We start from the raw sequence: 144179 nt of genomic DNA, 5'->3' as shown, positions 1-144179 counted from the left end.
CCAGCGGCGGACATCCCGACGACATCTTCCCGGAACCTCATCCCTACACCCACACCTGGACTTCCACCCGGACACCCGTACCTCCTGAACTCAGTTTCTGTATAATCAATAAAGTTCTTGCTAATCATAGCGCACTTCATACGGCCTCCACGCCTGTTATTCCGGCCCGCCCTAACCCCCGCTCCACAGTGATGCTTTGGTTCCTTACATGCAACAGGGATGCATTGGTTCCTTAATCTGGGGGAGGTGATGCGTTGGTTCCCTACTGTTGCATAGGGGACCGTGATACGTCGATTCCTTACTGGAGGGGAGGTGATGCGTCGGTTCTTCTCCGCGTGGAGAGGTGATATGTCGGTTTACTTACTGCGCTTCTGTGGTGATGTGACCCGCAGCACCGCGATGACGATCTGGTGCAACGCAACAAAAATTGTGTCTTTTTCTTGATGCGACAACAAAGGGACGATGCATGCATGCCCGGCGGCATCTCAGCGAATCTTCAGAGCCACGAAAGGCCCTGCAACACGCTTTTCTGGTGATGCGACAGCTTCAGCGGCGGCCCCCTTAGTCAGTGATGCGATGACAGCTGCTGCTTCGGCGACACTCTTCTCTGGTGATACAATAAGACAGCAGCGGCACCCTTACTCAGTGATGCGACGACAGCGGCTGCGAAACACTTCTTCTTCGTGAGTTGCGCTTGCATCGCCGTGCGACATGCAGTCTCCCAGAAGGCCCAGCACAACAGCAGAAAATTCTAATTCCCAGCAAGGGAACTCAGGGGAGCTGGTTGGTGAAGTCTGTAATTCCTGAGACGTCAGCAGGAGGCAAGCTCAATTTCCAAGCCCTTGGAGTTCTCCTACAACATGATGAAAGTTGCACAAAGTCCTTTCTCCTTTCTTTGGCAGTCAGGCAACCACTGCAGGCCAATTCCCCAAACAGCACTCAGCTTAGGGATAGTCTCCCCCTTCAGTTTCTCTCTGGTTCCTCTCCTCAGCAAAGGTTCTTCTTGTTTCCCAGAAGTGATATACAGTTCTGGGGTCTGGGTCCCCTCTTTTATACACCAAAATCCTTTGTCTCTGGAGGCAGAGAGTGTCTGTGCATAGTCCAAACCAGTTCTGTGCAGTCCTGGAGCACGTTGTTTACAGGACTCCTTCTCTTGCTTTGACAGTGTAGGCTAGGGACATTAGACGTACCACAGGAGGTGGAGCCAGCATTGTGGAAGGCAGGCACAGGTCCCAGGTGCTCCCCTTCCACCACTCTACATGCAGATGGGTCTATTCAGCCCTGTACTGACTCATCCTGTCTCCTGGAATCCCCCAGCCACTGTCACTCAAACTCCAGACAGGGAATACACAACCTGGCAGAGGCAGGCTTGGATAGTTAGGCAAGAAAATACCTACTTTCTAAAAGTGGTATTTTCAAAAACAGAATATTAAAAACCAACTTCACTAAAAGATGTATTTTATCATTCTGAGTTCAGGTATACTAAAGTTGAATCTCTACCTAGTTCCCGAAGTCAGTTACGATTATAAGATGTTATAATCAAACTGCCCTTTCTGGTGTATGGGGAACAGGTAGCCTTGCAATAGCGAAAAACTAGAATGGCTGTAATTTACTATTAGGACATGCCACACACATCAGTGCATGTCCTACCTTTTACCTACAATGCACCCTGCCCTTGGGCCTACCATAGGGATGACTAATTTGTAGAAAAGAGAAGGTTCACGGGCTGGCAAGTGGGCACACTTTCCAGTCAATGTGGCAGTACCAGACTGCACACAGGCTCTGCAACGTCAGACCTGAGACACACTTTACAGGCTCCTTCTGTGGGTGGCACAACCAGTGCTGCAAGCCCACCAGCAAGAAACACTACTGGGTATGGGCTCCCAACAGTAAGGCCAAGTCACTGACCTACTAATAAACAAAACAACTGCCAATACTGTTCTCCTTATAACCTATTATTTTTCACAGCACAATGGAATCAAACCAAAGTGGTTTCCAAGACTAATTGTTCAGTCGGATTGAATCATCATTTAGTTTTATTCACTTTAAATGCATATGTCAATTATTTTGTACACTTTTTACAAATCTTTACATCCCTGCATTCAGAAACATTATACACAATCAATAATAAATACAATTCAAAAGCAATACAAAGCATAGATTATTTCCCAACCAATCCAAGCATTCCACATTCACCAAGTCACTTTCATACTCGTAGAAAAATTGTTAACCATTTGCATGAAACAAACATTACACCATAAACAATATTTTTATATGTTTGTGAATTTAAACAAAAAATTGCGAATATTTCAGATCATATGGCGTAAAAACTAGCGGTCTGCGCGTTTCGAACTCCAAATGGTTTAGGAGTAAGCATGGGCGGAAAATCCGTTTCGCTCGCGGATTTTGCGGATTTTTGGGAAATTCGCAATCCGCAAGATTTGCGAATTTCCCGCAAAATCCGCAAATTCGCACGCAGCGGATTTTTTTTGCGGCGCGCGGCGTTGGTGATACAATTTTTGCGGCGCGCGGCGTTTGTCATCGTTTGCCGGGTTGTTTTTCTCGATAGTTTGCGAGTGCTGCGCCATTTTGGATCTTGCTGTGTGATCCCGCGGGAATTGGCGAGCGCGCAACGTCATCGCGGATTGCCAGCGAGAGTTTGTCAACGCGAGTACGGCGAGGTCACGTCTCGCGGTACTTCGCAATTGCGAGATTTGAGATGCGGCGAGCGAAAATATAAAATTTGCAATTCTGCACAAGAAATCCACCAGCAAGCAGCATAAACCTTCTAGAAATGATGATTTTTATCTGAATAACTCCTTAGGTTGACATTTGCCTGGACTTTTTTAGCGAGGAGTCCATTTTGGGGAGGGGGGAGGGGGGTGGGAGGAAGGAAGTGCCCCACAGTCTTCAACTTCCTGTTCCTGTTCAGCAGGCTCCTCCCAGTGCTTTGTCCATCTCCTGGTCACTTTTCAGTTGGATCTGGAGCTGGAAGGATTACTTTTTGTGGATGCTGCTGGATATTTGGATTTGAGGCCTTTTTGACTTTCTTTGGATCACTGTTGGATTAGAAATTTTACAAGTAAGTTTGTTTGGGGCATTACAGTTGCTGCAACAAAAATTTTGGAATTTTCGATTTTTGGGCTGTTTTGGGGCCTTTTGCCCAGGGGTACTCAGTGGTGGGTGGACTGAGTCTTTCTGTGGGTTGTCTTGAACTTAAACATCATGGAGGCCATGGATGGATTGGGATTGTGCTGATTTTTCAGTGATTTTCGTTTTTTGGGGCTGTACTTGTGGCCTTTTCGCCAGGGGTATTTGAGTCTAGCATGGGCCTAGTCTTTCTGTGGGTTGTCTTGAATTTAAACATCATGGAGGCCATGGATGGAATGGGATTGTGCTGATTTTTCAGTGATTTTCGTTTTTTGGGCCTGTACTTGTGGCCTTTTCACCAGGGGTATTTGAGTCTAGCATGGGCCTAGTCTTTCTGTGGGCTGTCTTGAACTTAAACATCATGGAGGCCATGGATGGAATGGGATTGTGCTGATTTTGCAGTGTTTTTCGATTTTTGGGGGTGTTCATGGGGAGGGACAGGCCATGTGGCTGGTGGCCATTTTGAGTGCAGCTACAGGCACTGGCCATGTGCTGGCAGGCAAGTGGCCATTTTGAATGCAGGCTTTGTTGTTAGGCCTGCAACCATTTTGCCTACTTTTCAACCTTTATTTATGCCCAGGGGTAGTGAGTGTTGCATGGGCCTAGTCTTTCTGTGGGTTGTCTTGAATTTAAACATCATGGAGGCCATGGATGGAATGGGATTGTGCTGATTTTTCAGTTTTTTCGTTTTTTGGGCCTGTACTTGTGGCCTTTTCACCAGGGGTATTTGAGTCTAGCATGGGCCTAGTCTTTCTGTGGGCTGCTTGAATTTAAATATCATTGAGGCCATGGATGGAATGGGATTGTGCTGATTTTGCAGTGTTTTTCGATTTTTGGGGGTGTTCATGGGGAGGGACAGGCCATGTGGCTGGTGGCCATTTTGAGTGCAGCTACAGGCACTGGCCATGTGCTGGCAGGCAAGTGGCCATTTTGAATGCAGGCTTTGTTGTTAGGCCTGCAACCATTTTGCCTACTTTTCAACCTTTATTTATGCCCAGGGGTAGTGAGTCTTGCATGGGCCTAGTCTTTCTGTGGGTTGTCTTGAATTTAAACATCATGGAGGCCATGGATGGAATGGGATTGTGCTGCTTTTTCAGTGATTTTCGTTTTTTGGGCCTGTACTTGTGGCCTTTTCTCCAGGGGTATTTGAGTCTAGCATGGGCCTAGTCTTTCTGTGGGCTGTCTTGAACTTAAACATCATGGAGGCCATGGATGGAATGGGATTGTGCTGATTTTGCAGTGTTTTTCGATTTTTGGGGGTGTTCATGGGGAGGGACAGGCCATGTGGCTGGTGGCTATTTTGAGTGCAGCTACAGGCACTGGCCATGTGCTGGCAGGCAAGTGGCCATTTTGAATGCAGGCTTTGTTGTTAGGCCTGCAACCATTTTGCCTACTTTTCAACCTTTATTTATGCCCAGGGGTAGTGAGTCTTGCATGGGCCTAGTCTTTCTGTGGGTTGTCTTGAATTTAAACATCATGGAGGCCATGGATGGAATGGGATTGTGCTGATTTTTCAGTGATTTTCGTTTTTTGGGCCTGTACTTGTGGCCTTTTCACCAGGGGTATTTGAGTCTAGCATGGGCCTAGTCTTTCTGTGGGCTGTCTTGAACTTAAACATCATGGAGGGCATGGATGGAATGGGATTGTGCTGATTTTGCAGTGTTTTTCGATTTTTGGGGGTGTTCATGGGGAGGGACAGGCCATGTGGCTGGTGGCCATTTTGAGTGCAGCTACAGGCACTGGCCATGTGCTGGCAGGCAAGTGGCCATTTTGAATGCAGGCTTTGTTGTTAGGCCTCCAACCATTTTGCCTACTTTTCAACCTTTATGTATGCCCAGGGGTAGTGAGTCTTGCATGGGCCTAGTCTTTCTGTGGGTTGTCTTGAACTTAAACATCATGGAGGGCATGGATGGAATGGGATTGTGCTGATTTTGCAGTGTTTTTCGATTTTTGGGGGTGTTCATGGGGAGGGACAGGCCATGTGGCTGGTGGCCATTTTGAGTGCAGCTACAGGCACTGGCCATGTGCTGGGAGGCAAGTGGCCATTTTGAATGCAGGCTTTGTTGTTAGACCTCCAACCATTTTGCCTACTTTTCAACCTTTATTTATGCCCAGGGGTAGTGAGTCTTGCATGGGCCTAGTCTTTCTGTGGGTTGTCTTGAACTTAAACATCATGGAGGGCATGGATGGAATGGGATTGTGCTGATTTTGCAGTGTTTTTCGATTTTTGGGGGTGTCCATGGGGAGGGACAGGCCATGTGGCTGGTGGCCATTTTGAGTGCAGCTACAGGCACTGGCCATGTGCTGGCAGGCAAGTGGCCATTTTGAATGCAGGCTTTGTTGTTAGGCCTGCAACCATTTTGCCTACTTTTCAACCTTTATTTATGCCCAGGGGTAGTGAGTCTTGCATGGGCCTAGTCTTTCTGTGGGTTGTCTTGAACTTAAACATCATGGAGGGCATGGATGGAATGGGATTGTGCTGATTTTGCAGTGTTTTTCGATTTTTGGGGGTGTTCATGGGGAGGGACAGGCGCCATGTGGCTGGTGGCCATTTTGAGTGCAGCTACAGGCACTGGCCATGTGCTGGCAGGCAAGTGGCCATTTTGAATGCAGGCTTTGTTGTTAGGCCTCCAACCATTTTGCCTACTTTTCAACCTTTATTTATGCCCAGGGGTAGTGAGTCTTGCATGGGCCTAGTCTTTCTGTGGGTTGTCTTGAACTTAAACATCATGGAGGGCATGGATGGAATGGGATTGTGCTGATTTTGCAGTGTTTTTCGATTTTTGGGGGTGTTCATGGGGAGGGACAGGCCATGTGGCTGGTGGCCATTTTGAGTGCAGCTACAGGCACTGGCCATGTGCTGGCAGGCAAGTGGCCATTTTGAATGCAGGCTTTGTTGTTAGGCCTGCAACCATTTTGCCTACTTTTCAACCTTTATTTATGCCCAGGGGTAGTGAGTCTTGCATGGGCCTAGTCTTTCTGTGGGTTGTCTTGAATTTAAACATTATGGAGGGCATGGATGGATTGGGATTGTGCTGATTTTGCAGTGTTTTCGATTTTTTTGTGCTGTATAACTGAACTGATGTTCCTCTGTCTTCCATTTTTTTTAGGTGCACAAGACTCAAGAGAACCACCAGTGCCAGGAAGAAGTCCTGCAGCGGTGTGTGTGTGCAGCATAACGTCACGCGACGTCACGTCTGGCCTCAGACAACTCTACAATTCGTGCAACTGCGGCCTGCTGTCTGACCTGCTCTGAAGAAGATGGCCCCAAAAAAAGGTCTCCGTAGCTCCTCTAGCAAGAAAGTTGCTAGTAAGGAGCAGAAGAAGCAAGTTACCAAGGAGGCTGGTGTGCCACCCGCCACGTTTTTTGGGAGAAAAAAAAAGTACGCCTGCAGCAGCAGGATCTGCTGGGGACCAAGCTGGGAGCAGCACCCCTGCTCCATTGGGTTCAGTGCCTCCACCACCACGCCAACTTAAGTCAAAGCCCTTGAGTGCTTCAGAGGCAGTCAGTGTACTTCTCCAATCACCATCGACCAGTGATGTTGGCTCATCGCAAGAAAGTAGCAGCAATGTCCCTGAATCAACACAGGTTGTTGTAACTCATCTGACAAGTGTTGAACAACCACAGCCGCAACAACAACACCATGTGCAAGTACACGCCCAAGTACATGTGGAAGGAGAGGCAGCAAAAGGAGATGCGCAAGCAAAGGTGCATGGAGGTTCACAAGTGCCCACAATAGTTGTTCCTCCCGAAGTAGGGGCACATCAGGAAATCGACAATGAAGCCGAGGTATCATTGGAAGCCACTCCTCCTGATGATCATTCATTGTCTTCCACATCCCTAGCAAGGAAAAGATCAAGGGGGGTGTCTACATCTTCTTCAAGCCCACCTCGTTCTGATGCAAGTGATCTGTCTTGGGAACCACAACTGCGGTCTGACAGTGAGGCACACCATGATCTGACACAGGTACCTAAGCGTAAAAGGAAGGTCATCAAAAAACTCATACCTATGGAGTGTGATGAGGCTCAACAAGAAGTGACAGATACTGCTGGTGATGAAGCCTCTCACGATGACGACGAGCCAGTCATCACAAAGGTCACTGCAGCCCCACCGGGCATGCAGCAAAGAGACATTTTGACCCTATCCCGAGAAGCTGCTGAGCGTGATGATGATGTCGGCGAGGAGGCAGTGGAAATGGAATCATTAGATTTGGAGTTAAGTAGTACACCAAAACCTACCGCTTCCATATTTCTTCCTCGCAAGAAGGAACCCACCTCGTCCTCGACCTCAATTCGTGGTGGTGAAAGTGCAAAACGTACTGAAGTTCGGCAATCCACATCCTCCACTTCATCTGGCATTAGCAGCAGGACCACCACCACCAGTATCGCCGCCTCCTCCGGCCCCCAAAGACATTTCAAGTCTCCAGTTTGGGACTTCTTTAGTGTTTGCCCAAAAATGGAAAACGTAGCCATTTGTAGCCTTTGTAAGGTTCGAGTTGGTCGTGGTAAGCTTGGTTCTAACTATGGTACTGGAGGCCAGAGAGGATATCTTAAGAGAGCGCACCCTGTTCAATGGCTTCCGCACCTAGAGGCGTTTATGCAAGCCAGAATTGCACGTACTCAAAACGTTGATTTTTCATCTGATGATGACGAGGAGGAAGAAGACGATTCAAACACTTCACTTACACCCAGTACCCCTGTCAGCAGCACACCCCATGTGAGCCACACTAAGAGTGTGGGAGAGAGTGAGACATCAATGCGGAAAAGTTCATCAGCGAGCGTAAGTGGGTCGAAGATATCATCATCATCCCGTAAATCCTTGGTCTAGGGCAACATTAAAAAGATGTTGTTTACAGAAGCGCAATATGAACGCAACCACCCAATGACGCGTCTGTATAACACTAAGCTGGCTAAAATGCTAGCTCTGGACCTTCTCCCTTTTTCTTTTGTAGAAGGGGTTGGTTTTCTAGAATTAGTGGCAGCGCTCTGCCCTAAATGGAAGGTTCCTAGCCGGTTCTATTTTGCCCGAGTTGCGGTTCCAGCACTACATGAAGATGTTCTGAAGGTGATTGGGGCAGCTTTGCAGAAGAGTGCTGTTCACACTATACATCTGACAACAGACATGTGGACCAGTGGCGCAGGCGCTGATTACATGTGCATCACTGCACACTGGGTCTCTTTTTCAGGGGCTAAAGCAAAGCTAAACACAGGTGTTGACACGGACATTGTTTTTAAAGCTGCTCGGAAACATGCAACACTAGCCATGTTTGGTTTGGAGAAACGTCACACAGCAGAAAACATTTTGGATGTCTTTAACACAAAGGTCCTTAACTGGCTGTCCCCACTAAAACGCAAGGTTGGTTATGTTTCCACGGACAATGGCGCCAATATAGTTAAGGCCATGAGGGACGGTTACTATTTCAGAGTGCCGTGTTTGGCGCACTGTATAAACCTGGTTGTCCAAAAATTCTTGGGTAATAAAGGCAGTGCAGCGTACAGTGTATTGGACACCTGCCGAAAAATGTGCAAGCATTTCAGCCATTCTTTTAAGGCCCGGAAGCAGCTGAGGAGCCTGCTATATCAACGTCAAATGCCAGTGAAAGCACTCATCCAGGAGGTGGTAACACGTTGGAACTCAACCTTCTACATGCTTGAGCGTCTGTATGAGCAGTATACGGAACTCGATCAATATTTCCTTACAGAGGGTACAGAGGAGCTGAGGATGGGTGGGCCGCAATGGAACATAGTTCAAAGCCTGACACGCATGCTTCGTCCTTTTGAGTTCTTCACGCGTGCAGTCAGCAAGGAGGACTCTAATTTGGGAAAAGCTATCCCATTGTTGTACATGCTGGAGGACCAACTGAAGGAGGTGTGTTCTGTGTTTGAAAAAGATGACAAAAACCAAGACTCTTTGCTTCTGGCTGAGCAATTATTAGAGCTCCTACAAGGTGATGAACGTCTTAAAAAGATCCACTCAGAACAGCATTACATTTGTGCTACTATTCTGGATCCACGCTACAAAAAGGCGCTGGCAGGCCAAGCATTCTTTCCTTTTGATGATGAACATGTTCCAAAGTACAAACGTTGGCTAGCCTTGTCAGCCAAGAGGTTTGAAACAGAATGGCTGGAAATTGAAGGAAATGGCAGTACATCAGCAGGCCATCCCCAGTCAAAACAATCCACTTCTGCACCTGTGGCTGTGGCACAAGTGACCTCTCAGCCGTTAAAGACACCGGCAACCGGATCATCTGCACGAAACACAACAGAAACATTGGAGGCTGAAGAGGATTGGCTAGCTCTGCGTGGGTTTGGTTCTCAAAAGGTCAGAGGCACAGCAAGAGCTAAGCAAAGTGGAGGAACCTTGGATGAGGACCTTGAGTCGATGGTGAAGGACTATCTGAATGACTCAACAGAGGTCTATGTTAATTCTGACCCATTGGCGTATTGGCATGGGAAAAAAGAATTGTGGCCACAGCTCAAAAACCTGGCTTTAAACTACTTGTCTTGCCCACTCGCAAGCGTGTCTTCTGAACGCGTTTTCAGTGCTGCTGGTGGCATTGTAACTCCCAAACGGAGCCGCCTCTCGCCCAAAAATGTGGAGAGGTTAACAATGATCAAGATGAATCAGCACCTCATACCACCAGATTTCAGAGTACGAGAGAGCGTGCCGGATGAAGAGGAGGTGGCCAGCAACATAGATGAGGGAATTTCTACTCTGTCAGGTGACACTGAGCTCACCCTGCCTGAATTCGCAGAGTATGATGACGAAGCCTTATTCTTATTCCTGGACCGTGATACCGAGCCCTGAAAATGAGACAACGAATCAATAACTTTCTTTTTCGTCCCTATTCACTTTTATTCCTGTGTGTCTGTCTTTCTTTGTTGTGCACAGTTAATATATTTCAAACTTTAATCAGATAATCACAAAATCAAGCCCATCAGCAGAACTGTCTTCGCTGGTTTGCTAATTGATTTGAAGTTGCCGCAGTCTGCATTCCTCAGGTTCACAAGTTCAGAAGAACATGCTCCTCTATCCTCCTCCTCCAGACTCCTATTTCCATCAAACCAGAGGGCTGGTTTACGCCCAATGAAAAAAGACTCAGCACTTGTGGGGGTGTTGTTGTACCTCTTTGCAGGTGAGTTGACGGCTCTGGGACCATTGTTGGGAAGCTCTAATACCGGATAAAAGTGTTTTGGACCAAATCCCAGGCGGAAATTTTTTTGTGTTTTTAATGACTTGCTTGCCTTTGAGGTGCTCTTAGGGGGGGTTCCGTCTGTTTGTGGGTGAGTTTCGTGGTCTGGGAGCACTGCTGGGACACTCTAATCTTGATTGCATTTGCTTTTCAGGAAATCCGTCGTGGCAACCCCGACTTATGGCTTAGCTACGCAGTGCGTTTGGACCGAAGGCCGAGAAATATTGCAAGTATGAGATTTTGCTTTTGGCCTGTTTGGGGGTGTTATGCTTCTTGGCGGGTGGGTTGGGGTGTCTTGGGGCATTCCTGGGAAGGTCTAATACCGGGTAGAAGTGGTTGGGACAAAATCCAGGCCGATTTTTTTTTGGCTATTTCTGACATTTTGCTCAATGTAGCGTTTTCGGGGGCCTGTTTGGGGGGCTTCCTGGTGTTTGTGGGTGAGTTTCGTGGTCTGGGAGCACTGCTGGGACACTCTAATCTTGATTGCATTTGCTTTTCAGGAAATCCGTCGTGGCAACCCCGACTTATGGCCTAGCTACGCAGCGCGTTTGGACCGAAGGCCGAGAAATATTGCAAGTATGAGATTTTGCTTTTGGCCTGTTTGGGGGTGTTATGCTTCTTGGCGGGTGGGTTGGCGGGTCTTGGGGCATTCCTGGGAAGGTCTAATACCGGGTAGAAGTGGTTGGGACAAAATCCAGGCCGATTTTTTTTTTGGCTATTTCTGACATTTTGCTCAATGTAGCGTTTTCAGGGGCCTGTTTGGGGGGCTTCCTGGTGTTTGTGGGTGGGTTTCGGGGTCTGGGCGCACTGCTGGCTATATATACTTTACTTTGCAAGAGGTTTGAAGCAAATCCATGGTGGCAGAGGGGAGTTAGGGCCTAGCTGCAGAGCGCGCGCGGAGTGATTTGGGAAATTTGTGAAAAATTGACTAAGTCCCCATTTTTGTACTTTTGCTCTTTGGCTGTTTGGGGGTCTTCTACTCGTTTTCTCCTGGGTTGACGGCTCTGGGGCCATTGCTGGGAAGCTCTAATACCGGATAAAAGTGTTTTGGACCAAATCCCAGGCGGAATTTTTTTTGTGTTTTTGATGACTTGCTTGCCTTTGAGGTGCTCTTAGGGGGGGTTCCGTCTGTTTGTGGGTGAGTTTCGTGGTCTGGGAGCACTGCTGGGACACTCTAATCTTGATTGCATTTGCTTTTCAGGAAATCCGTCGTGGCAACCCCGACTTATGCACTAGCTACGCAGCGCGTTTGGACCGAAGGCCGAGAAATATTGCAAGTATGAGATTATGCTTTTGGCCTGTTTGGGGGTGTTATGCTTCTTGGCGGGTGGGTTGGCGTGTCTTGGGGCATTCCTGGGAAGGTCTAATATTGGGTAGAAGTGGTTGGGACAAAATCCTCGCGGAAAAGCCTTTTGGCACTTTTTGTAACTTAGGGTTTGTTAGGGTTAGCCCTAGCAGCAGGATTGCATGTGTTTCGGGGTGTTCTAGATTTTTGCAACTGAGTTCTGGGGTCTTAGAGCACTCGTGAGAATGTGTAATTTTGGTTGCAAGTCATTTGAAGAAAATCCATGGTGGGAAAGGGGGGATTTGGCATAGTTAAAGAAAGCCTTTGCCACTATTCTTAACTTAGGGTTCGTTAGGGTTAGCAGTATTTCTATTGCATGTGTTTGAGTGGGGGGGATTTCGAGTCTTGGAGCGATGCTGGCTATGGCTACTTTTGCTTGGTTGCTTGAAAGTGGTTTGAATGCAATCCACGGTGGGTAAGGGGTAATTAGGAAGGGGGTACTTCGGCCTACTTTTACTTTCAAAGTAAGTTTTGTCACCAGTTTTCTGCTAGGCCTCGTTTTTTGAGATTTGATTGGGGGTCTTCTACATTTTTGCGACTGGCTTTAGTAAGGGTCTGGGTGGGAGCACTGCTAGGAAGATCTAATTTTGTTCTAAAACACAGTTTACAGTACACCTAGCTTGAGGGGCAAGATCCGCTACATTAATTTGCCCATACTTATTTATCCTTCAAAAGGTGACTCAGAGTACGCACTTTCAAAAATATTGTACTGTCTACTAGGAAAATCAAATTGTGACTTTTTGCACTCCACAGCCTACATACCTTATATTTATTTATCAGTGGTGTTGTAATATTATATCACTTCCTGTTTTTCGTTGAATAATTACAGGCCGGGTTTCAGTCTCTGCAATGGGGAAAAAAGGATGGAGTCAGGCTTCACAGTAGCGAGCCACAATTCAGCATCAGGCAGGCAGTGGACAGGGTGTCTTCTGGTGACCAACATCGATGGACGAAGCGTCGGCTGCAATGGAGGAGTGCCGCTAATAAGAGGATTTTTTTTCTGCAGGCAACTTACTTACCACTTCCAACAGGACCACTACAACTACATAGATACAGTATCCCTTGCCTTTTTCTCTGACTGTGACTGCATTTCTTGGATCTCTCTCTGCTTCTAAATTGATCCCTTAACACATCACTTAGTCCACTCCACTATCACATCTGCACCACACATAGTCATTTGTAAGTGCTCCTACGTAATTCGCAAGTCGCAGCACGCCCCAGGCCGTAGAGGACTGGGATGGCCCCAATGATGAAGCATGTCACCAAGGGGCAACCCTGGTGAGTGAGGGGACACCTAGAAAAAAAGCAATTTCTCCTTTTCTATCTACTATACCTTCCAGACCAACCCCACTGAGTGTTGTTGTGAATGGATTTATAGTGACCAGCAAGGCTCTCGGGTATCTGGCTACAGAGACCTTATGTTGAATATCGTTATCAATAATTTATTCCACACAGGCCCTGTACTGTCGCATTCTTTCTTCCACAGTTGTCGAATGTACTACTTACTTTTCACTGACATGTATGCAGTAGTGCATGCACTTTCAAAGATTGATGGATAGGTTTGTACCCAAAGAATTGTTTATGTTCAATTGTTTGTCTATGCTGTGCTTTTTTTTACAGGGTGTCTTCTGGTGACCAACATCGATGGACGAAGCGTCGGCTGCAATGGAGGAGTGCCGCTAATAGGAGGATTTTTTTTCTGCAGGCAACTTACTTACCACTTCCAACAGGACCACTACAACCACATAGATACAGTATCCCTTGCCTTTTTCTCTGACTGTGACTGCATTTCTTGGATCTCTCTCTGCTTCTAAATTGATCCCTTAACACATCACTTAGTCCACTCCACTATCACATCTGCACCACACATAGTCATTTGTAAGTGCTCCTACGTAATTCGCAAGTCGCAGCACGCCCCAGGCCGTAGAGGACTGGGATGGCCCCAATGATGAAGCATGTCACCAAGGGGCAACCCTGGTGAGTGAGGGGACACCTAGAAAAAAAGCAATTTCTCCTTTTCTATCTACTATACCTTCCAGACCAACCCCACTGAGTGTTGTTGTGAATGGATTTATAGTGACCAGCAAGGCTCTCGGGTATCTGGCTACAGAGACCTTATGTTGAATATCGTTATCAATAATTTATTCCACACAGGCCCTGTACTGTCGCATTCTTTCTTCCACAGTTGTCGAATGTACTACTTACTTTTCACTGACATGTATGCAGTAGTGCATGCACTTTCAAAGATTGATGGATAGGTTTGTACCCAAAGATTTGTTTATGTTCACAATTGTTTGTCTATGCTGTGCTATTTTTTCTTGTCTCCCAAAACCTTTCCCAAAAACCCCCGTACCCATCCATTTTTCAAACCCTAACCCTCTTCCCCCGGGCTGTGTGGTTTTGATTGATGTGTGACTAAATGACAGCAATAAATCCACACACTTGCTGGGGAGGATAAGGTGATAGCAACAGGCTGGTGAAGAAATCCGAGGATATTTTCTTACTCTGCTTGACAAAGAACCATTGCTAATGTGAAAGAACTTCAACCGAATTAGTAGTTATACTTTACCATTTGTTAGGCTACAATGTGGCACTGTTCTACTGTACTTCTGTCACCTGCTATATTCTCAGTTGTACCGTTGAATTGCTCAGGAGGACAAACCAGATTTCATTTTCTTTTTTTTCATAGGCATGCAACTGCCACTGTGTCACACCACTAGTACCACCGCTATGAGGAAATTTTATCCGACCAAGATTGCCAACCTTATTCGCTGTTTCCCGTGGAGCCAGCCCTGGGTCTAGCCCTACTTTCAAACACAAATTACAGGTAAGATAAGCGTTTGGTGGTTTGGGGGTATAATGGAGTATTAGTACGAGAGACGAGAGACTGAAGGTAGTACTACTAAAGTCCTAGGACTCTTGGATTCACTTCACTTAGTCTGTGAGAGGCACTTAGTGTTGAAAACATTTGGGCATTTACACTTAAAGGAAGAAAATGGAACTAAACTTTCAGGAAAACAAAGTCAACGTTAAACCCCCACCCACCAGGCAAGCAGTAAGAAACGGGTATGCTCAGATAAAGTTTGAAAAAGTATATTTATATCCCTAACAAAATAATCTCCCGCAAGACCCTCCCTAACCCCAACGATTGTCCTTCAAAAGTCCCCAAAAACCCAACTCCCAATTCTCACCCCCCAAAAGTCTCTAAAAAAGGGGCAAGGGACACTATGGGTGGATGCTGTCAACTTTTTGGGCCAGGGCATCATGCTCCTGGCGGAGCAAGGCGTGCTCTACGCGGAGCCCCTCCAACTGGTTGGAAAAGTGGTGGAGCTCCTGCTGGAGGCGGGACACCATCAGGGTACTGCGGCGCAGGCGTGCCTTCAATGCCTTGTAGGTGCAACGGCTGTGAGAGGAAGCTGTAGCTGTTGTCCTTGCTACTCGGCGGTGGCGTTTGGCTTTGGCAGCCCGGCTCAGTCTGGGTGGACCACTGTGCTGGGTGGCACTGGTAGCCCGTGGGGGAACGGAGGCCGATGCAGACGACGTAGTTGTTGTGGTCGACTGCACACTTTCTTCGTCCTCCAGGGCCACCAGCCTCCGATATTCGGCCACAGTGGCATCGATCCTCCGTTGCCGGGCCGCTCTAGCCAGCTCCTTTCTCCTTGTTCGTTTGGAAGGAGAACCTATATGAAGAAAGAAAGACATAGTCTGTAACCAATGCTCTTTAAGATTAACTCAATCATTCAGCAGAAATTTGTGTTGCACTACAACTAGCAACTTGCAAACGCATTACATAACTATTGAGGCCAGTATCTATCTAACCTCACACTTCTTCATCCTTGCTCTAACATTAGTGGGAGTTTAAGGAACAAATTCTACGAGCACTATGGACTTCCATTGGAGTCGACTATGAAAGTACACCAGTCTTATTCTTCTTCTTGTCTCTTGTTTTGGAAAATTGGTACGTTATCTTCTGCAAGCCGGCATAATGCCAGCGCAGTAAACTTGCACCCGAGAAAAAGAGACGCACGCCATGAGGAGTGACCTAGACTTGCGTTGCGTTACTGTACCCGTCCAGTACATGCAGGTGGTAAAGCTCTTACTTTTCTATTACGGGTGGCACTGAGAATACTCTGTTACAACTCAAGGGCTACTGCTTAATTAATTTAACTTTCACCCTACAGTGGAAATGAGTACTAGAAATGGAAAATTGAAGAAGATAAATAATCTGATTATCTATCACTTCACATGGGATGTTTTTGCTTATATATGGGATGACTTTAGGTGCTTTGCTTTTTATTGAGTGACCAGTGATACATCCACACATGAATGACTGAGTACTACTAAACTTATTAAGAGAGGTAGGGAGTGGCCACCGTAATAACCGGATCTATGCAGTGCTTGCAATACAAACTACTGCTACTTATGATGGTAGTATTTGGACAAAATTAAAAGTTCTTTTCCTTGCCTTTCCTACACTGGAACGGACGTGCGGGTGCAGTGTTACATGCTCTTCAAAGTTACACTTAGTTCATCCACTGACCGTCTACTCTCTCTAGATCATGGGTACTCACAAACTTTCTCTCAGGGGCTACATTTACAGTGTAGTTTGGGGCCGAGGGCCGCACTGGTGGGGGCGGAGTCAGAGGGGGCGCGGCTAAAGCAAAACGATAACTTGTGACCATGAGGTTGCACACAGGTCCCTGCAGCAGATGCCCTCATCCACTGAGCCACCAGACCCAGCATTTACATACATCTCTCTCCCTCCTGCTCTCCCTCCTGCCCTCCCTCTCCATCTCTCTCTCCCTCCTGCCCTCCCTCTCCCTCCCCCTCTGTCATCTCACTGTGTGTGTGTCTATCTGTGTCAGCCTTCAGCCCGGGTTGAGACCGCTTCCTCAACGCGCACACACAGACAACAACACCAAAGTACTTAACAGGTCTTTAAAAGACCATTAACATATTATTGAGGCTTTGTTTGTTGTAGCGCCCCTGCTTCTCCACCCTGACAATCACTGCTTGCCCGGCCCCACAGAGCAGAGGCTTTGTTCTATTTCACCTCTTTGTGGCCTTGCATCTCCACTCTGCTCTGTGGGGGCCGGGGGAGCAGTGATTGTCAGAGTGGAGATGCAGGGGCGCTAACAGGTGAAATACAAAAAAGCCTCTGCTCTGTGGGGGCCGGGGGAGCAGTGATTGTCTGCAAGGTCTGCGCACCGCCAAGGAAGGCTTGCCGGGCCACCACCGGCCCTCGGGCCGTACTATGAGTACCCCTGCTCTAGATACACATATGCTATCTAAGAGTCAGATAGTAGCATGATCCAGGTATATGGACACATACAGTTTCTGTGTCACCCACCCAGGCTGTTGTCCTTCCACCCATCATTGCTTCATCATTCACCCAGCCATGCATCTCATATTCTTGCCTTCCCAGCTAGTCTTCAATCTCAATAAGTAAGGAATATATAAGAGCTTACCTCTGGCCGCCACCACCACCGTCTCAACTCTCACAGCCGCCGCCTCCTCCCCTGAAGAATCGCCCTCCGCCTCCGTGTCGAGCACCACCACCTCCACACTGGCCCCGCCACCAGATGTTCCACCTACAAAGTACATTTAAGAATGTTAGAATAAAGCACTCACTAGTCTTTGGTCTAGGAATGAAGACATGTGAAAACAATGTAATTTGTGACTGTCTACGTTAAAGTTAAAAAAAATGTCCCTTTTTCCAGGGAAGGTTGTCTTGCTGCACTTTTTGGTACAACTGATGAAGGCTGTTTTTTTAACACGCACCATTTTTCTTCACACAGACAGAAGATGGACTTCTAACAACAAGATCAAGTTGAAACCAGGTGAGAGCTCGGCTCGACCACAAGAAATGTCTTCAATTAATCGTCAGCACTAACCACTTTTCCATTATCAGTTAAACGTTTAGTTTTATTATGACTTCATTTTAATAAATGTGTTTACTTTTAATAAAGCTTTTAAACTTAAATACAATCTGTGTATTTTGGTCCAGACTAGAGTGACTGAGCGAAAGGTTTTGCAATTTTTGCAAGCATGAGTCCAGATAGAACACTTCAAAAGACATTATGGACAATCCCAGAGGACTGCACTAAGTTGATAGAGCTATTGCTGACTAGAATCATGGGAGTTTCGCCAACCGTGCAATCTTAGTTAGCTACACAGACAGACTAATAAGAATAATCTAGTAATACCACAGGGAGTCATAGTAGAGGCAGGATAAGAATTTAGATACAGTCTACAAGAAGAGCAAAGACAATTTTGAAAAAAGTCAAATGAGGAACGCTAGGAAAAATAGGTACTAGTCTAAAATGAAAACTTACTGGGGCCAGCAGAGGAGCCCTCGCCTGCCCGATCCTGGCCCTGTTGAACAGCATCCGCCGCCTGCTGCTCCTGTGTCCTCCTCTCGCCCCTGGGGGGAGCTGACGTACAACATGAAAGAAAGAACAGAAAACATGGATGATTGTTGCTTGTCAATGTCAACCAAATCAAACATTTCAAAAGAACAATAACAAAATATTTCCGCGAAATTATATTGATTAGGGTTAGTTTTCATTTATTTGCGGACCTGTGACTTCGAAAGTCACGTAACTCACTAAACAAAGTACTGAAACGTTCACCTAGGACTGGCAGGCAGCAGTCCGCAGGCAAGACGCAAAGTGACAGACAAACTCCATTGTGATTTCAGTCAGATCAGTGACAACACTAACAGTTGCCTGCTACATTACCAGTCATTTAAATAGTCTAACTATCAATCCACCGCCACTATTTTTCTTATTGTCAGGGGTACAAAGGAAGGGGCAGATTTAAGCCCCTTGCGGCTCTTTTGCGCCGTTCTTGCGTGACTTTTGTGACGCAGCAGCTAAACAAAAAAGGGCGCCATGGTGCGGCGTATAATATTATAACAACGTGACGCATTTGGGAGATGCATCCCGTTATAAAGCCCTGCGCCATCAGGGGGCGTTCCGGCGCAAGGGAGGGCATTCCTGCGCTGGAACACATCCTAATAGTGGCTGAGGGAAATCTACAAAATTTCAATCAGTCACCTTTAGGACAATGATGCGTCACACAAACCCTGCACCTGCTTGAAGCAGACGTACGGCTTGACCCAGCATTGGGGAGATAGGGTACCCCAGAGCATTGCTGGAGCTGCGCCATCGTTGCGACGCAACTCCAGCAGTAAAGCTTCGGTGACGTTTTGGGCCCATGGTGCGCCGCATTGCAAATACGGCGCACCATGTTTGGTGGTGGTAGCGGGCCGCACAATTAATGGCGCATCCCTGCTACTTTGCAGGGATGCGACGGTAATTGCAATTCTGCCCCTTAGGGGCATACTTACTTACGCGTTCTGGCGCATCTCCAGAGATGCGCCAGATCAAATGCGTCACGCAAAACTACCCTTGCGACACGGCAGATGCGCCTCATTTACAATGCGGCGCGCCCTGGCGCAAGGGTAGGCACTTGCGTGACGCATCTCGTCACGTAAGAGCGGCGCATCGCTGGAGTCACGTCGCCAACGCAATGCAACTCCAGTAATACTCAGGGCCACCCAATACTTAACATGCTGTGTCAGTCCTTTCGCCTGCTTCGAGCAGACATAAGGAATTGAATTGACGTAGCAGCGTCGCAGAAGTGCCTGCGTTAAATCTTGTAGATTTCACGCAGGCAATTTTGCGAGGCGCACAGCCGCCGGACCGCCCACTCTGCGTACTAGGAACGCACCCATTGTGGTGCAGGCCCATGGCTTTATAACGTGACGCATCTCCCTAGATGCGTCATGCTGTAAATGACTCGCAGGGATGCGGCACGTTTACGCCGCTGTTGCGTCACGCAAGGCAACGTAAACGTGGCGCAAGGGGCTTGTAAATGTAATCTGCCCCTTAGTGTCTAGCATTACGCAGTTCTGTAAAGTACACTCATACATAATAGTTACTCAGGCCAATGAGACCACGAAATAGAAAACAAATAAGCATAGTAGCAACGCCACTGAGAAGGAGAGCAGTGCACCTGAAATGCACAGAAGATTTTGAAATATAATTTAACTACAATGTAATAGTCATCAGCGGCATTATTGGCTTGCTCCATGTAAAAAACAAATATTTGCAATACAACAACACAGAGCAGGAGAAAACATCATAGTAGTGAGTGATTAAATGGCTACTACTACTCACCAAGCCCGGGGATCTCCAAGCCGAGCTGGTCCAGCAGGTCGCGCTCGCGGTCCAGGAGGTCCGTCCAGCGATGGGTGACCTGGCTGTAGGTGCGCTGGACCCCGTAGAGGTGGGATATGGCACAGCACACCTTCTCCCACCGCTTCCGGCGCTCCCGCATGTTGTAGCCACCGGCCGCGATCCTGCCGCCTCCCACGATGGTCCTGGGCAGGCGGCGCTGGACGAAGTAGACCAGCGCGCCCACTTCCTCCGGGCTGAATATCTCCCGTCGCGTCACCTGCTCCCCCCTCAATCTCCCGCATGCTGTCCTGGCACTGGGTCCAGCACTACTCCCCGCCGCCGCTGCGGCCCTCAAGTGCCTGGGCAGCTTCGCGGAGCCTGGCTTGACCATGGTCTGGGCAGGTAAGGTAGGAAGAAGTAGAAAATTAAGAAAGAATAGGATAGGGAAGAAGAAAAGAAAAGAGTTTAAAAAAGTAGTTTAAAAGTAAAGAAAAATAGCAGAAAAGACAAAAATATACAGCTAGGAAAAGAGAGGGATAGATAAGAAGCAAAATCGTAAAAAAAAAACTGAAAACAAGCAAAGGATGGCAAAGATACCAAGAGGATTAAACACCATGCCCAGACACAGGAAATGAATGAAAAACAAGATGGCCGGCGCCCGTTCACGAGCGCAAAAGTAAGTTCGCGCGAGATTTTCCTCGCGATCTCGTGCGAACCTCTAGATTTCCCGCGCGATCTCGTGCGAACCTCTACTCGCAATGCGCTTACTGCGCGAGATTATACATAGCGGGCGGAAACGGAAATACGTCACGCAAACAAAATGGCCGCGCCCGTACTCGACCTTGGGGTAAATTCGCGTGTTGCGCTGCAAGCGGCTCGCGAATACTGCAAAAAAACTCGCGAAACAACAAGCCGCAAAAAAATAAAATGCTCATTCGCACGAATTGGCGGCTTCCGCGGTCGGTTTCGCACGACGCCGCGCCCCGCGAATAGCGCGAAAAAACCGAAAAACGATTTCAGCAAAAGCAAAAGCAATGAGCAGGTGCAAAAGGTCAACCTCATGATTTGTAACGATTCTCTGTAGTGCTTCCTGAGGGGGCCCTCCAGAATTCGGTTGCCTGCTTGCAACTATTGTGTGACCCTGCTCTGACCTTAACTGTATGCCACAAAGGTCCTGATTTACAGCTAAAGGAGCAGACAAGCAGGTGCCAGGCTGGAACTTGAAATTCTTTCAGTGACACATTAATTAGCCCCTAATTCATTATTGTCAGTTGGGGCAGGGCAGGTGTTGTTAATAAACTAACCCCAAATTAATTCATGTCAGTTCAAGCAGGGCAGGTGGGCTTGCTTTTCCCCCCCCATCTTCTACAGTGATGATGAACCAGAGGATGGCATTGATGTAACAGAGGGTGGCATGGGTCAAAGAGAGGGTGCCAGTGGTGAAACAGAGGGTGCTGGGAGGCTGTGATGATGAACCAGACGTAGAAACAACATAGTCGCGACCGTTGCGAGCCGACAAGTAAGTTCGCAATTGCGAACTAGTACCAAATCCCCGCGAACTGGCAGAAACCCTTGCGAACACAAAAAAAAAAAATCCGCGGGAATTTGCGGATTTTGCGGATTGCGAGTTCGCAAATCCGCAAAATTCGCGAACGCGAGATCCGCAAAATTCGCCCATGCTTATTTAGGAGTTCTCATCAGGACCTCATGACTCCTTCTTGAAGAGGAGTCTCAAAACTTACTCCGACAAGGGACAAATTGCCCCAGGTCTGGTGCAACGAAAGCGGTTCTTTGATGGAAATAGTGAAAAAGCAGGGATCCTCGATCGCAGTCTCTTTGGTTTTTCACAAGGCACTGTGTCTTCAAGGGGGTCTGAGTGAATCACGCTCGTTTGTTATCCTTTCAGTACAGTACACTGCGTGTGCCCAGGGCTTGTAAATGTCAGTTGCTTCCGCGTCGTATCACAGAACGCCGGACTGCCCGTGAAAGGATAAAACACGAGCGTGATTCACTCAGACCCCCTTGGAGACACGGTGCCTTGTGAAAAAGCAAAGAGACTGCGATCGAGGATCCCTGCTTTTTCACTTTTTCCATCAAAGAACCGCTTTCGTTGCACCAGACCAGGGGCAATTTGTCCCTCGTCGGATTAAGTTTTGAGACTCCTCTTCAAGAAGGAGTCATGAGGTCCTGATGAGAACTCCTAACCCATTTGGAGTTCGAAACGCGTAGACCGCTAGTTTTTACACCATATGATCTCAAATATTCGCAATTTTTTGTTTAAATTCACAAACATATAAAAAATATTGTTTATGGTGTAATGTTTGTTTCATGCAAATGGTTAACAATTTTTCTACGAGTATGAAAGTGACTGGGTGAATGTGGAATGCTTGGATTGGTTGGGAAATAATGTATGCTTTGTATTGCTTTTGAATTGTATTTATTATTGATTGTATATAATGTTTCTGATTGCAAGGATGTAAAGATTTGTAAAAAGTGTACAAAATAATTGACATATGCATTTAAAGTGAATAAAACTAAATGATGATTCAATCCGACTGAACAATTAGTCTTGGAACCCACTTTGGTTTGATTCCATTGTGCTGTGAAAAATAATAGGTTATAAGGAGAACAGTATTGGCAGTTGTTTTGTTTATTAGCAAGCCCACCAGCAGCATTTGATTTACAAGCCCTGGGCACACGCAGTGTACTGTACTAGAGTCTGTCAACTGAACCAAACCAGCCAATCATGGAGTCACTAATCCATACATCAACTTACCATAGGGAGCACTTGCACTGTGGCACTGAATAGCTGTGGCACAGTGCCCAAAGCATCTATAACCAGCAAAAATATATGAGGCAACAGCAAAAAAATGGAAGGGAGACCCACGCCAATGGTGCCAGGTCTAACACTTGTGCAGTGCTAGGTATAGATGTGTGACCAGCTGGCGACCACCAGCAACAGGCAACATTGCCACCATTGTGTGGGTGGGCTCTGGGGCCTCCGGGAAAGTTGGCCACAGTTGGTGCACTAAGGAAGCTATTTTTGCATATTGTAAAAAGTGTCCCAGGGCCAGGGCAAATGTAGTCATAGCATCTTGGATCAGTATTAACCTCAGTCTTTGGTACAGATCAGCTAGGGTCAGGCACCCTCCCTTTTTCAATTTTTCCTTAGTCCTCACTTTGGTCATTCAATGAAAGGGTCGCATGATCCAGACATTCGTGTACGGGGCGTATGAGGCTCTCTTCAGTATCCTATGGACCGTCCTCAACCAGAGTGAGGCCATCAGTCAGATCAGTTGAGGGAAAATCTGAGGTAATTGTCAGCTACACATTAGTAGTGACCACAGCTGATAGCCATCACACTCGTCCGCCAGTAAGGATCTCCCCCAGCTTGGATCGGTATTCAACCAATGAACTGCATCCTGTAGCTGTGTGGCTAAATAGTACAGCTCTTGATCTAGGACTTCCAGACCCCACCCTCTCCAATTCCCGTTGCAGGGTGTCAAGACCAGCCCTGCACCTCCCACCGTTCCAGAGAAGCTCCACCATGAGTGCATCAAGCTTTTTAATACACTTTGTGGGAGTTTGTAAAAAGTGACCTGCATAACATAGAGCCAACGAGGCACCACCACTATTTTCATAAGGGCTATCCTACCCATCAAAGACAGTCATAATACGTCCCAGCACCATATTGACTGACGCAGACTGCCTATCACTCTCCCTGAATTGCTAACATAAAACTGATTCTTGTCAAAGGTGATAATATATTCCTAAATATTGGACCTTGCCCACAGTCCAGGGTAACTCCACAAGTGGAAGCTGGGCCTTTGACATGTCCCATAGCTGTCCAAGTGGGAACAGCAGAGACTTAGCCCAATCAATGTGTAAACCAGAGACCTCCCAGAACTCCTCCAGGAATCCCAACATTAATGGGACCAACAAGTCTGGTTGTCTTAAGTGTGTCAGTGCATCATAGGCATACAAGACAATGTGATCCATCATACCTGACGTCACTCCCCAACCCCTAAGACCCTGTGCCAGCTGGCAAGCCATTGGTTCCATAGCTATAGCAAAGATCAGGAGGGGAGAGCGGACATTCTTGTCTGGTGCCTGGCTGTAGAGCTGAAACGTTTCTCTCTGTGCGTTCTCTTGCCTGTGGGTTTGTATATAGCAAGTTAATCCCTTTTATAAAAGAAGAGCCCGAACCCATTTTATGATGCACCCGCCATGCGTAATCCCATCTCATGGAACCAAAGGCCTTCTCCATATTGAGAAAGGCCAGGGCATAACAATCTTCCTGTACCCCGGTGTCTGTATGACATGTGCCAGTGGGCGGAGGTGCAGGGTGTGTTCCTGTGGGGAATAAAGCCTGATTGGTCATCGTGTATAAGCTGCGGTAGAAAATGCAGAAGCCTAGCTTCTAGAACCTGACTCAGGAGTATGAGATCTATGTTTAGCATAGAGAGGAGTCTGTAAGACCCTGTCCCCAAAGGATCATTACCAGGGTTCGGTATGACTACTATTAGAGCATCTCTCATTGACTGTGGTAGCTCCTGCTTTTCAAGGGCCTCTCCAAAGACCGCCAGCAGCTTGTCCATGAGGAGGTCTGGAAAATGCTTATAGAATTTGTCTGGGAAGCCGTCCACCCCCAGAAGTTAAGCTGAGTTTAGAACCTTCACGGCACAAAGCAATTCTTGTTTGGGAGTGCAACACCTGTCAAATAGGAGTCTATTTATTGCGTCTCCGGTGCCATCAGCGACTACAAATACACCATCCGGAGGTGTTCAGTAAACTCCTCATTAATCTAGTATTGCATGTAGACCAAGTTAAAACCCTTCTATCGGGCTGCCAACACCCGCTGCACCACACCCTCTGAACGGATCAAGCATGCCAGTAAGCACCCAGATTTATCCCCCTCCAAATACAACCATTGACGGCCAACCCTTGTAACATGTTTGTCCAACTGATTCCATAAGTCTGCGTCCTTTAGACATTGGTCATTTCATTCATTGCCCCTGTAGTAGATGTGGCCAGCAGCTTCTCTAAGGGTTCCAGTTTGTTTTCTTGTTTGGTAATGTCGTTTTCTAATGTGCATCGACTAGGCCTACACACCTCCTGGATGACCACCTTCTTGGTCTCCCACTCCGTGGACCTTTTGCCTGTGGATTCCCAAAAAAGATCAAAATATTGTACTAACTCTTTGTTCACACCTGCCATAACGGTATCCTGGTGACCGGCCTATGAAGGACGTATGTGATTACTAATGGGAAGTGATCCAAAAGGTAGAAAGCCACATACTGGGAGTCCTGAACCCTATGAGCTGCAGTCTTATGAATAAAGGAATCCAAGCGACTATGTGTGTCTGTCGCCGGGGTGTGACATGAGTATTTTCGTGTAGTGGGATTTACGCAGATGGCAAATATCTACCAACCCAAGATCTTCCGGCGCCTGATGCAATGCAATGCAGCCACTACCCTTGGTTTATTGTCAGTTCGAGGGGGGGTCTATCTAACTCTCCATTCAGAGCGCAATTAAAGTCCCCTGCCATTACATTTACCGTCCCTGTCGATATTTGCACCGCCCTCAGAACGCACCGATAAAGGTGCTGTCATCTACATTTGGCATGAATATGTTTATAAAACACAAGTCATGTGCATCAAGGGTGCCCTCTACCACTACATAACAACCTCAGCGTTGGACATGTCCTAGTGGACCTAAATAGCATTCCTGACGCCACCCTTGCATAACTTCAGTAAGATGTTGCAAAGATTTGCCCCCTCCAGCGTCTCTGAACATGTTTTATACAGTCCGCCCATAACTGTGTTTCCTGTTGAAACACCATTGATATCCTGTATCTTTTAAGCTAAGCATGGAACTGGTTTTGCTTCACTAAATTATTCGGCACACATACATTCCAGGTTATAAATGTATATCCAGTCTTTGTGTTATCCATGTAGCATTAGTAGGAAACAGATGAACAAACCCAGAAGGAAGACCCCGTATTTTCAAGGAAACAGCTCCAATCCCCAACATGAACCTGTATAACTTTAGTTGCTATAGCGCTTGACCAGATCACTAGGTTCGCAGATCCCGATGAGACCCAAACGGGACCACAGCGGGGTATCACGCCATGGCGTCTAGACAAGTCGGTAACCATATCTGTCCAATGCTTTACACTTGTTTCCCACCAAATGTATCTCCTGGAGCAAGACCATGTCTGGGGAATGCCTTTTAATATATTGCAGAACAATTCCCCTCTTTAGATTATCACCCAGACCGTTTACATTCAAGGATAGAATTTTAAATGTCTTGTCACCCATGGAGTCCCGTGCTGAGACCCCACCCACTCAGAGCCCGTCTTTAGGCGCTCGCAAGCTTGCCTCTCACTACTCACTGAAATGTCACGGCTGCATGCATGTGCCCCTTTAGTTCCGTCTCTAGTCACCCCTGCTCTGAAATGTACTAGCTTAATCTCAAATAAACAAACTTAATCCTAAATACCCAACATCCCCCCACCCTGCCGCCCCGCACTCTGGGCCTAAAACTGCCCATACCCCAATAGTACAGCGTGCCAGTAGCTCTGGTTTCTAACTTAACTGTTAACTCAGGAGTGGCATTTCCCTCCCCCCGGCTGTTCGTCCGCCATAATATGCCCCCTTTCTGTTCCTTAGACCATAATTACATTTGGTGTAAGTCACTTAGCTTATGTATCATTGTCGTGAACCACCGGTTTTGTTCCAAAGCGGCCACCGGAGAGACGGGCCTCATATGTCTACTCAGTTCTCAAGACACAAGTGTCAGTCGAGAGGAGAGACCCCCTTCTCATCTCGCATTATGATCTTTTGCTGGCCTCCAGCCCTCCAGCCACTCCTGCGCTGCCTCTGGATTATCAAAGAACCACGTTTTATTGTCCACCTCTATCCGCAGCTTGGCGGGAAACAACATTGAATATCGGATCCCTTAAACTCTCAGCTGTTTTTTAATGTTCAAAAAGGTTTGCCTTTGTTTCTGCACCGCAATGGTGAAGTCCCGGAAGAAGGACAGTTCACTATTTTCGAATGTTTGGGGAGGACTTGTACGAGCCGCTTCTAATATGATGTCGTGGTCCCTGAAATTCAAAAGTCTCGTCAGGATTGGGTGCGGGGAAGCACCTGGCTTGGGCCTACCCCCAGGTACTCTATGCACTCTTTCAACTGTAAAGTACTTCAAGAGGGTTTTTTGGCCAGAGGTGATTCAGTATTAAGTCCTCTACAAAGAGATCCACCGCCCTTCCCTCCACTTTCTCGGGACCCCATTAATTTTGACATCATTGTGGCGTGATCTGCCTACATAGTCATCCAGCTGGGCCTCTACTTGTTTCTGGGCAACCTGCAGTACTTTCATCTCCTTCTGCATTTGTGTGGTATCACTAGTTAACTCTGCAGTGACCACTTCCATGGGCTTCACTTTGTCACTTGTTTTCTGAAAGTCAGCTCTTAGTAATGTCATTTCGACCGTGATGGTACCCATACGTTGTTCCAGTGAGGTGCGCACTCCTGCAATGGCTGCCATCACGTCCTTGAGTGTGGGTTCTCCCATGGTTGGAGTCTGTGTTCCCTCCAATTCTCCCCCCTTGCAACTTCGACCTCTCTCTGTCTCTGCGTAGCATACTTGGGGACAAGGAAGTGTACTGTCTTGGGGCACTGCTGCTCCATCCTTGATTGGTCTGATGCATGTTTTTTTGTCCCATAGCCCCAGACATTGCTGGGCGAGGTTCCCAACGTTGTGGTGGTCTTTAGGTGGGCTACTTGGGTTGCGCGTCTACCCCACTCTTCTGCTGATCGGTTCGCTGTTCACAGTGCCTTGATCTCCTTTGCACTACGCAGGTGAGCAGCAAAATATCTAGCTCAGGGTGCCCAGCACTTGCACCAGGCGGACCCCTCATAAATGCACTAGTGCCTGATTAATCGTTCGTGCCTCCACAGTAGCTCTCCCTTGTGGCCTTATGTCCCAGAGTTATGCACTTCCACCGTGCACAGTTCATTGAAATCAGGACTACACTTTCTCCAGTTAGGGGGCCACCACTTAGCCCCTCGCTGCCAAGCATGCTGCTGCAACACACTACTTGCGGGCCAGAGGCGGGCCCTAACCCGATTCCACTCCGGCCACCCCTGATAGACTTTGGCTGGAATTAAGGATGGAGCAGCAGTGCCCCAGGACAGTACACTCCCTTGTCTCCCCGAGGCACTGCCGGCCCCAACCAAACTCAAACCTGGGGCTTCTCAGGCTCTACCAGCAGCCGGGTCAAATCTGCCCAAGTGTCTCTAATGAGCCACGCGCTGTCTTGCCTTCTTCACACTTGGCCGATGGTGTATCTCACAAGTAGGGGGGGGGCTCACCACCTGGTCCCCGTGGCGTCTCGTTCGCGGCAACTACACAATCGGCTCCTCACCTCTCCGAAGTGAGCGCAGGCTGCTCCAGCCATTTTCTTCTCCAGCGGGCAACATCAAGGTGGAAGGGAGAAAGGCGGAGTCCCGATAGGTTCCACTCACTGTTCTGCCTGTGCGCCGCCGAGTCTGGTTACGGGAGGGACCATAAGGTCTCTTTGCCTGTGGTCGCCCCCTCTGGAAGCCGCCGCCGGCCAATGCTGAACTCGAGCCTGGGGCTCCTCGGGCCAAATCGGCTCTCCGTCCACCACAGCTGTTGACATTATCCCTGGGACTAAAATCGTGCACCGCTCTGTTGCGGAGGGTATCGCTGATTCACCGCTCCTCCTCTAGGGTGGTATACGGATAGGTAGACGGATATTTTGGCGGGCTCAGGCCGTGAAAGGTGAGAGCCTCATAGACGTGCCGCCATTCAGCTCGATGAACAAGCCACGCCCCCCCAGGTACTGGAAATTAACTGCCGGGCCAGCAATTGAGTACCGGTGTCGAGCACCGGAAACCACCGGCTCAAATTAAGCAATAGTGAAACACCAAAACCTCCTGGATGTCCCTGAAAACCTATTTGTGGAAGAGCAGCACCTTGCACACCTCCTTGATTTCCTACATAAGAAGGATTCCGAAAACATTTCTGAGCAAATTTCGTCTAAGCCAACGTGAATTTCTCTTTAATCTTTTTCTGTTTCATTTCTTGCTCATCACTGTAATATTTTGCATATCCCAGGATCTCGTCAAGTGATTTAATCTGTCAGCAGATTACACTTTGGGTTATATGCAAATTGATATCTGGTCTCAATCCTAAACAAACTAAGATATAAAAATCTCCATGTCTTTCTCAGCAGGAATTTTTCTTCCACTGTGCTGCTGGAACACCAGCAACAACTGCTCAAAGTACTCATGAACTGATTCTTTTTCTTCTTATATAGTTTGATTAATTTTCAACCAATCAAGATCTTTTGGAGGCATTCTGCCTTTCAGGAAAGTAATAATTTCTTCATATTTTTCCATAACTAAAAGGAGATGGTGCATTAGTGTGTGCCATTCTTTATGGTTCTTCATATAGCCATTGTACAGCAGTGTTGAGTGCAGAGGGCAGAGTGTTGAGGGCAGAGTGTTGAGGGCAGAGGGCATAGTGTTGAGGGCAGAGTGTTGAGGGCAGAGTGTTGAGGGCAGAGTGTTGAGGGCAGAGGGTTGAGGGCTGAGTGTTGAGGGCAGAGGGCAGAGTGTTGAGGGCAGAGGCAGAGTGTTGAGGGCAGAGGGCTGAGGGCAGAGTGTTGAGGGTAGAGTGCAGAGGGCAGAGTGTTGAGGGCAGAGGTCAGAGTGTTGAGGGCAGAGTGTTGAGGGCAGAGTGTTGAGGGCACAGTGTTGAGGGCAGTGTGTTGAGGGCAGAGTGTTGAGGGCAGAGGGCTGAGTGTTGAGGGCAGAGTGTTGAGGGCAGAGGGCTGAGGACAGAGTGTTGTGGGCAGAGGGCAGAGTGTTGAGGGCAGAGGGCAGAATGTTGAGGGCAGAGTGTTGAGGGCAGAGGGCATAGTGTTGAGGGCATAGTGTTGAGGGCAGAGTGTTGAGGGCTGAGTGTTGAGGGCAGAGGGCTGAGGGCAGAGTGTTGAGGGCAGAGGGCAGAGTGTTGAGGGCAGAGGGCAGAGTGTTGAGGGCAGAGTGTTGAGGGCAGAGGGCAGAGTGTTGAGAGTAGAGTGTTGAGGGCAGAGGGTTGAGGGCAGAGGGCAGAGTGTTGAGGGCAGAGGGCAGAGTGTTGAGGGCAGAGTATTGAGGGCAGAGTGCAGAGTGTTGAGGGCAGAGTGTTGAGGGCAGTGTGCAGAGTGTTGAGGGCAGAGTGTAGAGTGTCGAGGGCAGAGTGTCGTGGGCAGAGAGTTGAGGGCAGAGTTTTTAGGGCAGAGTGTTGCGGGTAGAGTGTTGAGGGCAGAGTGTTGAGGGCAGAGTGTTGAGGGCAAAGGGTTGAGGGCGGAGGGCAGAGGGCAGAGTGTTGAGGGCAGAGTGTTGAGGGCAGTAAGTGCATCGGTTTGTGAACATATATATTTTGAATATTTTACAGTATCTGGTTTCCACCAAATTTGTCAGGGCCAAAGTGCAGGATTAAACATATCTGTACATTTCCATTCAGGTGATCATTTGCTAATGCCTGGTACTCATTTTAGGTTTCACTTGTATAGCACTTGCACTGTGCGTGAGAAAACGATTGTGTGTAATATAAACCTACAAGGGACTTATATCCTGCCTCACTCTTTCACTATAGAATACTCACTCTTTCACTTTTTACTACTCCCTCTCTAATACTCTTTACTAATAACTCGCTCCTACTCACTATCAACTGCTCACTCTACTACTTACTCTGTGTGTGGGTGCTAATGCAATAGGTCTCGCATATGCAAACGATTAAGCTATTGGCAATGTAAATGACAATGCCATTTATTTATGATTTAAAATAAAAAAAGATAAGGGGCAATGCCAATAGCTCTACCCAGTGCTTTAAATGGGCCGGTACTCACTGGTACTGAGTACCGGCACTTTTTCATTTTCTCCCCTTGAGTACCGGCACTTATCCTAGCACAAAAGAGAGTGCCGGTAATCATGGGACCTGATTTTAACCCAGGCTGCGCTCCTTTCATCCGTCAACTAATACCCGGGCAGCCCCTTTAACCAGCACTGCAGGGAATGAATCACTGGAGTTCTTGTCACCAGGACCCAGCGTGAGCTGCTTTGGAAGTCTTCAGAGCGGGGAGGGAGGGGGGTCTGCAGAGTGGTTATCTCATCGACTGATCTTTCACAGTGGGGCTGAGAGGGGGCTGTACAAACAAATGGGTGGCGCTGGGACGCACTGTCTAGGATAGAATATTCCGTGGACAGAACAAAAGAAGGTTTGCTAATGCTTTCACTATTGCCACACATGTGAATTGCCTACACTTTCTGTGTTTGTCTGTGGTTGAAAATGTTAGTTATCACTGACCAGCAGGGAGCGTTTCTTTTAAAAGTGGGTTTATGCTCCAACGGACCCACATGTTAAAGCACCGCACACCAAGTTTGCGACCTGGTGCTCACGTTAAAAGAGGTAACTGTCGGTTTCTATGTGGACTGTGAATGTGACACTCTTAACAACCTCATGAATGGAGTGGGTTGGATGAGAGCACTGATGGAAGCAGCATAGAAGATTCTGAAATAGGCATTCATCCCGAGTTTGTTTTCAGCAGCAGCCATTTCAAGAAGCAGGTAGTTTCAAGGATTCTAGAATTCGTTGCATATTTTTTCTAGTCTTGTCATTGTCGTGTGATAAACGTAAAAAATGAAACTAATTCTGTTGTCCTGCGGGGCGGTTACTAATCGAAAGAGTTGCCCTCAAAGTCGATATAGTGAGGGTTTAAAGCATATTTGAGGGGTGCAGAATGAAGGCTATTTGGAGCACTGTGTTCACTTGGGCATGTTTTCTGCAGAGTGCGTCCTTTCAACAAACTATTTGACTGGAAGAGATAGCAAGCCATTAAATGTGTTGCATGGCTTCGTATGTGCGTGTTCTTCACACTCATGGTTGCAATTTATTGCACACTGTGATCGAATGCCAAAAGCAGGAAAACTTAATTTTTAAATGTTGTTGTGTGCTCCCAGGTGATCGTCTGTACAAGTTATGCGGTACAAGCACAGAAAACATATTTACATTGTAATAAGCCTCATCTCCTAACCAGGACTTTACATCATTGGCCATATTTTGATTCAGAAAGACCATCTTGCCATTTATAATGTGATTTAAAAGCCTTTTACTTTTCTTTTTAATATTTATTTCATCCACAAATGCTAATGTAAGAATTAACTTGGTATTTAGTATAGCAAGTATATGAGGCATATAATATCAACTATTAGCTGAATTAACACACCTGGGATCATGGTGTGTATTTTTATTACAAACAGTGCAGCCAGATCAGCCCAGTAGATACTTTATTTTTTGGGATATCCCATCTGCAGAGTGTTTACTCCTTCCACCACTCCTTTTCAACCTCATAAAATGGAATGTTGAAAGGGTGAGCCACCAACAGTAATATCACTAGTGTCTGTGTGTCAGCATTTCACATCCAGTAGCAGGGAGATAGATAGATAGAATATGATGCTCACTAAAGTTATACACAGTATGTTTCTAAGAAATCAACTCTTGTTTCCAGGTTTGACAGAAAAACCCACTACTAGCGAGAATGAAAATAGTGCCAGATGAATTCCTCCCTTTTTGCAGGTGTGCATTCACCAATCGTGAGAACCAGAAAACGGAGGTCCTTCCCATAAGTAAGTGAGCTCGGTGCATCATAAGTACCAATAAAGTGAATAACTCTGGAGGTTAATGCACTTGCTAGAAAGATCTGTGTACATTCTAACCAAGGGTTTAACTTACCATAAAAGTGCATAGAGGATCAATGTGTCTGCTGGTAAGCACAGCATGTAACATGTAAGTTACAGATTCTTTTTTTTATGTAGATAGCTTAGTTTATTACTGCTTTTGATGCATAGATCCGTGTGTAACCTGCAGGTCAAATGTTAACATCTTTGTAATGTAGCTCAGTGAGTTATGAACCTGCAGCAAGGACCTGCCTGCAAACAAGAAAGCACATACTTAGAACCTTGCTGTTTTTTTCTCAATTTTTCTTATTTTAAGGATGCTAAAAAAGGCTTTTTTGGGTAGTAATAAACACTTATTACTAAGTGCCATAAATATAGTTATTAGTGAGATAAATAATGGACAAATATATCTGACTTTTTAACATATGCATGCAGATTTAGTGCATACAACCATGGCAAAGTCAAAAAGCTAACCCGCCCCTTTTTGCACCGTAGCACCTCCCTAAACTCCGCCCACTGCTCCTTTTGGTGAGTACCTGCACTTATTTTTTTCCATTTAAAGCACTGGCTCTACCTTTAATAATGCTGAGACGATTGCATTGTAAATGCTTGTTTATTGAGGGACAATCGTTAGCCGGATTAGGTACCGGGAGACTAGGGAACGGGCGGCACAACGATGCAATGCAATATTACGTAGATCCCAAACACTATTATCACCGGGCATGCAAGGTACATGGGCGATAATAATACTGTAATTTTTTAAGCGCGACAGCTACCCCCAGCACAGGGGTGTGCCGGCGCTGAAAATTACACTAGGTGAAAGGCAATGAAGGGGAGCGGACAGTGTTTAGATCTACAGTGCTGCTGTCTTAAACAGCCAGGTCTTCAGAGATTTTTGAAAGCAGGCTTCAGACTTGGCACTGCGCAGCTGGGCAGGGAGGGAGTTCCACAGAGTAGCTGTTTTAACTGTGAAGGCACGCCCGCCCAGCCGTGCTTTCTCAAAGCGTGGTATCTGTAACCAGTTGTAGGAATTGGAGCGCAGCACTCGATACTGTTTATAAGGATAGAGTCTCTCCTTCAGATAATTGGGGCAATTTCCATTCAGAGCCCGATAAGCCATTGTCATGGCTTTAAAAATGATTCTTTTCTCCACTGGCAACCAGTGTAGTTTAGGCAAATGCGGAGGGACATGATGTCGAAAAGGAATCCCGCAAATCAATCTTGCAGCCGTATTTTGAATCATCTGCAGGCAATGAATAGCGTATTTCGGGAGGCCAAGATATAGAGCATTGGCATAATCCAGCCTGGACGTAACAGTAGCATGTACCACTGTTTTGCTGCAGTCATTTGGTAAGAGGTGCAAAATTTTTCGGAGGTTTTTCAGTTTACTGAAACAGGTCGCCGAGACTTGTTGTATTTGGGCTGAGAATGTCAGGTTTGCTTCCCATTTCACTCCTAGATTGCGGATTGAGGTACATTGGGAGACATCAACTATACTGAGTATGTGCCTTTACATACAGAGCTGCCGCCCTGAACCCGGTTCGAGCCTCTGCTTCGGCTCAGCAATCGGTGATTATGGGCAAACCGCTTACATGTCTCATGAATGTATCCTTCTGTAACGTCATTGGCGATCATGTAAAGCGCTCCAACACCTTCGGGTGGAGTTCGAGCTATATAAATATGCAAAAAATGGGTAGCTTGTGCGGTCAACGTGGACTGGTCCAGTGGTTTCTGTTCACCAATGAAAAGGGATACTGCTTCAAAACTTACAGATGGAGTGTAGGAGGTGACGAACACATTGTTGCTAAGGCTACAGCTAAAAGGCGGGGCGTAAGGATCACTGTCAGAGAAGCCTAACATGATCACTACGGGAGGGGAAAAGTCACGGCGGTGGCCATCTTCTTGTCAGGCAAATGTCATTTAGGGCTGTGTGAAAGATGCGTGGTACCAGTACACCAGAAAACTATTTTGTCTGACCGCAACATGGCGTCGCTCGTGATCCCTTGTGCGCATGCGTAATTGGATATGCTCTTTCGTAGGGGAGCTTTAACATTCGATTGCCTGCTCTCCTCTTCATGCGCGCGCTTGGTTGCGCTGGGAGCGTGCCGCTCGTCCGGGGAAGGACCGGCCGGCGCACGCGCACACCAGCAGCACCGGCGCGCGAGCAGGCGGGGGGCGCGCGGTTCATCATTCGTTGTGTGCTGCATTAGCCGCAGCCGCGGGGGGGTCCGTAGGGCCCGCCCATGCCGCCTGGGGGCGCCGCTGCTGCTCCGCGGTGGCGGGGGGCGGGGAAGGTGTGAGTGCATGCCGCGGGAGGCGAGGGAGGGGGCGCGGGGCTGGGGCCGGCGGTGGTGGTGGTGGCGGCGGCGGGGGGACCATGCGCGAGTACAAGGTGGTGGTGCTGGGCAGCGGCGGTGTGGGCAAGTCCGCGCTGACCGTGCAGTTCGTGACAGGCACCTTCATCGAGAAGTACGACCCCACCATCGAGGACTTTTACCGCAAAGAGATCGAGGTGGACTCGTCGCCCTCGGTGTTGGAGATCTTGGACACGGCCGGCACCGAGCAGTTCGCCTCCATGCGCGACCTGTACATCAAGAATGGCCAGGGCTTCATCTTGGTCTACAGCATGGTGAACCAGCAGAGCTTCCAGGACATCAAACCCATGCGAGACCAGATCATCCGTGTCAAGCGGTAAGCAGACTGGGGGCCCAGACTGACCATTGGGGGAAAGGGGGGGGGGGCTAATTAGTACATAAAAGGAGAAAGGCAGTACCAAACTATCAACTGGGCGTAGTAGAGCATTTATCTATAGGCTGTGGTGTAGATGCGGGAAGGTTTTGGGTCAACCACCTCTAGTTGAAGTGGAGATCAGATTAATCTTGTGGTGGTTGGAACAACTCAGATGCAGGGGGACCTGGTCCACAGTCAGTAGAAGTGTTTGGCCAGACCAGGTTTTTTTTAGGTGTAGGCCCCGGTCAACAGCTTACATTGAGGTGGAAAGGTTCATTAGACTGTGTATGCGAGTCAGTGGTCGGGTAGAAGTTGAGACCAACCCCCTCGCGGGGGTGGTGAGTAGACACCACAACCTATGTAGTAGGCAGACTCAACCATCCCACCCTCTAATGGAGATTGTCCTACTGGTATGCATTACCTTCAGTGAGTGTGACCCACAGATGATGCTGACATTCAAGGCAGGTACATCAGTGGTAGAGGAAGTGAGAGGCGCGGGCACCAGCTGTCTAAGGGAACACAGTATCAGAGATGAGCAGCATCCCTGGATGTACTTTTAAATTAAAGTTAGATGGTGCCCTTCTCGGGAGCCAGGTTGGGATGGATGGATAACTGTTAACAATATGTAGATGAAGAGTACCTATTTCAGTGTTGGGGCTCTTGGTGTCTGGTTATTGTAACCAATCTAGTCGCTGGTACCGTATTATTGACCGTGCAGCACGGTTGATACCATACATGGCCCATTCAGCCTCGTTGTAAGAACCTAGGTGCTGAACAAAATAGCAAGAGAACAGTGTAGTATTTCTTGTTAAAATTGACGCTCATGGTATTGTAGAATTTTATATAGTCCTTTACACCCTCCATTGAGTTGCAAACATTCAGATTTTTCGGGGTGCCCTTATGGAGTGTATGATGTGAAGGATGTAGTGTATGTCCTATGTAGGAATGTTTGGGTGAAGGATATCCTGTTTAAAGATTGCCTTCAAAGATCGTGCTCGGTGCATCCCTACGCATGAAACTTTGTAGGGCAAATTAGAATACACATTTTTGCATATTTGTTTTCCAGATTACAGTTGTTTATCTGTATCCCGTGGTTACATGAATGGGAACATATTGTTTTTAGTACTATTCAGAGTGATTGTCCAGTCATCTTATTTGTGCAGGGACCAAACTTTCAGAGCTTTGCTGTCTGTATAGAGAATTAGCTTCTGTCAGTTTGCAACTGTTTGAAGAGTGGGCTTGTCTAGTGGAGCCAAGCTTGAACATTCTGGTCCTATTTGAAAATAGCTGAGGCATTTCTGTTGAAGGGAGAGAGGTGCACTCCATTGGACTACTCGAAGAGCAGTACTTTGAAGGTGATATATTTAGACATTTACTGCCAGTGCAGTGCTGTGGTGCCTGATGTGATGCAAGTCCAGATCTGTGGTTTGTGAGGCTGTGGTAGCCGCATTCTGAATTCTCTATCATTTTTTAAGTATTATCAGGCCTGCTCTCGGGAATAGTTTTATAGCACAGACAAGGTAGAAAAGTATAAATGCAGTAGTAAGTACGAGTCTGAATTTTTTTTTTGGGGGGAGGGAAAACAAATTATGAAATATTAGTTAAAGGCATCTGTTTGTGTACATGTTTCTTTTGGAGGCTTGATTTACTTGCTGTATTAGTAAAACATTGGTTTCCATTATCGCAAGCAAGTTGTTCACTTCAGCTAGTGGTGGCCGTAGATTTTGCGCCCAAATCTTTTACTAGTGATAGCTGGTCCATTTGCAGCATTGTTGTATCTTTGTTTTTGAGTTGAGTTCCATCTTCAGTAGGACTTGCATGCCATAGGCATAGTTGTAGCAATTAAAATTACGTGAATGGAGAAGCTCAAGACAACAGATTTAAACATTGAACAAAATAGGAAGACAAAAATTCAGTCCTTGGGTATGTCAGCTGTTGGTCGGTGTGAATGGTGCTGATGAGGGTTGAAGTGAGGTGATATATCCAGTAAGAGACATTCTGTTTTAGGACAGTTCCTTTAATTCCTCTATTGTCAAGACCTCCTTGGGAGGGCAGGATGTTGAACAATGTCCAGGGATATTGAAATGTCAAGTGGTAGGAATACCACTACTCAATTTGAGTCTTGATGGCTTTGTTATATTCCGTTGTGGCTATCAATGCTGTTTTATTAGCACAACCAGAGCGAAGTCTAGTTTGATAGTCCAAAAGAGGTTTGTTATCTTTTATGAAGGCAGGTACCCAATTAAAAGCAGTTGGTGAGTTTACCTAGGAATGGATGGGCCTGTAGATAAGCCATATCTTGGTGGCTTATCCTAGGGACCTTCTACCTATACCGGAGGTAGCCTCGGGTGAGGCAGGCATCCAGCAAGTTAATAGACTACCCTATGAATACGCCATGACTCCTGAGGGGGCGGATAAAAGATACACCGCAACGATAAAACCAGGATGTCTATGAGGGTTGTCGAATACAAACCAAAGGTTTTGTAAATACTAGTGTCCATTCTATTTTTGATTATCGCTTATCCTAGGGACCATCAATCCCATTCCTAACTCCCCTATGAATGATTCCTTATGTCAGTTCACTGTTCCGAACTGTTGGAAAAAAGCTACGCAGATTCCAGTGCTGAAAAAACTGATGTCTCTATCCTGGCCAATTACAGGCCCATTTCACTACTACCAACTTTCTCAAAGATTCTTGAGAAACTGATCAATGTTCAATTGTCCAAGTACCTTTATTCCAACCAGTTGCTGCATCCATCGCAATCAGGCTTTCCCCGCTATACTGAATCTACTTTGGTAGAGTTCTCTGATATCATCAAACTGGTCGCAGAGAAAGGGAAGCAAGTTGCCCCTTTTGTCTCTAGACTTATCAGCGGCGTTATATAGGTTCCCATCCTATCCTCATTCTGCCTCTGAGGGACATTGGGATTGGTGGTGTCGTTTTGGCTATTTTCTTTCGAACTGATGTTAACCTGTATGGTTGCCTCCTTGTGCATCTGATTCCAGACCTCTAAAATTTGGTGTTCTCATGGATCTGCCCTAAGTCCAATGTTGTTTAATGTCTATATGACTCCTTTTACAGTCCTGGTGGAACCCTTTGGCATGCAGCTGGTATCATATGCTGACCACAGGCAGACCTTTCTTCCCTGGATCCTAGAAAAAATGTGCTACAGCAGTGTAGGCCTTAACATCGCACTAGTGTGTAATAGTGAAAAAAATCATAATTTAGGAAGAATGGGGCCCCTGCCTAATAGGATGAACCCTGGCAAGTAATAGCATGTGGGGTAAAAGGAGAGCGCAAGTGCACCGGGTTATGTGCTTGTTTAACCGCATCGCTGCGGCGGCTTTTCCCGCTGTGCGCGGCATTTTTAAAAATCCCGCGTAACGTGACAAAGCCAGATCGTCATCAGCGCAGGTAACGCCCATGACGAGCTGGCTTTGTCATCCGCGGGGAAGGGGTTAAGAGAGGGAGAGAGAACTGACGAACTAATGACTAGAGACACTTTTTGATTGTGCTGATCTGTTTTGATATTTTTCAAAAAGGGATGCACTTCTGTATTTTTTTATAACAATTTATTTCACTGTTTATTATCTCACTGTGTGTACATGTATTGTCACTTTTATATACAGTTAATTGCAATTATAATGAATTCAGAAAAATAATTTTCATAAAAAAAGATGTCAAAAAAAAAAATATCAAAACAGATCCGCACAATCAAAAAGTGTCTCTAGTCATTAGTTCGTCAGTTTTCTCTCCCTCTCTTAAACAAGCACATAACCCGGTGCACTCGCGCTCTCCTTTTACCCCACATAGTGAAAAAAATCTCAAGTATTCCTACTCAACTCTCCCTGGCCCCACTGCCTCGAAGCCACAATCGATCAAAACCCCCCAAAAATATATTGAAAAGGAGCGTAATTATATCAGAAGAAGTTTCTTTTTATATAGATATTCTATTCCAAGCACAAATTGTCAACAACATCCACCAAAAAGTAAGAAAATCGGTCCCAACATATGGAATTTCACAGAATCAATCCCCGGGAGTCTTTTGAAAAAGAAAAAAAAAAAAAAAAATATATATATATATATATATATATATATATATATATATATATATATACACACACAGAATCTAATTTTATTTATGTTCACGATAAACAGTGTGGAGGGACATGTGGACAAGCAAATGACTACCACCTTCTTGAAATAAGTGCTGATGTCACGGTATTCTACTGCTGATGGCGTCGCTGAAAGAGGCTTATTTGCAATCTTTGCCTGCCGAGCAACACCTTTAGACAGCTAATGCGATGAAATAGGGCCACTACATCACCCAGGAGAAGATTTGAGGATAATTAAGGAAATAAAAGTTGAAGCTTCATTTCAGGTAAACTAAAAAAATCTATGGAGAATCCAACCCTGATGAAGTCCTAAAGGCACGAAACACGTTTGCTTGGGCTGATTGAAAAATCTATTTATTGTGAAAATAAATAAAATTGGTTTCTGTTTACAGCGCCTACGCGACACTGACCGGTGTGGATGTGAGGGGGCGGATTTCAGGCACTTAGCTTGGGACTGCCTTCCCATACGGAGCTACTGGACAGAATGACTGGACTGCATGTCTCCGAACACCCCCTGTTAATGCTTCTGGTACACACCGCGACACTGACCGATTCGGTGCGGCCCTACACCTCTAAGGCGCTTCTTCTCGCTAAGAGACAGATTGCCTGCAGATGGGGCAGAGGGAGGGCTCCCAAATTTAAAGAATGGCTGCAGGACCTTCTAAACTGTCAGGAACAATTGAATGCATATGCTGACCTTTTGCTGCCCTCCTCCCGCCCACGTGACATTAGGTCCCCCCTCCAAACATACCTTCTAGAACACCCCGCCACAGAGGACTCTGGCACTGAAGCCTTTCCTGAAGGGAATGGAGATAGCGCATGAGATGCACCCGTACCCCGCACTGTGCTAGTCTGCTTAGGGAACACAGCCCAGACCAACTGGATAACTGAGACTACGGTTGCCTTCCTCATAGGGCTCATGACATCTGTCATGCTGTTTAAATGGTCTACCTGCAAATGTCAGTATCGCGTAGTGGTATTGTTTTTCTCTTGATGTTTGTCTCCTATGCTAAAACTCAACATAGAAATTTATTTAAAAAAACAACTGGTTTCTGTACATATTCAAAAGACTCCCGGAGGATTGATTCTGTGAAATTCCATATGGTGGACTGATGTTTGGACTTTTTGGTTAATGTTGTCGACAATTTGTGCTTGGAATAGAATATCTATATAAAATAAACTTTTTCTGATATAATTGCGCTCCTTTTTCAATATATTTTTATGGCTTTCTTACCTGGGACAGTAATATTTCTTATGCCCAGAACAGATTTGAAGTGTCGGTCAGCAGTATTTCAGTGGATGCACTGGAGCAACCTCCAGTGAAATGCTATCAAAGCAGAAATACTAGTGTTTTACACTTCTTAGGGTGATGATTTTTAGCCCAGTTCTGCTCCTTCTCCTTACACAACTGTTTGCATCGTTGGGGTGAAGTTCGACAACAAATTGTCCTTCAGCTCCCAGGTGGACAGTGTGGTAGGTATGTGGTTTGGCCTTCCTAGATCCTCAAGAAAGTTTCTGTTCTTGCTTTCTTCACTCTGCCGGAAGATGATAATCCATGCTCTCATAGCCTCTTGGCTGGACTAAGGTTCTCCCACTGTACCAACTTAAGAGATTCCAGTTGGTGAACAATTAGACAGCCCGGATCCTCCTAAATATCCATATACACAATTCAATTCACGCTTACCTCAAGGAATTGCATTGGTTTCCAGTTCGAGAAAGAAATCATTTATAGCGTCTTGTGTTAGCCCATAGCTCCTTTTATAGGTATTGTACTGGCTACCTGGCCAAAAGACTCCTACATTACTGTCTGCGGTCCTCGGATGCTGATGGCTGTTGTGCCAAAAATCAAGAGGAAGGAATGGGGAGGCACCTCTTGCTCTGTTTTGCTGCTCCTTGCTGGAATGCCCCTCCTTTTTACCTGGGTGCCGCTAAAAATGACGGTTCTTTTAAACGGAGCCTAAAAACCTGGTTGTTCAATCATGCCTTCTGATTTACTTTTTGGATCCGTGGTTGTGTTTGTCCCTCAGAAGTGGAAACAGCATGGTTGTTCACTCCAAAAAAAAAAAAAAACAATGTGGACCTGCTCAATCTGTCGAATTTCCACCCAATCTCTCTGCTACCTACCTTCTTCAAAATTTTGGAGAAACATGTTAATGGTTAGCTGACTTTGTTCGTGTAGACTCAGAATTTTTCTCTGTTCATCCCAGTCTGGCTTTAGGACTGTACATTATACAGATTTTGCCCTTTTAGGAGTAGCTGAGCACTTAAGGCAGCCACTGGATGAGCAGGAACAGCCAAGCTAATTTTTTAGACCTCCGCGCGGCCTTGAATACCATGTCTCACTCCATCGTGGTGGAAAGATTGATGGCAATAGGGCCTGGGAGGCCCAGCTCTGGAGTGACTCAGATCTTTCCTAACAGATCCGTCCTTTCAAGTCTTTTTTTCTAGTGCAGGGTCCGAGACACAAGCGTTAACCTCTGGAGACCCACATGGTTCTGTGCTGAGCCCTATGTTTAACATTTACATCTGTCCTCTGGCGTATGAAGTTGAGAGCAGTGGCTTGACTTATGCAGATGACACTCTGATCATCTTCCCTTTGCCATCTGCTCATAATCGTGGATCGTCTGATCTTAGCCTGGGCTTGAGTCACATCTTCTCATAGATGAATACAAACTTACTGCAGCTCAATGGGGTCAAAACTGAGGTCATAATTATGATGAAGAACCCTGTTCTCTGGGTGTGGCATGCTTCCCTGGAGGCTCTGCTTATTCCAACCTCCAAGGTTAAAACTTGGGTTTCCTTGTGGACAATAGGTTATCTATGAAGCCTCAAATTCACATGATGGCCACTTGTTTTGCAATACTTAAGTGGCTAAAAAAAGATAATTTGGCTGCTCCTTGCTTCTGCGCAAAGGTCTGTGATTCAGGCCCTAATCCTCTCTAGATTAGACTTCTGCAATGTTCTGTATTTCGGAGCCCACAAAGCCACAGTCCATCAGCTGCAACTAGTGCAGAACGCTGCTCCTAGGCTACTCTATTGGCTTCCCGAATTTGCCTCTGTCTCAAATCCCGTCCACGCGTTGCATTGGCTTGAGATTTCTAATTGCATCAAATTCAAAGCTTTGTGCTACATGCTCAAGGCAAAAATGAGACTCTGGTCTCACTGTATCCAGGATTTGGTGCTGCCATATCATCCCTGTCGATCCTTGAGATCCACACACACAGTGCCTTGTTCACTGTGCCAAGGTTCTACTTTTCTCGCATGAAAGGGCGCTCATTTGCTTATCTAGGTCCAAAACTATTGAATTCCTTTCCAGATTCTCTGAGGACCTGCATGTCACTTCTTGCCTTTTGCTAGGGCCTGGAAACCTGGCTTTTTAAATCTGTTGCTCCTAAGCTCCCCCCTTAACTGCTCTGCACCAGGAAACCCCAAGGGTGAGCCGTGTGTATTACCAAATGTTTTTGATAATAGTACATACCACATGATTATATTTTATGTAAGCAGTTTGGAGTTCACCTAGAAAGATTCTAGTCATCAGTGACAGACTGATGATGGCAGCAGAGCTTGTGAGGTGAATGTATTTGAAAATGAACCTGACACTAGTCAGATGGTTTCCAACTGAGGCACATTCTTTTGTGGTATTGAAGTTTTCAGGGATTATGGGTTGAAGCAAAGTAACTATGGGCCCTGACCTGCTTCCTGAGTCAAAGATCTGATAGTGAGAGTTTGCTTATCCAATCAAAAAAAAAAATGGTCTGCAGCTTATGTAATGAAGTGATGAGCCAGAATATCTCATGGTTGCTGGGAGGCTGTCATGTTTGAGTCTTGATTCTGCATTAAGGGTTCTGGAATTCACTGATATATTTATGTAATTATCTTGACATGCGAATGGCTTTTAAGATTCAGTGGTGGGTAGTACAATGTTTTGATTGCTTTGAGAGCTTGTAGTTTTATTGCTTGAAGATTTATTTGCAGGTGTCTTTAATTCGATTTTTGGTTTTCCTTCAATGGTCAGGTATCTGTGCTTCTTAGTGGCTATGATAGATTTTCCCGGGTTAACCTTGTCGAGGGCACATGTCAGACAGAGATCAAACTATGTAACTGTTATTTATCTGCTGACTAACAAAGTTGATATCGGCAAAGAGAAAAATAAAAAGTTTGCATACAGTATCGTCTGTGGTATGAAAATTATTTCGAGCTTTGTGGGATTTACTCGGAGTACAAAAATTCAATTTATTGGTACCATAGTCCATTAAACTTATAACAGCACAATATTGAAAATAACAACATTATATACATAAAATAACTACAAACAACGTTATCTGTTTTATCACAAACCAACTATATGTATAATTTTAAAATGTTATCTATTTTTCTTAGCCATTTACATATCTGAAAATCCCACAAAATTGAATTAAAATACTTTTTTGCTTCTTATCGTCTGTAGTATATGCTGTTGGAAAGTTTTTACATCAAATAAAATGCCCAAGGCTATCTGACCTTATTGTACATTATACTTATTCAAAATTGGTCTTAAAATTCTTAGCCTTTCTACTTTATAAAATAAACAGCACAATACATTATGTACACTAAGACATTTTACATTCGAACCACACTTACAATACCCCCCTGCTTTCCATGTGAAATTGTACAACATTTAGGTGGTACTTATAGGGATAACACCAATCCTACATTTTAAGATTCTGTGTCTCATTTCGTGATCTGGTAGCGAGGACCTATATGAAAATGTCTCATGAATCCAAGAGTTCATCCTATGGTATACCCAATTTGAACTCCTTTTTCCTGGGAAATATTCTAAATCCTTTCCACTGACCGAATTGCTATTTTCATATTTATAATCGTGTTATTTTTAACATCAGGAGTGGGAGAACGCAGAAAGAAGATCAATTATTGTTTTTATCTGTCTACTTGGACTCGCAGCCCATCTTGTTTTGCTAATCAAAAGTTTATTTTAAAGTTAAAAAATAATTTTATCATCCGATGCTAATAATCTATTTAAAAATTTTAACATTAACTTTACTAATATAAAATACCAGAACACCAGTCTGGTTTCCTTTCTTATTGCATATTTCGTAGGAGATTTAGAAAGGTTTAGGAGAGTTTTAAACTCTGCCTTGCACTCTATTATAGTTATGATACCTATAAGAGGAGATTTTTGTTTTCTATTCTCGTTCTTTTCAGAGACCATTGGTTCCTCTTCTTTTTGTGGTAAAAAAAACACTGTTTTGGTCTTTTTCCATATTTATCACGTTTCTTTTTCTAAACGGGTATTACAAAAAAAACATCCTCTTTCCTTTGTAGACCAATTTGTGTTGCATACAGAATCACCAGGTCATCCGCATATAATAAGCACGACACACCTTCCTCCCATCTTGGGTTCTCATGCATGGAAACTCTATAACAGAGAAGGTAAATACTTTAGATGAAGAGCAAATAAGGCTGGCCTGAACACATGCACATCACAGCATATTCCATTCTTATTTTTTGTTGTTGTTGGAACACCACCTTGTGTTAATTTTATGCTGGCCCAGTTCTATCTATGCATTTATTTAAGGATTCTCTGTTATCCCATTCCCCTGTTTCATTTCCTTAGGAGATTTCCAGGTTGTTCTTTGGTTTGGGAGGTCCAAAAAGCCATCCGGATGTCAACGAAACAGCAGTATAAATTACCTTTTTGTTTCTGTTGATTTCCGGGCTATCGACCATAGAGTAAAACAATAGTCAAGTGCTGAGTGATGTCATGTAAACCCACCTTGTTCCACTGGAAAGAGTTTATTAATGTCAATTTCTCTAAATTTGTTATTAAATTCTTCAAGTTAACCTTTGAACCAACACATGTTAAGCTTATTAGCTAGTTCTTAGGACCAGAACAATTGCCCTTTCTAAAAATGTTTTCATGGCCCCTTTTTATCTTTCCAGGACATTCCCCACAGCTGCAGTTAATTTTAAGGTTAGGGCAAAAAACTGTGTCCATCAATCGCAATTGGACTTTATTATTGCCTGGAGATTGGCAAGACCTGCTGCTCTTGTCAGCCTTGGAAAATGGCTACCTTCCTAATTACTTTCTTGGTCAAACACATCAAAAATCATCCTCATCACACACAAACTCCACTGATAAGGTTTCACTATACTCTTTGCTATAGACCTCTTCCAGGTAATTTACTAATTGATCTTCCGGGACCATACAATGTCCTTTAACTGATTCACCTCACATTCCAGATTGAACTAATTTCCAAATGTTTTTAGTCCTTTAACTGTATTACTGACAACATTTTACCAATTATTTGTAAAGTACTAAATGTTTCCTATTATTCAAGGAATTATATTCAGGGTTCAACTTCACAATTTCTTCTTCTCTAGTATTTTTACCAACCAGGTTTTTAATCCCTCTTCAGTTTCCTCAATTTGCCTTTTAAAGCTTGACAATGATTATCAAACCATCCCGTTTTTTCCCTTCAACTTCCCCTGTATACATTCTGTTGTTAAGTTCTTCCTTAAAGCAGTTCACAACATTTTGTAAACCTTTATTATATCGGGTATTTAATCAGTTGGAATTTGTTTTTATATTTTCAAAATAATTCTGATATTATACACAGATTTGATTTCGTCCAGGCAACTATTTTCTTTGCTGAGATGTAATCTTGTTTTAACATCCCCCAATAAAATAACTAAGCTGTTAGTTGAGTGATAACTTAGATTCCTCAAATCTTCTTAGAAATAATTCTAACTTAACACCATTGCATACTTTATCATGTATTGTGACTTAAATATTTGCTTGAGTATTGTATTTAACTTTGCCCAAATTTTCTATAATTAATTTACATTTTATTTTTAAAAGTGCTTAGTTAAAACTATTACACATTACCATGTTTTGTTTAGTAAAACTTAGCATGCATTTTAAACACAAACAATAAAACCAGGTGCTGATTTACGGCAATAACAAGAACTGTAAACTGTACACTCTAATGATGCAAAAAATATACATATCTGTATAATATCTCTTCTGACTAGCTAATAGATTCTAAAGTGACCGTGCATATCAATGTGGACTTTTTCCCAGCAGACGTTCAAGGCACAACTAGTAAGACTAAAATGGCTAAACATATCAGTGTGATCTCTTTGCAGTCCTACTAATGGAAACTAAAGTGCTAATAAGTACTAAAGTGGCGGTGCATCTTTATATAGAGTCTTTTCCAGCAGATGTTCAAAACTAACTAATAACTGGGCAAAAGTATCATGCAGTCACTTTGCTGTCCGACCTGCGGGAGCTAAAGTGACAGTGCTTATCTATTTAGATTATTTTCCAGCGAACAATCTTCGGCGTAGTCATGTGTGTGTTTGTCCCCAATAGTTTTTACCTTTGCACAGAAAATTGTCAGGAATTTGACAAGTCGCACATTTAGTTGCGTCTGCTCAGGTTCAAGTGCTGTGATAAGGCTTGTCTGCATGATCATATCTTTTTCTGATTAAAGATCCGCTCTCTGTATCTGCCCCATCTTGCTACTTGAACGCAGAGTGTAGTATCTTGTGAGTTAACATTGACAAAGCGCTTTTGGCTCCTGATGAACTCCGTAGAGCTATGACAAATGGATAGAGTTAATTGGGGTGAATTTTGCTTTAGAATGTTGAGTTTGCAGTTATGCATACGATACCAAACTCTGTGTGGTGGAGTCATTTATGGGTACTGTTGGAAATGAAGCAGTATCTGTGAGGCCTGCACAAATATGTCTACATTTGTCCTTCACTAGGAACCAAACACCCCATTGTAGCACTTGCATCTCAGAGGGTAGCGTTGCAGAGCAGTCGAAGGCTTACTCAAGGGAGGTGGTGTGGGCTAGTAATCGCCATTTACCAGTACGCAGAAGTAACACTCAATAATTGATTGTCCAGTCTAAATTTTTCTTTATAAAAAGGAAGAGTATATTTATTGCACACACACACTACTCAATACTATGCATCAATTTACAAATGTACATACGCGGTTGGAATTAATTTGTGACATTTCTTAACATTCCCACCCCTCCTGCAGGGAGGGTTGGATCTAGTACCACCACCCCCATGTATGCACATCATCTTGACCCCTAATGCAGTAGGTTGACCATAACCTGGAGTGAGGGCCTTGCCGACTGGCACCATCCCAGTGGCAACCCACCCCATTATCTCTACAAGCTTTTAAAACGGGTATACTTTCCATGGTGACAAATAACCCTGACTGAGCATCGCATACTGATAATACAGTATACACCTCCACATCTTAGTGGCTAACAGTCTGGATTTCTCTTTACCCAACGCACTAGCAAGAATACATGTTTGGGCATCACTTAAAATGACAGTACTTATCATAGCTGATAAGTTGGAATGCATTGCAATTAAAGCCCCTAAAAGGCATCACCATTACAACCACAGGCTTAAGCATGTACAGCCCGACACCCTAGCAGGGCTGTCCAGCAACCTAACCCCACTTTGCTTATGCTTTCAAATTGCACAAGTGACTACCAGTCCCTCAAAAGAAATATCAGCTAAATGCACCTCTCGTGCAATTACACCTTTTCACCTCCAGGGGATGCCCTTCTTAAGACATTCCCAGTTCAGCCCGTCATACTTTAGTGCAGCCCCAAACACCCAAACTCAGCTTCAAAACAAAAGTTCTAGCCAAAGGTGGATTTTAAAGTATGGCTGAATTCTGGAGAGGTTGTTTCTTGCAAGTCCCCCTGAAATTTAGGGAGGGACTTTCTTCTTTTGTGCTGGGGGAGTCTGCGTTGCTCCTACAGGTCCCCCGGCACCTCTGCCACCAATTAGTGATGACCCCCCATCTTCTTGGGGCCACCATGCACCTAATTCACAGGCCCTGCAAAGCATTATGGGGTGCTCTTCCCTATCCCGTGCATTTCAGATTATCGGCTCTCCCGCTGCTGCGGGCAGAGCTGGGCTGCCCAAGATGGTGACCTTGCGCCGCATTAGTCCCACCCCGGATGCTTCTCGGGGTCACACCAGGGCTCCACGCATTCCCAAGGCGTTGGAGAGCTCCCCGACTGGCCAGCACCCTTCTGTGCTGCTGCGGGAGCTTGCACTTCCATTCTGGCTTGCCCGCTCAGGCTGTGCCTGTGCCTGGACTGGCGGGACCCCGGAGGGGGTGGGGGGGGGGGTGTCTGTACGCCCCCTCCTTCCACTGGCCATCGGGGCCTGGAGTTGGGGATCCTGGCCCCAGAATCCTTCACGGGGAGAACGGCGCTCCCCAACTTAAACTTTATCTGTCCCGGAGTTGGGGTCCCAGGCCCCTGGGGAATACTTCACCGGGAACGCGACAGCTCTAGGGTTGGCTCCTGGCACCCCGATAGGCAGCTTCACGGGGAGCGCGACAACACTCCCTGACTACTTCGTAGGGGGCAGGGTAGGCTCCTGGGCAGCGCGACGGCGCTTCCTGACATTCTCTTCTTCTGGGGGCAGCCCCCAGGACTTGACCCACCCCGGGGGAACATCCAAGACAGGTGGCGGTGTCCCACGCACTTCGACGGTCTTGTCAGAGTTCCCCTACCTTCTGGGGGGCATATCTCAGCCCCCAGGGGACCGATTTTCCCCCCCCATCTTGGCCTCTTTTGCAACTGGTGGCCCGCCCCAGCCACTGGGAGAACTTTCTGCAGCCCACCTGGTCTCAAAGAGGGTGAACTCAGGGAGCTATCTTCGCTGGCTCTCTGCACCAGCCTTTCACCTGGCTCTCCTTTCGGGCATCCCTTGTTATGTTATGTTAAGGAGTGCTTGTAGAGCGCACTGTCACCGTGGGTTTCCTGGCGCTGATCAGATGCTGAGGGGACAGAGGAATTTAGCTGGGTTGTGGGAAGAGCCAGGTTTTTAAGGATTTACGGAATTGGATAAGAGAGTTGGAGGTTTTGACTGAGAGAGGAAGGGAGTTCCAGAATTTAGGGGCCAGGTGTGCGAATCTCCGACCTCCGGATCTGCAGAGTTTGATGGAGGGAACAGCCAGAAGGTGAAGGTGAGATGATCTAAGATTGCGTGAGGGACAGTAGGACCTGATGAGGGATTTCAGAAAAGCGGGGCAAGGACCAGATAGAGATTTGAAAGTGAGGCAGCCGATCTTAAAGGCTGCCCTTGAGATAACAGGGAGCCTGTGCAGTTTGATGAGGAGGGGTTTGGCAGATTGCCATTTCGGGATCCCGAAGGCCAGTCTCGCCGCTTGATTTTGAACAATTTGCAGTCTGAGGAGGGATGATTTAGGCAGACCGTGATAGATGGAGTTCGAAAAGTCCAAGCGGGAGAGGACAAGGGCCATGATGACTTGCAGCAGGGCCTCTGGTGTAAGGAGATGAGCCACCTTCCTAATCCTACGCAACTGGTGCATGCAGGAAGAGACCACCGTCCCCACCAGGGGCCCAAGGGATAGCCCGGAGTCAATGGTGACCCCGAGACTTTTCACCGAGGCCACAGGGATAGGGGGGGGGCAAGTTCTGCCGGCCAGAAGTGCGGACCCCTTCTGCTTGTGAAGAGGCCCAGGCTTCGCCTCACTGGCCCTGGACTCCCTCACCAGCATAGTCCAGAGTACTGGGACAGTCGGGGGGGGGGGGGGGGTTCATCCTTCCAACTGCCCATGGCGCCAGGCTCCACCCCCAACCTTCCTCAGCAAAACCACATCCCAGAGAGCTCCTCTTCCTGTGCAAGACTTTTTATCCTGCTGCGACACATCACCACTCTGCCCCTGCTCCCTCCTTCCTGCACAGGCCTCTGGGATAGTTCAAAACGGCGTCTTCCATGCCACATGCTCTTTGAAAAGCCCCACCCCCCCCTCCCCTCCCCCTGTTGCCTTCATGGTCCCAAGCAGACCTGGCACCGGGTGACAGTGCTAATGGATAACCGGCAGCTCTACCCCATCTCTCCCTCCTGGAGAGGAGACCTCTGCCATTGGAATGCTTGCAGTGAAGGGCTAGGCCTCTAATGCTACAGCTTGGGGAGGAAGGTTCTTAATGCAGCCTGGCAGGGTCACACCCAGCCAGGCTCTGGTTATGAGCTGATTCAGAAGAATATGACATTTCTGGATGACCCATAAGCATTATAGATAAGACTTTGGACTCAGTAGAATACTTCTTTCTATACAACGTACAGTGTACTTTGGTGTGTGTCTGGAATGGGTAGGCCCTAGGGAAATGAAACTACCCCATGTGGTCCCCATCGTCATAGGAGAGAACTGGAGTGTACTTTTATTGAAAATCGTAAAGCACAATGACTTTCCCTCACATGTGTCTTCCCACATTATAAAACCTACTCCATGTCACCACCCAACCCTGCTTAATTCCTGCCACACCATTCTATTTGTACCTGCTCCTGGGCTGTGCACGTCAGAAATCTCACCCACACAGCCCTTATTCGGGTGCACATGTGCCTACATGTAACCAGTCTGGTGCCCCTTACTTTGGCTGCAGCGCAGCAGCCTTCTCTCTCAAGGGAGACACCTGTAAAATTCACATGCAGTCTTTCATCTAGAGTTCACTGTGGGTGAGTCCCAGCTTACAGGGCTCTCCCACAGTAAAAGCTCAAAAATTAGGTGTTCAAAAAGCGAAAAATCCGGGCGGCTCAGATGTCGAAACCACCTTATAACATATACCCTGGCTGGATTCTCTAGGATTCTCTATCGTCAGTTTTTTACCATGGTAGTATTCCATCTAGGGTTAAGTGTCCGCCTAGCTTAAGTTACATGAACTGTAACTTTGTATGATTCGAGTATCCTTGATCAAAATAGTGCTGTGGCTTTGACTGTAGGTATTAATGACCTGCATGAATGGGTCCTCTTTGCTTAAGTTGCTTTATCCTCTTGCAGATATGAGTTTGTTAATTTGGATCCATTCACATTTTTACTTCAAAGCTCATACATCATTTACTAACTTATTTGAGATTAAACTCAACAGGCTGCCCGAATTATTCATTTTGTGACAATGAAAGGAGGTGTTGGATAGGAAATTCACCTGTTTTGGAAGAGTGCTTTTACAGTTTTGTTAGAGGCACACTACAGAGCACAACGGACAATCCCTCAAAACCTTGGGAAAACAGAAAACTTACTACAGTGGTTATGCAGTGTCCATTGGAACTCGATTTTGATAGTGACAATGTGAAGTTCTGGATCTGCCCACCTCCTGGACACTGGGCTGTGAGGTGCCATGATGGTAGGTAAGATGTGCATGCAGAAGTCCTGTACATATCTGCTTGACCTGTTCATGAGTCCATGTGTCCATGTGTGGCAGAGCAAAATGCAAAAAATATTGATGGGAATTGACATACCTGTAGTAAATGATGGTAAAAAAGAGGTCACTTGTGAGAACCATGGCTGAGCTCTCTGTAGTCTCGGAAGCACTCCAGCTAACGTCCTTGGAACAGACCGCTGTGGAATGGTGATGTGGTGCCAATCATCACAGAAGGAAGCATCTTTATCCGGTTACATAGGCACAGTGGGTGTACTCTTATTTGATTGGAAATGTGTGAAGCATAGTCTCTGATCGAATCAGACTGGTTCATCGTCTGTTTCTCGGCTGTCCTATATGAATCGACTTAAGCGTGACATATATATTTATTTTGTATGTTGCTCAAATGTGAAGTATTTTTTGTGGCACCTCTGTAGCCATAATATGGAAATCCAGTTAAACAAGGGCAGTACTACTAATGCACGGGGCACACCACGTGCATCCACTGCATTTCACTCAAAACCTGCATATCTCATGTTCATGTAATGGATTTTCTAGCTTACAGCTATTTCTGGGGCTTCACATTTGACTTATTAAGAGTGGGGTGGGGAGCAGACTTCACAATTTCAGTAGAGTATTTTGATAGTAAACATCCAGTTATTTTATGCCAAGGTGCCTCACAGTATGAACGCGTGCTTTCCGAATACGTTATTTTCTGGAGGTTTCAGAAACCTCTGCAGGTTGTCTTTTAACATGACTGAAATCTGTTCATCAGCTTTGTGCTCCTCTTTACCCAACGTTAGGCGAAATGCCTGTTAAGAATATAGATCTATTCAGTACCTAAAACTGCTCCACCTGTTCAAGGGAAGCATATGTATGTTAATAAATATGTGCCCACATTTCACCCACAGTGCTTCTCAGACCATCTGAGATCCCAAGCACATTCCTCTTTAGAGAAAAGGTGAAAAAGTAATTTTTCTCCATATTTGGAGACAGTTTTGATATTTGATTCTGCTAGAATCTAACTTGACTTCTCCTTTGAAGATAGTTTTAGAACAGTTTTAATATTGATGGATCCTGCCTACATCGCTATGGAAATTTATTCAATATTCTACTTTTTTTTTAATAACCTGATTAACCTAAAAGGCCAGTTTGTTAATAAAAAATTAATGTGGGAGACGCTCTGTCTCCGATAAGTTTGAAGTCCTGTTTTTAACAGTACCAGAAATTGGTTGCACAAGATCATCCCGTTTTGAAAATCATTCGTCCATGTCGTATGGGCTTATCAAGGACCCAAAATAGAAGTTGCAGATTACTAAGCAACTCCCCATCCCCCCCAACATAGCATCCATTTTACTATGCTTTCGTCTGTAGTCGCTCCACAGCTGCTTGCTTACAGTAAAGTAATCCCTCATGCATTACATTGGAGTTGGTAGAACCCCGCTCAGACAACTAGTAAAAATTAGATGGTGAGACTGTACTCTTGTGGGCTCAGCCAGGACATGATTGGCTGTGTCATAAAATAATGGCTGAAGGCTTTAGGACAGAAGTTGATAAAATGTCTAAATTAATCTTAGCCCCTGGTTATCACTGAGACCCTTTTGAATCTGGTGTTTTTGGTTGCTTTGCCACTATAGAGATTAACTAGCCTTATGCAAATCAGACTTTGGCTCAAAAACTAAAAGGCACAAACTGCTAATACTTTTGGGGGTGGGACAAGACTGATTTCCACATTGTTGGTCTCTGTCTAGTGGCAGAATGAGCAAAAAAAAAAGACTAGAATTCCCCTCCCCATAGTGATTTCTAGTGGTTGAAATTAATTTGGTTATTCCATTCATTACTTTGTTTTTGTCTGGGACACCATAGGCATATCTGGCATTGTCAGACATGGGCTGTGTAGCTGACTATGCCATAGTTCAGAAGCTGGGCTTCGCTGAATAGGATAACACGGCTGCAACACATTTGAGTTTTTTTGTTTTGTTGTTCCTATGAAGGCGGATTTGATCTAAGCGGTTCAAGCTATACCATCGATTTTTGGGCTCTGGCCAAAAGTAATTTGCATACGATTCATCCCAGTCTCTAGCAGGAGAATGATCAAAAAACAATGAGGTGATATTTGGTCCACATTCATTCCCAGTGCCTAAGATTCATTCAAGGAGTCATTATTTTCTATTTAGCCACCCTTGTGTACATTATATCTTCAGGCTACTGTAATTAAAAACAATACTGCTTTTTAGGTCTCGGCCTGCGAAAAACTGCGCACATGCGCAGTCGAGCTGGCGAGATTTAATGATGTAGGGAGAGTTTGGAGAAGAGGTCCTAGTGATGTTCTTCTTTCTCATTTAGCCCCGTCCTTTTCAGATTGGGTTCCTTGACTTTCTGCTGGCGTAAAAGCTTTCTTATCTTTTTTTATGGGGCCATCTGTTTCGCCCCATAAAGAAGATAAGGAACCTATTACCGCAGCAGTAGGTCATGCCGAGCCTGTCTGAAAAGGACGGGGCTAAAAGAGAAATTTATTTTATTTTAGTGTAATCGCGGCACCCGCGCCTATTGCTATTATACAAATGTCTATTAATATTGTTGTTGTTATTTTTCTGTGTACATTCCCATATATTTTCTTATTTCAGGGTTGTTGCGGTGTAGGATCTCTGCTACAATATGAAAAGCAATCAATCAATCGATCAATCAGTGACACTTATAGAGCGCGCTACATACCCGTAGGGTCTCAAGGCGCTGGGGGGGGGGGGGGTGCCGCTACTGCTCGAACAGCCAGGTCTTCAGCTTCTTCCTGAAGGAGAGGTGGTCTTGGGTCTCTAAGCGTTTGTAATCATGTATTACAAGTGAATAGTAACGTCGCAACGCTCCCGACCTGTGTTACGGTACAGAAAGCAGCCTGCCCATTGCTTGTGAACCCAAGAGCGGGGTGGGTTGCGTGTTTCGTCTGAATCTGACGTCATGAAGCCTCCCGCCAGCCCCAGAGTAGAGGGTTCCCGCCGAGAGCCGTGTGAACCTCCCGCCAGGACAGCGGCCTCAATGATGGGTAACCGCGGCGATGGGGCCAGGGGCAGAGCTGCGGCTTCCTGGCCTGTTGGGGCCAACAGAGCCCCGTCTGCCACTTCCAAGCAGCCCCGGACAATTAGCCAAACTAGGTATAACTGGTTCGAATGACGCCCTCTCCGCCAGTCGGCGCGGCCTGAGACGGTCCGCCAGGGCCTTTGATAAGGGGCGCTTCCCTCGAGGAGGTAATCGCGGCTTCCGCAATCTACATCAATAACCTTCCGATGCTTTGCAAATCTCTCGCTGCCATCAAAGCAAGCCACGGCCTCTGAGTTTCTAAAGGACATAATTTGGGAACAAGGGACTTAGGACATCAATGTAAGTCCAAGATCACACACTGCATATAGTTGCAATGCATGCAGTTACAAAATCAGCAAATTGCAACTTAATTGTTAGAGAAGTGCAAAGCGAGGAAAGATTTAAAAAAAAAAAAACACATAGATGGCCAGATTCTGCGTTTTTGCACCTTTGATTCTGCAGCAAGGGACCGTGAGAGGAGGCTGGAGAGATGGTGCTGATGGGCTCTCAAAACCTTTCCCCTGCACGTCTCCTGCCCCACCCAAACTTCCACCCATCTTCCTGCAGTTGGCAAAACTGCTCATTTGTCTCAGGTCACCCGATGGGGAAGCTTTCCATTGGTGAAATTGTAAAAAGTCAGAAAACTCAGTCCAGCTACCGTCCAGTCACTGTCAAAGAAAGATGGTGGCTTGGTGTGTGTGTGTGTCTGGCTCTGTGTGTGTGTGTGTGTGTGTGTCTGGCTCTGTGTGTGCGTGGGGGGCTCAGTGTGTGTGTGTGTGCGGGGCTGTGTGTGTGTGGCTGTGTGTGTTTTTAAAATATAAATAAAAAGCGTTATTTGCAATGTCAATAGTTCTCCCAAAAAAGGAATTTGGTGATCCATATTAAAAAAATAAATATATATGTTTTTTAATGCCAGATCCACTAATTGTCCTCAACCGCTGTTAGAGCACGGAGCACTTGAAAGGGTCCCCACCTTTGAATACCTTGGACTCGCACTGACTGAAAAAATGGGGTGGGGCCCCCAGCTGGCAAAGGCTAATATAAAACTCACCCAGGCAGCTGGAGGAATTTTAAAAGTCCATAGGAGTTGTGCTGTAAGAAATTGAGTCCACCACTGGAAATATACAGGGTTCAAGCTAGGTCTATGTCTCTGTATGGGGCATACTCCCCATAATGCCCTCAAAGTTACTGAAAACAATTTCCTGAGACACATCCTGACTCTCCCTAAAAACATCCAGCTCGTTCCACTAAGGATGGACTTAAACATTGTTCCTCTTTTTGATATTATCACCATTCAGCAACTCTTATATTGGCGGCACTTGTGGAGCACCCCTGAATTGGCTAGCTACAAGGAAGAACTAAAAGTGGTGCTCTCAACACTCGGGGCGGGTAGTTTGCCTTGGATCTCATATGTCAGGCACTCGTTTAGGACAGTTGGCTTGGAAAACTTGTGGACAGATCCTGAAGTATCCTGTCCAGCCATTCCTAAGAAATTGTTGGTAAAAGTTTGGAAAGAGCACAAACTAGCACCATTTTTCCAGTCAGCAAACCCATCCAGCTTAACCCATAGATTCCTTGATTTTAAGAGCCATTACGAGAAGGCCCTGGACACTATCCACCTGACCCTAGCAAAGAAGCTGTTCCTACAGTTCAGATTTGGTACCTTGCCGCTATTCGCTACCACTAAGTGGGCCGGAGTATCCTCCCATTTGTGCCCAGGGTGCCAAACTGAGAAAGAAACGGTAATCCATGTCCTGCTTTTCTGCGAAGCATACAATCGGCCTAGGCGCAAATGGATTCTATAATTTTGTAGGAACTTGGGTGTGAGGAACTACATAGAGTTCTTTAGAATCTTAAAGTCGAACACCGACTCGGTCTATGCGATAGCTGTATCCAAGTTCCTGTTTTCCATGTGGCTAACCTGCAGAAACTTGTTAAAAATGGAATCGTTTACAGCCAGTGATTAGTGTCCTAAGCTTTCTTAGATTGATATCTGATATTTGGATGTATATTCTTTAACTCATATATGGGGGGGCTGAAGAGGGAGACCTGGTGGGTAGTAATTGGGATGCAAGTGGAACAGCTGGCCCACATTCCTCTTTTTAGAGTTATAAACTTTTAATTAATTGAATTGTAATGTATATGTTATAATGTATTTTACAACCACGTAATCCCAGAAAGATGACTGTATTTAATGGTATTTTTATCATGCCCAAACGCCGATGTATATCATGATTGTGTATTTTGACCTAGGTTTTGTAACAATACTTATTAATCTGATTGTGCTTTTATGGCTACACCTAGCCGCAATAAAGTTTTGAACGAACAATGTCAATAGCTCAAACTTGCGTAAATACGCAACCTATTGCATTGCAAATGCAATAGGTCTCGCATTTGCGAGAGATTAAGCTATTGGCATTGTAAATGACAATGCCATTTATCTGTTTTCAAAACCAACACATAACTAAAAATGTTGTCATTTACAATGCCAATAGCTCCACAACTTTTGCAAAGGCGAGACCGTTGCGTTGTAAATGCTAGTTCTTTGTATCAGTAGGAATCTCATTTTCCTGTGATGGGCATTAATACTAAGGATTTCTATTTTCTTTAAATAACCTGCCTCCTAGAAAGCACTCGGATTCATATTAAAATTGATTGAATATTTCTTTTTGTTTGGGCAAACATAAGATCACCATGTTCAGGAGGTGGCTTATTTCTTTCTTTACATTTTTATGGCCTATGCTTGCAAAAAAAAATTGCAGCAGCTTACCAAGGATCAGAACTTTTGGCTTTGCCAATGCTTGATAGTATTGCACCGGCCTAAGTGTGAATAGCATGCACAAAACTGGGAACCGGGTCACTGTTGCCAGATACTTTACATTGTTTATTTCCTGTTTTTGTATCCCAATGTGAAAATTGTGGGCAAAACCTTGAATAACGTAGCATGAATCTTGTGCTTACGAGGATGTGTGTGTGCCAGGATTTTGCACTGGAATGCAAACAAAGGCCCAATAGTGTCCAGATGGGGAAAGGGTGGTGCTGTGGCTATGGGAGTGATCAATTCTGAATCGTTCACACCTGTATAATCTTTGTTAATGTGAAAAGTCTGTCAAATCATAGTCTAGTGAATGCGTTTTGTATGTCTCTGGTTCTGACTGCTTTACTTCAGTCTATACTGATGCATTGCTTCCAATACATTTCTCACATGTTGAAGCGGGGTTATGGTCATCCCCTTGCTCGTGATTAAATGGCTTTGTTATCCATCTCTGTTGTATTAGCTTGATTTTAAGGCTTTCGTCCCTATTCAGGTTTGTCCCACCCAGGAGTATTTCAGTATTGTAATGTTCCGTTTGGATAGTTTGTAGCCTACTTTTTGCCTGAGTGACTATTCCCTTTTGTATTAATATTCCACGGTAGCATGTGCTTCCTTGTTGTCCCCTCCACTTTATTTTTTATTTTTAAGACACTGGCCCTGCGCTGTAAATTGCTACTGGACCCTGCACGCTTTTCTCCCCCACTCACTTCTCTCCTTTTCTCATCCCATTCCCAGCACCTACAGAGTGCTGGTGGGCTGCTTGTTCCCTTTTTAGGTCGAGCCTAGCGTCAGCGTGCATGCGCTGCGAGACTTGTTGTAGTTGATATGGAGTAGAAACCCAACCCACTCTCAGACCATATTTGCCTTAGGCTTGTGTCCTTGTCCTTCGTAAATGCGGGCTTGGATTCGTAAATAGGCTTATTAGTCCTCCTTAGTATCGCCTTGTCTTCATTTGTAACCTCCCTTTGCGGCTGGCCCTTTTACTTTAGTTGTTACACAGTACCTGTTATTTAGTCTGTAAGCACTATTTTCTTTATTGAGGTTCGCTTACTGCAGGCACAATGTGCTTTGCTTACATTCAGGCTGTGGTGCTTTCTTTACAACCCCGCTCTCCCTCCTGTTGTCCGTGCCTTCTTTACCCCCCCCCTCCCTCCTGTTGTCCATGGTGCCTTCTTTACCCCTGCCCTCCCTCTCGTCCCTGGTGCCTTCTTTAACCCCGCCCTCCCTCCCGTTGTGCCTACCTATTGACTTTGCCAATGCTTGGTTTTTTATTTATATACTAAATAAGGACTGCAGAGCGTCTCGTTGCACGCAGCTCACCCTCACTCATTTTTTAGTTCTCGCCTGTCGATGCGCATGCGCATCGAGCAAGCGAGACTATTGCGAGTTATCCACTCTTTATCCAACTGCAAGGAATCGTGGCGATTCCTTGCAGTGCCCGTGACTTTTAAGGTCAATGCGCATGCGCATTGAGCTTATGCGCATGCGCATTGACCTTAAAAGTCACGGGCGCGTGCACGTCCGTCGTGTTTTACCCGCTCCGCCCCCTCCCGCCGTGTCGCATTTCTCCTCCCCCCTCCCCTCGCGCCGTGTCGCATTTCTCCTCCCCCCTCCCCTCTCTTCCCTCCGTCTTGCTTGTTTCACATTCATCACCTTTGCCTTGATAACGTCAACCTTTTCTCCCAACCATTATACAACTGCCGAGAATCTTTGCCCTGCATCCCACAGTTAACCACCGTCCCCCGGCATCACAATCACTCCCCGGCCCGCACTCCTTCGTGCCCTCACACCCGTCCCCGCTGACTCTTGTTTGGTCTCCATAGTAACCCCGGACGACGGAAGCACCGCCGTTTGTCACAAAGCTCAGGCCCCGCACAGCCGGGTACACACACACACAGCACCCTTTGAGCACAGCGTAGACACGGACACCCTCAACCAAGCCCTACCCCATCACAACCCCCTTTATCCCCGGAAACAAGGCCCGGCATCCCCGCGCCCGGCGGTCCGAGATCCGGTTTCCCTTCGCGGCGTCGCCATGCTGCACTCACCCGCACTCCGGCCACAGGGGCCCCGGCCTCGTCCGTCACCTTGGGGGACATGGAAGCCCAGAGCAGCACCAGCCCCAGGAACGTGCCGATCACCAGCACACTGCGCAGGAGGAAGCCCACCTTCAGCCGCATCGTCCGCTGCCTGCCCTCGGCCCCACTCGCTCCCCCCGGCTCGCAGCCTCGCTCCCTCCTCCGCCCCTCGGCTCTTCCGGATTACAGTCCGCTCCTTCCCCCGGCTCTGCTGCTCCCGGTGCCCGGCCGCTCTGCTGCGCGTCTCCTGCAGCGGTGCTCCCCCTGCTTGCTCTTCTGCATACGATAAACTTTTCCGTCAGTGTGTGATCCGCGCAGCGCCTTTCTCACCCCAGCCCGGATCTTTCTCGCCCTTCTCTAGGGCAGCACCTCCCCTCCTCCTCCTCCTGGTCCCTCGCAGATCAGGATGTGTTCCAGGAAGTCCCCTTGGGCTGCTCCACGTGGCTGATTTTGCTGTTCCTATGTTGTCACTGTGTTGTCAACCCTATGCGAGACCCCTCCACTAGACTGCCGCTGCGGTTCTGCTCGCCCCCTCCTAAAGCAAACAGATTAAATTGGTTAAGAAGGCGCCGGGTAGGCGCTGGAGGCAAACAAGGCGCTACCTGCCTCCTCGAGAAGAGCCCTGTTGACTGAGCGGCCAGGGCTCAGTGCAAGTCTGTCAGCGCCCGCCGCTCCTCCAGCCCTGCCCTCTCAACTACACGCGGATACGAACACAACCACGCACCCTCCAGCTCGGATTAGCCATAGTTTTAGCTGCTTAATCTCCCAACGTCCCTTCTCTTGTTTAAAGTTTCATCTCATACTGTCCACAACTATAGCTGCTTGCATGTCTGACAGGTGTAACAGTCATTACAGACCTTTTTACAGCAGGTGGTAGACGCTTGGTAACTCCCCACCCACCGTCATTTGAGGTATACGTACAAGTCCCGAATCTTGTCAACATTATGTGACCAAAAAGAGGGGGTTTCATGGTTTAAACTAGCCACTAATTAATATATTGGCGGCATCGCTGGAAATTCTATTACAAGTCCTTTGGCCCAATTAAGATCTTTACAAAACTAAATTTCTTTAACCCCGATCCAACGAATGGTTGTATTGGAGCAGATTAGGCTGCAGAGGTTTCATACTTGCCTCGCTCGACTGGTAGTTTAACTGGTCAGATGTAGAGTAATGTAAGTGATTTAATGAGGAATGTGCAATCGGAGTAATGAAGATTATCAGCAGGGCAACTGGAATTATGCAGCAGGAGAGGACCAAATTATGCTTCAGGGTTGACTAAATTGCAGCAAAAAAATAATAATTATGCAGCACATTTTGTGTTGGTATTGATTACCTCATTATTTTGGCATTTTTACACATGTTGACACTGTGGGCCAAGGCTTCACCTTATTAGTTCCACTTTAACACCCAAATAAGAAATAAGCAACAGAAAGACCACTAAACCTTTGCGAAAGGCCTCCCACTCACCCTCACTCACCCTCACTCACCCTCACTCACCCTCACTCACCCTCACTCACCCTCACTCACCCACCCTCACCCACCCTCACCCACCCTCACCCACCCTCACCCACCCTCACTCACCCTCAACCCCTCACTCACTCACCCTCAACCCCTCACTCACTCACCCTCACTCACCCTCACTCACCCTCAACCCCTCACTCACCCTCACTCACCCTCACTCACCCTCACTCACCCTCAACCCCTCACCTCACTCACTCACCCTCACTCACCCTCACTCACCCTCACTCACCCTCAACCCCTCACCTCACTCACCCTCACTCACCCTCACTCACCCTCACTCACCCTCACCCTCAACCCCTCACCTCACTCACCCTCACTCACCCTCACTCACTCACCCTCACTCACCCTCACTCACCCTCACTCACTCACCCTCACTCACCCTCACTCACCCTCACTCACCCTCACTCACCCTCACTCACCCTCACTCACCCTCACTCACCCTCACTCACCCTCACTCACCCTCACTCACCCTCACTCACCCTCACTCACCCTCACTCACCCTCACTCACCCTCACTCACCCTCACTCACCCTCACTCACCCTCACTCACCCTCACTCACCCTCACTCACCCTCACTCACCCTCACTCACCCTCACTCACCCTCACTCACCCTCACTCACCCTCACTCACCCTCACTCACCCTCACTCACCCTCACTCTCACTCACCCTCACTCACCCTCACTCACCCTCACTCACCCTCACTCACCCTCACTCACCCTCACTCACCCTCACTCACCCTCACTCACCCTCACTCACCCTCACCCACCCTCACTCACCCTCACCCACCCTCACCCACCCTCACCCACCCTCACCCACCCTCACCCACCCTCACCCACCCTCACCCACCCTCACCCACCCTCACCCACCCTCACCCACCCTCACCCACCCTCACCCACCCTCAACCCCTCACCCTCACTCTCACTCTCACTCACCCTCTCACCCTCACCACCTCAGCCTCACCCTCACTCACCCTCTCACCCTCACCACCTCAGCCTCACCCTCACTCACCCTCTCACCCTCTCACCCTCACCACCTCAGCCTCACCCTCACTCACCCTCTCACCCTCTCACCCTCACCACCTCAGCCTCACCCTCACTCACCCTCTCACCCTCTCACCCTCACCACCTCAGCCTCACCCTCACTCACCCTCAACCTCATGCTAAAGATTTACAAAAAAACCCATAAACAATTCTAAAAGCACTAACTCTAATGCTGCGAGACCTATTGCATTTCTAATGCTTGTTTTATTTGTTATTGACATGCTAAATAATGGCGCCCGCATGTCTAGCTGCGCGTGGCTCACCCAACATCTTTTTACACTTTTTATATTTACATGCTAAATAATGGCGGCTGCGCGGATCACCCAACTCGAAACAAGCATTTGCAATGCAATAGGTCTCACATTTACGCAAGTTTGAGCTATTGGCATTGTAAATGACTGCCTTTTATTTATGATTTGTTTTTTAAAACAAAACACCTATTGCATTGCAAATGCTTGTTCGCATTAGCAAGTACATTCTTTTCTTATTTTCGTTTTAGTTTATTTACTGTTCAGTAAATAATTATGGTCGCTATGCATGTTAAGAGGGTCTGAGTGGGCTCGACGAGCAAGTGCATGAGCCGAGTCCTGAAAACATTTGTCATGTAAATCCTACAATAAAGCTCCTGAAATAATACAGTAATTTCTGCAGAATACAAAACAGTTCATTTCTTTAACATGCGGAAGCAATTTACCTTGGTGCATCTTTATTATATCATTGCATTGATATACATTTATTAATAGTAATGCCATTGCTGAACTAAGGTGCCAGTCACATGTCATGTGCACACTAATATGTGTCCTAGATTCTTAGATAGACCAACATAATAATCTATTAAATCAAACACAAGACATTTTTGTGCAGCGCACATCCTAAACTTGCATATTTGAAGTGATGATAAAAAAAAAGCTAGGCAAAATATTTATAAAAGATCTCACAATCTTATTAAGCAGGGAAGCCGGGATTTTTGCCAGGTTTTCTTGTTCCACGTTGTACAGGTTAGCCACTAAATGCATATCTGTTCTCAGCCCACTTTATATCGAAGGTTACTGCTTTGCCTATAATTCTTGGTGTATGAAGGGTCGAGACAGTCATCACATTAAAGCCTGGCTCGAGCTTTCAAATAGCTCACCCTCCTCTATGACAAATAATATTTACAGGCTGTGGCACGAATAAAAAGCAGGCAAATGAGGGACAAGGAGAGCCAACTAGTGGTAAGCAACAGGCGGTCTCCAAGCGTCTATGTTCTTTGTAAGCAACAGTATGTCTCGCTGTAGGCTCAAACTAAATATAAATCCAAAAATTAATGCTTGTGCACTCAACCACAGCCACACATTAGGTATGGCTCTGCACACCTCAAACTACTCTCTCCAGAATCCTAGTAAATAAAGCTAGAGTCTGACAGGGAATCCTGAGTATCTTTCTGTGAGATTCTAGGAAGGGCATGGCTGACGACCGTTGAGGATTACTTGCGGCTGCATGCACTTTGTGGGTTTGAGTAGGGTACAACGGCACCGCACCGCGGCAAATACTGCTATCCTTCTAGGATAAAAGTCTTGTAGTGGAAGTAAGAATAGAGTGGATGGAAACATGCTACTTTTTTTGGGAAGCAAAGTTCATCTGTCGGAGGTAACCTAATCCTATTTACTCGACATCCGCAACAAGCAGGCTATTTTAGTGTTGCGCCTGTTGACAGGAAGAAACGCGTCCTATCCAGCACTGTCGTCTTACTGCTGTTTGTTGCCCACAGGGTCTGTGCTTTGCCAGTCATCTTTTTCTCGTAACCTTATCCTAAGTTGAACCTGTTTTTTTTAAAATTAACGATGTGCTCGTAAAATGCACTAACGTGGTTTTTAAAGTAATATTAAAGTGGTTGCACATCATATCAACGCTCGAGGCAAGAGTTGTGTAGAAAGCAAATCAGGAGTTGTCCAGGTATCTGGGATTCACTGCGTGCTTGTGGACATTATTAGTTGGCGGTAATTTATCAGCTGAGTCAAGATCTATGATGATGTGGCAGTTTTTAAGGAGTATTAAAACTGTGTGACCTGGGCACCCATCAGAATTTTAGGGGGAAAATCTGTGCACAAAACACTGCAAGTGAAATTGGCCCGGTTTGAAATAGCTATTCGCGCAATAAGAACAATCCACACCTTGATATACTTAGCAAATAAGGTCACTTTTTATTAAGACCGTCAAAACAGATAATCCTTTACTTGAACTTGATAAGGGAGAAAGAAACACATTGACAAAAAATTTTTCCCCATAAATATATCCAAAACATTCCCAACCATACTTGTCAATAAAAACTCCCAATACTGTACAAACAACATTTTCTTTCTCTCCTCATTATATTTCCACAACCATTTTCCCCTCTTTTCAACGCTCAATTGAGTTTTCTGCGGACTTTCTCCATAGCAGTGTGGCTGCGAGCCCCCCCTCCAGTGATGACGATAAACTAATTCCATCCAAACCACAGATTTACTCGACCAATTGTCCTTAATGACTGCTAAATCAAATTTCATTTGTTTTATAAGCGTTAAACCAGATAACTGGACAAGGTCATTTTCGCCTAAATGAATAATCAATAAATCTGGAAAACCTCTCTCCCGTGACACTTTGAAAGTAAAGGAAATAAATCCCCCCCCCCCCCCATTTCATCCCCCCAACCCCCTTCCAAAATACTTCATGACCCTTGCTTTGCAGGCCTAAAGCTCTGCCGCAAATCTGCTGTTCTGCAAATGTAGCTGCCCATTTGACAAAAGAATGTCCAATAATCCAGGTCCGCTTTTTCCTTGGTAGAGAATTAACTCGACCTAAGGCGAGAAAAACCAAATTAGATGTGCGTACTTACCAAATTAAAAGAGTGCAGTAATTTCCGGACATTACGAGACCAACAATCTGATTTCTATCTCCCTATTCTTTGAATATCTTCCCAACCCCAGGCCAACCTTGACGCCTCAGTAGCAGCCCTAATCCTAAAAGAGTGGGTCCCAAACATAAGGGGGTTCCTACCCACCAATGTTAGAGCCTTCCATAACACAGCTAGCAACTGAAAACAGGTAATATTGTCCCTATTACTATGACAAAATATCACTCCCTGCCAGAACTCAGGAGAATTCGAGAGACTCCCATTCACCCAGCAGACAACAACCCAAAACACCACTCCCACTCAAATGAATCCATGCCCCCCTACCCATTTGATCTGTTTTTGACTGTCTCAACAAAATCTTCAAAGAACCCTCTTGAAAGTGAATATCACCAGTCTGTATGCCTGAAAGACACCGCAAACCCAGCAATTCAGACACTCGAAATGCCCCAAAAAACAACCATATCATGCAAAGCTTAAAACGGCTCACCTCCCACCCATTATAACAGCAACTTGGTAACTGCACTAACAACTGTTGCAAAAGATTAAACGTAATTGGCTCGCGCAAAGGCAAAAGACGAGCCCTCACCTTACAGAAGCTTTTTAACATACGATGTAACAAAAACCCTCCCACTAAGTCTAGCCCAAAAAACAACTGACCATAAAACGAAATCCCTGAAAGTTTGCCCGCAAAGATAGTATGTGATAAACCCTTGTCCATCAATGACAAAACAAACTGTAAAATGAACTCTTCGTTACCAACCGATAAACCGCACAGATTCTGTGATGTAGCATAACTTAAAAACTCAGACCAAGCCTGGAGATAACTCCGTCTGGTGGAAGGAGCAATGGATTGCTCAACCAGCTTGATGATCCTCATTCCCTCAATACCCAGATGTCTTGAGGAATCGTAGTTTTGCAGCTGTCTGCCCTTGGTGCCAAAGAGCGAAATGTCTGCCAATTAAAGCGAGATAAAGCATATGCGATTGTATTATTAACACCTGGAATGTGTCTTGCTCTAAAGACCATATTCAGTCTAAGACACTGCAACATGAAATATCTCAAAAGATTCAAAACACGTACATCCCGTTCTCGTTGTTTATTGTCCAAATCCACAACAGACATGTTGATATATGAAATAGCGCACACCTGTCTCTGAAATCCTCACCCCAAACTCGTAAAGCTACAAGGAGAGGAAAAAACTCAAGGAAAGGAATACTTCTGCCTTGTTGAACCCAATGGTGGGGCCATCTCTCTGCACACCAAAGTCCTTCCAAAAAAAGGCCAAAACCTTTGGGCCCCGGACGCATCTGAAAATATGTGTATCTGCCAGATTGTGTGATCTTCACCAAAAAAGATGGAAACACCATTAAATTCTTCCAGAAACTGTAACCAAATCAAAAGATCGTCCTTGACGGCTTTAGTAAGTCTTATCCGATAATGAGGAAGGGAAGCTCCTGACCTGGCCAAACCCAGCCTTCTACAAAAAGTTCTGCCGGCTCTAACCACCCTACAAGCGAAATTCAAATAACCCAGCAAACTCTGCACCTGCCTGAGTTCAATTTTTTGTCTGCCCAGAACTTCCAGTAGAAAGGACTTAATTTCATCCACCTTAGCAGCTGGTAAACGAGCCACCATAACTTCCGTGTCGATATCGATACCCAGGAAGGTAAGCTTGGTAGAGGGACCCTCTGTCTTTTCCGGGGCTAATGGCACACCAAAATCTCTCACCATATCCTGAAAACAGTTCAAAACGCTGAGACATTGATTCAACTTTGCCTGACCAATGAACAAGAAATCGTCCAGATAATGACACTCGGAGGTGTGCCCACATTTCTGTACCAGGCACCACTGCAAAAAAGTGCTAAAGGTTTCAAACCGGGCACAAGAAATGGAACATCCCATAGATAGCACTCTGTCAATGTAAAATGCACCATCAAAGAACATGCCTAAAAGCTCAAAATCCAATGGGTGAATAGGCAACAAACGAAAAGCAGACTGCACATCACAGTTCGCAAGCTCAGCACCAGTGCCAGCCAAACGCACCAAGCGTAAAGCGTCATCCACAGAAGTATAAGAAACATTGTCATCATTCAGTGAGATGAAATCGTTAACTGATTGGCCCTCCGGCAACGATAAATGATGTATTAGCCTAAACTCTCCTGCTACCTTCTTGGGAACTACACCCAAAGGAGACACAATCAAGTTTGGTAAAGGACACTGACTAAATGGGCCCGCTATCCTTCCCGCTTGCAATTCCTTGTCCAATTAGGTAACTCCTTGGCAGACCTTAAATTATCAGCCCAACGATGACAGCGAGGCCCTTGATAACCTATTCTAAATCCCACCGAAAAACCCCAAAATAATTTAGAGGCGGCGTCCGCATCAGTATACTTTTCCAACCATGCCAACATAGCCTGCAAATTAACCGGGGTATGAGCCTTTTGGAATAACTGGTTGAATGGTCCCTCTGCTTCTCTGTGCCCTCCCTTGGTCACTAAAAGCGTGGTTGGGAAAACACTGGGTTATGGGATGCCTACCTCCACATTGTGAACATTCATGTTTAAATCTGCAAAATTGCCTCGGTTGAAATTCCAACATGCGCCTACCGCGGGCAACTGTGCTCTGCCCAATACACCCGCCCCCATTTGGGAGGGACGCTGTAGAAAGGGCCGATAAGTTATGGGCAGACCGCTGGTGTCTGATTAGCAGACATCCATTGTAGCCAGAGTTCTTGATCTACCTCCTCCCAGGTTTTGTCATTAAAAATGCTGACTCTGGCCCGAAATTCCTCCTCATAATTGAGCCAAGTGTAACCTCCAACTTGTAAGTGTGCTCTTCGAATGATATCTATATATTTAAACATTGCCAGAGCCCTTTCCGTATGTCTTTCACAGTACACGCTAGCGTAGAGGAGAAAGGCAGCCGTCCAATTTTCAATATTCTAGGGTACCCTGGGGCGTCAAAATAATTCCCATTCCTTCTCCTTGGAACCTTCTCTGGCTTGAATATCTCTTTGCAGCAATTTAAACACATTGACAAATTCATGTTTCCAAATCTTTTGTTTAGTTTTGTCTGACCATTCTATTTAATTTACCTTAAATTTGATCTTAGCAATGAGTTGTTTTTAATGGGACAAATATTGGGAGTGATATCTTTGGTGGTTCCCAATGGAAGTTAGCACTTAGTCCGGTGGCTAGTGAAACTCCATGTTAGCCATTTGGACCACTGTCCTTGTTCTAGAAAAACTGCAATTGTGTATTTTCACTGTCAGGGCATTTTAATTACAAAATCATGCCTTTCTTTTAATATTAAGCACCCTGCCTGGTGGGCTACTCAAACCTTACCTAAAGGTGGCAGCCTATGAATTTTTAGAAAGGACGGTTTTGCCCAGTAAGAAGGGTTTATTTTGCCTTGTTGGGTGGGCAGGTTTGAATTTACCCGACTAGGCAGGTGTGGCAGGCCTAGAATAATGTGTTCGCCTTGTCACATGACATGGGCTTGTCGTATGTCAGAACTCCTTTCAAAGGGCCGTGGGACACACCCGGAATACTGGGCTCAATCTTCATGGTTTTGCCTTTTCCTCCTGATGTCCTGGGGCCCGACATATTATGGATCCTCAGCAACCAGGCAAAGCACCTCTTCTGCACTTGACTCTTAGTTGTAGCTGTGGACGAGCAGTCAAAGGCTCCCTCTGGGAGTGGAAGTGTAGGTACAGATTAAGAAACACAACTCTTAACCAAAGTGCACTCGGTAATATCAGCAAATTACTGACCAGTAAAATACTTGTTTGAATATTAAAAAGAAGTGTTTTATTTCAAACTCTAGACATTCAAATAAGTATTAAGACATTTGTAAGCAATAACTCAGTCTCCTTCAGACCGGGATCTGATGTTTATCGGGCAAATCCATACCCCACCCTCTTCTTTGTAATGTGGTCGGGGTTTCCCATTCACTGGTGGCTGCATCCAGGGAAGGCTCACTACTAGGCCTTACTCAAGAGTTCACAGTGACATTTAGGAAATATTCAAGTGTCTATGGTGCTGCATTGCCTTTAGAAGCAAGTACCCCATGACCCGACAGAATCGTAACAAGTTTTACCCACTCCATCAGCAAGAAAGTATTCCGCATTTGAGCAGGTGCTCCAGTCCTGCTCAATCGGAAATGGTGAATACTGCAGTTGGCAAAATAATTTCAGCATTACCCCACAGGTGATGAGGCGGTTGATCTTTATGCTCCCAACTGGCTACTAGTGATGGAGCGAAGTCCTCCGGAGTCCGCGGGGCAGGTCAGGGGGGGAAATCTAAGTGCTCAAATCCAACCGGCACGGCGCAGCTGCAGTTTTCCTGAATGACAGTGCTATCTTTTCATTACTAGATACCAGTAGCCCTTTCCTAGCATACAGGCTTGCTGCTGTACATATTGGTGCAGTGTAGACCTTTCCTGTGACCCCACCTTTGCCTCAGTGTCTCACCCTGGCATACGGGGTCGTTACTAAGGTGCACAAAAGTATTGGCGCTTTGTCAGGACTGCCGCTTTCATAGTGGCTCCTTCTGGCATGTGTTCACACAACAAGGTTGTATGGGCTTAACGCCCACTCCAAATGGATCTCGGTTAATGACTCATTCCACAATGGCCCTGCCCTGACCTGACCTGTCATAAGGGGGTCGACTATTCAATCCTGTATTTTGGCAGCAACCCATTTAGTGCACATCTGCCTTCCCACAGCTCGCACCCGGAGTCCTCTCTGCAGGGCTCCCCGCTGGACCTTGCTGTCGCCAATGTGCTCCTCTTCCTTGCAGGGCACCCTGGTCTCGGCAAGCAGGCAGACACTGGTGCTTCAGGGGAAGTGGTCTTGGTTTCACTGAGTGATGTCCCCTCTCCCAGCAGTGAGAGAGTAACAGGCCTTGGCCCCCAGTCCTGGTCACAGGCATAAGTCTTGCAGAGCTACCGCTCACACAGCCCATCTGGCTGCTTGACGGAGGACCAATTTTGGGGTCTCAACCTCCCCTTTTATAGTCCATTTCCATACACCATATGTGATTTAAGGTCTGTGTCTCTAAAGTTTAATGGTGAGGATCGTACAAAAAGAGGTCCTTTCCTATAGACTGGCACTGGGAACTATACTCTTATCACTCTATTCTAGAAGCACAGTGTCAGGATATTGGTCAATAGTCATATGGGAATAAAGCAGTAAATCCAAGGACATATAACGGAGCATGCATTTAAGTTTGACATGCTTCTGTGGTAACAATGCCCGTTTGTACTTTAATCCTGTTCACCGATTCCACAGCAAGTACAGTGGTGTATAAAAAAAAATAGGGCCTTACTTTGATTAGGGCGAGTTACCCATGATTTGACAGTTCATGTACGTATTGTGTTGCTCTTTTATATCAGGACAAGAACGTGGAATAGCTACCATGCAATTTATTACTATATATATATATATATATATATATTTACTTTGATTGAAATTCAACAGATCTAACCTTGTGGTTGTTTCTACTCCAGGGCCAATTATACTGAGGTTTTCTACTCTGCCTCGATAGGCAGAATGAAACTGTAAGATTTATTTTGGAAGCATGTTTCTATCAGGCTTTCTTGGGGTTTTGAAATTGTCTGCCTATCGCATTTGGGGTTTCAGACCCTGCTATAAAAGGTCCACCTTTCTGAGGGCTTCAGCCATAACTGCAAAATGGCCGCCTTCCTGTTTCCTCTCTGAACAGTACTGTGTAAATAGATAGAACGCCATTCATCTTCAATTTCTTAACACCCTCTGCTTCTCCCAAATTTTGTATTGGTCAATTCCGCCCCTTCCCTTTGGCCCCAATAGGGGCCCTCAACCATCTCTTGCTCATCACGACGAGTATTACCAGATGATTTCTGGCCCCTCATTTTCATCTTGCCTTGCCTGATACTGAAACTCTGACTCGCTTTAAATTATTCTATTGTATTTATCACAGTTCTGTTTCGAAAGACATGCTCTGTCCCATGCAGACTGCTGTTATGTTGTTATTTTTTGCCCTGGTCTTCCTGTACAGCAGTTTCCTCTTCCTCAGGATACAGGTGTTCGCATCTTTAAATTTCAGTATGTTGCAACGTTGTCTGTGTTTATTTGCAACTGCCTCACTTCTCTCCCCCATTACTTTGGGTTCCCATTAGTTATAAATGTGTGGATCGTGGTGCACTAAATTGTTCCTCCCATGAAATTCGCTTTGTTGCTTCATGACTTACCATTTGGCGCAGCTCTTCTGGTTGCCCAAATATTTGAATTTATTTACTAGTGCAGGCAACTTTTTTTGTTCTTTGTGAAATTTGATTTTGCAATGAGAGCATTTTTTCTCCCTTAGATTTCCTGTTTGTGAAAGTGAATAGAATCTTTCAATTTCTTTTGAGTATTTTTGTGCCTTTTATAATCCTGTTAATTATATTCTTTTGAAATAGTGAATAAAGGCAGCAAATTGTTTTATTGGCTTTGTAACCTTGTCATTTCACCAAGTTCCTCCTCAAGTCACAAACGTCAGCAATTCTTACTGGTACCTGCTCAGACTACTAAACACTAATAAACAATGTATATGCAAAAATGTTAGGACAAGGCGAATATATGAAATAACTCTGTATGTGCCTAGGCCAAATATTGTAATTGCAGAGATCTGGGATCCATACTATGTTTTTGAAAACATATAAAATGGCGTACAAGGACCAGTGTTAAATACTGATACCATGTCTGTTTCACAACTGGTTAAAACCCATGTCCGTTTTTAAGTGTTGCACCAGTGGAAACACGCTTCTCATTTATACTTAGTAAGGGGGAGTTATGTTTTCATTAGGTGAAAAGATGTTGGGGTGCAAAAACTGCGGGTTGTAGTTTATAATGGGCAGACACAAATGGTGAATAAAATAGGCATGTATACAGGTAAGTAGCAGGACGTAAGGGTAACTGCTAAGGTATAGTATGTTTTAAGAAGGGGGCAAAAGTAAAATAAGGGGGATCACTATATGTGTGCCACATTTAATGTTGATGCTTGTTCCTGCTTTTTGACCAGTTGATGTGAGGGTAACAACCTTTTGTCAGATGCATCTGTTTTCTCTTCTCTGCGGTCTTGCCATCAGACATGATTCCACACAAGGTAGGGTAATTTGGCTTAAAATAAAGATTTCCTCAGACTCGTCAACCATTGTAAAAGAAAAAATTGTTTTTGGATGTGTGGCTTCGAAATTTCTGATATGCCTCAAACATTCACTTATGGTGCAGCACATACTACCATGTTCAAAGGAAGTCACCACCATGTATAGGGGAGAATAACAGCATTTTTAGTGTCAAACCATATAGGTTATTACGCTTAATGTAGCGCTTGTGCCTTGACTTTTTAAAATGTGGGTCGATTTTCACATAAGAAATCTTGGTGGTTCCATTCATTAATTTTTCGCTTATTTACCAACACCCCTCAGAGAGAACTGCAGAGGGGATAGGCTTAATTTTACCCAACTGGGGGAGACCTTTCTTGCTTCATTTATCCTACGCTAGACTCCATCTCACTCACCCCTAAATTCATACAGGAATATTATTAGTCAACCTTCACTGCTTGCCATTCAACCCTTTCAAGCTTCAGTATCCTCTTGCTTCTGGTTGAATTGATACTGGCCTCAGACACCAACTCTAGTAGTTATGGTCCAACGCTTCTGAAAATGAGTAATGTGGTCCCTTGTTGAAATGGTGCTTCCAGTTGCCCTTGAATGTGGAGTAGCTGCCCATGTGTACTTGTCTCAGTTAAACTAATGCAATCTATTCCTTTTGAGAAGGACCACGCTTTTGACCAGGAATGGTCCTGCTCAGAGGATGTTACAGAGTAGTTGGATATGCTGAATTAAGGGTACCTTCAAAGGAGATTAATAATTAATTTAGTGGCCACTTGGGAAAATGAGGTGACAGTACTTGTTGCACAAGGTGTAGGTATGGATTAAAATGTGCATTTCTGTATATATTCCTTCTGAAGATTGGGAGTGAATTATATCGGACGTGAGGGATTGGCACGTAGGGAACTGTGAGGACCGAAGAATCCGAGTTGTCACTGTTGTCTGGCTGCAAGATGTTAACATGCACTGCCAAAGCCAATAAGCCTTCGCCTTGTTGACCTATTGGCCTTCCCAGTGCTTTTTAACTGCTGCTGTGCTTTTTCTTTGCTTTATACAATTCAGAGTGGCCCTGCAGCAAGTGACAGATGTTGGGCCCTAAAAATAAACCCCCCAATATATATTTTTTTTAAAGGCCTGTGAGAGGTGGTGGTGCAACGGGGGAGTGGGATGGCTAGCAACAAGGAGTGGGTGAGGTAGCAGTGGAAGCATAAAATAGAAATGGTAGCTGCCTTGTCCTCCAAATAAAAAAAAAGTAAAACTTTTTTTTAAATGAACGTGATTCATAGGGTAGCAACAGAAGAGCGAATGGGACTGCGGGTGAAGGGGAAGCTGCTGGGGGAAGGGAAGGTCAAGAAAACACTTGCACTCTCTTGGAGGGCTAAGTGGGAAAAAAAGTATTATCGTTAATGGGAGGTGTGAAAGGATACAAGTCAGCCGATCTAAAACATGGTAAGGAGGCTAAGCTCCAGGCGAGGGACGGGCACAAGAAGAGGCAAACCATTGTTTAAGAAGGAAGCAAATGAGTGACAATCGGGCCAGCCAATGGTAAGCAGTGGGCGGGCTCCAAGCAAACTGTAAATGTTTTGGAATGGGCCAGAAGAGATCTTTTGACAACAGAAAGGTAAAAGCTTTCTGGTAGGCATGACCTAAATGGATGTAACATATAACTGATTTCTATGTAGTTGCTGGGAGTTAGTTCTGGTCAAGATGTTTGCATGTAGGAATGTAGCTGCTTCTAACTCATGTACTCGGATGTGATTTTTAAAACAGCAGGGAGACCAGTAGAGCTGTTTGGATAGAAAGATGTTTAGAGGATCCTGAGGAAGAAGGCATTTTGAGAGCTCAGGTGGAATGTTGGTGAAACTTCGGATAGAACACAGACTAGAGTGATTATTGCTGATTAACCTAAAGTTACATGTTTGATTGGTTTTGGAAAGTAAGTGAAAGTGAAAGCAGTTATTGGGTCACTTGGCTTGATATTGTAGTCCACGGTGAGAGTATTGGATTCCACATGGCCCCTGATCAGTATGTTCTGGATAGATCAAATACTTAGGTTTATTTATTTTAGGAGTTTTCTATAGCGCTGGCCAGACCCGAAGGTATCGGAGCGCTTTACAACAGTTGACAATCTAACAAAAAATACTCAAAGGCAAAAAAGGTGTCTGGATTGCTCATTATTGAATGGGCAAGCAGTGTGTATGTGATACAAAGGAAAGAGAAGGTTCTAGTTGAAGTATAGTATTAGAAAGGCAAGGTGGCCACTGAGGGGAGGACGGGCTAGAGGCAGTCTGGCACATTTATTTCACATTGAAAGTGTCCCTGTTAAACTTGGTTTAAGAATGCTGGGACTAACAAGCAGGGGGTGGAAGTGATCTATGGGAGATGTAGAATGGTGGAGAGGTGTCCTCAGAGTTTGGGTAGAACAAATTGCGACTAAGAACTGGGAAGGAGGTCAAAGTAGGGTAGGGGTAGCAAGGAGTTGCAAGTGCTTGCGGTATAGCGTCTTCTCTTGCCTCTCCACAATCATTCCTTTGTATTTCAGTCTCCTGTAAGAGCGTGTATTCCTGCAGTATTATCTCTTTTTTTCCCTTCTTTTTGAGCTGGTTGTGGCAGAGATTGGTTGGAGGGGGCGGTGTTTAGTGGTGGAGCAAAGCAACCTTTGCCATCACTCGACTTAGTTGATGTGTATAATGAACATCAGCCGCGTGGTTTGTACTAAACCGATGATGATAATCAGTCTAATATCTGTTTTATCAGTTTTGATCCACAGCAGGTTAATGTTAGCTATGCATCCCAAGGTAGTCGGCTGATTACATTCTATCCCTGCCCTATCTCCCAAGCCATTACACGGTGCTGTTCGAGGTTACGAAACTAATATTCCCTGTATGGCTTTTAAATCGGTTAAGTGCTCAACTATGGCTTGGTGCACCTGTTCAATATAAAAATGACAAATGCTTGGCTTCTGTCTGTATTTTCTCTGAATTTCAGAATGCTGATAGGTTGGTTTTTTTGGTTGCTACTTCGTTATGGCTGTGGGCTTAGCTGGTCGTGTGCTAAGGACTCGTGTTTTCTACTTCAGCTGCTTTCTCATTGAGACCGTTTTGGGTTGATTGTGGCTTAAATCAGTTGTCACTAGTGACAGCCGAGTATCTGTTGGATAACGTTTATCATAAATATACGATGGGGCTTCTCGCCTTACAAGTATCCAGGTATTCCAGTTTATGCTGGCATATATATATATTTTTTTGTTTTAAGGACTGTGAATTGTTGGATCTATTTCTTCTCGGTGCATGTATGACGACTACAGTGCGAGTAACATTTTTGCATTGAACACAATCTGAAGTGCTGAATTTGCTTTACATTACATTGAAACTGACGATTCCGTGAAAGCTGGGGTTGAAACCTTTATTTGAAAGATTGTATTCGGTCATACCCACGGAAATACTTCAGTTTTATTAATCAACATTGTTTCTTAGAAATAACATGAAAAACGTAACCCTCCTCTTAACCCCACGCTTTGAGCATGGCCCTAATATTTATTCTTGCATAACCCCAATACTACCATGGCTCTCTCCTCCTCTTGACTCTTGTATAACCCGTCTCCTGTTTTATTCATTACCTATCTGGCTTTGAAGCCCACCCTACCGAATGTCAACTTTACCCCCATCTTCATTTTTCGCTAGACCCTGACCGTAATTGTGATTAGCCTAATCTTGTGTAACCCTAGCCAGGAGCTCCTTTTCAGCTCTGTAACATGTCCTTTAATATGTTGTCTTTCTGCCTTTTTCCCCCTATTTTTTCCTTTGTCAACAGGCAGTATATAAATTCAGGCCTGTAATTAACCTTCCTGAAATTTATCCCAATATTTTGCTAAAGGGGATTGAAACATCGACTTTTTAAACAAATTTGCACGTTAAACCACTGAGTTAAAACCAGTGTGAATATTGTTTTCTGAAAGCTTGCCCTACCTATCACCATTGGCTATAAGCTTCTTCCTTTCTTGCCGGAAATGCTATTTGTCCAAATATAATTGTCGTTTGTATGTAGGAGGCAGGATTGTGTACCACTCTAGTTGTGTGCTCTTAATATGCTTAGCATTTCTTGGAATCATTAAATTGTTTGTCCGGCTGGACAATCTAAAATATAGCACTGATCCTAGTCTATATTCATTATTATAAATTGTTTTTAAGGACCTATGTTTGTAATAAAAAGTTGATACCCAAGGTCCTTATCTACCTTGCGGGCTCCCTTGTTCACCCAAAAACATGTTCAGCTGAATCGCTAGATTGCAAGGGATTTACTTCCTATTCCCCTCCCTTTAAGTGGGGTTTTCCTACCCCTTTCCTTTCTCCTTTCTATTTTCGTTACCCCCATGCTTGCTTAACCTACTATGTCAGACCACGCACCACTTTAATCGGATGATTATATTAAAAAGATATGTGAAGGTTCTTCCCTTTTCTCAGATTCAGCAGACACTCCCACCTATACAAAAACATCCCTCTCGGAGCAACTAGAGAAATGTAATAAAAAAACAGGTCAGTCTCCAGCCTATGATTTGTATGCTCACTCTATATTTAAAAGCCGATATAATTCCTGTAGGTCTACAAGTTAGAAATATTCCAGGTATTTACAGATAATCTGAAATACTTTAATAACTTTAGCTACATTGGAACAACCTGCTATGTAGGATTTTCTGATACGTCTGTTGATTCATCTGATAACTCAAATTCATGTGAAGGACAGAGCACCTCCAATCGAAACCCCAGTGCTTGTAATTTTTTAGGCAGAGGACAAAACGAAACACCCAAACGAGGTCGAGAGACGCAAGCCCAACGTTGGCACAATCAGCCAGGCGAACGCCAGAAGTTTTACCAATAGTGAACACAAACAGTCTGGGCACTCACAAATCATACCCATTTTTAATTTATCAAAACATATCCTTGCTGAGTCCGAGTTAACTCTCCTCAGTAAGGAACTCTCTTTTGTGCCGACTATTCACCCCAACTTCCTCGAACTCCATACCGAGTTGCTGAGATTTTTTAGACGTCTACGCCTACATGCTTGCTTTCTGTTAAACCCCTCACCTACCACCACTTCTAACACACCCTTCTGTCCCCCATACACCTTTTCACCTACTTGGAGTATGATCCCAGGTGAAATTGTGACTTTCGTAAAAATTGTATTAAAAGATCCTACCCTACTGGAAGAAAATAAACATTTTATTCCCTACAATATATCTATTGGCGAGAAGAAAGCTATTGAGACCCTCAAAAGAAATGATTCGCTTATCATAAAATTTGCAGAAAAAAAATGGGCAGGGATTGTGCTACAAGAAAACGTTCCTTACAAGGCAGAAATTCTACGCCAACTGGCAAACACTGATCATTATTGTAGACTGCCCACTAATCCCACCAAGGAACTGCAGGGCCTCTTTACACAGATCACGACTGAAGAACTAGCAGAAGGGTTCATAAACAAAAAATAATTTCTCTTCTTAAATGTAAAATCACCTAGAATACCGGTGATATAAACACTACCAAAAGTTCACAAAGACCTGACTAGTCCACCAGGGCGCCCCATAGTGTCAGGTTGTGGTTCCATTTTGGAACCCCCTAGGCCAATATGTGGACTTCTTTATAAAGGATTTTGTACCAGAAACTGCATGTTATGTGAGAGATAGCATGGCCATGATAAACCTAGCTTAACACCATCTGTTCCACCCCAGGTCAGACTCGCTGTGTACAATGGATGTTGAATCCCTGTACACCAACATTCCCCTGACCCTGGCCATGACCATCATCCAGAAAGTCCTCAATTCCAGGCCTCGCCCACACGGCTGTCCCAACATTGTTTATACTCCCAACTACTTGAACTTTGCCCCACTAGGAACTTTTTTACTTTTGACAGCGAGTATTACCCGCAAGTGAAGGGCACGTCAATGGGGGCTGTTTTTGCACCCAGTATAGCGTACTGTTCATGGATCTTCTTGAGATTGCAGTAATCCTTTCACCTTCCAACCCCTTTTTTTTCTGGCGTCACATTATGGCGAAGATACATAGACGATATTTTTTTTATTTGGCACAACAATGAGGACGCACTTCATCAATGTTTACACTGGCTAAACAAGAACTGACTGGGTCTGACATACACTCTTACCCTTGTACACTCGGCAATCGCCTTTTTGGATCTTACAATCTACCACTCTGAGGGTGAACTACTGACAAAGCTCTATAGAAAAACCACGGAACGTAACGCGCTTCTACGTTATTAAAGGAACCACCCAAGACCACTACGAGATTCTCTTCCATATTCCCAATTCTTACGCATTAGACGCAATTGCTATGCAAAGGAAGACTATTTTCATGAGGCCGCTACATTATCCACCAAATTAATAGCACGTGGTTATCCCAAGAGATTGGTACGCAATGCACAGAAACGGGCATGGTACTGCCCAAGATAAGTTTTGCTGTCCCCTAAAGAGAAAGCCAGTACAAAAAGAATAGTTTGTGTCATGACATTCTCTCCTGTATCCAACCCCGTCCGCAAATCCATTCTCAGACACTGGTCTATACTGAACGCTGGCAACTTAAATATAGAGAGCCCTCTATTTGCTTTTCGTAAAAGTTGCAACTTGAAAGATCACCTTGTGAGAGCAGCACTACCTAGTCCCAAACCAAGCGTCACTCTAGATGCCCATTGAGGTTTGGAGCCATTGATTGGACACTCAAAATGTGGTAACTGTAATGTATGCGATTTCACAATAGAAGGCAAGACTTTAAATTGTAACAATGTAATAAAATCACGTACCTTTTCAAATTGTAAGAACTGCAATGTAATTTACCTCATTCAATGCCCCTGCTTGAAGGTCTACATTGGACTGACTACACAGAAAATAAAGACTTGGATTGGACAACACCGCAGTAGGTTGCGTTGTAAAACACCTAATGCACCTCTAGTTGAACATTTTAATCTTGGTGGGCACAATGAGGACAACATCAAGTGGACAGTCCTAAATGTTGTGAAACTGCCCCCAAGAGGAGCAGATATGGCTCAACTGTTAAACAAGGAAGAACTAAAATTGATAATCCGTATGGACAGCATTAGAAACTGATTAAATAGAAATGAAGATTGGACCTCCTTACTGTAACTAACAATTATGCACGCTCATGACTACTAGTGCACGACCATGGAACTGAGACCAATTGTCGATCCCCAAGTCCAAACATGTTTTGTATTACTCTAAATATGTTTTCCCTTTTTTGTGTGAAATGTACATGGTTAATCCTCTTGTAAAACCAGTAAATCATGTACAGGACTAATACAATTTACAAATGGTTTTAAACTGAAAATTTCTTAACTCACTATTCACCCTCTTCTCACCGTCATACCACACATGAGCATACTGGAATTAGTCTTTCTTCTATGCCCTCCAAACTCCTCACCCAACATGGCCGCCATCAACTCTATCTAGATCACGCCTTAAAAACGAGCCACCACTTTCACTGCGCATCGCAGCCATCATGTTCGTGATCTCCCATCCTTTCCAGCCATCGCGCACTTCAAGCACTGCTAAGATTTGTTGCATCCCTGCGCTCACTCCTTATCATGCCTCCCCGGTATCCCTCGAAGTTCCATTCTGGATTTCCTCCGAGGGCTCTATTGACGTCCGAGTAATTCCACCTCTTCGGGGGTCCCTAAATTGTTTCCATCGAGCTCCACTATTGTGGCAACAAGTCTTAAGGTAAAGGTTCTCCCCACTGTTATCCAGGATGGCATCACACCCTCTTCCCCGCACCTAAACATTTCCGTATTGCTTTTCAGACATTGGCCAAATCTGCCCTTACATCGCATTCACCGCAGACATCGAGGTCAGCGGTTCACCGCGCTAACCTCCTATAACCACTACCACCACGAAAATTCCTATCAAGGAATTTGCCCTACATCTCTCACTAAGGTCAGCAGACACCCGCAGGCTTGTCGCCGCCGTAACTCGCACACACGTCCCAGCGAGCGCCACGTCATCGCCCCAATCACACAGGACCTTTAATTCATTTTTCCAATTGTAGTCCCGCAATATGCTCTCATTATGGCCAGCTATCACCCGCTGGTCACCGCCGCCGCAGCATGTACAACTCCCTCTACTAGCACCGTTCTTTCCCCTCACTCACTCTGTATTAGGATCGGACCGTAACTTCATTAGTTTCCACTTTAATTACACGCAAACCTACATACATTTATACCTACCTTCACTTGTCTTCATATATCGTCATCGGAATCGCCACTGTATGAATGTATGGACGATTTTATTACCACTGCACACGTCTGTCACAATTTTACAGCAGAGACCACAAGTCACCTAAACCCTGCGTCCACATATGGACTTTGGTCTATATCCCCACTTTCACCTCTGTGCATGGTTCTGCAGCACTTGTGTAGCAGCAAGCACAGGGTTCCTCCGCAGGAGCTCATTTTCAGCTCCATGTTACATGTCCTTTAATATGTTGTCTTTCTGCCTTTTTTCCCCTACTTTTTTCCTTTATCAACAGGCAGTATATAAATTCAGGCTTGTAATTAACCGTCCTGATGATGATCCCAATATTTTGCTAAAGGGGATCGAAACGTCGTCTACCTTTTTAAGCAAATTTGCACGTTAAACCACTGAGTTAAAACCAGTGTGAATATTGTTTTCTGAAAGTTTGCACTACCTATCACCATTGGCTATAAGCCTCTTCCTTTCTTGCCTGATATGCTAATTGTCCAAATGTAATTGCCTTTGTTTGTATGTAGGACGCAGGATTGCGTCCCACTCTATTTGTGTGCTCTTGATATGCTTAGCATTTCTTGGAATCATTAAATTGTTTGTCCGGCTGGACATCCTAAAATATAGCACTGATCCTAGTCTCTATTCATTATTATTATAAATTGTTTTTTAAGGGACCTATGTTTGTAATAAAAAGTTGATACCCAAGGTCCTTATCTACCTTGCGGGCTCCCTTGTTTACCCAAAAACTTGTATGTTACTGTGTTCTAAACACCAGCCCCTCCTTTTCTAACTTGATCTCTTCTCAGGCCTTACTCTTGACCTTTCTCTCTTCAAAATATTGCCTTGAGCCTAACTCTAATAACAAACCTGTGGCTTACTTTATCTTACATTTGATAGAAAATATTTTACCCCCCCTCTTCTTATTGACAGGATACCAGATTGTTTCCTGGGGCCACTTGCATAGAATATGGTTAATGGAGAGCAATTGTGTGACCTGGTATTAGCGGGAAAAGCAAGAGTATGGGATTTGAGGGGTTAGAATATATGGACGTGGAAGTGAAATCATGGTTGTTTGCTGGACAAACACATAGCTAATTTGAAAAGAAGTGGATTTTATTGAGTGAACAATTGTCATGGGTTGTAGGGAATGGAGTTAATCAAGTTTTTTTTTTTTACCCCTAATCAGTAGGAGGAATTTGTTTGTATTTACCAAAAATCGAAAAATATGTAGTTCTACTTTATGCCACACATATGGGTAGTTTTTTCTACGTTAAATATATGTATATGTTGAATTTTAAACCTTCTGTACACCATAAGATCATTGAAACTTTTGCACACACACTCTTCTAGATGCTTAATGTTTTATCATCTTAGATTCTGATTTTATGGCAACTAAAGTTTCAACTGAAACCAAAAAGCAAGTCTCATTTTGCTAAATCTATATGACTGTTAAGAAGCTATTCTGTTTAAAGCAGTCATGTTTGCATATATGCTCGGCCCATAGCACCTGTCTAAGAATGCTTTTTAGTCAACATGGCAGGAGTCCGTTGATAATATCAAAGTCCAATTTAATATACTTATTCATTGTACAAATTGTTGTAGCGTGTCAATACCCTGGGTTAAAGTTGATCGAGCACTAAACTGCCACTCTAGCTTCCCTGCGGGTGAATGCCCAAAGTGCACGTGTTCTCCTTTACACATGTAGTGTATATGTGTGTATGTATATGTATATGTATGTGTGTGTGTGTGTGTGTGTGTGTGTGTGTGTGTGTGTGTGTGTATATATATATATATATATTTACCTACTGGCGGTCGCCAGTAGGTATATATAGTTAGGATTTTTTTTATTTGGATTCCTGAAAATTCTATGTTGAATAACTTTGGCGTTGATAGACGGAATTGGCTGAAATTTCCAGGAAAATGGCACATTTTGTTTCTGAGCGTCCCCTGAAAGTTTGGGGGGGGTTTCGTCAAGCGGGGGCCGAGAAAAAAGCGGGGGTCCCAAAACGTGTTTTTAACATTGTTTTCCATTGGGCGGTTGGACTCACTTTTAGCCCGAACGGCTGAATGGATTTCCACCAAACTTGGCAAAATTGTAGGGACTGGTACCCCACTGTGCCTTTGCTATGTCTCAAGATATATGCTCCAGTGGTTTTTCCGAAAATTAACTTTAAAAAATATATATTGGGCTATAAATATGTTAGAGCCCAAATGTAGCCCAATGTAGCCCAAAGATGGCCACCAGAGACAAAAAAAACCAAATGTAGCCCAAATATCAGCCAGATGTAGCCCAACTATAGCCCAATGACAGAATGTCCCAGAGTGTCCTAAAGAACAACTAGAGCGCTAACAGTCTTACTTATGATAAAAGTATGGCACACCTGAAGTCATCTTGATTGGAATAAAGTGTTAACACTTAAAACATTTCATTTGCAAAGGAACAAAATGAGGGGGTTCATTTTGCCATAGAAATTATGATTATTGCTGAAGAAAGAAAAATTAAGGCACATTTTGAGTGACTTCTCAAATCCTCTTATATTTCATTAAACACATTCTGATATGCAGTCTCCCAAGATGGCCACCAGAGACAAAAGAGCCCAAATGTAGCCCAAATATCAGCCAGATGTAGCCCAACTATAGCCCAATGACAGAATGTCCCAGAGTGTTCTAAAGAACAACTAGAACGCTAACAGTCTTACTTATGACAAAAGTATGGCACACCTGAAGTCATCTTGATTGGAATAAAGTGGTAACACTTAATACATTTAATTTGAAAAGGAACAAAATGAGGGGTTTCATTTTGCCATAGAAATTATATATATATATACCCCCTGCTATTTTCCCGGAACCTACCTGGAACGACCCTAAGCTTCACTCACCCGGGAGCCACTGCTGCATCCTGGGAAACTGAGTCCCGAGTTCGTCTGGACCAGCTGAACTGAGTTAATTGGAGCTGAGGGTCGGAGCGGACATTGCACCTATCGTAGTGCGGTTGGACTGATTTGAACTGCACAACGTGGGGTTCCTTCACATTCATCATAGGCGCTGACGAAGGCCACACCGGCCGAAATGCATTCGCCTTTTTGTTAACATTAAGGAGCTGCCTTCTTATCCCCGTTGTGGCTTCTGCTTCTTTCACTGGAGAGGAGGTTGCTGTTTTTATATATATATATATATATATATATATATATATATATATATATATATATATATATATATATATATATATATATATATATATATATATATATATATATATATATATATATATATATATATATATATATATATTCACTGAAAAAACCTTAAGGTATAGACCATATATAGTTAGGAATTAGCATTTACAAAACCTTATTTTACTCACACAAAACCATTGAAATTCGCATATATAGTTAGTTGCACTAACTATATATTGTGCACCCATAATCCACTGCTGATGATGTCACATATTACATCATTCATGACATGGTCAGTGACATCACTGATGGCATCACTGATGACATCTCAAATGACATCACTGATGACAACATCCAGTGACTGTATGTTTCTGTAAAGTTAAAATAGGTCTTACATATTGAAGAATGAGTGGATGTATAAGTGTCTGGATGAAGGATTTAGTAGGTGCATGACTGACTGTATGAGTGAGTGATTAAATGTGTCTCACTGAGTGCATGGGTTAGTGACTAAACTGTCTTAATTTGTGCATCATTGTGTCTGTTCTGTAAACTGCTGCATGTGTTGATCAGTAGCTATATGAGTAACTATATGGGTTATTGATTGTTTGCCCAAGTATTTGTATGGGAGACTGAGTGTGTGTGTGGGTGGCTGGGAGGTGTATTACTCTGTGCATAGATGTGTGAGCAGTTGATTCACTAGATGTATGGGTTCAAAAGTGCATGTGGAAACAGCTGTATGGGCGGTTGACTGTGTGCATGAGTGTATTGGTGAGTGAATGGATATCTCAGTGCTACATGTCAAAGTAAGTACATATGTAAAACACAGTACATGTGAGAGTTGACCTATATAAATAACTGTGCATAAGAGCCAGTGAATGCGTGAGTGGCTGTATGGATCATTGTGAACTTGTATCAGGGATTGTATAAGAGAGTAAATATGTGTTAGTATATGTTTGAATAAGTAAGGTGTGTAGAACTGTATAGTTGAGGAAATGGAGGTGTGATTGATTCTTTGCATGACGGACTAGGTGTGTGAGTAACTCCATGGATGAGTGACAGTCTGTGAGTGTCTGTTTACACTGATTGTATCTAAGGTTATATTAGAGTCTGAAGAGGTTCATCGTATTATCACATGAATGATATCATCAGTGATGTGATCAGTAATGATCAGTAAAAACCTTTTATTTTAAAATTGCTCTCCCCTGAGGCGGAAGCCGGGGGATTCTCTGTCTATCCCTTTATTTTTAAAACTATTTCCTGCATTCAGCTGACATTGTCCGTGCATAGGGCAATGAATAGATCGATGTATTTTTAAATACATTTTGGGTGGCTAAACCTCAGCGCTTACCCTCTGTGATTATCGCGCGCTGCAAAGCGCGACTGCAGCTTTCATTTCCAACAGCGCTGCCCTCTCGGTCGCGGTCACGTGACCTCTCCTACCTCACCCGCCATCTTGAGGAGGGAAGGGCTGCGCTCCAGTCTATCCAGCACTCCCCCCCTTCCCGCCCCCTCGATGCATAAAAGTAAAGGCACTTCCCGTCCGCGCAGCGGGCGCGCCAGCGGCGCGCCAGAGGCAAGCCCGTCTGCGCCCGTCCGCACCGGGCCCAGGGCCACAACCCCTGCCCAAAAGTTATCAGGAGACTTTAAAACATACACCAGCCACAACCTACACGCGCTCCGACCACTCACCATGGCCAAATGTTCAAAAACTTAACCCTCAGAGATCCATAAGGATACTGCCATCATTTGCCCTCACTGTCATGACACTATCCCATTAATACTTCCCCAAATTAACGGCACTTCAACCAAACACAATGTAGGTGCTGCCACCTCCATAGCCCTTATAAATGCTCGCTCGCTCGGTAAGCATAGGCAGGAAATCTATGATCTTATAACTGATTTTAAACTAGATATACTGTTTATCATAGAAACATGGACAGATGACACTTCACAGCCAGACTTGGTCATCGCTGTTCCAGAGGGATTTAAAGCCTACTGTCAGGACAGGCCTAAACAAAGAGGGGGTGGGCTGGCCATAATTGCCAGAGATTCATATCCTGTCAGAACGACATCTATTCCATCCACTTCCTGTGAGGCCATGCAATTTGCTATCAACATTTCCCCCTTGTTTAATTTCAAGGGAATACTAATATATCGTCCTCCAGGATCAAAGACGACCTTCCTGTCCAACATAAACACCATGATGGAATCTGTAGCCACAGAAAGAAGCTTTACGGTTCTAGGTGACCTGAACTTTCATTTAGATTTAGGTCACCTTACCGATTCTGCCGCCCTCATCTCTGATCTAGGTACCCTAGGGCTAAAACAACTTGTCACATCCTCCACCCATCAAGCAGGCCACATTTTAGACCCCATTTTTTCTAACCTAGAAGGACTGCAAATTACCAATATTTTGCCTATGCCTTGGACCGACCACTTTGCAATTTTTGCAAATATAGCCACCAATAATCACTGTAATAGCAATCCTCAACCTATACCCAAACAATCTTTTAAAGATTGGAAAAATATAAATCAAGAAGATTTGAAGCTCATACTAGAACAAACCCACCCAGTGTTCGCTTCAGACCCCAATCTAGCGCTCCAGCAATTATACGACTGGATGGGCCAGGCAACACACCAATCAGCCTCTTCCAAAGAACATTCTAGTAATAGAGCCAAACCCACCGCCCCTTGGTACAATGACAAACTAAGGACACAAAAACAGATAAATCGTAGTAAGGAAAGAACTTGGAGAAAAGACTATGATACTAGCAGTAAATCAGTCTATAAGGAATCCTTAGCACTATACAAAACCATGATTGCGGAACCAAAAAAAGAATACTATAGTGATCAAATTGAGAAAGCTAAGAATTCTAGCAAACAACTATTCTTAATCACCAAAGCATTATCAGGCAATTCCCTAGACCTTACTCCCCCCCCGTCACAACTTTTGTGTGACTCTCTTGCCTCTTTTTTTCTACACCAAAGTAGATGATATCTACCAGGCGTTCTCTTCCAAATCACCTCCGGGTACAATCTCATCTACCACTCTTCCTCCAGCTAACACGTTCCCTTGCTTCCAACCAGTCACCCCGGACCAAATAAAAAATACACTATCTACTATTAAATCAGGATCACCCCTGGACCCCTGCCCTCTATCTGTACTCAGACCGGTAATGGATGCCATCATACCGGCACTCACGCATGTTTGCAATTTAATATTGCTGTCAGGCAATTATCAGGACCCCCTCAAAAACACTTTACTAAAACCTCTGTTAAAAAAAACCCTCACTGGAAAAAAGTGAGTTAAAAAACTGTCGACCAATTGCTAGTCTACCCTTCATGGCAAAGATGATTGAAAAAATCATGAATACCCAGATTTCCGAGTTTATTGAAAAACATCAGCTCCTCGACAACACGCAGTTTGGGTTCAGAAAACATCACGGGACAGAGACAGCTTTGATTAAAGCCGCTGATGATATCAGGGTAATCAGGGACCAGGGTGGCACTGCCATACTGGTTCTGTTAGATTTATCAGCGGCTTTCGACACGGTCGACCACAACACCTTGGTCGACCGTGTCCAGGGACTTGGCATCTGCCACACTGCCAAAAACCTAATATCGTCCTTCCTAGCCAAAAGAACGCAGGCTGTCATTCTGGGACCCTTTCAATCAGCCCAACTCTCTGCTCCTTGCGGAGTTCCTCAAGGCTCATCCCTGAGTCCGACACTTTTTAACATTTATGTGTCGGACCTTGCTAAGACCATCAAAGCACATGGGATGAGCCTAACCTCTTACGCCGACGACACCCAACTAGTGTTGGCGATTAAAGGGGATGGAGAGCAAGTAGCTGAAAAATTTAGGAAAGGGCTCCTAGATATAGGAGACTGGATGGCTACAAACTGCCTAAAGCTAAACTCTGAAAAAACCGAGGTACTCATCTTTGGTCCACTCTCTCCAGCTTGGCCCACCTGTTGGTGGCCAGAGACCTTCGGTACTCCTCCTACTCCCACCTCGAAGGTTAGGAACCTCGGTGTCATCTTTGATGATGGACTAAATTTCATGAACCACGCCAACAAAACAGTATCAACAGCACATTTGAAATTAAAAATGATCCGGAAAATACGCCCTTTTCTCCCTGACTCTGCCATCAAGACACTGGTTTCTGCCCTTGTCCTTTCATCCCTGGACTATTGCAATGGGCTATTCCTCAATGCTCAAACCAGAGTAATTGCAAAACTCCAAACAATACAAAATGCGGCAGCTCGCCTTCTCTCCGGCAAAACAAAGTTTGAATCCATCTCCAAAAACATAAAAGATCTTCACTGGCTTACTGTGCAAAAAAGAATTCATTTCAAATCCCTCTGCATTGTATTTAAAACAATCAACAATCAAGGACCACATTTTCTAAGAGACCAATTACAATCTTACAAACCCACAAGAGCTTTACGATCAGCCACTCTTAGTCAACTGGTCGTCCCTCGCACCAAAACAGTTACCTGGGGTGACCGACGCTTTCTGGTGGCGGCCCCCAGACTCTGGAACACCCTGCCCCTTAACATCAGACAAAGTGTCACACTGCTTCAGTTCCGTAAACTCTTGAAAACCTGGCTGTTCTCTCATTAATCTTTTCTTTTCTTCCATCACTTCTGTTTAATTAACTGGCTTACCCCCTCACATTTCCTGAGTTAATATTGTTTTTTAGCGCCAAGACGCCTACGGGTATATGCAGCGCTTTACAAATATCAAAAATAAATAAATAAAAATAAATAAATAAATAAATAAATGTCAAATGAGATGTCATCAGTGATGTCATCAGTGATGTCACTGACCATGTCATGAATGATGTAATATGTGACATCATCAGCAGTGGATTGCGAGTGCGCGATATATAGTTAGTGCAACTAACTATATATGCGAATTTCAATGGTTTTGTGTGAGTAAAATAAGGTTTTGTAAATGCTAATTCCTAACTATATATGGTCTATAACCTATGGTTTTTTCAGTGAATATATATATATATATATATATATATATATATATATGTGCTACAGTAAGCGTGGCAGGAGCAATTGCTTCGCCACAATGCAGGATCATTACACTGCAGAGCACCACACTCGCTAACGAGAAACTTGCATAGTTCAGCAGGGATCCGATCCACTGAGGTAATAACTCATTGAGAACAGAGGGTGGCCGCTCTGGAGGAATTGTTAGCAGTGAATACAATACAAAACATCGTCTCAACTGGAGAGAGGGAGGAAGCACACCACAGTGACTTGGCAACACGCACCACCCACCAGTTCACGCTATGCACTGCTGTCATTACATCTGAGCGCAGTAAGCATCTTGGTGGTAGAAAATCAATAATGCCATACCACATTGAAACAGCCATGCCTTTGCAAGCATCCCAGGCATGAGATGCTATTGCTGTTTTCAGTGCTGACCAGTACGCTGCCCTTTGGGCTTTCCATTTCACGGTAGAGGGTGTGGGGAGATGGCAACGTAGCCGATTTCTCCTGAGGAAGTAATCGATAACTGTGCTCCTCTGTTGCATTTCTTGTGGGAATGTGGAAAGTAGTTCTTTATGGGAAGTTCCCGGGAAAATGGCTAGACTACAGCTGTGACAATTGAGGGCTTTTGTCTCTGGTATCCTGGAACCACTTATTAATGGGTTCAAAATGAGCACCAATGAACAGGCTCTTGGCTCCCTGCCCGTGGAACCTTGAGTGATCGCAGATCCTCGCTGTCTGCTGCTGCTCTATGCCCTCACATGAACAACTGTAGAGAAGTTTAGAGAAGCTGCTCTTGTCCCTCAGGAATAACGGGACCGAACAGTCCAAGGCTTACTGAGGGAGGTAGTGTGAAGTAGAAACTCAGAACGCCACGAAGCACACAGTAAAACAATGTCAGGCTATTTTTTTTACTTTAAATAAGAAATAGGACTTCAGTTCACACACCTCAATATACTAACGTTTTTTTGTGGGAATGTCTTGGTGTAAACGATGCTCATCAAATGGTGTAGGTCACAATATAAAAGTCTTTCCCATTGTATTTAATTTACACCGTGCAAAGCCCATTCCTGTTATATTTGATGCAGGATCTGCAGTAACAATTTCTCTTATCACTTAAAAGTAAAACAGACTGACACTACTTTTCAGGTGGACTAACACAGTTGCTGCCCTAACATGACGCTGAAAGAAAGATTAAATAAAGGGACAGGTCCAAAGCCTCTCCTTATACTTTCCTTAACTTTTTTTATTGATCACTTGAGCTCTGGCAGACAGCTGAGTTGTCTAACCAGACCACCTACAGAGGTTATCTACCGTTTTGTTTGGTGTTTGTGGTCATGCACTTTTATAGATCCGTGAAAATTGCTCAAGTGTATGTGCTCTGGCAAGATAAGTGTAGTTGGTGTTGGCTGTGGAAACTGGTGGACATGTAAGAAGTGACAGTGTACATTTAAGCTGTTTTTAGGTCGAGCCTAGACCGCGACTGGGCTGTCAAAACCCGGTTATTTGTAATGCGCGAACTAATCACCCCTAAGGCACTTAGGGGGCTGAGGGCCGTCAAGACAATTAAGTGAGCTGTTGCCCAGAATCACATGGTGCTGGGCTGAACTGCCGCCGGGGATCGAACCGTGAGCACCGTGCTCCGGAGTCAACCGCCCTGACTGCTGCGCCACACCTCCCCACTGTTAGGCGATCTGCTTTCTGTACTTTGTGGGGTCCGACTCCTCCCACGCTTTGGATTAGCTTTTTCATGTTTCATTTAAAAATTGTAGCCTGCAAATGGCTAATAGTGGGTGCATGTCCCACCTTCTCTTGCAAGTTAACTCCAATGGAGTAGTGCAGCTGGAACGAGCAGGCGCATGCAAACTGCTTGCGTGCATTTATCTTCTTGTTATTTATAACACGCACTTCTTAAAAGTGCCTGCACCTTTAAATCATGGTTACAGCCTTCTTTCATCTATCCCAGTCTCTCTCTCCCATGTGATAATGACTTAGTTTGAGCAGGAAGCAGGCAGGGCTGCTGAGGAACGGGACGAAGCTCTCTGTCACTAACTACTGCTGCCAGTTGGTATCACTATTGCCTGTCCTTCTGACTGCCTCCCGGTCACTCTCCTCCCCTGCTGGTCTCTTTGCTCGGCCCTCACCTCTGGCTGCCAATGCTCTCCCCCCCTACCCCCACCCATATGGGTGCTTGCTACTCCTGCTCTGTCTGGTGCTCCTACCAACCCGCAGGAAGCCCAAAGACTTCCACCTGGTTAAGAAGGACCTCCACGCAAAGCACTTCTACAGCGCCTGGATGTTATCTGTTTGGGTCGGCAGCAAACAAGTGTTTGCAAATATGTGTTTGTGTATGTGGGTGTCATTGTGTGAGCTTCCTTTGTTTAGACCGGATTATATTCTTAGTGCCCATGTCGCGATGAGCCGAATGGTGTGCAGGCACGGATTGCTCCATGCGCGGGGGGAGAAACTGAATGCTACAAGACAACCAGTTCTTCAAAGATCTCTGCTTCCTGCGGACGACTTGCATTCAAATGCAATGTGTAAAAGACTTTACTCTGTAGCAAAATTTTACAGGTCAGAGTTAGACCACGTTTATTAAATTAAAATTATAAAAAAAAAATCAGGAATAAATTATGAAAGTGAAACTGCCAGAAGGAGACAACAAACGCGTCACACTCCATTGTTTTAAAATTGTTTTAATGGGCGGTATCCTTGGGGGGCAGAAGACTGCTCTTCTGGCCGTTATTCAAGTTTTCGTTCGAGATTCACTGCCTCAAACTTTGAAAGCTTGCATTAAGTTGATATAGAAGACAAACGTCCGTCTGTGGTTTTCTAGAACAATAGCGGTGTCGCCTGCATTCGATGTGTAGGCGAAAGAGGTGGCAAATTGGGCTGGTGTGGCTGTTTATTTTTAACCAAAGATGTCAGGTTGTTTACATGTGTGTGCATGTGATTGACAAGGTCTCTGTGTGTTTGTTGGTATGTTTTTGCCCAATATTTTCACTCTGCAGGACTAGATATTATAAACCTTTTCAGTTAGATAGGTAGGCGCGTACTCGGAGGTGGGATTCTAATAATGTAGACTGAGGGATGCTGGGGATGGTTTAACCTATGCTTATATGTATGTGGGACTTAACTGAGCCTGGTAACTTAATGGTTGTTTGCTCATAGGAACGTGATAAGTGAAAATGAAAAAACGGAATGCTAGGTCTAAATTGCATGTCATTGTTTTTAAAGTCCATTTTTAGATCTAGAAAATATTCGAGGTCTGTTGGCTGCAAGTGGTAGCAACAGTTGATAAAATGTATGAAATTTGCCTTGTTTCCAGTAGGCATCAAGGGCACCAATTCCAGGTTTAGTATATTCCGAACATGTATTCAGCATTTACACAACCCGATATGAGGATTGCGCTGCCACTTTGCCTTAATGTTGAGTGACGGGTGGTGCAGTGCCAAAGGACACCCTTTACAGAAATTAATTGTGCAAAACTTCCGGGGTTTGAAAAATAAAACTCCTACATGCCCCAAAGAGGATGAAATTACACTAATAAGAAATCTGTACTTTAGATCTAACTGTATAATTATTTTCATTGGTTATGGCATTGTTTTTGAAGCTGTACAAACAAAACAAAAAGGCCATGTTGGGGAAAGTTTTGCACCGTTTTCTTCCAAGGCAGAAACCGGGCGAATCGAAATTTGCCTGGCTATAGTGACGGTAAGTTTCAATTCTATTAGGGACACGGAGGCGAGGATTATGCTTTTTCCTTCTTCGCTTTAATATAACCAAAAAACACAGCAGCCAGAAAAAGCACCAAACAACTTTTCTTTCCCGGATCCAGGGAAACAACAGTTCTAAATCACAACATTCCAAGCATGAACAAGCCTTTACAATGCAATGGTCTCGGCAATATTATTGGTAGAGCTATTGCTCATTATTTTTTTTATTTTTTGTATCCCTAAATAAATGGCATTGTTGTTTCTATCGGCATTAGTTTTTTTTTTTTTTGCATATGTGATTCCTATTGCGTTAGCAGAGAGAGAGTGAGGTAGTGAGAGAGTGAGGGAGAGGGATTTCGCCCCTTCAGGAGACCCCCCCTTATGATGTTTTCAGACCGGATATTACCTCGACCTAAAAAAGAGCGCTACGCACCACGCCGGCAACATTAAAACGGAAAAAAGGCGCTATGTCTGTCGCTGTTTAGGAAGGCCTTGTTTGCAGGTTCCGCTGAAGCCACACACGCCAGCACTCGCGAGACTAGCGCAAGGCTGCCTGTGGGAAGAGAAATGAGCAAGGATGCCTCGAGACCAGGCACAGATGGGCGATGCTGGGTGCCAGGAGAGAAGGGTGGGATAGAAGGAAGGCTCGGGAGACAAGGGGCGAAGGAGAGATACAAGGCAGGAGGGAAGAAACGTGAAACAAGGCGGGAGAGAAAAGGAGGCAGAAAAGAAGAGTACGGAGAATGAGAAAAGGGTTTAATCAATGAAGGTATGGAGGGAAAGAGGAATTTGAAGAAGGGTGGAACAGAGTGATGGAGGCAAAGGGGATGAAAGGTTAGACTCAAGGGAGACAGGAAGGAGGAAATGATAGGAAGGGAGGAGAAGAGAGCAGGGTGAACGAAAACTTCTGGTTTGGAGAAGTGGGTGAATGACTTTTATTGAAAGGTGCCCTTTTTTATGCACACGGTTGCAGCACAGTTTCTCTCTTCTGGGTAAATTATCTTGCAACTTCACCTGGGCACTTAGCAGCCATCCCGTGACGTGGAAAAAAACAAGCCCACGTTGACAAGCGTGACCGTCGTTTTTTGTCTGGTACCTCCTATCACTTACAATTTAAGAAATACATCTGAGCCAGAACTGTAGCGAGGAGGGGCGCACTGCAAGTCTCCAACAGTGGTTATGGCATCCACGGCCCAGACTTCTCGTGCACATATGGATGCAACGAAGGACGCACACTTCGAGCACAGTTGATCCGAACACGAAGCACCAGAGGACATAAATGGCACAGGTTGATCCAGACACGAAGCACCGGCTGATCCAAGCTAGAACTGCTGGTTGATGCAAGTTATTTGCACCAGTCGACATCGAGCCGATGCACCAGTCTGCACAAGCTCGAGCCTCCGGATACAAGTTACATGCTGAAGTTGAAACCAGCTCCATACGCCTGTTTATATGACTTATATACATCAGTTTATATGAGTTATATACATCAGTTGACAAGCTCCTTGCACCAGTTGATATAAGCTCGATTCACCAGTCGGCACAAGCCTCCAGGTAATGCAAGTTATATGCATCAGAGGCATTAGCTCTATGTGTCAGTTGCCATAAGCCTGGCGCAGTACTTCTGTTCAACATGCGCAGGGGGCTTTAAAGTGTGCACTAAAAAGTAGTCACTCTTGGAAATAAATGACCTTTAGACAGTTTGCCGGCTGTTGTTGCTGTTGCAATAAATCAAGGGAAGAGGCAGCAGCCCCCGTCTGTAACTGCCCTTGTTTCAGCCTCCAAATGCACCGGAGGCAGAGAGCTGCCCCGTGCTCCCTGGGTCGGGATAGTTGCACACTCTCCCCCACACCCGGTTAATGTAAACATCTTGCACACGCAGTTTATAAACGCCCCCATCCACGCACAGAGGAGATAAACCGAGGTAACCCGGGACAGACACGCGTACAGATGCGATCTGTCTGCCGGCACCGGGCTCAAGCGCGCGACTGTCTGGAGGACACGCGCGTCCTCCCACCCTGAGCCGAGGGCGGCCACACACCAGGGAATAGAGCACACAGCTGAAGGCGCCCCGTGCAGACGCCGTCCGTGAGGCTGCACCCCGCCGTGGGAGAGGTGCCCTCGGAGGTGGTCTGTGAATTGGATCTGAAACCACTTTAATGACCTTTACACACAGGGCTGCGCTCAGCTCCCATTTGTTAGTTGGGGAACAAAAGGTTTATTTTAGGACCGAGATGCTTGGCTCGCACAACTCCAGACGCGAATCTGCTTTCAATTACCGCGACACTTTCCCCCAAGGGGATTAAATCCTCTGGCGCACCGCTATGCCTTCGATTATGGGAAGAGCGGGGAACGCAGGGGGGGAGTGTATTGGCAGCGGTGTGCGTCCTGCGCCTAACACTGGGGCGTCATCTAGCGCCACTCGATGGGCCAAGGGCTGCCGAGGCACTGCCTCTCTGCCTACTCCCCGTACCACACGTACATGCCGCGGTCCCCAGCTTCACTCAGGGGTGTACCTCACTCCCCTATAGCGCAAGGGCCCCCTCAACCCTCCATGGAATCATCACATTTTGCAGAGGGCCCCATTAATTTAAGTGATGCCACTGGCTTCACCTGACACACTTACACCCCCCCACACTTAACCCCGACCACAGCCCCCGATATTCCCATGTACAAATGAGGAAAGATGAAAAGAGCAGCGCTGCTTGCGCTCTCACACTCTTCCACGGTACCTGGTTCATTATAGCCGCACTGGCATCCTGCGCATCAACGAGCACCCGCCTAACGAGAGCAGCCTGTGCATATAAATCATTTAACCAGCAACTACGCCCTGTCTTACACAAGCAGGTCTTTTAACCAACCTTTGAACAATTTTTAAGACCAACACCCAGAAACCGAAATATGTTCTCTTTCAGCATTCCATTCTGCAACTTCACACCAGCAGCAGTTTTTGGGGAGCGTACTTCCGCGCGGGCCTGTAGGTGCTCGGAGAGACAGCTGCAAAATCGCGGCTGCAAGCTTCCGATTTTTTTTCGGAATTGGGGGCATGGTTTTGCTGGCCTGAGTGACGGACGACGTCACTGTCTAAAGAACAGCAAAACGTACGCCCCCAAATCCGAAAAAGACTGAGCCTATTCGGAGGGACGGCTCTCTCCTCCAATGGCTGGCCTCCGTTTAGGTAGCCAGCCAATGGGAGAGAGGCAAAAACTGAGGCGGGACAAATAGTCCACACTAACAAACATTAAATCTCGGACTTCCGATATTACCTCTACCTAAAAACTACAAAGTCCATGACCTCACGGGCGCAGATCAGCCGGAGTCCTTTCACAGTGTCCCTGAAGCCCAGATAGACGCTCCAACTCTACTGCTCCTCCTCTTTCTTCGACCTGCTACCCGACAACCTCATTGATCTTGCTTCGCACAAGTATTCCCTGTAACAGGAAAAAATGTGTCAAAACCTATAGAACTGCGTGACGACAGCAAAGCAAGAAAAACCACATTCCCAGAATAATAACGCAACACTGTAATCCAGAAATTATCAGAAAGAGATTACTTACTCACATACAGGAGGGGTTGCACCAAAGAGCCGCGGGAGGGATAATCCTCGCCTCCGTGTCCTTAAAAGAATTGAAACTTACCGTCACTATAGCTAGGCACATTTCGATTCTATGGCAGGACCAGAGGCTCTGTTTATGCTAGTTTAAAGATTACTTACCACCAAATGCGCCACATCCACCACCGGTTTCAAATAAAACCGTTTAAAAGTGGAATCTCAGGACCAGTCCGCTGCTCGCATCAAATCCTCCAGACGCTCCCCAAGAGTGAAAGCTTTAGAAGCCATAGCCCCTCTGGCCGAATGTGCACCAAACTGCTTTGTATCAATGCCCGCCTCCTGCTTGACCCATCGTACCCACCTATCGATAGTGGGTGAGGACCCAGCTTTATGAGGCTTCCGCAGGGCAATCAAGAGTTCTTTGACCTGGAGGGCGAAGGTCTTGCGTCATATCCTCATAGGCCTTAAGGCACTGCACTACACACAACTTAGGAACGTCTGAAAAGGCTGGATATGAAATTGTTCGAGACAAGGATTTAGTTTGTCGTCCTAACGTAAAAGTCACCCCATCCGGGGAACAAACCTACGCCGAGAAATCCAACGCGCGGACATCCGAAACCCTCCGGCAAGAGACCAGACACAAGAGCATAGCCAACTTAGCTGACTGCTCCTTAAGTGATAGGTATTTGTTCGCCTACCAAGACAGGAAAAGATTCAGCACCACGTTAAATCCCATAACAAAGAATGTGGTTCCGGCGGTAAAGAAAACCCAACACCCCGTAATAGCCTGCACACAAAAGGATGCGCGCCAATTGGGGCCCCGTCCACCGGACAATGTGCCGCCGAGATAGACGACCACACGGCATTGACCGAACGATGCGCCATACAGTTCGTAACCAACTCTGCCAGGTAATTCAAGACTGGAACGACACCCGCGACCACGGGATTCAGACCCCGTCGAAGACACCAACGAACCCACTTAGACCATGCTGAGCGGTATCTCTTGGAAGAGATATCCGCCCAGGCCTTGGACAAAAGGTCCTCAGCCAATCCCGAAAGGCCCGGGTGCGACCAACGTCGCCGGAAAGCCGCCATGCCATGAGGCGCAGAGACCCTTGGAGCACCAACTGATGGCTATCTCCGCTCGGATTCAGAAGAATCTGAGGAAAGTGGGGGAGTAGGATTGGAGAATCCCAGGAAAGTTCCAGAAGAACTGGGAAAACACTTGAGCTCTCCAAAACGGTGTCACCATCACCACAGACGTCCTCTGCCGGCGCACCTGGGATGCTGCGTGCACAATCATCGGAAAACGGCGGGAAAGCAAACCCCCGCCCGGCGCCCAATCCTGGAGAAAAGCGTTGGTTGCTTCCGCCAGCGGGTCTGGCATCCAACTGAAAAACCGGGGAACCTGGTAGTCCAGGTGCGATGCAAACACATCCACCGAGAAGGGACCCCACACATCGGCCAACCACTGGAACACCTGCCTGTCCAGTTTCCACAGACTCGAGTCTCTCAGGTGACGGGAGTGCCAATCTGCTACCTGGTTGGCTTGCCCCGACAAGTGTTCGGCCGTGACAGAGATACGGTGCGAGAGGCAATAGTTCCAAAATTCCTTCGCCAGATTCTCTAGTGCTAGAGAGCGCGTGCCCCCCAGATGATTGACATAACGGACCGCCTAGACGTTGACCATCTTCAGAAGGACACACGATGACACTCGGTCCCTGGTCCAACAGCGAACTGTGAAGGACCCCGCCAGGAGCTCCAGGCAATTGATATGAAGAGACTGTTCTTCTAACGACCACGCACCGCCTGTGGAGAAATCTCCACAACGGGCGCCCCAGCCCGCTCTGCTGACTGACTCTATGATCAGGTCGGGAATTGAGCCGAAAATCGCTCAGCCGTTCCAGGCCTCCCATGTGAGTCAACCACCAAGACAGCTCCTCATTGGCCTCCACTGATAAGAGGCACAGACTGATCGTAGGAGAGACCTCGGCGAAGGTGATAACCTTTCAGGTGCTAAGAAACAAACGTGTGGAGGGTCAAGGGGAATATTTAACGACCTGTCTGCTCGCTCCCCTATTATTAGGATATGAAACACAAAAAAGAGCAGAACAGGTCAGGGAGTGGTGTGTAACTAAACCAGTCACTGTGAGCCAGTAGGGTGTATACGCAAACTAATGTCGTTGAGAATTATTGGAAAACAAAGCGCTAGAACAATTCCCATCAGACCACCCATTCGGTGGAGTTTACGTCACGTGGGAATTGCTGATCAATCCAGAACACATCCGGCCATATAGTGCCGGTGTGGAACTGGACGTCAGAAAGCTAGCCATGATGTTTTCCATAAAGTGGACTAAAATTAATGTGCAGTGCTTAAATGAAAGTGATGGTGAAGAATAAAATTGGCTACACAGATTCTAAGAGAACGTACATATAGAGAACTGTGTGTCAAGGGTTAAAACCACGCCTGGTAGGAAGGCTACCTTTTGGCGCTGTGCAAGATGGTCAACATGTTTCAGCTCTAGGGGCATTGCCCCAGCTTTCTTCAGGACCTACAATATAGACTAGCTACTGCAACTATAACTACGATTAATATGTTAGATGAAAAAGTAACAAAGGTTTACTAATAGACTGATACATATCTACCAGCAACTTCAACGCTTAAACGTCCACTGGGGAGGAAGCATGTCTTCTTCTTGTCAACAAACAAAAATTATTGTACAACAACACCAATATTACATACACAACCACCTGAATACAGAGAGACCGTATAGTCAAGAACACCTGCATGAATAATTGACATTCTGCATATATGAAAAAAAGCATAGTAGCTTAATCACTCAGAGGCATTTCCTCGCAGTGATTCTCACCCAGCCTTGTGTGGGTGAAGACCTCACCTCACCCGGCGACCGTTCGGGATTATGAGGCCCCGCTCTGCGGTGTAGAAAAAAGGGACACAGTGAGCACGCAACTCTACTAAGCCCAAGCCAATTGCTCTACACACATAACCCAACGAACGTGTGGTAGGTACCCCCTCTCCCAGAAAACAACCACATAGACCATCCCTTATGACACCTTCAGAAACCGCATGTGCTGCGCTGTCACAGTGCTCCTAAATAATCTTCTGTTGAATGTGAGATCTCCTTATGTAAACACTTTGGAGTGCTCCTAAATATTCTTATGTAATGTAAGATCTCCTCACTTAGTCCAAAAACTGTGAACTGCTATAAAACCCAGTCAAAAGACAATGGTAAGAGGAATTGATCAGTATCAACAATTACTGGGCAACCAAGTCCCCTTTATATTTTTGAAAAAAACAGTTGTATCAAGAGTTGTGCCATCCAGGCTAATTCTGATCTAATATTGCCTGTAAGAACTACCTATAAGAACTAACTGGTAATGTCTCCCCTACAGGAAGTTGCTGAGAGAAGGAGAGTGCCCTCGGACTCACCTCTCCGTCGGTACCCCTATCCATAAGCCAAGCGGTCGTGGGCTGCATTGCCCTGTAATGTAGGGGACCCGGGAAGATCGCCTGAATGGAGGACGAAAGAAGCCCTACAAGCCGGGCAATCTGCCTGAGAGAAGTTCGAGGTTTGGCAATTTTGTCTCAACTCGTGACAAATCTTTGTCATCTTGCAGACTCAACGTGGCTTTCACCGAGTCTATAACCGAACCAAGAAAAATGAGAGACTGGGTTGGACACTGGACGGATTTTTGGCCATTGACCACAAAACCCAGATCCTGGAGAAGAGACCGTCTGCTGCAGCTGAAGGTGTAACCTCGACGGGCACTGAGCCATCAGTAACAAGTCGTCGAGATAGACTATGAGACGGACGCCTTGACCCCGCAAAAACTCTACTGCTGGGTGGAGAACCTTGGTGAAACACCATGGGGCGGAGGCCAGGCCGAATAGAAGAGCGGTAAACTAGAGTATCTGGTCCCGCCAACTGAACTGAAGGAACCTGCGATGCGGGGGATGAATGGGGACGACCAGATAAGCATCTTTCAAATACAGACGGACCAACCAGTCGCCTGGAAGAAGGACGTCCCTGAGCAGATGGATCCCCTCCATCTTGAAGGGTCTGTAGACCAACCATCCATTGAACTCCTTCAGGTTGATCACTGGACGACGTCCCCGATCTGGCTTGTCCACGATGAAAAGATTGCTTAGGAGCCCGTGAGGATGTAACTCTGAACGACAAATGGCCCCTTTGTGAAGGAGATCCGACACCTCCTCGTCGACCAACCGCGCATCTCCCTCTGAAAACATGATGGGATGCGAAGGTACTGGTTGACTCGGAGTGTTGTAGAACTAGATGTGAAACCTGCATACTGTCTGCAAGACCCATGCATCGGAAGTCAGAGCCTCCCAAGCCTTGCGAAAAGCCTGGAGGCGCCCCCCAGTACGCAGATGTGCGGCCTGAAGGAGACTTACCGTTGCTGCCTCCACCGGAATTGGCTCTGAAGCCTCCTCGGCCTCTGAGACGTTGCCCATGAGTGGGGTAAAATTCTGTATAATTGGCTGAGGAATTATATTGTCCTTGACCGGAGCCTTGCCCCTTGTTGGGGTGTTGCTGCTGGTGGCCACCCCGGCCGGGCGAGCAGCCCCTCCTACGTCGGCCCCTTGGGAAAAACGACTCTGGAACACCCTCTTTATACTAGACGTTGCTTTGTCCAGAGACTTAAAGGTGGACATAAACATGCCTAATTCTTGACTAAGGGATCCCCAAAAAGGCCTCCCTCCGCCACGGGCCCGCCTCCGCCAAAGCCAGATCACCAAGCTTCGGGTCCAGCTTGATCAAAAGAGAGCGACGGCGTTCCGTGGAGATTGCGCTATTCCCATTCCCCACAAAAACAACCGCCCACTGGGCCTAATTCGTTAGAACCTCCGGTGAAATAACGGAACCTGTCTCCTTGGCCTCCTCGGCCATGTTCAGAATCTCAGTAAGAGGCCCGGTGATGTCCAGCAACTTGTCCTGACAGGACCGATCTATCCCCTTCCTGGGGTCCTTCTTAAACTTACCGAGGAATGTCGCCATCTTCGAATCTAACTCCAGGGTGAAGGCCACCTTATGTTCCAAGGTTTGCCGAGGACACTCGACCCTCAAACAACCGTGGCCTCCTTCTCAAGTGGCTTGCGGAGGCGACCAGCCACAAACTTCGCCACCTTGTCTCCCGGTGCCCAGGCAGCGGAGCACGGATGAACAATCTCATCTGGGTCCAGCATACCTGAAGCATCCTGAGGCAGTGCCGCAGAAGAACTGGCCGGTCTCCAGGACCGCGAGGACCCGTCATCGTCATTCGTGTCCGGCGAATCCCCATCCGGGACCGGAGAAGGAGGGGGGATGATTCCGCAGGTCCCACGGACGACGAAGGCCCCGGGGGAGAAGAGGACCCCGAGCCGTAAAGGCAGAGCGCAACCGCTCAAAGGCGTCCTTGTCAACCCCTTGCGCCTCCCCCGTACTGCCCTGCACACAAGCTTTCTTAGGGGGCGGGGGGGGACCTCCTCTGCAGCCGCTGAGGACGGCGCGGGTCCTGCAGAGCCGGCCATATGGGCTTGGCCTAACTTAGCGCATTCCTGGATAATGCGGTCTGTCAACCGCTGCTCCATGGGCCCCATGACTTGGTTGACGCAACAGTAAATAGAATTATCTACTGCGTCATAGAAGTCATCAAATGGAAGGCACTCGTGCACTTCCTCCTCTTCATTGGATCCCATTTTCAGAATGCTCTTTATCCCAAACCAACAATGCCAACCAGGCACACCAGAGGACACCAACCCCTAACACAAGAGCAAAGGCCCGTTTCTAGAAGGGCAATGCGGGCAGCCCGGAGGGCTGACAATTACAGGCGGCCACCGCCCAGCAATTAAGGAGACACGCACCCCGAACGCACGCGGCTCTAACAGCAGTGACCGGGCCTAGCTGCCACCTGGCCTGTTCCAGGAAAGCGTGTTCAGTGCGTCCAAGCAGAAAACACCCTCAGGCGGCAACGCGGTCTCACAGGAGTACGGACCCCCGCCGGGGCGTAGAACAGAAAATGCGGGCAGATACAGACCCCGAACCCGGGGCGTTCATAGTGTGGCAGCGGGGCAAGGCTCACAGTGACTCTGCTCCTGCGGCACCCTTCACAGACTACCGCGAGTGCGCAGCAGGAGCAGCGAGACGTGAGCAGCCCCCTAGTGTTCCTCCAAGGCACAACGCAGGACAGGCGGCAGCCTCGTAAGAAGCGAGAACACTTCCGCTGCCGTAGGGAATCGGTCAACAAAAGCCCACACGTCAATACAAGCAACAATCAAAGATATAATACAACAGCGCACGCGGTGAGCCGCACGAGCAGAATTAAGATCCCCTCAAAGGAGAAGAGAAAAAACACAACTTATCTGGCTGACTAGCAGCGAAGAAAGAGGAGGAGCAGTAGAGTTGGAGCGTCTATATGGGCTTCATGGACACTGTGGAAGGACTCCGGCTGATCTGCGCCCTATGGACTTTGTAGTTTTTCATGCTTGGAATGTTGTGATTTAGAACTGTTTTTTTCCCTGGATCTGGGAAAGAAAAGTTGTTTGGCACTTTTTCTGGCTGCTGTGTTTTTTGGTTATATTAAAGCGAAGGAGGAAGAAGCATAATCAGAGCCTCCGGTCCTGCCATAGAATTCATTACACATCATTTTAGCTGTATGTACTAAGGGCAGTATGACCACTTTGTATACATGTGCATCACAGAGCAGAGGTTTAAAAGTTATACGTAACCACAGATAACTTTATTTGATGTTTTCTGCTTCTGTCCACACACAGTTTCATGTTTAGGCAGTTTGTAATAAATTAATGGCATAGATTCTCGAACTGGCCATTGCCTGGAGATTGTGATTGTGATTTGTAGGAGCTGACGCTTGGTTATGAATTGTATGCCCAAATTTATTTGTACATCTGTCATAACTGTATCTGCTGATATTTACTGTGTCTAAATTGTACCCTTCTCAGCTTTTAAATAATGTCTAAATCAGATAAATTAATTTTCTACAAATAGGTTTTTCCGTGTGCCGTGTTCCTTTCTCTTTTTCTTCTTTTTTCTGTGCCGTTTAAATTACATTGCTTTTGGTTGTCTAGTTGGACACCTTTGAGTCTGATTTTTTTCTAACTGACTCTAAATTATTGTGAATTCGCTAAAACTCTACTATAAGTGGAGCGTGTCCTTGGAATCTATCTGGCTTCTGTTGATTCTCCCCAAGTGTCATCCGCTGCTCGTGTTGTAATTCAGCTACTATTTCCCAATCTCCACCCTCACGTTTATTATGTCCCTCAACCCTCCCCCTAACAAAAAATAAAGCTGTAACAAACCAGCATTAGAACAGGCAGGAAGAAATGTTCAGCATTGCAAAGACAAAAAAACTAGAAGAAATTATTATTTTTTAATAGTCGTTCAGTTGTGCATAATGTCTTCTTACCTATATATAAGGTAACAAAAAATGCTTATAACACTTATTTGTTATAATTTGTAGTGTATTTCCTACATTCTCAATAGGCTCTGCGCATTGGAATAACATAAACGGCAGTTTAGACGTAGGACTGTGGTCGACTAGGTCTCTACTGAATGTGTTAGACTTAATTAGGTATGCCAGCTACCTCAGAGGTCACTAGAAACTTTCTCGAACTAATTAACTTCCCTGATTAGACAAGAAGGGATTAGTTTCTGACAACCGCATAAACATGACAACTTTGCTCCCTCCAGAATAAGGAATATATCTCCAGAGTCGTGTGAAAACAATAGATAGCTATTTCACTCAGTCAATCGTGCATGCTTAGTTTCACCAGAGGGCAGAGAAATAGAGAGACAGGAGTTTTCAATAAAAGGTGTTATTTATTGAGCAGTCTTCTTTCTCATGCAAGAGAAGTGAATTGCCACAATTGCAATACTTCTTATAAAGTAAAGTGCGTACAGTAAAAGGAGTATTATGAAATAATACTGTAAAAGCATTGATATGGTTTCTGAGCCATATGATACTTAAAACGGATAAAATATATACAATACATACAAAGATAAAAGTTTGACTAAACGTACTCAACTGGTGCTTCTAAATTACGCCTACCCTAGTGTACCTAACCTAAGCCTAGTACGGGGGAAGGAGAAAGGGAGTTGCAGTTTAAGTTTAAGTTAGTTTTGCCAAGAATCTGAATCAAGAATTCTCTAAGGATCTGATCAGCTCCGTACCTTGGTTTTAGAATGAAGGAGGTCTTGTATCTTGCTCTCAGGACTCTATCCCCCAGTAACCCGCAAGGGTGACTGGAAACACTGGAGCTGGATTTTCTCAGCAGGAGAAAAGACAGCGTCTTTCTCAGTGCGTCAAATGGGAGGGACGGCTTCCTTCGGCACTCACATCAGCTGGGCTTTGGGTAAGTTGATGGCCACTCTGCTCCAAACCACCGTGTGTTGCTTAAGGCAAATGCTGGTATATTTATACCTGGAAGGTGCCGTGTTTGACGTAAGGTTTGACATAAGACGTCAATAAGAACTGTCACTAAGAACTGGCAGTTCTTTCAGGACTCGCAGGAGTTCTTGGCCAAATCAAAACAAAAGCAGGGGAAATTCCCGGGTTGCTGGAGGTTTGGTTTGTTTAAAGAACGCGTTGTACTTTCTAGGAGTCTAGGGAAGTAGCCTTGCCGTATTTGGACCGCATTGGCTATGACTAAATATGGATATGATTCTTATGCCTTTATAAGGATATGATTTGTTATAACCACATAAGGGCATAAATCGGGAATATTTAATTAGGGTCCTAGATAAGTTTACAACAATGGTGTGTGTTTGTTTTATTTTTTTTAAACAAGTTTTCTTTATCCAATGTTGCACAACATCTGGAATGCAGTACAGTACTGCTAAAAACTATTGGCAAAGCCAGTTGGTGCCATAGGTAAAACCTATGCGCTTTGCCAATTCTTGTCTTAGCTTGGTAGTTTGCCTCTTTATTTACTGTCATTGACCTGTGTCCTAATTCTATAATCCTGAAAGAACATTAAGAACGTATAAGGTGCTCTCTTACCTTTGTTTGCTGAATAGTACCATATGAGCTCAGGCATTAGTTGGGGCGTAAGAGTGTTCTTTTTAGGAGGCTGTGGCAAAAGTTTTCAAAGTGTTAATAGCTGCAGCCACCCCTAGCATACTGACCACTCATTGACTTAACCCATGTTTTCTGTGCTCGAGCTCTTAAGCCTTTGATTTCACTTTATAAATAGCTTTGTGTCTTAAGAGTTTTGCACGTGATCTGCAAGCTGTCTTGAGTGCTTCTTCCCCTAGTCACACTCCCTGTCCTGTCGCTCTCCCTCCCAAACTTCTCCACTGCACTCTGTGTTGCTTCTACCTTGTGTGCTGATTTCCTCACACACACACAACACATTGTTTCACACCCATGGCTGCTCCTCATTGTTTTCTCTCCACCCTGCTCTTTCTTTTTCGTATTTGGATGGCCAGACTGCACATCACTCCTGGCCACTCTGCCTTTAAATAAAAAGGAAATAAAAGAAAAAGGTTTTGCTTCACTTGTTTCATTTTTAGGGCTCGCCTGCTGATGCGTATGCGCATAGCTGGCGAAGCTCTATAGTGGCTTATCCGGAGTTTAACCACTGGCGATTCCACTGGCGATTCCTTGCAGTGCATGTGCGCTTTTTAGGTCATTGCGCAAGCGCAAGCCCTAAAAAGCGCATGCACAATGCCACCAGCCGCCTGCCTGCCTGCCTCGCATTACCACATCAAAGGCAGCTTCTCAGCGTGCGCTCATCCCCTAATTATTCATGGCCGGCCGGCAAGTACTTTCAGTTTCACGGCCGCCAGGCCATGTCTCCTTTTATGCTCTCTTCCTAGTCATTTTCCTCCTTACCCGCCAACCCTGATCAGCCCCTTCCCTGCCTCTGCCTAGATTACTCCTTCCTTAGCATTCTCACCCCTCATATGTCTAGCCTCTACAAGACCCCTTATTATTTCTCCCTATCCTAGCCCTTTACTCACCACCCCCCACCCCCACACCGCCCGCCTCGTGCTATTTGTATGCCCCCCCTCCCCCACACCCTCCTTGTTTATTTCTCCCCTGGACAATGATGGTGTTTTATGAAGTTCTAACCAGTTTTTGTATGCAGCTCAGCGTGACGGATTAAACATAGACTAGTTAAATAAAAATGTATATCAACCGCCTCCTAACTTCTAATGTCATGTTGTTTATAACTAATGAACTGATTAGAGGATAAACACATCAGCGAGACATTTCTGCATACCTGCCTCTGCTGCGGAGAGGCAGGTACCAGCAGAGACCCTGCTTTCACCTAGGCTGCCAGATAGCTGCTATTCCAGTCTATCTTCTCATTAGAGCTCCTGCGACGAGCATTTTGTTATCCATTTTTTACTCAATGACGTATTGGATTTATAAAAGTAAAACTGCTGAAAACGTTCTTAATTTTCATATTTGTTTGGCTAATTTCAGTACAACGCTGTACTTTTGGATTGGAGGATTTTATAGCAGTAGAACTACTGAAATATTTAAAACAAATGTTTCATCAGCTCCTTTTCTCTAACCCTCATATTTTATCAAAACTGTGCCGCTTTATACTTTTAAAGATCAATTCAAACACACAGAATTATTTTCTTTTGGGCCTTGCCTTAGATTCAGGGGGAAGCTGGGGAAGGAATTAGACAGCACAAAATAAAGACATGCGATTATTTTCGGGAACCCCGCCGACACCCACCACACAGCTCCACCGACACAGCTCCACCGATGCACCCACCACACAGCTCCACCGATGCACCCACCACACAGCTCCACCGATGAACCCACCACACAGCTCCACCAAGGCGCCCACCACACAGCTCCACCAAGGCGCCCACCACACAGCTCCACCAAGGCGCCCACCACACAGCTCCACCAAGGCGCCCACCACACAGCTCCACCAAGGCACCCACCACACAGCTCCACCGATGCAGCCACCACACAGCTCCACCGATGCAGCCACCACACAGCTCCACCGATGCAGCCACCACACAGTTCCACCGATGCATCCACCACACAGTTCCACCGATGCACCCACCACACAGTTCCACCGATGCACCCACCACCCCGTTCCACTGATGCACCCACCACACAGCTCCACCGACACAGCTCCACCGATGCACCCACCACACAGCTCCACCGATGCACCCACCACACAGCTCCACCGATGCACCCACCACACAGCTCCACCGATGCACCCACCACACAACTCCGATGCACCCACTACACAGCTCCGCCGATGCACCCACCACACAGCTCCGCCGATGCACCCACCACACAGCTCCGCCGAGGCACCCACCACACAGCTCCGCCGAGGCACCCACCACACAGCTCCGCCGAGGCACCCACCACACAGCTCCGCCGAGGCACCCACCACACAGCTCCGCCGAGGCACCCACCACACAGCTCCGCCGAGGCACCCACCACACAGCTCCGCCGAGGCACCCACCACACAGCTCCGCCGAGGCACCCACCACACAGCTCCGCCGAGGCACCCACCACACAGCTCCGCCGAGGCAGCCACCACACAGCTCCGCCGAGGCAGCCACCACACAGCTCCGCCGATGCAGCCACCACACAGCTCCGCCGATGCAGCCACCACACAGCTCCGCCGATGCAGCCACCACACAGCTCCGCCGATGCAGCCACCACACAGCTCCGCCGATGCAGCCACCACACAGCTCCGCCGATGCAGCCACCACACAGCTCCACCAATGCACCCACCACACAGCTCCACCAATGCACCCACCACTCAGCGCAACGACAGCATCACTCAGCGCAACCACAGCATCACTGGTTCAAATATGTTCTTTCAATGTTTCAAGCTGTTTTCAAGCTTTTATGCTTTATTACAAATCACAAAAAGATGTTAATATTTCACTTCTGTTCTTGGATTTTCGTCACAATAAAAAAAACACTGAACATAATCTTCATAAAATGTATTTACAAAGTTTAAGCTATTGCCATTGTTATTTGTAATATCAATACATCTAAGTCACGTAAATACACAACATGTTGCATTACAAATGCTATACGTGTTTGCGAAAATTATAACTATTGGTATTGTAAATGACAAAGCTATTAATTTAGCTATTTTAGCACCTTAGCAGCTATGGAACGTCCAGCTCCAGTGCTGAACGTTCCATTGCGCAGGTGAGGTTCGAACGTCCAACGGCCGACGGCAGCACTCCCGAGGTAGTGGTGCCGTCGGCCGTTGGACTGGGCGCAGCACTTATGAGGTTAAAAAATAACACATAAATAAAAAAAAATTCATTTATAAGACCAATAGCTCAAACTTTCCTAATGCGAGCCCTATTGCATTTCCAATGCTTGTTTTTTTATTTTTTATTTTTTTTACTGCTCTATCGGATCGGTAAAGAAAACAAAATGTCACCCACATCACCCAAATCATTTTCTAGGTACACTTAAGTGGTGAAACAAAATGATGTGACTGACTGCGTCCTTGTGGCTTTTTTTCTGTTTAACTAGTGGCTGTTCTGCAAGATATCTTGTCAATGCTATGCAGCAGTGGCAAAGTTAATGTTTTGCTAGTGCTTGTTTTTTCAAAAGATTAGCAGCAAAAGTGGCCTGCTCCAACCTGCTACTGAAAGAAGACCTAAAGTGAACATTGAACCACTAATTGTCCCACAGTCTCCTATAATTTCATCTCCTGCATTTCTCCTATATTCTTTAGTAGTTTCAGCTTTACTACAAGTACATTTGGTATGCTTGCTAATGTTCTTTTTTGTTAGGTTTGCTGATTTTAAGTTCAAGCTGTTTTATCTGGCCCACATGTAGTTTCGCAGACCATTGTCGGCTAGCGGCATACTACATTGTATTCTTTTGAACACAATGGCATCCTATATCTACTAAATGTACCATATTATCCCTGTTTTCTTGTAGGGTTAGCCCTATGTTGCGACAGACTGCTCTGTCCCATGAAGAATGTGTAAATCGGCACTGAACTTGCCTTCTCTATTTTTTTTAAACGTAGTTTATTAATTTTCTTATTATCATAACTTTTTCTGTCAATGGTATACATTATTAAATCGCCATTAATATGCCATGTAATAGATCACAATATAAAATAAACAGTGGTACTATTTTCAATGGATTACCAGTGGTACAATCCTAAAGATTTAACATGTATACTTCCAGTGGATTGTAATGTCCATCTATACGTCGTTTCTTCCATACATATAGCACAGTATAGGCGCTATAGCGAGTTACACAACCCATTCCGTCCCTCCCAATTTAACCTAATCTAACTAGGTCTCCCACACCCCCCCGCCCCACTGACTCAGTTCTGCATTTATATATTCATGTTTACAGTCAGCATATCAGTACTTAACAGTTGTAATTCGTGGCACAAGTCCAGCAATTGGTACCTATTATATAATCTAGCATTGCAAGGTCCAGATCTCTACCTTGAATACTTTTTGTTGGCATCATTAACAATCTAATATTACCCCTTCTATAATGGAACTTGCCTTCTCTATTTTCCCCTTTTTATTCACTTTTCTCCCTTCCCTGGACTGTTTTTTTACCTGCTTTGTGCCCAGAAGTCTGACCAAGTAATTCCTATGCAGCATTTGTATCCAACATTTTTCCTGAAATGGTCTTCCTTTATAAATTAGACTGCTTGAACTCCTGCTGTGTGAAACCAGGCAACATTCTCCCTAGCGTTGTCATCAGCCACCCATTCCATCCTTTACTCCTATTAGTAAACAGTATTTAGGTCTGGCTGACAGTTCTGTTGTTTTTATGAAAGTTTTTTTGTGGCCTTCTGAGAGAGATGCTTTAGCTCTGCCAATGTTTTTATTCTTAAGTACAGAATTTTGATTGTGCAGATCTTGTTTGCTGCTGAAAAAGTGATTGTTGCAGACCTATTGGCTCTTGAGCGGTTTTCCCTCTCCTTAGATGGCCACCACTCATGTAGTGGTATGCTTGGGGAGACTCTTCCTAGTGTTAATGCTGTTGGCGCAGAGCGCTCTGCCCCCATCTGAGAGGATTGCTGTGGGTGAAACACAGTGGTGTTATGTATACAGTGGTATTCCTTTTTTTTTTTTTTTATATACTTCTGTTGGTGATAGCTGTAAGTTGGCCACTCTTCTGCTTTTTAACACGGACCTTCCTTAAATTGAGCCTGACTCCGTTTTTCTCCTATTAATCTATTTAGAAAGACCTTTATCATTTTAGTACTTCGTATGGCATGCCAACGAGTCCCATAGCTTGAACATATTCTCAGGAATTGAGCGGGATCTCAATGTGTAAGATGAAACTGGATTAAAGCATTGCCTGCACCTCAGCCAATTATAGTGCACTAGACCTAATTACGTAGTGCTTATTGGCTGTGGCGTCCATATGTGCCTTTTTGGTATGTAATCAGTGTCTTGTCCATCCTTTGCCAGTTAGCGGGTACTGCACAGTTCATAGCAGACTGGTCTTTGCTGGCAGAGGGCTTGAGCTGGGTCAGTTATGGAGTTGCCAGTCTTTGTGACTGTACTCATCCCTACCAAGTACCATGCATCAGAGCTGGTGTCCACCTCACTACAGTAAAATGCATTAGTCATGCATATTAATGCTCTGATATCTCCTATGTGCGACAAAGAGCTGCAGGATATAATTAAAGAAAAGCTGCCTGGGTTCTTTAGCTTGCTTTGTGCTCCAGTCTCAGGCAAATAATAAGCAAATCGCCATCAGGCCTGCCAAGGTGCCTGAGCCTGCGATCAGCATGGCCTTCAAAATGATGGACCCCGGCCCTTGGTCTGGCTCAGCCTGGTAGTCACTGTGGAGGCACCTTTGTTTGTCACAGTTGAGTCCAGTAGTGCACTGAACTCCTGCTGATGCAATGGGACAGTGCCAAACAGTGGGGTCTAGGTCAAATACCTGGCTAAAAATTACCCTATTTTGTTGATCTTTCACATTGTAAAAAGAGGTTGTGGACGTTTCGGCCCTAAAAGTCCATTTAACCTTGTCCTTCGTTTTGACATTTGTCAAAAGATGCTCAAAGGAAAAGCAACTTAAAAAGAGACCTAGAAGTCGGTAACCAAAGAGTTAAAAAGGGAAAACTCAGGTAAGTGAAGGAGAGTGGGCTTACCTAGAGACACTTGCTCTGTAAACAGAAGCAAGACAAGGTTGTAGAGCTGCATCTGAAAAATAAATCCACATTAGCCATTGAAAATCTATTGACAATGATCCAAGGCATACAGGTCAAGAGGCAACCTATTGAAGGGGGGTAGTTTAAGACATTGAGAGCGAGGGCACCAGATAGGTCACATCGGTCATTGTAACCGATTTGTTTCAGAGTGCAAATTAATAAATTACCTGGTCAGTGTTAATCATAATATGTGGTGCAGGTGTTTAAATCTTAACAGTAGATACGTAGAATAAGCTTTGGTGCTTAAAAAGGAAATTGGGCACTTAAATTAAACTGAGCCCAACTTGAGAGTAGGGCAGCTATAAAAGGACCAACTGCAAATGTTAACCAGCCCCATGAAATATGGTGGGTTGTTGGGAGAACAAGAGACTCGCAACAAATGTTGCCCAGCGAGAGTGGCAATGAGAAATTTTGAGGCAGAAATGTCTGCTAACGGGGTGTCTTGCAGCAAGCAATGCAGGCAGGGGTTGAAGCTGTAACCGGCCGAAAAGCAGTGGTGTACTACATGTTAACTGGCTGGAGAACGCTTAAGGGTAGGGGGAACTGGAACCAAATTAAAGACTAGCACTGTAAGAAACCTCTGTGTCTTAGTTAAAATGACAAGAGCATGCTAGGCACGTCACTCGAGAGGATGTGAATTGAACTTCACAATACCCAGTGGAGGATCTAATGAAAGGGCGTGCAAAGCATAGCGCAAAGGTGGTGATAGGAAAGAAAGTTCAAAATACACAATAGATTAACTTTCAGAAGAAATTAGGAAACATTTTGAAAGATTCCTTGTATTACAAAATGAATAGGAATGCAGTTAAACAATCTGTGACATAAAATATTTAAAGAAAATTAAGGCAATTGGGATTTTATTTTAACTCTACAGAAGTTCTACATTGTCCAGGAGTACCAAGCATCACAAACATTGTGTGAATTTGAAAAAATACCATGCCAGAGAATGAGTATGAACCATGCAGAAAGTAGTAAAAACATCAGTACTTATAAGTGGATAGTCTGCATACTTTCATCAGCAATGTTTAATCAAACATGCATTCTGTGTAGTCAATCTATCCAGCGACATTCCAATGTGAGGCGATCCCTTTGCATGTCTGCTACTTATAGGTTGGATGTAACATGAGGTAGATTCTGATTAACTCCTACTGTGTCCAGCTGCAGACCAGCCAGTAATAAGGCATGAGCCAGCCAGGCTTTGGGTTACTGTGGTCTGTCCCTAAATAACCAAGGCACTCAACTGACAGCTGGACACCTCTGATTCTGCCAAGATACTCCCTCAGTGGCTCCAGGGTGTTACACAAAGCCAGTCAAAGTATGAAAACCACAGAGCACGATTTTTTCTGTTGTTGCTCGTCCAGCTGTGGGTTACAGCAACTCCTAAAAAATGTAGTGGGAGAAATTTTAACTGGATATTTTCAGACTCTTATGCTGTTCTATCTAACATGGATGCTGGTGGCTTAATATTATTGTGCTAACTGCCTAGAAAACATACTTTTTTAGACTAACCTGAGACAATGACTTTCACTCTGCTGGTCCGTGTCAGGAGGGTCAGGTGATCATGAGCGTAGAGTGGGGCCTAAGTCATCACAGGACCACCGTTTGTAGGCAGATGTGGATAAAGGACTGGTTATGGTTTTAGTTATGTCGGACAGCGGTCCAGTTTATTGGTGGTTTGCCCTTTGGGATGTCTGCCTCGTATCATTCACTTACTTTGTGTGGGATACCAAATGTCCTGCTTTTTTGTTTCTCGCCGCAGATAATACCAAGTGAGAATTGTGGTCTTGAGCAACAGATGACTAGCTTCAAAGTCATGAAAGTAGCTCATTGAAGTGAAACTGAGCTCTAGGCCTCCCCCTCTCTCAGGCCCCCTGTGAAACAGAGTAATAATTTCACTGAACGGACAAATGGAAAATACGCTTTGTGACTTTACCAGTGTTAGCACTCTTTTCCACAGCTTGGGATGCTGGAAGTTTGATATTTTGACTCCTCTTTGTTATATCAATATTGGAAGAAAAAACATAGAATAAGAGTTATGGTGCACCTGGTGAAGGAGGAAAAAAATGGTCAATCTCCGTCAACTGTACCCATTTATTTATAGAAATGTAATAAAATCGTAGTACTCTATGAATGAAAACTGCAGTAGGGCTAAGATCATACAATTTGTTCCAAGTGATAAATTGGATTTGTCCACATCACGTGCTTTTGTTTCCTCCCCGTTACCACCTCCAGATAAATTGTTATACTGTCTTTTAATTGAAGTAAGATCCATCCATGCTATGTGACATTACAAAAACTTTGCCAGTGGTTGCTTTTGTTTGTTATAGTGAGACTTTTTCCTTTGATTTTGCAGGTATGAGAAGGTGCCGGTGATCTTGGTTGGTAACAAGGTGGACCTAGAAAGTGAAAGAGAGGTGTCTTCGACTGAAGGTAGAGCCTTAGCTGAAGATTGGGGCTGTCCCTTCATGGAAACATCCGCCAAAAGTAAAACCATGGTGGATGAACTTTTTGCGGAAATTGTTCGGCAAATGAACTATGCGGCTCAGCCAGATAAAGATGACCCTTGCTGCTCTGCCTGTAATATACAATAACATTCACTGAGGGAAGCTGCAAAGACTTGGCTAGGTATAACGTGCAGAATTTATCAGTGGTCACTACCTGTTGCATCACCTTCCACGATCTGCTAAAATGTATGTGAAGTGAAGCCGTGACTTGGAGTGGACCTGTGAGTGAGAAGCCATGTCTGGTCATCTGTATGCTTTGGGTAACTGACGTTCCTTGCCACATTTGAATCTGCAACTTCAAGTGCATATGTGATCTTACGAGTCCCTTGTTGAAGTTTTGTGGCATCGTGTCCGTGCGTTCATGAGTGAATTTTTTTGACTCCTGAGAATGTTTAATACCACAGAAAGAAAGAAAAAAAACACGCCCCCCCCCCCCCCACACCCCACCCATTTCGGCCCTCCGAAGACCCATCAACACGAGCAGGTCACACTGCCACGCTGAACCACTGTTATTTTTATGTCCTTTTGCTGTTTTTAAGTAATTTTTGGGTCGCTCACAAATTCACCAATGGAAACCTGGCAAAAAGCAAAATCGCATAATTGAGATACTGCCAATCCATTGAACAAGGAAAGCTTACAGTGTTGGCTTGAAGTAGATTTTACGTTGCTGCTGTCAATGGAAGGCTTGCTGCAACACAGTCAAAAATATCAGCTGCTTACTTGCAGGGCCGGAAATGCCATCGCCTCTCAACCAAACCAGGAGGAAGCAGCAGTGACTAAAATAGACTTGCCTTATTTACAAGGGACATTTTCACCAGTTCCATCTCGAACGGAAAATGAAGCCATGTTGCGACCATATGTTCCCCTCTCCACAGAAACCTCATGAAGCAATCAAAGCAACCGTCAATTTTCACGCTAACAAAACACTACTGATTTACGTCATACTTGCCTTTTAAGGGCTGATTTCTGTAATTCCCCCTCACCGACCATCCAAGTTTGCTGTTTCCCTAGCTTTAACAATAGCAATTTTTTAATTATGATTATAACTAAATATACCCTCTTAACTATTTTGATGAACACTAGAATGTATCGTGTGTGATATAAGAGGTGAAAATGTGTAATTTTTTTCTTTTTAATCTTTTCTTCTAATTGACTAACATTAACGACAAATGTTGCTGTAAATCATATAGCCCAACACTGAAAAGGCACGACGAGAGGTGATAAAAAGCTTTTAGTAGCTGAGATGTTGATTTGCCTTTCTGCGTTGCATCACATTGAATTGTATATTATTTGCATGACTAATAGCAGAAACCTTTCTATTCAGAAATCTTGAAATGAGAGGTCCATCTCTCAAAAATGTTTGGCCCATTCAATCATCAATGTTAAAACCTTTTATATTTCCAATTGTCCTTCTAAAATGGGATCCCGTTAAGCAGGCAATCAAAAGAACAGGCTTGTTCTTTAAATTGTGTGCAGTAATGACGTGCATGTGATCTTCCACCTGTAAAACAACGCTTCCTTCTGGCAAGTTACTCAGTCTAAAAGACTTGAACTGTGATTGGTGAACGTTTTATGGTTCTCAACTTTTTATTTCTGTATTTCTCGAATATATTTTGCATACATAATCATTTGAAATGTCCCCATTTTCTGCTGCTGATGACCAGTGAAGTTAGCTTTAGCATAATTGAGTCCGTTTGGAATCAAGGCAGCAGGATACCCGACTTGCAACCATGATATTCTAGAGTTAAGAATTCCTGAAATGGAGACTATGTTGTTGTTTTTAGCACTTGCGTTTTATGAAACAGTACTCAGTTAGATTCTCAATGCTGCAGTACCTTTTAGAAATGTTGGTGTGTCAGGTAATCCCACCTTTAAAGGATAACATGTCCGTTAAGTGGGGAATGTTAACACTGGGGACGTAAAACAGTTTATCATGAGCAGATAATGGCCCACTTAGGAAGCATACGCATAACTGCAGAGGTAATTCTTTGGCTGCTGGTAAGAACCAGAGTCCCCTGGCTGGGTTTTGCACTGCACATTTTGGCACTGCATATGCAGTTGTGAACATTGTGATTAGAGGGTAGTATTGAGTTTTTTTAAAGTGCATCTGGGATCGAGATCCGTTTTACTTTTCTCAGCCTTCTTGGTTTATGTACAAGCAGTCAAAACGATTACATCGCTTTTCTGCACAAAGCCCATCTTCTAACGTTACAAACTCTTCATTGCTCATTTGCTAAAACTCTGTATTTTTTTCTTTGTTGTGTACACCCAATTTATTTAAAACTTTGTCATGTATACAGGTTATCAGAACTTCAGAATTGATATTTTTCTAGCCCAAAATAATGGGTAATAACGAGCGCCAAACAATCTAGTCATAATGAAACCAAATAGACAACATCAACATAGTTCACAGTACGTCAAACAGTACATAACATACATTGGACAATAAATGATAAATACTTTCCAGTTCCGGAAACCCCAGCTCTATGTTGTACGTGAGGACTCTAAATATGATAGGAGGTGGGGTTGACTTTAGTAGCAAAACACACCTACTGTAGGGCTAAAACGTAACCCTAGCCCGTTAAGTTAACTAGGACTTGGCCCACAATAAGAATATAATCAAAAACTGTTCTGATTATCCCACCACTTGGTTAATACTGTTATTTTGACCAGTGACCACTGCAGTTTCCCCATCTGTCATTTTGACCACTTAAGTTTTAGCGCTCAGGTTTGTGCAGATTTTGTGACACAATTGCGTTTTACATCTTTTTATTTCTATGTGCTTAGTTTTCACATGCATTGGTTGTATGCATCAAGCCTGATTTGTAGCGTGGCACGGTATGTGAGAGCCCCCTTTGATTGGCTGACATTGCAAGGCCTTGGTATCTCATTTGCTTCTGGTAGTGGATTAGAGAGGATTTATTCTCTAAAAGAAAACTGACGTGATTGGGGGACAAATGTGCTGGTTGCAGTTTAGCTGTTGGGAGAGGGTTTGACACATTCTGAAAAGCACTTACTTCTTGGCAGCTTATATACGGTTAGGCCCTTAACCTGCAGCTAAAGGTTGTTTCACCACTTATGTCAGTTACTTCTGAAAGTGACAAACTCTGCTTATTAAGTTTCGCTGTATCCCAATGGAATCGTCAGTGAAGTTGATGGAACAGTGATCATAGATGGTGCATTTGTTCAGATGATGAATAGCTGTGACTCCTTTGTGATAAGGTTATTACATACACTGTTGCAATAAGGAGATCATCTAAGCCCAGTTTCTTATCTATAAATCTGGATACTCAAGGCATGGTCCTTCTCCTATGGATTTACAGATCCAGCATTTTTGGCAAAGTCATGTTTGAGGTTCTTGTTCTTGGCCTATCCTGCACATGCTTTGTACGTTTCAAACTGAGAGGTTGAAAAATGGTTATTTCTATTCCATGCCCCTCACAAATGGGAATTTAACATCTGTGAATCTTTAGAACTGCCTCAATGGGTCTTTATCCATTAAGGGTTGGCTCTTCCTGTGGAATGTATTCAGCGTGCGGGAAATTGTGTATGAAATTGTTACCATTTATAAAGATATGCTAGTTCTGTATCCCACAAGCTTGAAAAATATGGATGTAGCACCTTCATCTTGGCCATCATCAGTGTAGTTGAACTTGGAAAGCTGACCGTTTTCTACAGAAGACAGTTTTTCCAGTTCATCCTTCGAGTGCTGAGCTTGCATGTTTTGTTCCCCATGAAATACCTTTTGCCATCAGGGCTGGTCTTCATATGCAGAACCTCCAAAAGGTGCAGGGAAAGACCACCCAGGTTATCTCACTTCCTAGTTGAGCCCAAACAAGATTGAAGCCTTTGTTACTGTGTTGATGGCATTTTATTGTTTATTCCTCACTCAGTTCTTGGAGGAATATAGGCTTAAATCCTACCTATCTTTTTATCCACTTTGAAGAGTCACTAAAATTAAGTTGGACTCTTTAAGCTAGTTTATGTTTACATTTGAATGAATGTGTAGGTTTCCTCTGGTGATTTATTAGATCCATATTAAAGCAACCTCTTTAGAAATACAATGCATTCTGTGGTTGTCGTGAATGACCATGAACAAGGTCTCCCTTTGTTAACATAAGATTTTCAAGTACCCTTGTATATCTAAGTGTTTGCTTTTAGGTTGTTTTTTTCTCCAGATTCAAGGTATCGATATACAACTTTAATGGAATGTGCGATTAAGGTTAGCCTTAAATTGTGTTAAGGGGCTCTGTTGGGGTATTCTGGGTTTCTTTTCTTATGTATGGACTATATGTGGTGTAATTTAGCTTCTAACCACTGGAGCAACCTACATATTCCCATTAATAGAACCTCCTATTGCCTTTTTTTTCACAAGGGTGAAGCGGTCTTCTGCTTCAGTTATGACTAAACCCATGATTTCTCAAGAGCCACTGAACGCAGTCCGCAAGCTTTGCTTTTAACCGTTCCGATTTGAGCTCCGTTTGCCTGGCAGTTAATACAATTCTGTTGACAAAATATCTGATCTTTGTCTTTCCTATTATTGTTTCTATTTTGATAATCTCTTTCCTCAAGATGAGAATGGATGCCTTGCAAACGTAGGAGTAAATTAAGTCCACTTTTCTCCTAATCTTCCCCACCATTCCCCAAAGCTATTATCTACTTCTGCAGCTTCATTTTTTTAGCTGTTGACTTGTCTTGTTTGCAACTGAAGATTGGCCAACTGGGCCCGGTTAGCATTTTAGATGTAGGTGTTCATATGACTGATACATTATGACTCTGAGCTCCGATCTAAAGATCCAAGGCACAATTTACTGTCCTGTCTCTTTTCCTTTCTGTCACCATCACCCGCCAGAATGTGGTGCATAGCTGTCAGATGTAAGTGGGTGTTAATGTCCCTGGGCTAGGAGAACCTAATTTACTGGCAATATACTCTATTGCTTTCATAATGTTTTGGGCTAGTTTTGGGTTCCTAGATTCACTGGCATGAAATAGTTTTGCTTCATCGCAAGTGCCTACTACTTATAGTAGAAGACGAGCACTATTTACTGTAATACCTGACTAGAATGTGCACTTAGAGAATAGTAATTGAAGGATAAAAGCGGACTGTTTTATAACTTCTCAAAGTACTCTTGTAAGTAAGTATTTCCCACTCCTCATTTCTCATTGTGACATTTCCAAGATAATCTTTATTGATCCAAGAGTAGCTTTCTTAACCTGCTGAGCAATATTGGTTTCATTAAAACACTGTTGCAAAATAATTGATTCCATACGTTTAATCATAATACAACATTGGACACAGTTGCTTCTCCGGTTCTGATTAAGTTTGCCTTCATGCCCCGAATGAACTAGAGAATGGGCTTGAGCTGTGCCAGCGAACCCGCTGACAAATAAGCACATTTGATCCCTGCCTCTGGATGGCACAATATTAGGGCATTGTTCTAGTATTGAAAATGTCACAGCACGTCATATGTATTGCCAAACTGCCCAGAAATGGTAGACTGATTTCCGTAAATGTATATGCCTATTGTTGGGTTCGGTTACATATTTAGTGGATACCGTGTTAATGAAGTGGTAAAATCCTGTGACGACTTGTTCAGCAACCAAATAGAAAAAGTTAAGCACGAAATACAAGAACTCGTATCAACTCTTCTGTAGAATCACAGCACATATTACATCCAAGTAATTAAAAAATAATCATTTAAGTAGAAGCAAACTAAAACTATTCCCAGGCCATGTTTAATTTTTAAACTGTCCTATTGTGAGGAAATCAATATGCCTTAAATATATGGTTTGATCCAAAGACCCATTCTTTTATTTAGCTCTTCTAGTTTTGTACTTTAAAAAAAAAACCCTGATATATTCATATTTATCTGATATAATTTTACTCTCGAAGGCTGTGATTTATTTCCACTGTCTAAATGCACTGGAAAGCAATGAGCCGGCATAGCTAAAAAGTATTGTGCATGACCGTCCCATGTAAAAAGTTTTGAATGATTTCTGTTCCGGTTGTGCGAATTCAAGTGGGCTTGATGTAGAAGCCCCATAACTCCAGTGCCATCATTTTCTTGTGGGGGCAAACAGGTTGCTTTATTGTAGCAATTTTTGCCTAAATATATAAGCCATTTGTGGTGTGCATCAAAGCAGTGTGTTTCCACATTGATTATTAGCCCTTTGCTTGACTGCAAGAGCTTAGAATTGCTTTACTGCACCTTTTGCCCATTTAATAAGACTTCACATGAAGTTGGAACTAGATTTAACTTATTTTGTTTGGGGCTTCTGGGAGGTAAAACATTAGATGATAGTTTATCAATAGGGCAGTCACATTGTTTTGCAAGCTTGTCATTTGTTCTACCCGGATGGTTGATAGAAACAAGAATTGTACATAAAACTTGATGCAAACTGAACAGTTGTCTTTGGAGTTAAATTATTTTAACAAAATAAATTTATTTAATGAAATCTAACTTGGCGGTCTGTTTCTTTACAATGTATTCTAATGTGTTTTAGATGGAATCAAGTAATGCCCTATCCACCTCCACGTTTTTATTCTCAACTTTCCACTCATGTACAGTAGGCCTGTGGATGCCCTCCTTGCTCTTCAACCCTTTCCCAATGGCATTATCAATTTAGTTTTCCAACTCCTCTTTTAGTTTTTATTACACATCATCTTTCTTGGTCTTTAACCCTAACAGAGGTCTTCCTTCAACAAATATGATCCATCCTTTCCCACGTAACAACCTCTTAAAAATCTCTTCTGATTTGGACTCACTCATTTCACTAACCTCTTTTGGTGCTGAAAATGCTCTGCTTTTTTACTCACAACCCTCTTTTGCCAAATTTCCATTCCTATTGAATGAGTTAACCACATTGTTATTTCTACACATGCTGCTATTGTTTCGAATAAACGGACCACGGCCTTCCAGTATTAACATCCGTATATCAAGGGAACCCCACTTCAGCTCTAAGTCCTCTGTGAATGACCTGACACGTTAATTGTGGTGGAATTTTTCTAAAAGACTTTTCTATTTTGAATGGTTGATCCACAGAGTTTGGACATTGAATGACAGGTACAATCGTTTGGTGTCTTTGGTTGGATGTTGTTCTAGGTTGTTCTCAGCCCTAGTAGATTTATACTCTGGTGGGTGGGTATTGTGACACCACAAGATCACCCTACAATTTTCGAGTAACATGAACAGGGTGTAAACTAATTGAATACTGTTGTATTTAGACGTGCAGATCATAGAACATACCCACAATCTTTGGAAATACCTCTGTGAATGATGTTGGGCTGCTTACAAATCCTCTTATAAAAGAGCCTGAATTTTTTCCACTTCTCCAAAATAAACCACCCAAAACGGATTTTCAAACTCCACCCCTTTAACAAACCCTTTAAAACTTTCCCTGCTCATGCCAGTTAGCGCCTCACCTTATGCACGGACTTCAGCGAACTTAAAAAAAATATATATACTCTGCCAGTTTAAAACTGCACCTTGCCAAAAGAGCAAGATATTGCCTAATCCTGTGCACCTGCTTGGGGAAATCAATCCATTCCCTAATCATATGCCCTAATTAAGATGCTTTTCATTTGGTCTTTTCTTCTTTCAGTGCCATCCTGCAGCCATCCATGCCCAAGCAATCTCTGGCCTTATAATGGGGGCTTATACCAGTTTCAATCTGTGCTGCATTATTTCTAAAATGTTTGAATTAAAACACCTCAACAACCACTGACAGACAGGCCACCATCAGATTGTAAAACAAAAAATACAAAGGGAGCAGGTCTTTTACATCTGTGCAACCAGAATTTGGAACAACATCCCATATTCATAAGGACCACTCCAAAGCTGCTCCAGTTTAGGACAGAGTTGACAACATACCCCTTTAACGAACAGTACATCAAAGTGCAGAAAAAATCAATTAATTAGCTACTTATCCCATCACCCATTGACTGTATGCGTGCCTTTGACACTACAGTGCTCCTTTGCCTTTTTTTTTGCTGGGTTTTCACTATACAAATACCATATAAACACAAAAATTCGAAAATTCATGGGTGGAAACAGATAAGCAAATAAACCAAACAAAATACATAAGCTACTGTGCAAAAAGCAACATAGATAGTGTTCAGTCTTCCTCGTCCACTTCTAAATACTGAATTGCATTCCTGCTCTGACTGCAGGCTCTTTGGGCTACCCACACCTTACCCTCTTCACTCGACTCTCCGTTACTGACTGTTAAATAACGTACACATTCCCCCCAATCAAAGCACAAGTTTAAACTTGTGATCTCATACTTTCCAATATACAATATATCATGATCAGCCTTTCCCACTTGTTCATTTCTCAATTCTCCAAATTATGATACTTTATTAAAGCCAACCTAGATCTATTGACTGGGGTGAAGGTTTGATTTGCTCTGCATTCTATCCATCATCTCTGTGTCTTTTACCTTTTCTAAGCAAACATGTATCTTAGCATTCAAGAACCATATTCACCATAATCCCTCCCCCACCATCTTTGACTCCACAGCAAGTAAGCTTCACCACTGCAACTGAGGTCATCCCCTCTATCTGCTAATGAAGAAAATCCCAAAATCCCAACATTTTGATTATTTTCTAAACTGGCCCAAAATTATGTATTTGATCAAGGTGCAGCTAACTCTGCAAGCTTTGAGGTCCTCATTCCACTTCATTCAACGATTATAATCCAATTTAGCCTCTGCCGCCAAACCTGCCTCTAATCCTCATCCAAAACCAAGTTAAGAATAAACCTGACACTCTTCTTGCTGCTGCTTCATCATTGTATGCAGCCTCCATTTTGCACTTTGATAATTCATTATCTTTCTCTTAAAATGTCCTTGGAATTCATCACAATTCTCAAGGGAGTCACTCCTTGTGCATTCTCAAACCAACAATGTTCCAGAATCCTTAACCATTGGGTTGTCTCTTCTAGCAAATATCCTCAGCTTTTCAAACAACGGTGGTCCTACAACTTCTTAAGAAGCATGCAGCTTATGATTATTCTTCCTTCAAGTATTAATTACATTTTAAAACCCCCAGCGTTTTTCATGATCCAACTAACAATTGTTTAAACAACTCCTCTTCCTGCAAATATTATTTAACCCTCTTTAAGTTTGTTTTCAGGCCCTTAACTTAAGAGACCACCCTATGAATTGAACATCTTAACTCAAGCCCACCATAATCACTGCTCTTTCATCCTTCTTAGGTCGAGTCCTGAGCCAGCGCGCAAGCACTGCTCTGGGGTTGATCTGTGGTAGTTGACTACGTAAGGGAAGCATCGCCCACTCCCCCGCCCATCTTTTCATTGTCTTGTGTCTTTGTCCTTCGTAAATGCAGCCTTCCGATTAGTTTATGGGCTTGTTAGTCCCTCCTTATGAGGGCCATGTCGTCATATGTATCCTTCCATGGCTACTAGCCCCTTTAGTTCGAGTGTTGCACGGTATGATGACATTTAGACCGTGAGCACTATTTTCTTCCTGTGCCTTCGCGACGACTTGCCCATGAGGCTAACGCTGTAGTGATGGACTGCTCACATGTGCGTTGGGCTGAGACCGCAGCGGAGTTGCTCTCTGAGTCCACCCTGAACGGGCCTCACGTCCAGCGAAGGAAAAGCTGGCCCTGCGGCTCTCTGATCCAAGTGGCGCAGGTGGATTTTTCTGCACCACCTTGCGGCAAGACCTGAGCACCTTCCTGGGACTTGGCTCATGGCCTCTCCCTCATTGGTCTTTTCCTGCTCGGCGACCTTACAGGTGGCTGCTATAGGCGCTGTCCTGGTAATGAGGTGGCATTTTGGGCCTTCCCTCTACTCCGAGATGCGGCCCACAGAGCCCCTGGGAGAGACTGTACCCTTTATCGCTTTTTTTGCCCCATTCCTTCCACCTGATTTCGGGGTGCCACACAGAGGAGTCCCATAAAATCACGCATCAGGTGGCCCGGCCACATGCAGATTTCAGGGCAGACTGCAAAATATCTGCAATGGTGGTTACTGGATCGCAATTCGATAAGTGGCAAACGCCTCTTCCTTCCCCACTTGGTGTTCATAGTGGTGACTGATGAACCGCTTCTCCATTGGGATTGCCACTTGGGAGAGGTAGAGATTAAAGGCGCATACAGATCTTTTACAGTCTTCTCTGAAATCTGCACGTAGTCAGAGATCTCTTTGATGTTGGGCCCATTAAGACAACAGATCGCACTGCAGACACAACATATGTCATATAGTGTGCTCAACAAACGGGATGCCATCAGTCCCAGCTGCCTCAGGACCAACCTCACTGAAATGTAGGACCAAGGCTGAAAGAACAGAATCATAGGCTGAAGGTCCTGGACTCTCTAGGGAAAAGGCACAAAACGTAACCTTGCGCATAATTGCTCCAATGAAGAGAGTCTGAGAAGGAGTCAGGTGTGACTCCCGCATGTTGATAGTGTAACCCAAAGATGGCAGGAGGTTCGCCAAAGTCTGGTGATGGTTGCCAACTGCCTAACTCGAGCCTGCCTTCAACAGCCAGTCGTCAAGCTAGGGTAAGACATGGAAGCCTGACCTCCAAAGGTGTGCTGCAACCACCGCCATCACTTTCGTGAACTCAGAGGGACGCAGGTGAGACAAAGGGGACCACAGTAAACTGAAAATACTCCTGTCCCACCACAAACTGCAGGTAATAGGGTTGGGTCTGTAAGAAGAGGATATGAAAAGAGCCGTCTTAAAGATGCAGCACTGCCATCCAGTCAGTTGCCAGACCAGCCCTCATTCTTTAAATTACCAACTGCAATACATTTTTTGAAAGGTTTACAACTTTTCTCCCTCTTCTTTTCCTCATGCTACAATTGGACCTTTACTTGGTCCTCACATATTGGATGTGCACTCCCTTTAAGCCACTTCACAGCTTTACTTTATGGCTTGTAACTCTCAAGATAGAGTTCCTCATCCCTCTACCATTAGTGCAGCGAGTAAGTGAGCTTCAAGCTCGGTCTCAATCTGCCATACACCACCAAGTTCTAGGGCTCGGGCTGTGGACGCTTGCATCTTTCTTGCTCAAAGTTGTGATGCTATTCCATGTTTGTTGCAAAAAGAACAATTGATGGACAGAATGCAGAACAATGTCATACATTTACCCCAGTACAGAGATCTGGGCCTAAATCCATCGTTATTTTACTCCCCATGCCATTCCAGTTTGAACCCAGCCATGTGCAAATCAGTCTTGACTCTGCTCCCTATGGGAACATTCCAGCCCAAACTGCCAGGCCAGGTCCTACTTGGACTGGAAACAAGCATCCTAGGACCGATTTCCCCAGGCACCCAGGATGATTGTTTCCAGTCCAGGGAGGACCTGGCTTGGCAGTTCGGGCTGGACTGTTCCACTGAGGCACTGGGTCAAGACTGATTTGCAAATGGCTGGCTACAAACTGGGGTGGCATAGTGAGCAAAAGAACGATGGATTTAACCCATATCTCTTGACTGGGAATAAATGTTTGATTTGCTCTGCATTCTGTCCATCATCTGTGTGTCTTTTGCATTCCACATTTGTCAGCATATCACCTTGCTGTTGTTCTTTGCTCTGCCTCACCCCTCTAACGTTGAGGTAAGACTCCACTGTTTGGAACCCAAGAGAACACCGAGCTAGTACATCAATTGTACCAGAGACCACCTGGTAGAGAATCAGGTCTTTGTAGGATTTACTGGAGCGAAAAGGCAGGGCCGTGCAGAAAAGGAACACCTCCCACTGGATCATGCTCTGCATTAAGATGTGCTAACTTTTAGCCAAAAAACAGCCTCCAGAAAGACTGCAAGCTCACTCCACCAGGGCCAAAACTGCTACCACTGCATTGGCACGTGGAGTTCTTATCTGCCGGGCAGCTACATGGGCATCACACCATTTGTTCATGAAGCACTATTATCTGGACAGTCTGGTACGCTGAGAGGGGCATTTTGCCCGCGCAGTCCTACAGGACTTTCTGGTTTGAGTTCATCCACCAGTGGTGGCGGATGACATTTGAAAGTGGCCTGTAAAAGTTGGGTATGACTTTTATGCAGCGAGCGAAGCAAACTAGCTTAATGAGCAAATATGGGGTCAGAAAGGGTCCTCCTTCCATGAAATAATTGAAAAAAGATTGGTAAATGGTGCATTTTAAAGCAAATACATTTAGTGAGAAAGCAAGGTTTATAAAGGAATGGGAAACTATAGTCTTGAAATATTAGACACATTAAAAACTGCCCCATACCTAAATGCATCAATAAGTTCAACTGTTACTGCAATGTGAAAATTGTACTGTGCAACAACTTTAGGCCCTTTTAAGTATGTGCTTGTCCAGTGTATTGCAGTGCATGCAGCATCACCTTTGGAAGAAAATGCTCAACCACACTATGGAAAGACCCCACTACTGGTGGCTGCAATCAGTCATATGAAAATGTCGGTAGGCAGGTCTTTAAGTGGGATGAAAAAGTGGAGGCTCTCTAAAAAGGGAATGCCATCCAACTGGTATTTCGGTTTCTGTCATAGATGTTATTGCATCCAGGTATATAACGGACACAAACCTAAAACCTGCCAGTACTATTGGCTTTGACAGTGGTTGTTAGCTGTTTAAGATAAATGAGTAAAAACAATGATGTGTTATAAATAAGATCAGAAATGTTTCAATCCTGAAATAGTGTGACTGAATTCAGCATTATTGAGGCCTCTGAAAGGAGTATTGGCCTTCAGATATGTGCGGTTTGTTATACATGTATTCCCTTTTTCTCTGTACTTCTCGTCGACCTGCACATATTCAATCTTCCCTCTTTTCTCGTCGGTGCCCTCTTTTCACACTCCTCCAAATGCACATCCTCGCATCTCCCTCACTTCACCCCCAAACATACACTGCACTCACATTTAAGCACTTTATTTTCTTTTGCCTTGTTAATATTTTGGCATGTGTGTACCCCTTTCACACACATTTACACAGAATTTCAATTGCAACTGGAATATGACCATTGTTCAGTGTGCTCTAAAGAGAGGCCATCCCACTGACAGGCACTTTGCTTTGACTTCAGACTCCGTGCCAGAGCTCGCAATCAAAGCCCTTCATAAACACCTGGCAAGGCTCAAAGTATGCACTATGCAAGGGTAATAAGATGCACACAAAAATACAGAAACAGAACATGATGACATGGCTTACACTTTTGGAGGCTTCAAGATTAAGTAAAACGTGACATAATAGAGGAACTAAATCACTTACATTTATTACTTTAACCTTTTTAACAGTCATTATTCATCAATCAATCCATGTTTTAGGCATTAATGTTAAGGGAACGAAGATGGGGCCAGTTTTAACACTTGTAACTGTCTTTACTATAAGCACATATTTCTTCTTTGTTCTTGACTTGGATATGTGGCTTAACTGGGCAAAGGAACAAAAACCCTGCTCATCTTTTCGATCAATTTCGTGGGGTAAACAAATACAGCAACTCCAAATCTGAAGGGGCCAATGACCTGCAGCCAGGGCCTTGGGTGTCACAGTGGGGTAGGTTAGTGTGACCAGGGTATCTCGGCACAATATACATTACGCAAGATTAGCATTATAACGTTTACCAAGGACAATGCTTCAAATCATTAATGCCTGCATCAAATCTTACCGGGTGATAAATGGTATAGGGTGGGATGTCTGGCCTCACGCAGGGATGCAGACTCCGAAACCATGAAACTGACTGCATCACTGGCCTATAGTAGATACTACCATAGACTACAATGGCAATTAAGGGCTTTAGAAAGGTAATCCCTGCGTTGTGCGTCTCATTGCAGAAAATGGATTTACTGCCTGGTTTTCTGTCTTGTTCTTCAGAGCGAGGCAAGGCAGGAAGCCTGGGACAGACAACCTGGTGCAGATAGCCCAGTCTTAAATGCATCAGTTTCTTTGGAGATACAAACGTATCTCTAAAGAAAATCGATTTATTTGATATTAGTTTAGGTAAACGTGTAGGATTTTCAGAAGGACGCAGTCCCAGAGCCCTAATGGAGAGACCACCTCCTGCCATTCACAGATCTCCATCCAAACAGGTACTGCTTTGGAATCTATTCTAAAGGTGATTAATCTATGGTTAGAAGTCTGTAAAAAAACAAGTTACCTACCACCTTTAATAACACCTTTTCTGGTATAGACTGTCTACCTGCAGATTACTCACCAACACTCCTATCTTCCCCGTTCTGTGATCGGACTCTTGTCTATGAATAAGATCGCATGTCTAGGAATCTGCAAACTTGTCACACCAATTTGGCATTGGAGGTCTGCGTTTAGGGATTCAGACAACCTCGAAAGCAATGGTCGTTAGCGTGCGAGAATTGCACTTATGTATTTTCCACATGTTGTTTTCGGAGCAGAACAGCGTCTGAGTGGAGCACCATGGTGATCCTACCGGCATGCAAAGGGACCGCTGAAAATGCTTCTGGATCCAGTCTGACGCCTGGGGAATACTCATTTTTTAAAAAGTTTTTGTTTAGATGTCAATACTTTATTTGCTTTCATAATAAGACATAAAAGAAATACAAAAACATGGCTGATATGGTATACACACTGCACATTGGACACAATATTACAAAAGAAGCATAGCTTTAAGATATCAATTTTTGCATACAATATGGGAATGAACAGTGTATATGAAATGGTAAAATAGAGCAATGAGAAAAATCAATAAGGAGAAGAGAGAAAGAAATAAGAAGAGAAGAAAGAGAGCCGAAAATAAATACTTAATGAAGATAGAGAGCCCCAGGAAGTACCTAACATAATCTACTTAAAGACAAATCAGAAACTTTGGTGATCATGTGAAAAATATACATAGTTACATTATGCAAGTTACTTAACATCTTTGCCTACATAAAGTAAAACCTGCACAGAGGTTTATGTGAGTTGAAGTAAGTATCTAAAGAGTTCCACATAACTCTGGAGGAGGCTTTCCATGGAGAATTCTGGAGAGGGATATTATCCGCACCTCTGAGATAAATGATCCAGTTCAACCATCCTTTATATGAGGTCTTATTCGTAACCTTCCAGTTGTTTAATACCATTTTTATTGCTGACGTAAATAAAAGATCTAATAATGCCTATCTGCTTCATTACACAAGTCTATCATTAAGGAGCCTGTCATTAGAGTAGAAGATTCTCTTTTCAAATCACATTTGAATAATTTTGAAAGGAAATCAAAAACCTTATCCGAAAAGGGCACCACCGCTTTACAGTGAAGAATAAGATGGCCTAAATCTCCTTTCTCTACTTTACAGTTCCAGCACGACGAGTCATCTCGAATATGTAGAGAGTGCAGTGGAGCGGGTGTCAAAAAAGCTGTATGTAATTACCAAAACGTAGTTTGAGATATTACAGGAGATATCTTGTTACATGTTGCAGAGCTCCACACTTGAGGCCAGATAGAATCAGGAATGGGGACAGAGGAATGACTCCCAAAAGGTTATAAGCTTATTATTCATCTTTGAAGTTTTAGGTCAAAGGAGTTTATAGATATGTGATACCTGATGTCTTAGTTTATTTATTTGCGATATAAACATTTGTGGAGATGGCGGTGGGTTGGTCAGTTTAGCTTTAGAAATAGCTACCCTAATTTTTAAGAAAGTATAAAATTCCATTTTGTCTAAGTTTATCTGGTGTGAAGTTCATCAAACGGCATGGGGTAGGAAGAATGTTCAAGCTGATAGGGAAAAAATATCCCCACGTTTATCCAAGTATCAAATTTTAGGCTCTTACCTTTATAAGATGTTACGATTATGCCAGATAGACTCCATTTTAGATCCCTTAATACTAAAGTCAAGCTTCTTATCCACCTGAAGTAGGGCCAGTTTCGTATTTTTGAAGATAGATTTAGAGCTATTCGGATACAGATGGTTGGAAGTAAGAATGGCCAAAGGATTAAGATTATCCAGAATAGATCTTTCAACTTCTAACCATACCGGGGTATTCTGGTCAGGAGAATCGTGGCAATAAGAACCTTGTTTTGCTAAAAAGGCTGATTGATATAGTTTAAAATCGGCTAAGTTAACCACCTAAAGTTATCAAGCCTAAGTTTTTTTAGTCCAATACGAGCTTTCTTGCCTTGCCATAAGAATTTTGTTAGGAGGATGTCTAGTTTTTTGTGACAGTCATCTGATATGATCAGTGGGAGCATAATAATAAGATAATTAATTAAGGGCGTAATCATCATCTTAATAGTTTCTTTTCTTCCCCACCATGTGATAAATCTTGGTGACCACAAATCAAGAAGTTTTGTGACCTTTTCCAAGGTAAGTTTCTCATTATGGCGGAGGGTGTCTGTTATATTGCTGCCAAATTCGATACCTAAATATTTTATATATCCTGATTGCCATGCCAGACCTGAGTTCCCTAAAACTTCTTTGGTGCAGTACAAATTCAATGGTTTAACCTCCGATGTGTCTTTAAGTTTATACCCTGAGTGCTTTGATTATTCTCCTATGGTAGACATCAGTGCCTTAATTGAGGACTCTGGATTTTCAGTTATTATTAAGATATCGTCTGCGTAAGCATCCAACTTAATTTGAGTAACCTTGAATCCTACTCCTTTATATCTAGATTCTGCTTAATATCCTGAATCAAAGGTTCCAAAGCCAAAAGGAAAAGAGATGGAGACAAGGGACAACCTAGCCTAGTGCCTTGTTGTAGAGTGTAATGATCCGAGAGTGATCCATTAACCGCTTTGCGAGCCGAAGGCGTCCGATAAATGCCCATAACCATGTTTATATAAGATTCCCCCAGATTAAATGAATAAATGCATTGTTTTTAGAAAAACCACAAGACACTATCAAAGGCCTTGTCTGCATCTAGTGTAATTGCTATAGTTGGATTTAGTTTAAATGCTGCATGTTCTAAAACAGCGGTCTATAACCGGTTACCGGTAGCTCGCCCAGGCCCCATGAGTAGCTCGCGATGGCATTTCCAATTTTTTAGCCCTATATAGTCTTTATCGTTTTAGGCCTTTTTTTAAGGGCCGTTACCCACCCTCACTCAAACCAGCTGCTCTGATAGGCCTAAGCTTAGCTGGGCGGAGTGCCGCGGGCTGAAGACGATGATGTTATTCGTGCCTTAGTCATCTCAGCGGCCGTAGCCCATCCCCTCCCCCTGCCTTTGAGAGCCTGCCATCGCGCTTTTCATTGTGTGCAACATGTGCACTGCTGGAATGGAGCTGCTCCCACTTCCTTTAGGAGTCTTGCACCGTGCTTACATCCTGTGAGACATGCTCATTGCCGGTATGGACCAGCAGGAGCCGAAAAGCTTGTTGGCATGCAAGTGGTGAGGCACAGGCAGTATTGAACTGCTACCGCCCTATCAATGCCTGCATCACTTGCCTTTTCCAGTCTGACTCCGAGTCTTTCGGGAGGTAAGTTCTGTCTTGATTTATTCGCTGCGCCATGGCCACTGAATTAATTGCTGAATAAGTTCTAACATCTTGCTTTCCAGGCCACTACTTAGGGGCGTGACAACACTAAGCAGTTATTTGATAGTGAGATAAGCATCCAGCTCTTCTGGTAATAGGTTCAACTAGAAGATACATTAATGCTATATTGGGCTCACGAACTCTTAGCAACTTTCTGAAGTTCTTTACAGATCCTTGACAAACATGTGGCAATGGGTATTGCTCGCTGTACTAAAGCCATAAGCCATAGGCCCTTTCCTGCAGGCAGCTTTTAACTCTGAATACATTATCCCCTGCCCTAGCCTTTCTCAGGCCCTGGCCCAAAAAATATTCTTGCCCAGAGCCACTTTAAATAAAGAGGAAAGGGCGTGCTGTGGAGAGGGTGAGGAGGGGGAGAAGAGGTTAATGATGCACTTGTGAATTAAAATATCTCGTGCAATGAAGAGTCAGACATGCCACTCTGCACAAGTGCACATGAATTGCTGGCTTCTAAAACAGGCAGACATGATGGCTGAATATTTGAAGTGCAGCAGAGAGGGGGAGCTCTGTATGTGAGGTGAAGGGATAGATAAACACGAGCCTATGTGTGGTGTAGGGAACACACTGATACTGCAAATGTGGGGCAAAGGGAAGGGGTGCAATTAGGAAGCTGCACTTGAGAGGCTGGCACACATGATGACAAGCAGAGATGACACTATGCATGTGAGGTGCAGGGAAAACATTTACATGACAGTGAATGTGAGGTGCAGGTACAGAGGCTGTACATGAGCACAGCGGGGAGGCATACATGAGGCTGCGCATTTGAAGTACAAGGACAAGCTGGCATGATGCTTTGCGTGTGAGGAGCAGGGAGCAAACCGAGGACTACATGTAAGATATGGGGAACAAACTTATGATATCGCATTTGAGATGCAGGGAGCAGGCACACATGAGGCTGTGCATGTGAGGTACATGAAACACCCTGTTTCTCCTGCTGTTCAATACGTGTTGTGCTTTAAGGTATTGTTTTTAAGAGCACATGAAACTCAATATGGAAATACTGAGACCCCTTCAATACCAGCCTCCATCCTCCCATTCCAGGGATCAGAACCCCATACTCAGCTGCCCAGTCTATTCCTGGAAGAGCTTTTGTCTCAGTTTATAACAGCCTCCAGGTGTTCTCCTTTCCCCTCCAACACTCTGCTTTGTTTGTGGCTCAATTGGAGGGTGTACTGCTTGAGTGTGAGGGTGACTTGTGATATTTTATTAATCAAAGATGGAATGAGTACTATGGAATAAGTGAAATAAAGCAGACTTTTTTTAAGCGTTTCATGTGCCCTAGAGTAAAATGTGCCACATGAACATATATTCTAGGGAACTCTAAGTATATTGTTTAAACCACAGTATGGGCTCCAAAGACGTTAGACTTAAAGTCAATGAAGCTGGGTAAGGGGGGTCCCTTGAAAAAATGTGCGCGTTTCTTTGCCTTTAGTAGCTCATAACGATTTTCACTGATCAGAAGTAGCTCGCACTACAGAAAAGGTTGGAGACCCCTGTTCTAAAACATGACATAATAAACTGGTGTTATCATTGGACATACGATTTTTAAGAAAACCTACTGTAGAATTGCTTATTAAGCGAGGGAGGACAGTGTTAAGTCTTGTAGCTAAAATGTTTGCATACATTTTACAATCTACACTTATAAGAGATATTGGTCTATAATTCTTTGATAAAACGGTGTCCTTCCCCTCTTTAGGTATAACAATTATATTAGCTTCTGTCATGGAATCGTCGTATGGCCTACCTTCGCTATGTTATCAAATAGTTTCATCACAGTTGGTTGCAATTGATCTGAAAAGGTTTTATAGAAAGTCGCAGTACACCCGTCATCTCCCGGAGCCTTATTATCCTTCAAGGACTTGACTGCTGCCTCCACTTCTAGTGCTCTAATGAGTCTGCCCAATGCAAGTTTGTCTGTTTCGCCTAATTGGGGTAATTTTAATCTGTTTAGGTATTGTGAACATTCAGTTGTGTCAAATTTCAGATCATTTGTATATAAGTCCTTATATTATGTTAGCTAAAATAACGTTTTGATTCTGCCTATGTTTAACATATGAGGCCAGCAATTTCCCTGCTTTATTAGCTTCACAGAGCTTAAGAGCTTTAGATTTGTTCACCCATACCCCCGCCCGTTCACTTAAAATTGTATTATACTCTTACTTCTTTTAAGAATCGTAGTAGTATCTTTCAGTGAGAGGGCATGGGAGGACTTCAAAGATTTAATTTCCAATTTCAATTTAGCTAATTCAGAATTGTTTTTTATTGATTTTAGTTTTAATTTCAATAAGTGTCCCCCTCATAGCCTTTAGTGTGTCCCAAAGTACATTTGTTAGTTTCTTCATTATCATTATGCTTAAGATAATCTAAAATTGCATCTTCAATTCTCTCTTTTTGTCCTCATTGTCAGATAGAACATCATTATTGAAGCACCATCTTCTTGGCAAGGGTTCATTAGAACTGCCAGCCAATTTAACCTTAATCCAGGAGTGGTCCAATACTACTTTAGGCGCAATATCTGAATGTTCGATTAGGTGTGTGAAGGAACCGGAAATAAGAATATAATCTATTCTAGTATGATTTATGTGGTGCTTAATAAAACGTATAGTTCCGGTCATCCAGATTCTGTAGGCGCCATGCATCTTTAAGATTAAACTTGGCACATATGTTATGAATTATGCTGTGTGAGCGTGTAATAGGATAATTACATGCAGATTGGCGATCTATAATGGGTTCAAGCGGGATGTTGAAGTCGCCACCAACAATAATGAGGTCATTCTGGGGGAAGAGTCTCAATGGTGTTCCAGACAACTTCCCAAAATTGTGGATCATCTGTGTTAGGGCCATATATATATATTCTCAACATGAGTGTTGTCTTCACCTTTCTTGAGGTGAGTAACCAATAATCTTCCATCAGTATCATGAGATTGTGAGAAGATATATTAGCTTTTTTCGCTATTACAGTGATCACTCCCCGTTTCTTCCTATCTGCTGGAGAGCAAGCAAAGTGTTAAATCCAATTATGCTAAATAAAAGCAGCATCCTCCCCAGATAGTTTTGTTTCTTGTAGCAATCTTGTCTCCTTTAGATTGAGCTAAATAATCAAAACATTTGTGACGTTTAATTTGGTGGTTAAGACCTTTGACATTTAAAGAAACTATGTTAAGATTTTCTGTAATCTTACATGGACTAATATTTGCCATTATCAATACATTTGAGGGCAATCCTTTCTAGCCATATGACATTTTGTAGTATGCAAACAAACCGTCCATATAAGCAACCACCTCCATGAATCACAAAAGGTACTACAAGGCAACATACATTGACTAAGAACATATCACAATGACCTAATTTATTTGTGAGAAAAGCATAACCTAGGTAAGCCAGTTTGCTCAAATCGACATACAACCAGTCCAATGATAAGGAAAGAACAAAGGGTAAAGAAGAAAGAGAAAGAATAAGACTGAAAACAAAAAGCAACTGAGAGTTCCCAATAAACAAAATACACCACACATGAGTATCCAACTACTCGGGGAACTCCCTCCCAAACACCTCTTCCCCCCCCCACCCCTTCAAATCTTGAATTTAGGAGGTGTGACGACAGGAGCGTCAAGCTGTCGAATGGAGATTGTTAAATCAGCATTTTTTGAGACTACCAGATACGGGCACATGAGATAAATCAGACCAAGTGAAATGTCAAAACGTAGAAAAAGGCAAACTGAATCCTATACATGGCTATTACCTAGGGAAAAGAGTAAACAACTCCTTTTATCATCATACATACTTCAAAACCTAACCCCAAGTTTCTCATACACTTCCACTACAACGCATCCAAAACGCCTCAGCACGACTGATCCTCAACGTACCACACCACAGCCACATCACCCACCACCTGAGAAACCTGCAGTGGTGTCCCAATGCGCCTTGAGACCCTCGCGGGTATGTAGTGCGCTTTACAAATGATTGATTGATTCCAAACTAAGCACAACAGTCAACAAAGTACGCACGTATGTAGTGCTACAATCTCTAACTAAGTACCATAACAAGCATTAACTGTTATCCGGATGTGAAAGGATACATGAAAATCAAGACTTTCTATTATTGGCGGAAGATTGGGCAAAATCCATATCCTTAGGTGGTGACCCTTCTAGAAAATTCAATAAGTCTTTGGGATCCGTAAAGCAATGATGTCGATCATTGACTGTAATTCTAAATTTAATTGGACCTACAAAGGAAAACAGAATGTTGTTTGCTCTGAGTTTGTCTCAGACTGAGAAACCCCTTTCCGGTATCCACTGTTGGTTTGGAGTAGTCCTGCGTAACAATTATTTTGTGACCATTCCAATCCAACTGGCGACTTTTACAGGCAAAGCTGAGGATAGTTTCGGTATGCTGAAATATCAGTGGCTTACATATAATAGGACGAGTTATTTGAAGTGAAGACACATTAAGAGTAGGCACTCTGTGAGCGCGGTCTAATTCGAAAGGGTTTTAAAATTTTATACAAGTGAATGGTACACAGTGATTGATTTGTGCTAAGCATTTTTCTCGCTTCCTTTACATCCGGAAAGCCAATATTTATTCACATTCCAGTTCAGAGACCCTGTTTAGGCAAGGTGCTGAGTTCCTCAAGGGTACACAGAAAATCCTTCACTTTTTAATCCGATTCTGAAAAAATGTTTGGAGACCTTAATCATGCCAAAAAAATCAGTTTTCATTCAATACATTGATGACCTGCTAGTGGCATCAAAGACACGAGAGGCATGTGTGACGGATATAATTGCCGTATTGAATGAACCATTTGGCAGAAAGAGGACACAAAGGGTCACCAGCAAAAAAAAAACACAATATAAAAAAAGTAGAAACACAACAGAATTGCAAAGTGTTGCCAAACACAGTGGTAAAAACAATGCGTATAAATGCAAGCACAGTAATGGCAGACAACAATAATAGGGGAGGCCTGTGACTGAAATAAAGTATTAAAATAGGGAAAACAAAACCTGAAAATGAGGGCACAGTAATGGCAGACAACAGGTACAGGGGAGATAAGGGACCGAACAGTGGTTCGAGGCGAGCCCAAGACTGTGGTGGTGCCGCTGTGGTTTGTGGACCTGCAGCGAGGGAGTGGCATGCTAGACCTTGGAAAAGGTTGAGGGCTACTCCATTACCATTAGATCAATGTAACGTATCACAGGATAATCTCTTTACAAAAGAAATCAGACGAATATATCTATGAAGTGGTGCCCTCATCGAAAATGTAAACGCAGTGGTAAGAAAGCCGTAATTGCTTATAAGTAGCGCCCGCATTTTAAGATCAGACAAACAAAAATAGCTAATGTCACTGGCATCGTAAAATCAAAGAAACTAGGTGGTAAAGTTGGCCATGAACAAATGTTGCACGCAGCGCCAAATAAGTTGAAATGTCCGCTAATGTGTTTGTAGTGCCCTCATCGTAAAGTTAAACAAAGTGGTGAGAAAATCTGTGATCAAATGTAAATAGCACCCGCTACGTGAGATTAGACAAAGCAGAAGCGCACATAATCGTAAACAGCAGCGCCTGGAGCTCCTGCATCGTGAAAATAAACCAAGCCTACGGAGGGCTCAGGAGAATGTTGCTTTTAAAAAAACTGGTGATTTCTTTGGGAGTTTGGCAATGTATTGTTAACCCGAGAATGCATTTATCCACAAAGGTTACCACTGCATGACAGTAGGCACTTTTTTTGAGTCTCTTTATAAGGCAGAGAAAAGTGGGCAGCGCAGGGAGGAGGGCGCAGCAACCCCACTGGCTCGCTGGATCAGGGGGCCTATTCATGGGTGTGGGGGGGAGGGGGGGGGGACTTGTCTGTAATTCGTTCATTGTCTGCACGTCACGCGAGTGCATTATATTCAGATAATCTGGACGGCCTTTGTCTGCCCTCTGCTATGCAGGGAAAAGCGTCGCTAATACCATGGCCTCATGTCCAGCGCAGGCACATTTTTAAACAAAAAAAAAGGGGGGTGGGGGGTCAAAACAACCTCAAATTTAAAACAAAAGGTTTTGAGGTCATTCATTATAGATAGCAGACAGGAGCAGCTCATTCACATGAGATGCCCTCCATATTTATGTGTGAAACTTGTTGTATTTATCACCAGGGTACACTTCCACATAAAACTATAATCCTCCGGATAGAAAGGGGTGTTGTATTAAATACCAGGATGGTTTAACAGTCTCACATAGGCTCCTTTCCTTGGGCATTATGCCTTGAAAAAATACATTTCTTTAAACTGCATTGCGCTTCTGCCTTTCACCCAAATTACACAAACGTGCTTTTCAAAGCGAGAGCACGCTCTCTTCACAATAAATAACAACTTTTGTTTACCTTTGCCAACAGGAGTCACTTCCCAATGGTAATAAACAAGAGAGGCCGCAGATTAAAAGGACAGCGCTGTTTGATTAGTAACATAATCCACAACAACAAGAGAGGAATGCAGCTGCCACAAAGCCTGCCGCTGCTCGCTCCCGACAGCAAAATGCCATGGGAGTGAACTTTACACAGAGGTGGGAAATGCACCCGCCTTTGGCCATTTGCGTGCTTTCATTATTGAAAGCCACATGCAAAAACCAATAGAATGTGTGTGAGTTACTGGACCCACGCAGAAAACTATTGGGAAAGTTTGTAGTGCCCACAAGAAGCCCCCCATAGAGCAGGGAATGCGCGCTGCGCTATGCTCAACCTAAAAAGGAGTCAGAAAGATGACACCAGAGAGAATTAGTGTGATTAAACAAATGAGCCCACCTAAAACTCAGAAAGAAGTTTGAATGTTTTTGGAAATGGTTGGATACTGTAGACAGTGGATCAGTGTTTTCTCACTGATTGCAAAACCTCTACAGAGGTTGACACAAAAAGATGTGAAAGATCCGATTGTTCTGGATTATGAAAGTATGGAAGCTTTTACTAAATTGCGAAACAGTCTTTGTCTAGCTCCTGCATTAGGAATGGCAAATTATGCAAAGTAATTTGCGTTGTACTGCTGCGAAAGAGATAGATGTCCTAACTCAAAAACATGGAATGGCACGACTTACAGTAGTATATTTTTCTGCTTCTTTGGATTCAATGGCTGCAGCGTTGCCAGGCTGTTTGAAAGCAGTACCTACTACTTGTGTGAGTCTGGAACAGAGTGAAGCGATTGTGATAGGACATCCAGTCAAGGTATATGTTACAGTTGAGATCCTTTTGACAAGAACGAGGATGTAATACTTGACCTACAGTCTGACTAGGTATGAGTGATCTTGGGTGCTGAAAATGTGACCGTGGTGAGGTGCAAACCCGTAAATCCCGCACCCTGTTGCCGAATTCATATTGTGAGGAAGTGAGAGAGGAGGCGGATTGCGAATGTCTGGATGTGACAGAATTGTGCACCAAACCCAGGCCTGACATTGAAGACGTCCCATTGGAAGAATCAGTTTGTGAGATGTGGATCATCTTTGAGGAATGAGAAAGGTGACTTATGCACTGCCTATGCTGTTTGCACCTTAGCAGGAGTTTTAGAAGCATCCTGTCTAAAAGGGGTAAACTGCCCAAATTGCTGAATTGAAAGCTCTGATTAGAGCGTGCAAAATTGTCAAAAGCCTGAGGGTAACCATATTTACGGATAATCAATATGGTTTCGGGGTGGTCCATGACTTCGGTCATCTGTGGATGCAAAGGGGATTTCTGACTTCAGGTTTTCAAGATTGCAGTGGTTAAATGTTCCACACATAAGTCAGAGGTTGTTTATGTGACGAAGGGCAGCAGATAAGCCGATCAAGTACTGTGTTTCTGTGCACGAAATTTAATAGCCCGAAACAGAGGGATGGAAAAAGAAAATACCAATTGCCATCATATGTTCTCATCTTCATTCGAAACTTGGGATGAGATTAGACAGTTACAGGAAGAGGTAAGTGATGAGGAAAAGGAAGTTAAGAGAAAGTCAGGCTGCAGAAAGAGAGCAGAAGACGAAGTGTTGGTTTATCTAGAAGAAAGACCAGTCATGCCAGATTCTTTACTTTCCCAGATGGCCAGGGTGTACAATGGAATGACACATGTTGGAAGAGATGCAATGATCAGGCTCTTTAAGCAGTCCTGGTATAACCCGAAATTCAGGGTCATTGTAGAGTCAGTGCAAGAGGTGCGTCACCTGTCGGCAGCAAAATCCAGGCAGAAAGACAGTTGTTAGTTGGGGTAAAATTGGAAAAGCAGCAGGACCATTTACCCGTCTCCAATTGGATTTCATTGAGCTCCCCCGTGCAGTGGGGTGAAATATGTGTTGGTTGTTGTTTGCTTGTTCTCTCGCTCGGTGGAAGCCTATCCCATGAGAAGAAATGACAGTATTACTGTAGCCAAACTACTTTTGAGAGAACTGATCCCTATATTCGGATTTCCAGTCACTTTAGAAACAGATAGAGGAACCCATTTTAATAATGAGATCATTCGGATGATTTGTGCTGCATTACAAATTAAGCAGAAGCTGCATTGTGCCTATCAACCCAAAGCATCTGGAGTGGTCGAACAGATCAATGGCACTATAAAATCTAGGTTAGGGAAAGTGTGTATATGCACAAGACTGAAATGGCCTGACGCTTTACCCCTTGTATTGATGAGTCTTAGAAGCATTCCTGACAAAAAGACTAGATTGAGTCCTCACGAAGTCCTGATGGGATGAGCAATGAGACCAGCATTTGTGCCAGCGTACAAACTGATGTATATATATATGATGATCTAGTGCTTGATTATTGCAGAGGATTGGCTGATCTGGTGCGTTCTGTGTCTCAGCAGGTTGGAGAGAATACCACTACAGCACAGCTGAATCAAGCTCATGATCTGAGTCCTGAAAAAGTGGGTTCTTGTGAAGAAACATGTAAGGAAATCGTGTTTAGAACCCAGATGGAATGGATCCTACCAAGTGATTCTGGTAACGGAGACAGCAGTGAAGTGTGGTGGTTTGCCAAATTGAATTCATGCGAGCCATACCAGATGAGTTCCAAGTCCGTTTGAAAGACAAGAAGAGCAGCAACTGGTAAACCAAAGTCAAAGACCAGAGGCTGAAGAGTGCGAAGCTGAAGAATCTAAAGTAACAGGTTCTGAAGAACAAACAGATGATGAACAGCCGAGCACAAGTCAAATAGAGTGTGGACCAGCTACTGGGTCTCAAGAGACTGCTGTTTGATTTGGTATGTTACTTGTAAAGCTCATGAGCTATGAATGAGAATAATTAGATCGTAGAAAACAACCAGGTTTTCAGCTCCTTCCTAAACATCAAAAGGTTAGGTTGGAGTCGTAAGGTGAACTGCATCTGATTCCATAGCTTAGCTGCACAAAAAGACAGAGTACGACCTCCCCACCTTACCTTGTGGATTTTTGGAATACAGATGAGGCCCATCGTTGTGGACCTGAGTGTTCTAGTGGGAGAGTACCTAGAGAACCACTTATGTATGTCCCCGGAGATTCTTCCATAGAAGACCTTATGCACCAGACAGAGGGACTTAAAATCAGCTCGTTGCTGAACTGGGAGTCAGTGCAAAGTCCTGATGGCAGCAGAGGTGGGGAAACCCTTAGGGATGTTCATAAGTAATCTGACTGCTGCATTTTGCAGGAATTGCAGCTTCCTCCTCTGTGCATTATCAATTCCTACAAAGAGCACATTACAGTAATCTAACTTGGAAAGAAAGAGTGCCACAACAACGGTCTTTAGAAGTTCATGTGGAATGAATGGAAAGATGTTCCTTAAATTTTTCAGAAGGAAAAAGCAGGAGGAGGTCAACTGATTAACTTGGGCCAAGAAGTTGAGTTGATCATAAAAGATTACATCCAAATTCCTAGCTTTGGTGACGGGGCGCAGGCAATCTCCCACCTCTGTTGGCCACCAGGCGTTATTCCATACAGAGGGGCCCTTCCTAAACTCCAGGACCTCTGTTTTGTCAGTATTTATCTTCAAAAATGTGGGCTCATCCAGATCATGATGTTATGTTATAACCTCTTGTATAGCGCACGAATCACCGGGGGGCATCTCTGCGCTTTTTCTCAGTCACAACCGAAGGAGACAAATAGCAGGACATCAGCGCTAGTACAGGTGCGCTTTCAGATGTTACCTAAAGGCATGGTAGGAAGGAATGCCTCGAAGGGTAACGGGGAGACTATTCCGGTACTTAGAGGCCAGATAGGAAAAGGCCCTGCCCCCGGACCTACTGCGTTTGATGCAAGGAATGTGAAGCAGTTGCAGCGAGCTAGACCTCAGTGGGCGGTTAGGAATATGTTTTATCAATTTCTTTTGAAGATATGCTGGGCCAAGACCATGGAGAGCAGTAAAAGTCAGGCAGCACACTTTGAAAAAAGGTCTTTGTTTGACTGGAAGCCAGTGCAAGGTTTTCAGCAATGGCAATGATGGGGTGCCCGTTGGCTGATTCAGGACCAGCCTAGCGGCCGTATTCTGAATAACCTGCAGTTTCTTCAGGTAAGTTGCTCCAACCTCGGCTAGCAAGGCATTGCCATAGTCCAGCCGACTAATAATCGTTGCCGGGGTCAGCGTTCTTCGATGTATCATGTCTTTCAGACAGGCATGAAGAGTGCTGGCAGCAATCTCTGGTTGTTTAGATACCGATATCATGAGCTGTGAGTCATCGGCATATATGATCAAGGAAAAGCCGTGTTTCCTGATAAGATTAGCCAACTGGGATACATATATGTTTAAAGGGTTGGTGACAGGGCAGATCGTGGAAAGTCTCAGACTGTAGGTTCTCCCAGTGAATATTCTGCTCCCTGTCTTCTAGGAAAGAGGAGAGGAGGGTCAGAGCGGTATCCTCTATTCCCCCAATTTCTAGCAGCTGCACCAATACCGTGTGGTTCACGGTATCAACTGCTGCCGATAGGTCTAAGAGGATGAGGACCCCCTCTAACCACCCCCCCCCCAACTATCTTCCGGATCCCCTCCGTGGCTAGTATCAGGGCTGTTTCTGTGGAATGACCGGGCCTGAAACCATGCTGTGTTGGCTCCAGCAGATTGTTCTCTTCCAGGTATTGTATTAGCTCCTTATTCATTGCCTTGTCTAAGATTTTTGCTGTCATTGGCAGCCTAGAAATCAGCCTGTAGTTTTTTGTCTCCATAGGTTCAAGAGCTGTTTTTTGAGAATTGGCCTGATCAGGCTTTTTTCCAGGTACTGGGATATAGGCAGGTTTCTAAGACCTGGTTTAAAAGAGGGGTAAGGTGAGTACTAATAGTCTTAGTTGCTTGTTGAAATATAGCTTGGGGGCAGGGTCATTTGGGGAATCTGACTTTGTTGATACTATGAGCTTATGGACCTCCTCCGAGGAGAAAGCCCTGAAACGTGAGAGCCTACAGTGTACTGCCCAAGCTCCTATAATTGGACAATTGCTACCAGGCGTGGCAGTGGATGAGTTTAGAAGATCATTATAAATCAATTGCACTTTACTTTGAAAAAAGGTAGCCAATTTATTACAAAAAGCTTGGTGTGGTCTGAACTGAGTGGTATGCTGTGGTTTAACTAGTGTGTCGACGGTTTTAAAAAGTTCCTTGGAGGAATTTCTAGCCTCCCCAATTTTAGCAGTAAAATACGCTGGCTTGGCTTCAATGACAGCCTTCTTGTATTTTTCTAGGTGTACATTGTAAGCTGCCTAGTGTTTAGAGCTGTTGAACCAGAAGAAAAGGAAGATACTGACTGTCGGGAAGAAGAACCAATAAGAGAAGGGCCACGTAAAAGCACCTGTGAACCAGAAGAAGTTGTTCAATCTAAGAGAGCAAGAAAGGATGATAATTGGCCAAGTGGAGTGAAAAGACTCTAATACACTCTTGTGCAAAGGAAAACCAGAGCAAATTAATGAGGTCTCAAGTCAAACAGAACAAGAAGAGTCAGAAGAAGAATTAGTACGAAAAACAAGGAGAGAAAGTATTCCAAGCAAGAAATACACAGCAGCAGAATTGACATATATTCTCTTGGAAGAAATTGAAAGCTCCGATCCAAATGAAGAAAAATAAAGTACTGACACTGAGCAAGTTGATGCAAGGAAATTGTAACTCCCTTAGAAGAACCGTGAAAAATTAAGGTGCAACAATGTCTGTCAAAATGAATTAAGACTCAGAAAACACAAAGAAAAAAAATAAAAGAAAGGGGTAAAGAAGAAAGCCCTGAAGTATTGGATTACACTATTTTTCAGAAACCTTGGAGACAAAATTAGAGTTTTATAGATTTAGATAAAATTTTTATATTTTTATAGAATACAAAATGGCCGAAGCAAAAGTGACTGAACATCTAAAATCTAGTCTAAAACGTAGATGTATTAAAGCTTTCTTATGTAGAGTCTTTATATTAACATTTTTGTGGATATTATTAACTGTCATTGTAACTATTCTAACGGTAACTAATAATGGAAACAATACTAATGATGTAACAAGTGTAAGAGGGAGTGCTGTTACTAAAGAAACCTCTAATACTAACATAGAACCAATAGATGGAAGAATTTTCCATCATTATAAATCAATGAATGATTTCTCGTTAAATGTTTTTACTAAATTGTTTTATGAATGTTAATACAATGAATGTGAGTTATTGTTATGTGTGCATGCAATTACCTTCATCTGTCTCAGAGGGGGTGACATATCATCACCTACCTTTAACATATGGTGTGTCTTGTAGTGTCTTAACCAGCCTCTTTTATGTGACGGGGAAGCTGGAGTATCATTATTCCAATATAGATTTTGTATTTTCAGAAATACCTGTTATAAAGGAGCTGAACAAGGTTTTAAGTAGTAAAAATGCACGTTTTATGGGAGAGTTCTTCCATATTACCAAGACTTTAGATATAGAATATGCTTATAAAAATAATCTAACATGTAGTTTGTGGGTTGAAGAAAAGGTGTTCATGGAAATGGTAGAATATAGAGGAGAAAGTTTCCGGTCTTAGCCTAGGATAATGGCGGATACGTGAACCAAGAGCTCCGCATCGGCCCACGTTTTATCCTTGAGAATCCTGCAGCCAGGGCTGATTTGAAAACCTCCAGCACCCCCTCAGCCGTCCGGTAGCCGAGGGGTGTATCCGGAGGGAGAAGCAAGGCCATTGGAGATCCCTAGCGGG

The 144179-nt window shown here is 44.6% G+C and overlaps 1 protein-coding gene across 1 annotated transcript; it reads left to right on the top strand.

The window, feature by feature from the left end:
* The first annotated feature begins 34683 nt into the window (after positions 1 to 34683).
* RAP2A (RAP2A, member of RAS oncogene family) lies at positions 34684 to 120079 on the top strand. The gene is made up of 2 exons (XM_086947882.1): positions 34684 to 35317; positions 113473 to 120079. Exons 1-2 carry the CDS (start codon positions 35004 to 35006, stop codon positions 113708 to 113710), a joined length of 552 nt encoding a protein of 183 aa, XP_086804008.1. The 5' UTR covers positions 34684 to 35003; the 3' UTR covers positions 113711 to 120079.
* Positions 120080 to 144179: the final 24100 nt, after the last annotated feature.

Source organism: Lissotriton vulgaris (genome assembly GCF_964263255.1).
Source record: "Lissotriton vulgaris chromosome 8 unlocalized genomic scaffold, aLisVul1.2 SUPER_8_unloc_1, whole genome shotgun sequence".
NCBI classification, from domain to species: domain Eukaryota; kingdom Metazoa; phylum Chordata; class Amphibia; order Caudata; family Salamandridae; genus Lissotriton; species Lissotriton vulgaris.
The sequence above is the reverse complement of the archived record's forward strand: the minus strand, read 5'-3'. Positions and strand labels throughout refer to the sequence as shown.

What these genes read in the sequence shown, in the direction of transcription:
- RAP2A (XM_086947882.1), top strand. Translation starts at nt 35,004, where the DNA reads ATGCGCGAGTACAAGGTGGTGGTGCTGGGCAGCGGCGGTGTGGGCAAG. An exon ending in CAGATCATCCGTGTCAAGCG is followed by an intron (nt 35,318 to 113,472) that starts GTAAGCAGACTG and finishes TTGATTTTGCAG; the next exon opens with GTATGAGAAGGTGCCGGTGA.